The 144,179-nt window shown below is 45.0% G+C and overlaps 1 long non-coding RNA gene across 1 annotated transcript; it reads right to left on the minus strand.

Moving 5' to 3' along the window:
* Window positions 1-16,904: 16,904 nt before the first annotated feature.
* LOC142838362 (uncharacterized) lies at window positions 16,905-96,040 on the minus strand. The gene is made up of 3 exons (XR_012908539.1): window positions 95,957-96,040; window positions 19,529-19,656; window positions 16,905-17,009 (listed from the first exon to the last, which is right to left on the minus strand). It is a non-coding gene; the product is annotated as an uncharacterized LOC142838362 (long non-coding RNA).
* Between the last annotated feature and the right edge of the window lie 48,139 nt (window positions 96,041-144,179).

Raw genomic sequence — 144,179 nt, forward strand, 5'->3', positions numbered from 1 at the left:
GATGATAGCAGGGACCATTGTCCTAAGGATGTTTGCAGAGAGCCCCACACCCCAACTACCTTGAGAACTATTTGTTAACGGAACCTGCCCCACATTCCAACTATCTTGAGAACTGTTTGTTGATGGAATCACAAAAGAAAGATTTCTGCTTGCACAGAGAACACCAGGTGTGCTGACTGGTGACCTTTGCTACCGCCGGAAAAGTTCCTTCCTACCCCTACCCACCACCCCAAGCCAAATTCCTCATTCAAGGGCTATATAAGCCGCAACCATTACCCTAATAAACAGAGACCTTGACAACAGAACTTTGCTTGGTCTCCTTTTTCTCTCCCACCCATGATTCTTTCAGGTAGTGCCTCTTCAGACCCTGAATAACTGGACCTACTGGACGAGTCACCTATGACAAACGGCAGGCTCCCTTTCTCTTTTGGCTGAATAGCAGTTCACTATATACCTCATTTTCACTCAGCCACAGTGGACACAGGCTTACTCTGCACTGGACTGTGTTTAGAGGTGCCATGTGAGCATGACAAGCATACCTCTGACATACTGAGTTTGCTTTCTTGAGTGGGTAACCCAAGGGTGGCATTGCTGGATCATAGAGCACTCACTAATGATGTCTCGTGATTTACTTTTAACTTTAATGTTTTCTGTCTTGTTTTCAATTGCATTTAAGCATTCTTTTCTTTGCTAGTTGAGTTTTGTTGGCTTTGCTTCTCCCAACAGGGTTTGTAGTTGGGTCTTGTTCACAGTGAATCTGGGTGTCCATTTATCTTTCTCCCTCACATGGAGGGAAGGGATGGCATGGGTTAGTGAAGCCATCCAACCTATCCATCCTTCCCATAAGAAAAGTTCTCTTTCTTGTGTCTGTGTTCTCTGAAGGCCTTCTTTCATACGGCTTCATTAAAGCAAGTGAAGATGGTATTCTGAGGAGAGTTAGTGGTGACTCTTCATGGGGACAGATGCTGGGGACCCCTCTTCTGCTTGTGAACAGAGACCATGCTTCAGTCCCTGGATGCCCAGACCTGAATAATCACACAGAAACTATATTTATTACAATGTTGTTTGACCGATAGCTCAGGTGCGTTTCTAGCTAGCTCTTATGTCTTAAATTAACACATTTCTATTAATCTGTGTATCACCACAAGGCTGTGGCCTACTAGTAAGATTCTGCTGTCTTTCAACCTCAGCAGCTACATGGCTTCTCTCTGACTCCACCTTTTTTCTCCCTGCATTCAGATTACCTTTCCCACCTACTTATATTCTGCCCTACCATAGGCCAAAGCAGCTTCTTTATTAACCAATGGTAATAAAACACATTCACAGCATACAGATGGGAATCTCACATCACTGGCTGTTGACGCCCCGGTCTCCAGGATTTCCTGTCATCTTGCTTGGAATTCGTGGAACCTCCTAATCCACAGATTAATGCTTCACACAAAACTTGAAACAGTTTTTGTCATTATTCCCCTTTAGGGAATTGTTGTGAGCCAAGGACTGACCTGTGCTCCTCTGAGGCTCTTTTCACATTTTTCTTCCCTGTTCCTCAGACACACATCTATAAAAATCTATAGAATTTCTTACATTTTCCTGTTCAGAGTTGGGGCCTGAACCCGGGGCCTTGAACATGTGAAACCAAAGCTCTCACTGAGCTGCAACCTGGGTCTTGGGTCTTGACCTTTTCAGATCTCCCACATTGGAGGCAGGGAGAAAGGGGGACAGGGTGGGTCAGAAGGAAGACAGAAATCCTTTGGCATCTCTTTGTATGAGGTCACTAGTTCTACAATGGAAAGTCCTTCCCAGAGTTGTTACCTCATTTAAATCTAGTGGGGGCCAAGCTTTAGCATGTAGATTTAGGGGCTACAAATTCAGCCCATGACAGTGAGTCTTGGTGGCCTTCAGAAGTCTCTGAGGTATAAGAGAATGAATTACCCGGCATGCTTTTGAGGTCAGGCTGTGTTACTGGGGTGAGGAGGCATGTGTATGTGTGTGCTCCTGCACCTCTCTCACCTGTGTGCCTTCAGTCTGTTGATCACTGTGATTAGATTTCCTGTAGCCTCGTTTTATTTTCACTTGACCTGTGTCCTGTGTTGTGATAAAAATACTTACAGTCTTATTTGTCCTCATGTCCCCATGACTTTCTATGGTAAAGGCAGAAGCTGTTACCATGTCAGTGATGTATTATCACGGTCCTTGACATCATCAAGAATTCTGCTTCTCGCCAGGTGATGATGAAACACACCTTTAATCCCAGCACTTGGGAGGCAGAGGTAGGTGGATCTCTATGAGTTTACGGCCAACCTGGTCTACAGAGTGAGTTGCAGGACAGTCAGTCTACACAGAGAAACCCTGTCTCAAAAGACAAAACAAACAAACAAAAAAATTTGTTTCTCATTTAAAACATATTACTCTAAATTCAATATTTTTCAATCTCATCTCCCTGCCTGCTTTTTTAAAAAATTTATTTATTTATTAAAGATTTCTGTCTCTTCCCCGCCGCCGCCTCCCATTTCCCTCCCCCTCCCCCAATCAAGTCCCCCTCCCTCGTTTGCTATACTTCCTCATCTCCTCATTGTTAGCCGTTGGGAATCACTGGCTCAGTGTCTCCTGAACACACCTCCATGGATGCTCTCTCTAGTGAATCTGTGCTTTCTTTGAAAGGTGGGTGTCTCTTTACATGTATAGAAATGGCTGACATTTGCTTTAGTAAATATTTTATTGTTCTGTTTCCCATGCACTTTGCTTTAATACGTAATCTGTTGTCCTGGCTCTTTAAAGCTGTCCTTTGGTATTTATAACATTTTGAAAATGTATTCTCTGGTTGCCCTCCATCTTCATGTTGTTCTCCTCGTGTGTGCTTGCACCCACGTCCCCTCCCCCACCAGGCCACCACTGCTTTGGATGAGGGGCCACCAACTCCAGCGAGGCTTCCTCTGAACAAGTAAATCTGCATGACCTCATTCCCCAGTCAGGTCACGCTGGGAGATTCTGGGGCTACGTCAGCAGGTGGCACAGTCCCTAACAGCCTTCCCTTTGTATCTGTGGTGCTTGCCTCGGACTACAACACTCTACAAGCTGGCGAGGCTGTGGTTTTCTCCGAGAGTTAGTCAATTCTACACAAGGATTGTGGCTTGCCCTCGGGCCAGCCGTCACCTAAACGGGACTCACACAGTGCTGTTCTCACATTTGCGGCAGTTGCTCTCTTTCAAAGCGTTTTGAATGGGATCATGGCTGCCACTTGCAGGAAGTCTGGTCCGAATCAGCTCTTCCACCTCAATGACACACTCTTGTTTTCTCGTCTTGCCTGTCTAGTAGCGTCATCCTGAGCTTTTCAGTGTGTGATTCTAGGTGCTTTCTTTCATCCCTGCAAAGGATCCGGGCTACTAATGTGTATTGGTTTCTTCCTGCTTCATTTTGTGGAAAGGAATTTTTCTTTTATATTTCATTAGCAATCTTAGGTGTTTGCAGTTTGCCATTCCTTTGGAAAAGCTCTCTCCCTTCCCAGGCTCACTGGCTGGGAGGGTCAAGTGCAGACAGGTTGCCACATTGCTGGCTCAAGTGCACCCTCTTCTGTTGATTTGAAAGAATTCTGGCCTCTTTAATACATTTTATTTTTAGTAGCCATCTTTTGATTTTACTCTACCAGTTATCACTTTTAATTTTAAAAAAGCCTTAATTTGCTTCTAATAATATTTTATTGTGGTAATTGCAAGGGTTTGCTCATTCTGCGGAGAGTCAATGAGCTGCGCCCTTACTATCGGTGTAAATTATTTACGTATGAATGTTATACTTTAATAAAATGCTAAATATGCACACATCCATAATTCTCTAATGGTCAAAGGATGAAACACTATTATACTGAAGAAGATTACCATCTATATCCATCTTTATGGTCAATTCTGCTCCCTCGTTTAATTTTTTTTTTTTAAAGACAGGGTTTCACTATGTTGCTCCAGCTGACCTAGAACTCACTATGTAAACCAAGCTGGCCTCAAATTTACAGAAATCTGCCAGCCTCTGCCTGGCGTTGGCATTAAAGGTTTGTGTCACCACTCCTGGCTACATCTACTCATTTCATCCATTTGTTCCTCTAAAGGTTTTAATTTATACATATGTCTGATCATAAACATTTCCTTCATGGTTCTCATAGTCCCCAGCATTATCTGTGCCCACAGACTTTGAAGCCAGGGGTGGGAGCAGAGGGACTAGGGACCAAGAACAAAGTACAATGATGTGCGCTGTGAGAATACCATAAAACAAAGCCCATTGCTATCTTAGCTAGGAATACTAAATAAAAAGGATATGGAGGATGGAAAATATTACTGTATCTATCCTTAGAAAATACAAACGGAGGTGTGAAGGGGAGGAGATGACAATGATTCATGGATAACATACAAAAAAGCCATACTGGTTTTTTAAAAGTTCACTGTCTAATTTTTGTTGTGTATATGAAGATAAAATTTGTTATATATTTAAAGACTTATTTTCAGTATTTAAGACTATATTTAGGCCCGTGTGTCTGCATGTGGGTACGTGTACAAGAGTACAGGTGCCTGCAGAGGTCAGAAGTGTCAGTGTTTGGGTGGGGCTTCAACCCAGCCCCTGGCATCCATTTTGGAAAGTCTGGGTGCAAAGTTCCATTTCAAGCTCCCTCCTCTGGGAGTTATGTCAATCCAGACTCTACCTCCAAGAAAGCCTGCCAAACAGTGACTCCTCCTTAGAGTGGGTAGAGACCACTCCCACAGACTATTTAACTGACCCCCACAGAATGAACACGTGGTCTTCTGGTCTTCCTTTTCCCTCTTTGTGGTCTTCCTTTCCCCTCTGTGGTCTTCTGGTCTTCCTTTTCTTTCTTTGTGGTCTTCCTGGTTCTCCTTTCCCCTCTCCGTGGTCTTCTGGTCTTCCTTTCCCCTCTGTGGTCTTCCTGGTTCTCCTTTCCTCTCTCCATGTTTTCCCAGTCTTTCCTCTCTGGGGACTGCAAGGCCACCTAGAAGCACTGGCACCCATTAAACCTGGGCTTTTTCTAATTTGGTTTGATTTCGTCTGATTTGGATTTTTACATCAATGGAAAGGCTTATTGGGCTGTAAAAACTATATAGTTAGATTCCCCAGAATTGGAGTTACAAATAGTATGAGCAGCCTGATGTGGGTGCTGGGAATCAAACTCAGGTCCTCTTTTGGAAGAGCAGCAAATGCTCCTATCCACTGGGCCATTTCTCCAGCCCCAAAATAGAGCTTTTTTTTTTTAACTTTCTTGTTTATTTATTCTTTGTGTCTTTCACATCATGCATCTTCATCCCATTCATTTCCCTATCCCTTCTATCCATTCTCTGCCCTTGCAACCTCCTCCTCAAAATAATAAAATAAAATAATTTAGGAGGAAAAAAAATCAATTTTGTCATGAAAGCCTTAAAAAAAAAGAGATTTATGTTTTTATTTATTTGTATGCAGGAAGTGGAGGCCACAAGGTGGCATTGGAGCCCCTGGAACTGGATTACAGTTGGTCATGAGCACCTGATGTTGTGGGTGCTGGGAACTGAATCCTGGTCCTCTGCCAGAGCAATGAACATTCTTTACTGATGAACCGTTGTAGAGGCACAAAAATAGGAACCTATTTCCACCTTGTCTGAAGGTCAGAGAGTTTTAGCTTGTTCAACGTTGTTGACAAGTGTGGGTGGCTACATATCCTGACCTAGGGTGTGGTTTCTTGGTGTTCTTGACATTAAGCTGGCTCATAGAGGTAGATCCACTCCACCCTGACCAATGGTCAGGATATTCAAGCATACTTCTGCTCCTTCCTTTGAATTAGGGGGTTTGACCTAGGGAGTGGCTGCCTTCAGGGTACTTGGTCTAGGGTGGGTTCACTGCCTAAACAACAGAATGTCTCCAAGTATTGAAGCAAATAACTGTTCTAGTTGTCATTTGTATCTTGTTAATGCAATTTTTAAAACTTATTCCTACCTTTTGGAGTTTGGGGTATTTTAAGCAATTGGAAATTAAACGTGGGCGATTTCAGCACTCACTGGAATTCCCTCCCAGTACTGTCCTGTATCTGTGTCTTCATATTCTACTATATTTTCCAATCCCCATGCCCCTACCCTGGTAAGGGCTATCTTTGTCGAAACTTCTTTGACAAACCATCTCACCAGACTCACAACAGAACATTTCAAAAATTATTTTTACATATTTTTCTACAGAGCTGGAGATCAAACCTTGAACATTCAGACAAGTGCTCACCACTAAGCAAGATCCTCAATGAGACTTGTTTTTATTTTGTTTTTGTTTTTGTTTTTCAAGACAATATTTCTCTGTGTAACATCCCTGACTGTCCCGAAACTTGCTTTGTAAACCAGGCTGGCCTCAAACTCACAGAGATCCACCTGTCTCTCAGTCTCTTGAGTGCTGGGATTAAAGACATGACCACTGCTGCCTGGCTGAGACTGGCTCTTAACGTCGGTCTTCCCTCATTATTTCATCTTACATTTATTCGAACTAATAACTTATAGACTCACTCTATTGAATATTCCATTCCATTCCATTATCTAGAATTACAATTTACTGTTTCTATCTGTTGCTTCCTGTGGGGGCTGCCTTTCCATTTCGCCATAAACCCCATTCTGTCTCCTTTGCTTTGTTCCTGCCTTCCTTCCTCTCCTCTGAGTTGCATGCTCTCTTCGTGTTTTAAATATATATTATATGTCTATCTCTCACAGCTGTTTCATTAGGAAAATTAACTGGGCCTGGATGAATTAGATAGATACATCCAGCCGGATCAGAAGTATGGCCTGACTTTGTAAACTTTATTTTCCACTTGCATGCTCAGGGGATTTATTATCTTTATACTTAAATTTAACAAAGACTCACTACTTCCTATTAACTTGCTTCATAGCAACTCTTGTCACACGTGGTTTCCATCCCATCAAACACCGTTTCATTTCCTTTGCTCATAAGTCAGGGTCATTGCCACACCTGGGGAGAAAGCCCTGGTTGCAGTTCTGGCAACAACCTGTCTACTAACATGTGACACACTCAACTGCAGTCTGCCTCACCTTCCTGGGACCCATTCATTGCTGCGGGAGCTCCTTCAGCTCCTTCAACCAATAGCCTTTAAGACATTAGTCCACTTGGGCATGGTCTCTTATACTATAAATGCAGCTCTAAAGTGTGTGCTCACTCTCCTGCCTCCGTTCTTGCTTCCAGATGCCAGACTCTGTCCCTGTTCCCCATTCATGCCGAGGATTGTGATTTAGGAGAGTGCTTTGTGGTGTGCCCTAAATAAATAACCCTTTATGACACGCAATTCTGAACTCGTGTGGGATTATTTTGTATCTTTGCCATCATCTGGTGCCTGAACATGGGGACCAGTCCACAGTTTTTGGGATTGGTCTGCCAGCCGCGTGGTGCATTGGGCACCGAGTCTGCCATCCCCAGCTCTAGTCGGCCCTCAGACACAGCAGACTGCTGCTTAGCTCTCCTGCTCGCTGCCCACAGGCTGCCTCTCTATGCATTACATCCCAGCCCACACACTGCTCCCTGTGATCCCCGCGGTGCACACAGTCTGCAACCTGCACTGATGGAAAACTTTGGGTTTTCTCTTTTCCCTGGGCCCCAACTATTGGAATCATTGGATTGCCTTAATAACTGCTTTTAATCTGTTAAACAAAACATATTTTTCAGTACCTAAGTAAGCCACATGTGTTATTCACTGCTGCTAGCATCTCTCGGCCACATGGCTGCAACTGCGACACCTGCTGGCTGATAATGATTATTACACCTACTCCAATTCATTGTAATTGCCTTATGACAGGTAAGATCTGAAAAACTACAAAAAAATGACTGATAACATCCAGGAGTTCAATAATTATTTTGCTTATATTATGGAAGGTATTCTGCAAGGCTTATGCAATTTTCCTTCTACATCCTTTTATTTGATTCTAGGAATTAGGTTTGTTTTCAATATCATCTCATTAAAAAATGGTTCAATGCTATGGGGAGGAATAGTATCAATTTGACAAAATTATCTAAAAGAATTTGTGATGTTGAATTTAACTATTGGAATTTGTTGAAAACTTATGATAGATTAATTTATATCTCTCCAGGAAGGTAATATGCACATAGTCAAAATTATGTTCAAGGATGAAATATTATCTTTACTGGACAAGTTTCATACCTTGGAATCTTCAGTGTGGGCATTAAAACACTGGACAGAAGTTTCAGACTTTCAAAAAGGTAGTAGTAAAAATAATTGAAAAGATTGAGGAATTTATTGAAATTGATGAATAGGGACAGAAGGTACAAGGACAGGATTTAGCCTCATCAGTATGTGTCAGACCTCAGGATGACCTACACAGAGTTTCAACTGTATATCCAGTAATTTCCTCAGAAAGACCATCTTCACAAAGTACCTTAAGGTAGTCAAAGAATGTGCATGGGAACCAATATATATGAGCAATCTAAAAGAAATAAAACTAGTAATAGTTTCTTATGGGCTACATTCTCCATTTGCCAGGGAAATGGTGAAAGCGTGGGCTTCAAGCACTAAAGCCACCCCACAATTAGTCTCAGCAGTCCTAGAAAATGAACCTCAGCTGCTTTGGAAGTGTTATTGGAGAGAAGAGGCAAAAATTTTAGAGCAACAGGGGAAAGCAAAAGGATTTGAGACTTCCCAAGATCAAACTCTTGGTGAGGATCATCACTCTGATCCTCAGGAACAGGATCATTATGATGACACACCTTGTCCCTATGTAGGACAGAAGCTTTAAATGCTTGAGAGAAGATTCAGGAACTAGGAAAGAGGATTGAGTCATATATTAGGGTTAAACAGAGCCAAAGATAACCTTTTAGTGACTTCTTACAAAGATTAACTGAGGCTGTACAAGTAGGAGTGACAGACCCTGAAGATAGATGTGTACTAATTGAATCGTTGGCGCTTGAAAATACCAACTTAGAATGTAAGAATATCCTTGGGCCTTTAAAAGTCAGATCAGTACCCATAGATGAATGGATCTTGCATACAATGAATGTTGAAACATTTGACTATAATACTGAAGCTTGGGTAGGAGAAGCAATTTCCAGTGGTATGAAGAGACACTGAAATGCCAAATGTTTTAATTGTGGAAGAATAGGACATCTAAGAAGGGACTGTAGTCAAGGAATTCCTAGGAAAAATGTCTCCTCAAGGAATGGCAAGAATAGGAGGACTCAGACTTCTGGTATATGTAGGAGGTGTGGCAAAGGCCAACATTGGACTAATGAATGTAAGTCAACAAGAAACAGACAAGGCAACCTGATACCACCAGAAAACTCCTTGGGGGGCGGGGGCTCTCACAGGCCCTGATGTCAAACAAGGCCCAGTTATTCCCAGTCACTGTGGAGAACATGTTTCACCAGGAGAATTAAACAATCCAATGCCTACTGTAAAAAACCATACTGTTCTGGATGATGGAATAGACCTGGAGGATGAGTAAAAAACTACAGTAGGAAATAGGAAACATATATTTTGGCAGACTTCTATAAATAATCAAAGACCAAAGCTAAGAGTGGGTATAAATGACTTTGTAATTGAGGAATTACTAGACATGGGTGTGTATGTGAGTATCATTGCTCCAGAACCTTGGCATCCAGATTAGCCTCTTCAAGAGGCAGATGTTCAATTACTAGTAATTGGAACCCTATCTCAAGTGAAACAAAGCATGAGGTGGTTTGAATGCATATGGCTAGAAGGATAGAAAGGAAGGCTAAGGCCATATGTAGCAGTGAATCAATGGTTAACATTCCTGCAGTCCCCAAAACTCATGTTTCTGGGAAGGATATTATAAGATATTATATAAACAAAGGTCATCAGTCATTTAGGCTATACAAGAACACAAAGCAACTAGAAAACTTAAGAGGTACTAACAATCTTGCCTTTAAAATGGTTAACTGAGAAACCCATATGGGTTAAACAATGGCCTTTAACAGAAGAAAGATGGCAGGCTTTAGAACAGCTGGTACAGGAGCAACTAGATGCTCACCATATTGAAGAATCAACCAGCCCTTGGAATTCTCCTGTATTTGTTGTAAAAAGAAATCTGGAAAATGGTAACAGATCTAAGAGCTGTCAACAAGGTTATCCAACCTATGGGCCCTCTATCCTTCTCTATTACCAAAAGGATGGTCTCTTAAAGTTACTAATTTAAAGGATTGTTTCTTCACTATACCTTTACAAGAAAAGAGAAAAATTTGCATTCATAGTGCCTACTTATAATAATTTTCAGCCTACTAGGAGATACCAATGAACATCCTTACACAGGGAATGGTCAATACTTTTGACAATACTTTGCAAATCAGCCATTGGAAATAGTACACAAGCAATTTCCTAAGTCTATAATTTACCATTACCTTGTCAACATTTTGTTATATGACTCAAATGAAGATACTTAAAAATAATGAAGAAGTAAAAAGAGTTTTGCCTAAATGGGGATTACAAATTGCTCCTGAAAAAATGCAATCAGGAGAGTCTGTCAATTATCTAGGTTACAAAATAGGTTTACAGAAAATAAGAACACAAAAGGCACAAATTAGGAGAAACCAATCGTGGACTCTTTATGACTTTCAAAGATTACTAGGAGAGATTTCCAGTCTTTGACTGGCTGTTGAGTAATACCTGATTTAATGGTTCATTTAAAACAAGACCTTAGATGGTGACAAAGACTTAAATAGTTGCAGAGAATTAACAGCTGAATCAGAAAAAGAATTGGTGGTCATTAAAGAGAAATTACAGGAGGCACATGTAGATAGAGTGAATCCAAATCTTAATTGTTTTTCTAGTCATAGTAACTTCCAGAATTTCCCCTACAGGAACTTTAATGCAGAGGGAAGATATTATATTAGAATATATCTTTTTTACCACATAAACCAAGTAAAAAATTAAAAACTTATGTGGAAAAAGTCTCTGAGTTAATTATAAAAGGAAAATTGAGACTTCATCAACTAGCAGGTATAGACCCAGCAGAGATTATATTTCCCTTTACTGCTGGTGAAATTTAAAAAAAAATATGGGAAGACAATGAACCATGGCAAAGAGCTTGTGTTAATTTTTTGGGAGAAATTATTAACAATTATCCCAAAAGTGATAGAATTAATCTTATAAAGAGAAGTGCTTGGATTCTTCCCCAAGTTTTACATGATGCACCAATAACTGGAGCCCATACATTTTATATTGATGCAGCTAAATCAGGAAAGGCAGGTTACAAATCAGAAGAATTAAGTAAGGTGGAACAAGGCCCTTATAATTCAGTCCAAATGGCAAATGTATATGCTATTCTCATGGTATTAAGGGATTTTAAAGAATCTCTCAATATAGTTACTGATTCACAATATGCAGAAAGAGTTGTCTTGCATATTGAAACTGCTGAATTTATGCCAGATGATACAAAATTGACTTCATTATTCGTTCGAGTTCAAGACATAATCAGGAATAGGCTTTGTCCCATGTACATAACACATATCCAATTCCATATGGGTCTGCCAGATCCTCTAGCACAAGGTATTATAGAAATTGATCAATTATTGATTGGGAGTGTGCTGAAGGTCTCAGAATTTCAGAAGAACCATCATATTACTAGCAAAGGTTTAAAGAAAGAGTTTTCTATTACATGACAATCTAAGGAGATTAAAAAGATGCCCTACTTGCTCTTCCTATAACCAAATACCATTACCTGCAGGAAGTAACTCCAAAGGTACTCAAAGGAATGAGAACTGGAAGATGGATGTGTTCCACTTTACAGAATTTGGAAAATTAAAATATGTACACCCCATCATTGACACTTATTTAGGTTTTCAATTGGCCTGCCTTGAGATCAGAAAAGACTGATTTGGTAATCACACATTTATTAGAAGTTATGGTTATCATGGGTATACCTGCACAAATAAAAACAGACAATGGTCCAGCATATGTGTCTAAGAAAATAAAACAGTTTTTTGCTTATTATAATATAAAGCATGTTACAGGTATATCCAACAATCCTACAGGTCAGGTAGTTATAGAAAGACTAAATCAAACTATGAAGGATATGCTAAACAAACAGAAAGGGGTGGAAAATATCCCCAGAAATAGATTGCATAATACTTTATTAACTTTGAATTTTCTTAATGCTAATGAGAAAGGAAGAACAGTAGCAGAGAGACATTGGATAATAGAAAAAACTTCTGAATTAAATTAGCTGGTGTATTTCAAGGATGTGCTGACATCATAATGGAAACCAGGAAATGTGCAATGTCGGGGAAGGGGTTTCACTCTTGTTTCCACAGGAGAAGAAAAGCTTTGGATACCATCAAGATTAATAAAGATTTGGCTTGAAAAGAGAGACCTCTTGAAAAAGAGAAATGATGGAGAGGTGGCAATCATACAGGTGGTAAGAAAACTTCTTAAGGATTGGGGCAGGGTTCTGTTCTTGTCTTTGCAGGAAAATATTCATCTTTAAAGAGTTGAGAGACCTTGGACATCTAGATGCCTGAAGATGAAAAGATAGCTATCCAGAGAGAATCAACAAGCAAAGAGAAAACTGGCTTATAATGCTATATTATCTACTTGGTAAAATTTGATTTTATGAACATGTATACATCTCTACTTAAAAATAAGAGCTGGCTTTGGGGTTGGACAATGGCTATCCTTCTCTAAATCCAAGCATATTGTTAAAAGAAACATTCAGAATTTCTGCCTCATGTCAGGAGCCATCTGGTATGGGACATAAAGAAGATAGATTTTTAAGGAAATATTTTACTTTTCTCCATGCCCATTTTGTCTATAACATATCTTTTGTTGAATATGTGTCTATATGAATAATGTTTAAGTTTTCCACAATGAACAGTAGATTTTCCTGAGGTAATATTTGCAGCTTCCAGGAAGAAGATGGGGCCCCACAACAATGACACCACCTAGTCGATATGATGTCATGATTCTGATAGCACTACTATGAGATGGTTTTTTTTGGGTACCAGCTGCGTAAATGGTACATCTTCTTACAATGTTCTGGCCAGAACTCCAAATAAAAACTTTAGAAGAAGCCTACTGAATACTCAGAGACCATTTGCAGTTAAACAGACAGTAATCTTGAAACTTAACCATCATTTTACTTTTATAGGCTCCCATAGAAAAAAACATTGCCTCCATGACAGCTGGAAGCAACTCTAGAAGACAATGTCCTCTTTCCCAATAAAGTTTGCCCTCAGGGTTAGGGATACCATTTCAGGGCTGATTATTACTTATAGAGTTAGGGGTTGGGGTGGAAATTATGAGATCTCAAAAAATAAATAAAGAGGATAAACTGAATGAGATAATTGGTAAATTAGTGTGAACTTACAGTAATAATAATAATAGTGAGCAATAGAGTGAATACTTGTGAACTATTGTTTATGGACAATTTACATTGGTATAGATTTTTATATATTGATATAAGTTCAAATTATATTTGTTACATTGAATATGCTCTTATTTTTGTTTACAATATTTGTACACCTACACTAAGTTATTTTTGTCATATTGTATGCATGCATGTTTCTATGTCTGTTTAAGACATTTCCCATATTGATACAATTTTAGGACATATTTATCATATTGTATTATATATTTCTACTGCTGATAAAGTTATTTAAACATTGTTTACATTTTGAGGTCATTGTCCTCCTTTACTGCACAGTTGTTTAAAGATTGTTTAATATTCTGATATGAAGTCTTAATCTTTAAATTATATAGGTATTAAGTGTTAAAGGTCAAGAGTCATTTATGTTTGTTATACTTTTAGTCAGATTAATTAGGCTCTTTAGATACATAGAGATTATATTCTGCATAGATAGGTAATCTTCAACCACTTCAAAGATCTGTAGAACATGGCATTTAAATAACTTAGGATTCTGTTGAAATGAGACATGATTGCTCCAGGCAGACTGATCTATTCCCAAGAGAGTGCTGAGCACCAAAAACACTCCACTTGGAGTTTGTTTTCTTCTTGGCACAACTGCCCTTTAGGCAAGGAACTGCCCAAAGTGACACAATGTCTGGACTAGACAAGCAGGATACAAGACTAAACCTTGCCAAGACAGAGCAAGATGATTCTAAAAATATTCCTGCCTCTGAAAATGGTCTGTCAGTTACTCTAGGCCTTAGCCAAAGTTGTTTGCTTCAACATTGCAAATGAGACTTTGGGTGATTGCTCAGGCAGCCAGTTGTCTATGTCATCTACTGCACATTTTGGAAGCTGCTGGGTTGCACTTCCTGTCTACTCAAGTAATATTATCTCCCTTCTCAGGCCTTTGATGGGGTTGAAGATTAGATAGTTGTAGTTACCATCCTCTTGTGATCTAGCCAAGCCATTTCCAAATACAAGACTTAGACTCCTTAGGATAGAATGTTTATTAAAACATTTAGCATATGTTCCCTGCTTAATATTATTTATGCTGGTTATAATTCTAATCTTATACTTGATGTCTGTTCCTAGTGTATATAGGTTTGTATTGGGTTTAGAACTCCCTTATTTAAATAAAAAAGGGAGGTACTATGGGAGCTCCTTCAGCTCCTTCAGCTAATAGCCTTTAAGATACCAGCCCACTTGTGCATGATCTCTTATTTTATAAATGCAGCTGTAAAGCATGCATTTGCTCTTTTGCTTCTGTCTCTCACTTTTGGCTGCTAAACTCTATTCCTGTTTCCCATTCATGCAGAGGACTGTGATCTAGGGCAGAGATCTGTGAGTCTCCCCTAAATAAATAACCCTTTATTATATGTAATTCTGAACTAGTGAGGGATTATTTTGTATCATCTCTGCCCTGGAAAGGAACCTCCTCGTCTCTTGAGTCAACTTCCCCCTTGCAGCTGGGTCTCCATCAGCAAATCCCCCCTGCATCCCTAACCCTAAAGAAAACACAGTCTCCTTTTCAGTGTTTTGTCCATTCCATCACTGGTACCCTGGGAGTACAAGTTACCATGAGGTTTCCTTTATCCTCTTCCTTCATTTTCTCCCACTCTCTCCTCAGTTCCATTTGCCTGGCTTTCCATTTCAGAGTGTGAATGAGCCTTCTCAAGTCAAATCTTCCCCTCCCTCCATTTGTCAGACACCATTCCTTCCCTTTGTCTCGCCTTCTCAAAAGCATTCAAGACTTGCTTCTTGTGACTTCAGGGGTCATATGTTTACCTGCCCTTTTCTCAAATCTTTGTATCTTTTTGCTATTTATATTCTCTTTAGTTGATCAAATCTGGTTAATTGAATTAAATATCATTTGCATGCTGGTAATTTGCAAATAAATATATTTCCAGTGTTATGCCCAAGTTTCTGGTCCCCAAATGAATTCATGGACCTGGATTTCCAATGCAAATTACATGAGAGTTTTTTATAATATCCTAACTTAAGTTTGAAGCAACACCTTTCTAGCACCCCAGCATGGTGGGTGTGGAAAGTGTGGCCATGAGCCCTGGGAGGGAAGAACTTTTAGAGGGGAAACACCGTGATCAGGGGAGTCCATGTCCTGTTGTCTTGAGATTGGGTAAGGAGTACATAGGATAAGGTAGTTTCTGAAATCATTGGTCAGTTTTTGGGTGCAAAAGCCTAACAAAGAGCCATTAATAACTGGTAAGGTATATTCAAGGACAGGATGCCTCCCAAGAACAACTGGACCTCATTAAATTTTATGGCCCTATTCCCTATCTTCTTCATTTGCCATCTTTAGGGTAACTGTTCAAATTTCTGCTATGGCAGCACATTTCTGGAGCTGAGATCATGCACCCCCAAGCTCATTATATGGCTTAAGATGAAGCTCCTTCTTTAAAATGGAGTTTGAAAAGTCAGGTCCTCACACCACCTGTCTAGTTAGTGGTGTGTTTAACACACATGTATATGGAGGTTCAAATAATCTTCAGATCTCTTTCTTATTTGTCCCCTTTTTGGTATATAACCCCATCATAAATACAGTCAACCAGGAGCCTCAAATGCATCTGTGATCTTTTTCTTTGTTATCTGATTTTCATATTAATTTTTAAAATCAGTTTACTGATATGTGAGTGTGGACACATGTGTGCTGTGGTGTGTGTGTATAAGGGTCTGAGTTGGCTCTCCTTTCCCACATTGCTGAAGCAGGGCCTCTCTTGTTTCTGTGGTTCTCTGCACTGTAGTTGGTCCATGAAGTTCTAGGCAGACTATCCTGTCTCCATTTTCCATCTTGAAGTAGCAGTGCTGGGGTTACAGATTTAGGCCACGGCACTGGGCGTTTTTGGTGGGCCATCAGGTTTGCATGGCCAGTGCCTTTTCCCACTGAGCCAGATCTCTCACCGCTCTATTTTCCACTCTTTTGCCAGTTCCATCTGGTACCATACACATCTTCTTCGCTCCTACTGCTAGCTGAGTACGGTGGCACATGCCTGTACCCTAGCACCCAGCAATGTGAGGCAGGAGATGGAGACTCTGAAACTAACCTGAGGTACATATTGAGACCCTTCCTCAAAAACCAAACAAAAATCCACTTCTATTTTGTATTGCAGCACCAAAGTCCCTGACCATCTCTTGCTGATATGACTTTGTAAATGGGTTCTGTGGTTTCTTGCTTGCCCTCTCCATAACCCTTCACACAGCAGAGAGAATGAGTCCTTTCAGATGGGAGCAGTGTGTTGTCATCCCCCTGCCTGCCTGAAGTCATTGGTGGCTGCCTAGGAAGAGGCTCCAAGTGCCTGACCACAGTCTCAGTGGGTGCTCAGACCTCTGCCTTCCTCTCTGACCACAGCACTTGCTGTTCCTCCTATTGGTGTTCTTTCTGTCCTTGAGTTCCATGATGGGGTCTTTGTACTTCGTACAGTCAGAAATGCTCTTCACCCACACATCCCACTGTCTTGTCTTGGTCTCATGTGACATGATACTGAGGGAAGAACTCACCTCCTATGGTATCTTCACCGAGTGGCTCAAAACAAGAAAGGTTTCCAACTTGCTGGTTCCACACATTGCAGGTTGGTGGAAGTCCACAATTCTTGGTGTCCTCACCCTAGGCTGAGGGAACAAATAATTTTTGGAATAAGGTCTGTTGTCATGCTGGACTTAGAGACAGCTCTGAAGGTCATGGAATGGCAACAACCGCCATCTGGCCTAGAAATGACATACCTTATTTATGCTCCTGAGTCACAAAACCAGAATGTGATGCCACTCAGCCACAGAGAGCCAGAAAGGCCAATCTAGCAGGTGTCCTGAAGGCAAGTGACTCCACTGGTCACCACAGCCCTCATACTATTTTGTTTGTGCAAAGTTTCTCTAGTTTGAGGGATAAGGGACAAAACTGTGTACCCGTCACTCACTGAGAAATTTTTAAATACTTTTGAGACCTCAAAGGCCCCTCCTTATTATGTTCCTCCATTTCCAAGGCGCAACCACTGCCCTAACTTTTGAGCAGCTCTAGGTTGGATCTCCTGAAACTCAGTGTGGTGCTATTGGTAGGGGTGGGACTTAGTGGGAGGTCTCTGGATTATGGAAAGTTGTGACTCTAAAGGGGTCCTCAGGCTTAAAGTGAGTCATTCTGATCCACTCGAGCTACATGGTCCCACTGTGATGCACTGGTCTACCATAGCCTCGTAGCACCTTCAAGACTGTGTCCCAATATGCTGTGGAATATTTGAGTACACTGTAAAGATGTGTATCTTCTGATTGGCTTAATAAGGAACTGAATGGCCAATAGCTAAGCAGGAGAGAATAGGTGGGACTTCTGGGGAGAGAGAAGAGCTCTGGGAAGAAGAGAGGCAGGGATGCCAGCAAGCCGGACATACAGAATGAAGGATGCGTTAAAAAAAAAAAGTCACATGGTAGAATGAAGATTAATAAAATCAGGTTAATTTAAGTTATAAAAGCTGGTGGGACAAGTCTGAACTAAAGGCCAAGTTTTCATAATTAATAATAAGTCTCTGTGCCATTATTTGCGGGCTGGAAGTTCAAGGAAAGTTCAGCTACACCAATACATCCCTCTCAGTGGATTATCAAAACACTTATCAGAGTAATGGGAACCAATACAAATAACATGCTTTTATTAATTTTTTTGTTTGTCTTGACTGTGTGGTGTATGCACATGTACCTGTTCATGTGTGTGCAGGGGCATATTGCTGTGAACTTGCCCATGGGGGCGAGAGGTCAATGCCAGTGTCTTCTCCACCTACTTAAGGCGCAATATCTCCAGTGAACCCGGAGCTGGCTATTTTGTCTAGCGATTTAGGACCAGCAAGGTCTCTGGATCTTCCTGTCTCCGTCCCCTCAGCACTACAGCTACAGATGCTCTATACCCTGCTTTTTATATGGTTGCCGCGGGCTCAAACCCTGGTCCTCATGCTAGTTCAGCAAGCATTTTACCCATGAAGCTGTCTTCTCAGCGCACAATCCTATCTATACATTTTGTTTCACCTAGTCATGCACTTTTGCTTAGTTCCAGCTGTTTTAGACTCGTGAAAATTGCTGTGTTTTCAATTGCTTTCTTTTCAGTAATAAATGAAATGCGTATTTATTATGCAGACTAGACTGATAGAGGTCATCATTTAAATGTATTCATGCTAATATTGGGGTACATTAGCTTCCCATAAACAGTGTCTCTGTGAGTATTTAAACATCTATCTTGTGGGAAGGAAGCTGCTAAGTTTTAGGACATGAGCACATTGATCTTTAGCGGCTAAAGTGAAGCCATTTCATGGTGGTTATAGATAAATCCCACAGAGCTACATCCCAGCACCATCAGCACTGGCAGCTCAATGTACGCCCTTTCGGGTACTCAATGCCTTTACCAACACTTGGTCGTTTACAGTTTAACGTTTGTCCATCTGGTGGGATGGGATGGTCTCATCTGGGTTTGCGTTCATAGCTAAGGAGGCTGCCCTTTAGTTACAGCAGGAGGTTCACACTTGCTGTCCTGCACACTTTCTTAAACAATTCTCCTCTTCTCTAACACATCCAGATTTAGACAATAAACCTTGGGCTACCGTCTTCTCTCTGGCTTTCCTGCATAATGTGGAAATTTCCTTTTGGCCCTTTTAGATTAAGAAAGGTTGCTAATGTGCTTAAGCGGCTCTGAGGGAGGAAGAAAACTCGGGGTAGATCTAGAGGAGGGAGCAAAAACCAAATGAGAGGGAGACCAAACTTATTAAGTACAATTACTCAGTCTGACTCAGAGTGACCGCCTCCAAAGCTATGTGTGATGGGTCCTCCTCGTGGGCACAAGCAGATGGAGTGGAGCAACAGAATCCAGAGTCAAACTGAAGGAATTTGTTTACTTGTTCCTTAGAAATGACTCAAGTGACAGTCATTATTCAAAAGCTGGTCATAGGGTTGACCGCAGCCACTCACTCGCCTTGATCTTAGCATGTGTTCATCTTGTAAGCCTGACATTCCTCCTAAACCAATCTATATTGTACTCAAATACAGCAACTTCTTATATTTGAGTGTAATATATCCCCCAAAGGGGAAATCAAATATATAACTTGTTATAATTTATAACGACAGGGCTTTACAATTGTTTAAAATAGTGCTTTATAACATACCTTATCTCTTTCCTCAAAGAAAGCCTGGAAAGTCATTCTCTGCAGTTGTCTAGATGGGGAGGCTGAGGGGTGTGGAGTTCTTGCCCCAGGAGTTCTGAGCTGAAGACTTAGGCCAGCAAAGCCTATTCCTGTAGGCAGATATAAATGGGGTTAAACACACACACACAAGCCTACTAGGAACCAAACACCAAATTATTTCTGGCCCAATCTTCTGCCCTCATTTCCAACATGCAATATTTGCACATTCTAAGTCCAGCTATTGCTTATCATTGAATAAAAATTATCCCAAGATAATCATGGCAAATGATATATTTTTTTTCCTGTTTACAAAGCTTCCATACAGGACTCTGGCTAGATCATTCAGTGTGGCAAAGGACCTTAATCTGAATCTCCCAAAATATGAGAGATAAACACATTTTAAAAATCCCACCTTGGAAAGGATGCTGGGTGGGACGTTCTCATTGTCGCTAGAGTCTTAAGTAACCATTGCACACAAGATTCTTGGAACACAGGATTCTGGGAACACATTCAGCTGCCCCTGATGGGAGTGTCTGTAAGGGGCACTCAGATTCCCAGCTGAGCAGTCCAAGCCCCACATGGTTCCCAGTCCTTGCTTACTCTCTGTTGCTGCGAGAGAACAGTAACCAAAAGCTACTTGAGGGAGGGAATGCTACAGGCTACGGTCTGTCATCAAGAGAAGCCAAGCTGCTGGGAGGTGGTGGCGCACGCCTTTTATCTCAGCACGTGAAGGCAGAGGCAGGCAGATCTTTGTGAGTTTGAGGCCAGTCTGGTCTACAGAGTGAGTTCCAGGACAGATAGGATTGTTGCACGAAGAAACCCTGTCTCGAAAAACCAAGGGGCAGGAGAAGCCAAGACAGGAACCTGAAAGAAACAACTGAAGTGGAGACCATGGAGGAAGACTGTCTCCTGTCTTGCTCCTCGTGGCTTGCACAACTTGATTTCTTTTTTTTTCTATTTTATTTTAATTTATTTTTATTTTATATTAATTCTATAAAATAATGGGTTTCGTTTTGATACTTTCATGCATACATATGTGCTATGATCTTATTCAGCTCTGCTTCCCCCCTTTGTTTCCCTTACCTAATAATACCCTCCCCCTCTCTTCCTGCATATATCAGATGCATCTAAATTCCACACATGAGAAAATAAGTTCTTGTCTAGCGATTGTGAAGATTGCTCAAGAATTTAAACCTAATAAGCAAATTAAACAGACCTGTAACTGCTGAAGAAATAGAAACAGTCATCAAAAGTCTCCCAACCAAAAAAGTCCAGGACCATATGGTTTCAGCTCAGAATTCTACAAGATTTTCAAAGAAGAATTAATACCAATATTCCTCAACTTGATTTCTTACACAGCCCAGGACCACCTGCTCAGCAGTGGTGCTGCCTACAGTGGGCTGAGCTTTCTCACGTCAATCATTAACCAGACGAGATTGGGCGCATTCAGGGAGGTATGGCCATATAGATAAGTAGAAGAAGCCAGCCTCAAATGGATGCTTACTGTTACATTTCATTTGTGTGTTTTCTGGAAAGTGTGAATCAATAAGGCAGAAAAACCAGGAGATACCAAGTGTTGGCACAAAAGATTTTTTTTAGTAACGGGAACTTTATGTTGTTTATAGTTATAATGTGTACCTGTCTGTTAAACTCAGAGAATTATACACCAAAAGAATAAATTTTAATGTGTGGATTTAAAAAAAAATAAAAGTAATTTTAATGAAAAAAGTCATTAGTCAAGAAAGTGTCTAAAGGGGTTGTCACAGGCCAGTGTGTTGGAGGTGATTGCTCAGAAGGCCTCTCTTTCCAGGTGATCCTAGTTTGTGTCTAATTGGCAAAAGTAATCAGTGCAACCCCAGCTGTCCAAAGCACAATGACAGGGTGGGAACAGTGCCAGGTGCCTGGGATTCTAGCACAGGGGATGCAAGGTCTAACTCCGCCCCATGTGCTTAGTGAGTTTCAGGCCAGGTGAGGCTACATAGCAAAACTCTGCAAAAGCTCACAAAAAACAAAACAAAACAAAACTCTCCAAAGAAACACAAAACTATTGAAGGAACACTAGCCCAGTTGAGGATGTGGTTCTGGAAGGTCTTGCCCTTCTCCCCAATTCCCTCTGCCTTCCAAAAACCATTTGGATCACATTCCTGAAGCTAGTGCCTAAGGTCTAATCCTTTCTTTAGCCACTTCCTTCTCTTGAGGAACTACCAAGGTCCAGCTATTGAAGTATTGAAGGCCAGCAATCAGAAATCCCTTTGGCTCACCTAATTAGCATGCCCAATTAAAATTAAACACCTTATCCTGACATGGGTTTCCCCTTATACCTTTATAAACTGCCATTTTCCTGTGTGCCATGTTTATCTCCTATTGCAGAATACTACTTTAACTATGTAAAAGGAGTGTTACATTTGTTTAACTATGTAAAGAGTGTTACATTTGTTTAACTAGGCAGAGATGTGTTACATTTGTTTCTGCTGCATTTGTCTAATGATGTAACAAAGTGCTGCTGCTGTTTTACCTTGCCTCCCTAAGGCACATGATTGGCCTAATAAAAAGCTGAACAGCCAATAGCTAGGCAGTAGAGGGACAGGCAAGCAGAGAGAATAAATAGGAGGAGGACCCTAGGCTCAGAAGAAGAGAATGAGAGAGGAAAGAACAAGGGAGAAAGAGTGGAAGCCATCGGGGGCCAGCCAGGCAGCTGCCAGCCAGTCAGACACAGAACATCCAGGGAGTAGAACATACAGAAGGAAAGAAAAGTAAAGAGCCCCAAGGCAAAATGTAGATGAAGAGAAACAGGTTACTTTGTTATAAGAGCTGGTGGGACAAGCAAAAGATAAGGCCGAGCATTCATAACTAAAAATAAGTCTCTGTGTCAGGACTTGGCAGCTGGTTGGTGGCCCAAAGAAAGCCTGCTACAGTCTCCTCTCTGCCCAGAGACAGTCTTCTGTGTGTCCCATCCCCACTGACAAATACTCCTGCCCCCTTCTCCAGTTCCCTTCCGCTTCTCCCTTATCCTCTATCTCCTGTCTTTGTTTCTTTCTTCCTGCCCTCTCTCCGTCCCTCTGGGGGTCTCGCGGGTCTTGAGCTGACTTGGAGGTTCCCTACAGCTATGACAGTCCTTCAGATATGGACACACAGCAGCAAAGGAGTCACGAGCTGTCCTGTTTAGAGTGCTCCTTCTCAAGCTCTGCTGGTGGACATGCTTGTGAGGGCGTTAGGAAGCCCCCATGGCTGTGCTGTCCAATATAGAAACCCTTAGTCACAGGAAGCCGTGTTCCCATCACTGAGATGAAATGCCTGCCATCCCCAGCATAATGCGGGAGAGTCATTCGGGCTCATGGTTTCATGGCAGCGGGAACATGTTGGCAAAGGCTGTGTAGTTCAAGGTGGCCAGGAAGCGTACTTCCCCCACAAGGCTCCACCCCTCGAAGTTTGCAGAACTTCACAAAAGAGACTGATGGCTTGGGAGCAAGCATTAAACACAGGAGTCTCTGTGGAACATTTCATATTTAAACAATAGCAACTATCTCATTTTTCATTGAAATAAAATTTAGAAGTCATTTGCTTAAAAAGTGACTTGCTCAGTGGCACTAACAGCATTTAATGGGCTCAGTGGCACCATGGCTACAGCAACAATACTTAGCATATCTGAACACTTGCCTGCACTGATGCTTCCTGTGCTACGAGGAGCAAGGCTTCCCACAGGTTTGGTGTCTGCTATGTTAGTGTATTTCAAGATGGGCCTGGTGGGGCAGGCTTGTAATTCCCAGTTACTCAGGAATCTGAGGCAGGAGGAACTCAAGTTCAAGTCCTTGGCTGAACTACAGAGTGAGTTCAGCGCTGGCCTGGGGAATTCAGTGAGATCCTCTCTCAGAATAAAAGGCGAAAAGAGGACTGGAGAGGTAGCTCAACACCAGAATGACTGTCTAGCCTGTGTGGGGCCCTGGGTTCAATCCCTAGTACTGAGAACAAAAACAAATCAACAATTTGGTGTTTGACTCTTCCTTAGAGACAAGGTACTTGCTTATCTCCAATTCTTCCATCCCCACTGAAAACTTCAAGTTTAGGAACACCTATGGGGTGTCAGGAAAACACTTGCGCAGTGATATTTAAAGTCAGGTGACAAGAACTGCAGTCTCAAGGGGCAGTCTCTGAGGCCAGCTCTTGATCCCTCAGTCCACGTGGCCTCTTCCATCAGCAAGCCTCCCTCACAGAGGCATTCTTGTGTGTCCCTGGCTCGGGTGAAAGAGAGGCACAGCCCTCCCCTCTCAGGATGCCTGCCCTGCCCTGCCCTGCCCTCAGGGCTGCATCAACCTTTGTTTCTCTTCTGGACAAAGCCCCAAGCCTGGAGCTCACTGTTCTCCGGCTGAGAAATGTTTATGTGGACTTACCGGAGCAGAAAGAAAACCTGCTACTGAGGAAAGATTCCAGGGAGCAAAAGCACAGGACAGAACAAGATGAGGCAGGAGCAGGATGGGGCCGGAATTGGTATTGTTCATTCCCTTGGAATTCACTGGGTCTTCGATCACCACGGGAGTCAACAGCAGGGCTCCTGGGTGAGCTTCCGTGCTTCCCTGCACTCACCTGAGGCGTTCTTCATGTAAAACTCCACACCATCATTAAGAGCAAAGAACTTCACACAGCAGCATTAATTTGCTTGGATGGAAGTAAGTGACCAAGCTCTTCTGGCTGCAAGCCCAGAACTAAAGAGATGGGGCTGAGAAGGCTCAGAAGTTCACAGTACTGGCTGCTCTTCCAGAGGACTGGAGCTCAAGGGCACACGGTGGCTCATGAGTCTGTAAGTCCAGGTCCTGGCCTCCAAAAGCACTAGGCGCACATGTGGTGCACACACTTACATGTGGGCAAAACACCCATACAGAAAAAAATCAGTTTTTTTGTTTTGTTTTTCGAGACAGGGTTTCTTCTGTGTAACAGTCCTAGCTGTCCTGGAACTCTCTCTGTAGACCAGGCTGGTGTCAAACTCACCGAGATTCACCTGCCTCTGCCTCTGTGTTGGGATTAAAGGCATGTGCTACCACCACCCAGCCATAAAATATAATTTAAAGAAAGGAGCAAAGATACACATTTTACACAGAGGGTCTAGGGTACATAGAATGTCAGTGCTTTGAGTCAATAAAGCCCAACAGTTGGTTTTCCATGTACTTTACACACAGTTAACATACAAACATGCACGCAGACATACCTGTGTATGTGGACAGGTGAACAGGAGAACATATGCACCACTGAGGTTGCCATGTGACTGTGGGGTGGGCAAGCTGCAGGTGGATGCCAGGCCTGGCAAGAGTTAGAATTGTGGTCTTGTACCTGGAGATGCCTGGCGCCAAGTGTCTTTCTTTGAAGAGCCCTGATCTTTTTTCTTAGGGCCTTCACCTGATTGGATAAGAACATTCATTCTATGAGAGGGAAAATGTATTACTCAATTCTGACTTTAAAACAGTCACGCTGCTGGCCATGGGGATACATGCCTGCACTCTGAAGGAAGAGACAGGGGGATGGAGAGATGAAAGCCAGCCTGGGCTATACAACGAAAGTCGTATTTTTCAAGAAAGCCAAACTGAAGCCTAACTGGTAAGCAAGAATCAGCACATAGCCAGCATATAGTCAAAGCATGCAATTTGAGAGATGCGGACAAGTGACACCAGCTATAAAAATGTTCCAATCCAAACAAAAGACACCATCTCCTTCAGGCGTTTGCTGAGTACCCCCAGGCCCAGCCCGTCTTATGTGGGCAGGAACTCACTCTCTCCACACTGAGTGTACAGCACTGTGGGCCCTGTGCTGGGTGGCTCTCTAGAAGAATATACTCATCTTGCACAACTGAAACTCGACAGCAATGGACCAATTCTCCAGGCCCTCCTCCTCTGAAGCTTGGTTTTCAAAGTAAATCCAGCCACTTAAATAAAGACTGCATCATGCCAGCTTCTGGCGGTGTGTGTGGTGATCTGTTAGCTTCCTCCAGTTTCTACATTGTACCTCCTTCGGACATGGCTACCTCTGGCTACAGATGGCCTGTCTACCGGCTCATGGCAACCCTGTATCTGTAACACATAGCTCTCCAGAGCTGCCATAGAGTCCCAGTGTACCCATGAAGATGTGGGGTTTGCTTCTGTTTTTATGTTAATTGTTTTAGACCCCTCCCCATCCTGACACCCAGGCTGCCTCAGGGTCTTCCCCGTTAGAGAGCAATGTCCCAGAGAATCACGCCCCCAACTCGGGAACAAGAGTGGGTGACCACAGGCATTATACAGTGAAAGTACAGCTGTAGTCTCTAGGCTAACACCCGACTTGCAAGGCTTTGGGACGCTGCCTTCTCAACAGTCGCTGTCAATTCTGTAGAACTCTTGTGAAGCCATGGCTTTTCCTCTTTCCATAATGGGATTCATCCCCAAATATCCCTGCAGTGTATAAACCATTCTTTAAACATGACATTTCCTGTACTGTCAACTGTATACCTCCGCCCACACGGTGGGGCCCTGGTGTGAAAGCAGTCACTCAGCCAAACCTTTGCTCTCATAATCACATCTACATAAAGCTAGTCCCCCACAGTTAGCCTTACTGGCAGGAATCGTGCCAAGAGACCACATAAGGACCTCAAAAGACAGGCACTGAGTAGAAGAGACAGCAGGTCTGCCCTTAGTGATAAACAGATCTGGGCAGCCCTAAAAATCTCCAACAGCCAGCTCAGGAAAATGTAGCCTATTGACCTTTGCTCTACCCTAAAAAGCTCTTAATAATATTCTAGACTTACCTTTACCTTTCATTTGACACAAGGTCTTAGTCTAGGAAACTAACTATTTGTACCTTTACCCCAAAATGTACAGGGAAAAAGTTTGTTTCATTAAACCAGCCCCCAGAGAAATAAATTCCTTCTCACCCGGGTGCCAGCAGATACAGCACCCCCACAGCACCCTGTTGGCCCGGGGGCCAAGCGCCATCCACTTTTCTTCTGCAGCTCATGCTGGTTGCCATGGCTACCGCAAATGCAGCATTCCCAGCCTCTGTGGAAGTACTCAGAGTGCACAACACTGTACCATTTTTCCTCCCTACATCCTACAAACTCTAGCTTAACTAACCACATGAATGCAGTTAACATACAACCCCCCTTTTCTCTTCTTAGAATTCTGTACTAATTTAAAGTCCCATCCTTAACTAATCTTCCTGGTATCTACAGGGGAGCTTCATAGCCATGACCTCTCTGAGACGTAAGGTGGAATTGCTAACTATGACTGTGTGGGCATATACACTGAAAACTTTGTGGGATTGGAAGGAATATCAAGAAGAACACTGAAAGGGAATATCAAAAGGGAACAGCAAGAAACGGCAAGGAACACCGAGAGAGCACCGGAGAGAGCACTGGCGAGAGAACAATAAGAATAAATAGCGTAAATGAAGAGACATATGTGAGCTATTTTATTTACCCTCAAACCTTTCCAGTCAGTTCTCGTCTGCTATAGCGGTCCTTCTGAATCCTGAGAGGTTTAGGGGGCTGGCACCCCAACATAAACCCTGAAACACAAGTATACAAACATTCCTGCGGTACACATTTCTTTGTTTATTGCAGCTTCACGTTTTCCCAAAGTGGCGTCCAGGGTGACCCACTCACCAGAGCTGAGATCCCATCTGCCCACAGCCTTATCAGCACTTGTGATGGACAAACTCACTTTTACAAAGCTAACGGTGCACCGAAGCCCAGGAACTACTAATGTGCTTTTTTCTTTTACATTTAACTCTATCTTGTATCTATCTGTCTCTGGCTGGATACAGAAGAACTAAGTACAGACCCTAGGTAACAAGAATGTGTAGCTCTTCTACACAGCTAAGGAAATGCATGTGTCTTCTGAGGGTTTAGGAACATAAGCTGTGTCAATACTGGTTCCTATTTGTCTTTCAAGTATCAAAGGGTCACCTTAATGGTGACTTAACCAAGTGTGCTGAACGCTAAGTTAAAGCAATGCTAAAAAAAAAAAAGTCTGAAATTGTAGGAGAGGCTGTGGGTTCACCCCAGGTGCAGACCCCTGCCATTCTCCTCTGCCATCCTTACCTGGGAGTTCATCTCCTGTCGCTCCAGGCTTCTGGTTACCAGGAAGGAGCAATGTCAGCTCAGGGACACAAAAGTTATCATGTAAATGCAAGGCAACCATGCGTCAGACAAGAATTTCAGGGTGGTTTACTCATATACTCTTAATGAAACAAAGTATTCTGTCAATGATAAGAACTGGAAAGGAGGCAGCTGTCGCTCACAAGAGGTATCTGGGAATGTGTATCTTATAGACATTTCTTCACAGTAGCCTCAAATGTATGATTTGCAGACATCATGGAACACAAAGTTCCCACAAGTCATTGCTTTCAGGATGCCATTTTGCTCACTTGCTACTGCTCACTTTAGTATCTAAGGTTCACTTTTTTGTCCCTTTTTAATAATTCAAGAACAATTTAAAATGCTGCAACAGGACACATACTTCCCTGTAGGCCGAGTTTTCCATGTAGGCCTCTTGCCACAGAAATGCAGGAAAGTCAAGCAAAAGAAAATGCATGGGGCTACAGAAGAAATCTAATTTGTCATTTATTGTGTTTGTGAAACATGTATCCTTTAACATCTCCTATTACTAAGCTAAGCTGTGTGCACACCTATTCTGTAGATAAAGACACGGCAGGATGTTCCTACAGGACAGAGGTGTGGTGCGGCCCACAGCCGAAAGCTGGGTCACAGGGAGGAGGTTAGGAGAAGGAAGCCACAGGTATAAGATTGCCCAGCAATTAGGCTTCTCCATAAAAGCAACAGCTGGCTTTGAACTTGCAAGTAGAACAGGAGACATGGGAATTGAATGATGCCTTGGGTGAGGACCAGAGTGGTTAACTATTAGGTGACTAAGCGTCCTGGGAGAAAAGCCACAGATGCGGAGATGGTCGGTGATTAACATCCCAGGTACACCCTGACACGGACACTGCCCCTGTTCTCTGTCAATCCCAGGTACACCCTGACACCGACACTGCCCCTGTTCTCTGTCAATGTCAAATGTTCAGTGTGTCTGTGTCACTGTGTCTAGCAGAGAAGGTCTGAAGACTAACGGGCTATCTATGCCAGAGACAACCATTTTTAATTCCTAGCTGGAGGATTCCCCCTCTAACATTGCAAGATGGCAAACTTGAACTAAGACCTTGAATAATGCACCCCCTGGCTATCCCACGGGATCTCTGAAAAGGCAGCTACATTCTCTGCATGGTATGTAGGTGGGAGGTGGGGTGGAGGTGGAAACCAAGAAACCCCCACCCCCCACTGCGTCTCTGCCTTGCAGAACGACATGACTTTTATGTGATGTTTGACTTGACTTTAAAAACTGAGCGCTGTTATTTTTATTGGAAGGTATTTTTATCTGGGTGTGGTGCTACGTTCCTGTAATCCCAGTACTTGGGAAGTGGAGACAGAACCAGCAATCCATGAGTCTGGACTATACAACATGATAAAAAAAAAAACCTTGAATGAAAACATCCAGGAAATACTTTTCTTTCCAACAAGTAACGGATGAGATTTTTTCACTGTGATTTTCATTATGCCTGAGGACACACAAACCTGCTGACGTCAGACAAGACTCAGTTCAAATCCCGACCCTGCTACTCAGCAGTTGCACAACTGACTTGACTCGATCAAGCCTCACACTGTATGCACCCTGCAGAGCCGTGGTGAGAATTAGGTGGGATTACACAGGGTTTAGACCATGCCTGGCATTCCTACTTGCTTGAAAAGCAGACAGTGATGGCAACTGCCAGTTTTTGATCTCCCACAAGCCTTTTTTTTTTTCCACGTCCAAAACCAAAATACAAACTGGAAGGATCTGATCCTTGGTGTAACCTCTTCAGGAAGCCCCACATTATGCAGCAGGACAGGACTTGTCTTTCTCACCTCTGCTATGGGTGCACACATGTGGCTGGGAGGGGAGATAGAGAAAACCTCATCTTCGCTGGGCTGCTGTGAGGAGGAACTGATACTGTGCATGCTTCAAGTCTGGCATGTGGGACATGCTTTGCGTCTGGCACGAGGGGTATGCTTCACGTTTGGCGTGTGCGGGGACATGCTTCACATCTGGCATGTGGGGTATGCTTCATGTCTGGCATGTGGGGTATGCTTCATGTCTGGCATGTGGGGCATGCTTCACATCTGGCGTGTGCGGGGACATGCTTCACATCTGGCGTGTGGGGGGACATGCTTCACATCTGGCGTGTGGTGGGGACACGCTTCACATCTGGCGTGTGGGGGGACATGCTTCACATCTGGCGTGTGGGGGGACATGCTTCACATCTGGTGTGGGGGGCTGCTTCACATCTGGCGTGGGGGTGCTGCTTCACATCTGGCGTGTGGGGGAACATGCTTCACATCTGGTGTGGGGGGCTGCTTCACATCTGGCGTGGGGGTGCTGCTTCACATCTGGCGTGTGGGGAACATGCTTCACATCTGGTGTGGGGGGACATGCTTCACATCTGGTGTGGGGGGCTGCTTCACATCTGGCGTGTGGGGAACATGCTTCACATCTGGTGTGGGGGGCTGCTTCACATCTGGCGTGGGGGTGCTGCTTCACATCTGGCGTGTGGGGGAACATGCTTCACATCTGGCGTGTGGGGGGCCATGTTTCACGTCTGGCACGTGGGACATGCTTTGCATCTGGCACGAGGGGTATGCTTCACGTTTGGCGTGTGCGGGGACATGCTTCACATCTGGCGTGGGGGTGCTGCTTCACATCTGGCATGTGGGGGGACATGCTTCACATCTGGTGTGGGGGGCTGCTTCACATCTGGCGTGGGGGTGCTGCTTCACATCTGGCGTGTGGGGGAACATGCTTCACATCTGGCGTGTGGGGGGCCATGTTTCACGTCTGGCACGTGGAACATGCTTCACGTCTGACGTGGGATGTTCAACAGGCACTAGCCTCTTCTCTCTGTCCTCCAAACTGTGCAGTTACAAAGCTGAGCCACTGAAGGGTAGACCAAATGGTTCTGGGTACCTGTGCTCTCTCCAGGGCCTGAGGTCAGGCTCTCAGGCACTGATCTGGAAGCGACGGGGTTCCTTCTCACACCTTCTAAGTGACCAAGCATTGGTTTGGAGGGCAAAGATGAAGCCAACCGGGTCTTTGGCTCTGGCCGTGGTGCTGAATATTCTTATCTATGCAATATAACCACTACAGCTGCACCAGTGGGGAGTGTTGGCAGAGATCCAGGAGAGCAGAGCACATGCCCGTCCTCCCTGCTAGAATTCCATTGCCTATTTAGCTCTTGAGTCCTCTGTTAGTGGAATAAGACACAAGAATTTTTATTTATTTAAATTTTATTTTTTTTATTTTTTTTAAATTATTTATTTATTATGCATACAGTATTCTTTCTGCATGTATGCCTGCAATCCAGAAGAGGGTGCCAGATCTCATTACACCATGTGGTTGCTGGGAATTGAACTCAGAACCTTTGGAAGAGCAGGCAGTGCTCTTAACCGCTGAGCCATCTCTCTCCAGCCCTTTATTATTTTTATTTTGCTAAAATCCGCAGTGCCTAAGCATCCTCTAAACTAAGTAGTGTTTTGAACAGTCAGAACACACCCTGGATGCAGAGCAAACTGCAAGCAGGCTGGGCACAGTTTTATTTTTCCATGCGTGGAGAATGACAGTGGGCATATCATGGTTCCTCAGACAATGGCCACTAAACCCTCTGCTTTTCGATGTCAGCTGCTTCGCTGCTGACACTCGACAGATGTGGACTCTTGGGAGACTTATGATAGGACAATTTCTAGTCCTCTACCGACAAAGTACATGGGAAATACCACTTTGTGCCCTGTATGTTAAGGAGCAGACAGACAGCAGGGCAGGGTGGTACATGTTTTTAATCTCACTCCTCAGGAGGTTACAGGCAGTTGAATCTTAAGAGTTCAAGGCTAGTTTGGCCCAGAAAGTGACTTCCAGGCTAGCTAGAGCTACCCTGAGAACCTGTTTCAAAGAGAGAAACCAGTAGGGATGAGGTGTGTGGCCAGAGATAACACGTCGGAAGGACAGAGACGGACGGTGGCCTATTCTGCCCTGAAAAGTAGCCCGAGAAATACTGTGGTCTTGACCATCTATCTACTCCAGCTACAGGAAGGCATATTTGACTGACTTCACGTGTTTGTTACGTGTGCCCAGGCATGTTCATGGTACAGGGACGTGTGTGCACACCCACGCTGTGTGTGTGGTGGCCAGAAAACAACCTCAGGGGCCACTCCTCAGGAGCCACCACTTTGCTGAAACAGGCTCTCCCGCTGGCTCTAGTTCACCAGGTAGGCTGGCTGACTTGCCAGTGACTTCAGGGACCTGCCCGTCTCTCCGTGCCTGGGCGGGATTGTATACAGTCCCCGTGTTCAGTTCTAAAAACGTGGGCTCTAGGAAGCAAACGCATGTCCTTGTGCCCGTGTGGCAAGTGCTTTTCTTGCTGAGCCGTCCCCCCAGCACCAGAAACACACACATCTGAGTGGATGGGGTCTGGTTCTAGAAACGAACCCCATTTTGCTATGATGTCCCAGTCACGACTCTTGCTGAGTGCCTCTTGGATTGCATTTGTCCCTCCAAGGACTGCCAACGGGGGAGTGAAGGCCTAATCATGGGCAGGTTGGGGCAAAGAGTGGTTAATCTGCTCCATGGACACAAACTATACTACCATCTCCACCGCTGCGCTCAAACACAGTAGAGATTAGAATGCGGGGGAGGCGTGAACAAAAGGACACACAGGAATGTGTCTAGGAGGTGCCTGCCATGCCTGGAGCCCTTCCTCTAGATGACCTAGGTGAATGTCAGGATTAACTTCCCACTCCCATGCCTCCTGGGATCTCTTCACCAGCAAGCATGACCACCCCACTCAGTATAGGGAATGCTGGGGCTTGAACCAGGGCACTGTGTGGAGTGTATGCTAGAATAAGCTTCTACCTACTAATGTCCTGCAAGAAAATAAAGCACTTGCAATCAGCGTGACTGCTTCAGCCAGGGCCTGGGAATGGCCCAAGGAGCAGAGCTTTGGGCCTCTCTCAGTGCCCATGTCTGCACACTGTCGATGCTCAGAAGGTCTCCATTCAGCCACATGACGTCTGGGCTGCTGGTGTGAAGGGAGTCGGCCACAACTACAGGCCGATGTCATACAGCAGAAGGTAAAGAATTTTGGGTCCGGGGGGGACACATGGCAGAACCTACATGATATGGGATAAAGGTGTGAGCTTAGGAAAAGCCCCCACTCCCCCACCAGGGACCTAGAACCTGGGCTAGCCTCACTAAACCCGCCTGGGTTAAAAGACTAGCAGCTGCATCCATGAGACTTCTTGTTACAGTTTCATTACACAGCCCTGATCTAACACACATCTTGCTAATACACTTGTGTTATCACAGTAAGAGGTGCTACTCTTGACTCTGCCTTCTATGGGGGAAATCGGGGTAGTGGTTGTTGATGCCCAGTCAATGTGGCATCAGGATCCCTTCCCCCTTCCAAAGACATTTCAAAACTGTCTGGAGACTCTTATCACGTGCCTGCTGTCCGGTTACTGAATCTCTGGGTTGCTGGCATTTTCTCTCAGCCTCTCTCCTCCTCAGCTCTACTGTGTTTGTCTCCTGACCTACGCAGAAAATACATGAAGCAGAGTTAGACCAACGGTCAGTGTATCGTCCATTTTAAGGCTTCCTGCCTCCCGTTCTACCCGTCCTTAGCCTTGTCCTCTGGCCTCTTCAGCCACAGGAAGGAAGCCTGCAGAGAGGGGCAGCTGTTGGCACACAGGGAAAACGCCTGCTTTAGAAGCATATCCAAGGGCTGTCCTTTCTCCCGAGACCAGTTCTAACAGCGAAGGCGGCTGGTACCCAACTGGCACACTCTAGTGCCTTTGTCGTGCTACCTCCTGCCACATCAAGCCTTTGGCACAGTTCTGGTGACTCAACTTCTGCCAGGCCCACGCCATCTTCTGCCCATCCCATAGCGGGTGGTGTCCAACATGTTCGGGTTGGTACAGGTTGGTAGTAGGCCATAGTTTCCTGGACTTCGTTTCCGAGGTAGCGTCTGCCGGAGTGGTAGATGGGACACCATTCTTCGGTTTTCTCTTTGACGTCCCCCTGTGACTTCAACCCACAAACTCCTGGTCTACCTTCAAGCCCCTTCACCTCCGGGAGGAGGCATTCTGTGCCCACTGCCCCGGTGTCTCCTCTGGCCTTAGAAGGGGTCGGCCCTGACACAACAAGCCAGCACAGTTTAGCCCAAAGCTCTTTGACCGCACCCACATACCAAGGCAGTGTGGATGCCAGTGTGTTTCCTGCAATGGCACCCATCCAATGTTTCTTTAGACCAAGGGGGCTGGGAGAGGTTCTTTCTAACTCTCTCAGTCCCCATGGAGGTCCCAGACATGCCGATATGTAACTCTCAGCCTCTCGGCAAAGGGCCGATCACAGGTGGAGCTGCCGTCAGAACTAAGTATTTATGGGGTGCCTTCTACTCTGCAGACTCCAGTCCGCCCATATGGAGCATCCCGAATCTGAAATCCAAAATGCTTCCAGTCAGCCATGGGTGAGAACCTGCAGGATGCCTCAAGTGGAAAATTCTACACCCCACCTTGTGTGATGAGTTGCATTAAAACACGGATGCTTTCAAAACAATGTCTGAAGTTACCTTCAGGCTGCGAACACACATATGAAACACAAAATCAGTGTTGGGCATTGACTGGAATCTCATCCACAGATTTTCATTACATACACACAAATATTCCTCCCTAAGCTCTTCTGGTCCTGTGTGTAAGATGGGCTCAACCTTTAGTGTGGACGAAAGAGAAGGGGGACATTAGGTTACTAAGGCAGGAATATTGACACCGCAGTTGAAGCTGGCACCAGACACTCTGCAGCATGCCCACTGCAGTGTTATTTCCTGAGTTCCCAGCAGCCTCAGCCAAATGAAGACAATTTAACACCCTAGGACTTGATCTGAGATCGTGTCAAGTCCAGTATTATTATACAGCTGCCTCAGGCCCTTAGAAGATGGCTAATAGAGAGATTTCAGTGTAACCTTCCTTCCCTGGCTTTACCTGTAATGGAGAAAACAGTTCCGTTATCAACTGCTTGTCTGCAGCCCCAAGGACATCACCTTGCTCCTTAAAGATCAGAAGCCCAGGAGGGCGTCTGGGGCGCACAGTAATGTCACGGTGCAATCTGCGGGTTGGCTCTTGTCTCTACAACAGTCAAAATCATCATCAAGACGTGCAGGACAGGAGGCTGCTGCTTAGACCCAGCTGAGTGCCTGCTGGCTGGGCATGTGCTGGGGTTTCGGCCCTCTGGCCACAGTGAGGCAACAGAAGGGTCTCTCCCATCCCCTTCCACTAGCCAGGCTATCAGCACTCTAAAACAGCCCACGAGCCACATGGAATCCTAAGGGGAACTCTAACTTGACTTCGATGGGCTGAATCCACACCAACACTCGGGTTCTCTGACTTTTTCTGCTTTCTTCAAAACAGGACATTGAAAAGCACTTTTAATATTTTATGAATTCTGGCTTGTAAGGTCATCCTTCAGGTCTATTAAACTTTGCATGTACCGAGAATCATACCGTTAGAGCTAAAGATGGCCTCAGAGATGCCATGGGCCAGGGGCTCTGAGCTATGGCATGAACTTGTGAAGGGCTGTGGACAGGAAGGCATTGCATGCCTGACCCTTCTGAACTATTTAGCTTTAGATGTGCATTTGTAAGGGGCTGAATTAGTTACTTTCCTTGGTGCTATGGCAAAATCTTTGATGTGAGTAACCTAAGGGACTCAGGTTGTTGGCTCGTGGCTTCAGAAGCTTCCTCTGTCATAGCAGGGAAGGAAGTGTTGGCTGCAGTTCCAACTGTGGCAGTTAAGTACAAGCTAGCAGCTGTTCACATGGTCCAGACCAGGAGGTAAAGAGTGTGGTCCGGAACCCGGGGTGGGTACAGCCTCCAAAGGTGCTAGGTATCAGTCAATAGGTACAATTATCTCAGCTGCTCCATAACCTCCAATACATGCAACTGGAGCATGAATTCTAATTGTTATTAATAATAAATTCCCAAAGTCAGATACAGGGGTTAGCGCTGAATATCAGAGAAGCAAAGCAGCCAGCCACCAGAGAGTTCTTTACCTCACCAATGCTTAGAAATAAGGAGCAATCCTGTCGTCAGATTATCTCCTCAAACCGCAACTGTCTCCATCAAACCTCAATGTGTTCCGTCTCCTCCTGCCTTATAGTCCCCTCTCCAGCCAGCCATATCACTCCTGTCTCCACCTCCCTAGTGCTGGGATTAAAGGTGTGCACCACCACTGTCCGGTTCCCAAATGCTGGGATTACAGGTGTGTGCCACCATTCCCTGACCTCTAAGTGACTTAGCTCTGCACTCTGATCTGCAGGCAAGCTTTATTTGTTAAAACACAAACAAAATATCACTACATGCAATATGCTGGGGATCAAGCATTCAAAACATGACCCTAAACACTAAAACCTTAACGGGGTCATAATTTTCATTAGTCTTAAAAAGGACTCTCCAACGGGACCAGTTCATTTTAGAGATGAAAGAAATGGGCTCCATGAATGGAAAATGACAGACGGCTGCACCCGGACCCACAGCAGGGACTCTGGGTTTGTGTACAGATACTTTTATTCATCTCAGACATCCATAGGTGTAAAGCAAGTTGTGTTCTCATGAAATGTCAAAACATCATAAAGGAGGAAGAAAAGCAGACCAAGCAGGTACGAGACAGAGTTGGGGATGGGGTGGGCGCGGGGAAAGGGAAGGGAGGGAGGGGAGAAAAGAATTAAAACAATTTTGTTTCTTACTAATCATCCAGGACTTGGGAATACAACTGAACCGAGATATGAAAATCTCAGGGAAGCTGATTTCAGCCACGAAGTCAGCTAAGACACCCTAAGTTCCAAGCAGAGCAGGAAAACAATGGGACACCAGAGCAATGTCTCTAGAACAATGAACAAGACAAAACTCTTGTGGACAAACATGACGGAACTGGCAGGGCCTTCTGACTTTACTTTGAGGATGGGAAGATGCTCAGAAGTCAAGAGCACACACTATTCCTACAGAGGACCCAAACTCAGTTCCCAGCACCCACATAGGGCAGCTCACAGCTGTCACTACTACAGTTCCAGGATATCAGATACCTTTGGTCTCTAAGGGCAACTGCATTCACAGACACAAATACAAAATGATGGTGATGATGATGATAACAACAACAACAGAATCAGCCAGGTGGGGTGGCCCACGCCTTTAATCCTAGCACTCAGGAGACAGAGGCAGGAGCATCTCTGTGAGTCGGACGCCAGTCTGGGCTGTCCAGTGAGACCTCAAAAACTCAGAAATCTCAAAAAAAGAAAAAAAATCTTTAAAATTTGACTGCCATGATTGTAAAAGATTATTACCATGAATAAGAGGTAGGACAGAGAACGAGAGTGAAGATATCTGTGGACTGCGCTTTAACAAACAGGCAGAGGGGCTGTATTTCCACAGATTACACGCCACACAGCATACTACGGAAAGCCCTGAGGAAGATCCCCATACCTGTGTAGGAGGGCTCAGGAGCTGGGGCGAGTGGCAGTGCCTTGAAGTCAGAAGTCTCTGGAACAGAGGCACAGAGACTCAGTGAAATTCTAGTTTCTCCCTAAGGACTCCCAACACATCTAACTCTTGGGAGAGCTTAAGGCAGAGGGGAGTGCACCTGGAGATGGTGGGCACAGCAAAGGGAGTAATGAGTGACAGGTTACAAAAGAGATGAATTAGAAATCCACATTCGAACAGTAGGACTTGCTGCCCTCTCTTCAATTCAGCTTCCAGAATCTGATATGCAGGTTTACCCCTGTAGGATTGGGTCTCGTTTGCTGCCTCTATCTTGTCATGCTAAGGTTGGAACTACATTTCCCAGGATCCTCTTCTCTATGATTCCAGGTTACAATTTGGCAGAGGGAGAAACCTGAGTCAGATGTACAATGCTTCCAATGAAGTTATTATTCCAAGGGTCAGACATGGTGGTTCACAGTCCCATCTACCTGCCTCTCCTGTGCAGCCAGCCACTGGTGAGCAGACTTGGCAGCTTCTTGGAACTTCTGGAGGCTCTGACCCTTGTGATACAGGCTCAAGACTTGGGTGGGTATTTCTCCAAGGCTCTGGCTGAAGTTTTCAGGACTCTCTGACATCAAGCACTAGCTTTATTCTTGTGCTATCTTTAGAGTCAGGTAGGTGGGGGCCGAAGAACCCACCAGCAGGCAATGGCACCGGTATACCCCAGGGGATCCAGCAGACTGAACCACAGGTCTTCTGTCTTGCCCTCCCCCACTCAGAACACAACATTCCTGCCCAGGGCCCTCTTACTCCATCCCCAGAGCAGCCGCGTTGGGTCTCTCTACTTTCCTCCATCTTTCCTCCATCCTCACATCTCTGATCACAGCCAGGAAGGGGCTCTGCTTTTAAGGCCAGGTATGACTGGGGAGCTCCTGGACCAGCCAGATATTGCGGTGCTGACCCACTGCATCTAAGCCCATGTATGGCATACTTTCACAGGTTAGGATTAGGACTTTGTTTCTTAAGATTTTTTTTAACAACAACAAAAAAAACTTGTGCTTACATGTATGTGTTTGAACACATGCATATGCACATGGGTGCCCATGGAGGCCATGGGGGGTGTTGGCTCCCCTGGAATTGTGGTTGCATGTGGTTGTGAGCCACCACACATGGGTGTTGGTAATAGGAACCAAATTTGGGTCCTCTGCAAGAGCAGTATGTGTTCTCAATTGCTGAGTCATCTCTCCAGCCCCAAGACAGGGGCCTCTTTCTGTGTGGATGAGAGGACCATTGTTCCAGCATACAGGCTGCAATCAGGCCAGCTGGAAAGTCCGGTCAGTGACTGGAGACCTTGACATTCTACTCCCGTCCCAAATATGAATGAAGAGCCAAATGAATCCGTAACACCAAAGTCAAAAAGCCCAAAGCACCTAGAAGAATTAGACTCAGAAGAGGGGGCAGAAAACTATCAAATGACAACAAAATCAACACCGCAGAAATAGCCGTGAAACCTCACGCGGGCAGAAATGACATTAAAACTCATCTTTCAGGTACTGAAGAACATTAGCAGAAATAAACACTCACTGTGAAGTTTTAGAAGACATGGTGTGGGGCTTTTTTCCAGAAAGTAGAACACAGGAACTGAAAGGAGATGAGGAGAAAGGTAAGTCACAAGAGCGGATCAGTGCAGCACACAGGAAAGGTGGCCTGGGAGGAAAGAAAAGCTAAAACAAGGCAGGGGATTAGAAAGGCCTGGGACCAATCACTAAACAAATACGTGTGTATGTACATGTGTGTGTGTATATATGAATGGTGTGTGTGTGTGTAACTGAGTCTCCTACGTCCGGAGAGTAAGGTCCAGAGATCAGCTCTGCATTGCACTAGAGAATGAAATACTGGGGGATTTTTCTTTTCCCAACCAGAATTCACACCAAGAGTATAAAACTTAAAGAAAAACGAAGTCCCAGCAGTCAGTCTTTCCCAGACGACCGCTGAAGGATGTATACACACCCCTAAACATATACACACATGCACACGTACACACACAGACTACTGGACGGGAGCTGGGGTCCAGAGGGTTAAAGAGCTGAGGATCTGGGGTACGTGCGTTAGCCCAGAAGAGGAAGCGAGGGAACCAAACAGCAGAGAAAGGCACGCATCCAGATCAAGGTGGGAGGAAGCCGGGCTCCGAGAAAACAAAGCACAACACGGTGACCGCACACTCGTCCCGACACGCTGGAGGGGAAGCTACAGTCCCAGAGCCAGGATTAGGCGTGAATGGGGAAGCACGTGGAAACTTTAAAATGATAGTTACTCTTTTCAGAATCTAAATAAGGTTTCTTCAGAATGTGAATCTGTTGGGTGGGCTACAAACATCCCTACGTATTACGGACACTAGCTCTTCTATGTGCACGCGTGCTCGTGTGTGTGCGCGTGCACCTTCGGTCCCCCTGGGCTTTTGAAATGGGGTTGGTCACTAGTCCTTGATTTAACTTGGGCTGTAATTGCACCGTGAAGGTAAATGGGGTGCAATGTTACGGTGTGAGGCAGGGCCAGTGTTGAAGCTAAACCCTCACACCCATGGGGAAGGGAGAGGGAAGGAAGTCAGAATCAGCACACCACTGTAAAATGTATGACGTCAGAAGGCACAGATGAAAGAGCTGAAGATGCCAGGGGAAACATAGGGGGCAGCGGGCAGCTGCTTGTTGCCATGGGGCTCAGTGCTCTTCATTTAGTCTACGGACATGAACCACATTAAAAGATTCAACTTAAACAGGGTAACTCAAATGCCAAACTGATAAATAAACATGGTGTGGTTATGCCCATAATGAAATATCATCACATACACTATAATGTGGGTGAACCTTGGAAACATCGCACACAGTGAGCAAAACTAGACAGAGACTTTCATAGAGTGTAGGATTCTGGGGATTGTACTAGGAGTCAGAAAGAAGGGAAAGAGGGACGCTTTCTTTTGTGATGAAGGGAATTAGACCTCACTGACTCGACAGCTGTACAGCACCATGGATGGCTTAAAAGCCACTGCATTATCTACTCTAAAATGGTTAAAATGGCAAGATTTGTTTCCTCTAGCGGTTACTTTGTTTTACCTTAATAAAAACATGTAAAAGCACTAACGTATTCTATGTCTGTGGTGTACTCCATTTTAACTTCAGCTAAGTAAAAAGCTGCTTGCAGTCTGTCTCGGCAGCGAACCCTTTCTTCTGCTTCACACAGAATGCTGACGGGTGATACGCAGCGCCAGGGTAACAGGCTGCGCTGTTATTCTCAACAGTCCCACGACAGAAATGAACCATGAGCTGACCTCAGAATGTAGCGCTGCTAGGAGCCCCACAGGCTGTTCTAGCAACGCGGCAGCTTGTTCACTGTGACACACAGAAGCATGGGAAATTTGGATGTGGGGTTCTGGGCACTAAGGCCCAGGGAAGGAGCTGCCTGTTTTGTTCCTATTTTTTGACTAAATTTCATTTCCCTCTCTCCCTCTCCTTGGGACATCCCCCACCCCACTTCCATAGTATCTTCTCTTGATGCTCAGTGAGGTCAGGGAAGAACCCGACCTCAGAGTTAGCAGCAAAGCCCAGATTTGTCATTCATTTCAGACTTCAAATTTGATTGGTAGATTTTTAAAAATGGTTTATTTCAGGTTTCTGTCAGTTGACTAAGAAAAAAAATAAAAACCCCATCTCAGTTAATGACTTTTCAGATCTGCCCAAAGCTTAGTCACTTGTATGATTCATCTGACTTCCCATTTTTTAAGTCTAGTTAAAGTTCAACCAGGAGGGAATGTAGATGAAGTACCACTTAAAAATGCTACAAATACCAGTCTAGGAACGTCTAACCTGTGGTTCATGGGCCACACACCAGGACAACTACGAATGCTGTCCACCACATTGTAAGTATACTTAAAACTTACGCAATTATTTTTTTGCAACGCCATTGCATTCTTCACTGTGAATTCTGTAGTTGACAACACTGAATTGCAATGTCAAAAGGCCGGACACACCCATCAGGGGAAGTTTGTCACAGAGATTGCCTAAAATCCTGGTTCACAGGAGGTCCTTCCTTCCTTCTAGAGTCACAGCGCTCACACCTAACGGAGAAGCTTAAACAGTTAAGTCAGGGTCGCAGAACCTGAAGCCCATGGCTGCTCTCAGAAGTCCAGGGAAGAAAGCCACGCTCTGTTGGGACAGCCATGCCAGCCAGTGTGAAGGCCCCACAGCAACACGGACCAGGACACATGTGATCTAGGGGTTAGGAGAGTCCCAGAGGATCTAGGCTGAGGAGGAGGAGGGAAGAACATCTGGAGAGAAGGGTACTGTACGTGCGTATTCACGGAGGAACCCGGCAGCTAGCTGAGAAAGCTCACAAGCTAGGTCCTGAGGGAAAGCAGGCAGACAGGGGTGGTAGTGCAGGCTGGGGAGGGAGTCTCAAACAGCCTGCCCTGGCTGAGCTACTTCCCTGAAAGGCTAGGGAGAAGGAATGAGGCTGAATACATGGTTTTACAAACTGGTGGTTACTCAAAAAGGTGCGGCCAGGAAGTCATGCAGGGGGTTAAGGGGGAAGGGAGGGATGTGAAGGACAGTTCTGAGGGAGCGGGCAGGGATAAAGCTTGCTGAGGGTGGATGTGGGGAAGGAAGGGGTGCTCAGATTTAGCTGGGCAGTATGGGAGAAGTCAGCTTTGCAGAGACCAAGGAGACATGGCTCTGGCATACTGTGCGAGGTGGGTTTAGAAAAGCATGCTGATCTGCCTAGGAGACACTAAACACAGGGACAGCAGACGTTCTAGGCAGCCCCAGGGGCTGGCCTCCAGTCTGCCGGAAGAAAGAACTGGCAATGTGTCTGGATCCTCAGAGTGGAGATCTCTCAGGAAACAGAGCAGCCAGAGTCCCAGGGAATCAGGCGGCTGGTGAACTGGCTCATCCACCTTGCTCCAGGGGACAGAATGCCTCAGCTCCACATTGTCTTAACTTGGAGGCAACAACATTCCCAGGGAGATTTTCAGGAGGGCCGAAAGGCAATAAATGGGCAGGAGAAAGCAGCTAGGGGGTTCTGGATTGCTAGGGTGGTCTTTGGTCTTCCAGTGGGTGGACCTGTTGGTCACCTCAGCACCTGGGGCAGGAAAACATTTATACCTGGGAGGTATAGCGGCTGCCTCACTCCAGTTCCTGGACTTAGGAAAGTCAGTGTGGTTTCTACCAAGCATCCTGTACTGAAGACATTTCAGGACAACAGCTCATGCAGAGCCTTCCCCTTTATCCACATCTACTTATTTCTATGCCTGCTAATTTAGTGGAGTCCCAGACACGGGCCCAGTTAGTTAGCCAAACCATCGGCTACTCGTAGCCTTTAGCCTTCCTTAGTGTGGATTGCTAACCATACAATCAATAGCCAGTGTATGACTGCCCCCAGGTGAGCTAATAGAAGCTTCTAGAAGTAAACTGAACTTCCTCCCTGCCTGTTCCTCTCAAACTGACTTGGTCAGTTATTGGTTTTGCCCCAAATGTAGTAAACAAATTCTCTACAATGTGACCGCCAGCACTGTGTGAACGGTTAATCACCTGTCACTGTAACAGGTCAACAGGAAGAAAATGCACCTCAGGATTTCTCGGTATTTGTTTTCCTAGTTCTTACCTGTTGCCCTGAAGTCAGCAATCAATTACTCTGTCAGCCGGCGCATGATGCTTTTCCCCAATCTTTATAACCGATTTCAGATGGTGCTAGAAAATTCTATTGACTCTGAACACCAAAAGAAATCAGTCATCCTCTAAGGGGTCACAAGAGGTCGTGTGGATTGGAAATGCCCAAGCCTTCAATCTGTCGTCCAGACACGATGGAGTCTACTTCCAGAGAAGACTTATTACATAAACAAGTATAAAATTCTACCAACGATGACTAACTAGCTACACACAACACTGATGTCAGCAGGGCAAGGGCAGGCCCGCTGCGACTTGAGCAGGTCCTGGTAGCCTGTTTTCCACTTTGGATACTTCAGGGCTGCAGCCTCTCTCTGCTGTCGGCTGCAGAGTTGTTCTCCACCAAGAACACTGATTTCAAATGGTGCTAGACAATCACTATTTAAATCTAAACCACCATATGAAACCAGCTTCCTGAAGAAGCTTTATCGTCTGTCTTCATGTTCTTCCAACAATCTCCAGACATCCTACAAAGGGAAAAGCTGAAGTCTGTGCGTTACTTGCCAATTTCAGGCATTTGTTCATGCGCTTACTTCATCCGGCTGGAGGTGGGGGTGGGGTGTGCCAGCTACTCACTACATTCTTCCCCCCAAACGGTAAACCGCAGCCTTGGCCTGAGCCCTGAACTCTCCTGAGGTCTTGGTCACTGGCAGGAAGCTTCAGCATACACAGTGCTGAGTGAGCCAGCTCAGATGAACCGAGGAGACTTCGGGTACTTTCTACTTCCAGATCATTCCTTTAGATCCGACCAATGAGAGCAATCTGGGATCCTGAGGCGCTCAAACACTGGGCCAGCCACAGTGACTGGGAGATGCTAATGAGGCCCCGCCCCTTCCCTCCAGAACAGGATTTCTGTGCAGCAGTGAGCTCAGGCCTTTCCCTAACCTTCAATTCTCCTCCAAAAGTAAGGCTTTGAGCCGCAGATCTCTGACAAATTATCACTAATTATTTCAAACAGGGTTTTACTATGCAGCCCTGGCTGTCCTGGAACTCGCTCTGTAGTCAGACTGGCCTGTTAACGCAGAGATCTGCCTGCCTCTGCCTCCCGAGTGCCGGGACTAGCTGTGGCCACCACACTGTTATTTCTGTGTAGCTCGTGTCTCCCTCCCACTAGCTCTTGACCCTGTCTCGCTAGGCAGTTTGCTGTCAATCCTTTCAGAGTGCCAGGAATCCTGCTAACTATGGCGTCCACCTTCTTCTAAAAGCTATTGGGGAACATTTCAGATGGAAAACTGTTAACTTTATCTTTAAAAAAACTTAATAAAGTTATATAACTTTTAAAAATAACTTTTTTTGAGATGTACTGAATTAAAATATGATTAGTATCATTTTTCTCCTTCCCAGTCATTCTAAAACTCATGGCCTGTTTTAAAAATGCCCCCTCTCTCCTCCCAAATACGTAAGTATAACCTGCTCAGTCCACATAATGTTACTTCTATGTTTTGATTTCAGGGCCGATCACTTGGTATTAACTTTCCACATGACAGTAAAACAAATTCCTATTTTTTTTTGTTTTTTTGAGACAGGGTTTCTCTGTAGCTTTGGTGCCTGTCCCGGAACTAGCTCTTGTAGACCAGGCTGGCCTCGAACTCCCAGAGATCCGCCTGACTCTGCCTCCTAAGTGCTGGGATTAAGGCATGCGCTACCACTGCCTGGCCAAATTCCTAAATTTGTAGCTTCTGAATTCAACAACTGAGCATTTTTGCTTCAAATATGCTAACTACATACAATCTATATCATTACCTAAACGTGATATACATGGTTCTTGCTGCATTGTTTGAAAGCAAGGGGTGGGCTAGGTTCTCTGCTCCTAGCTGCTGGGGCACAACACTGCTTCAGGAAAATCGAGATCACTCTGAATTATTTTAAAAAGGAGGAATACAATACACTGTCCTACCTGAGAAAATGAACAGTTTCTCAGGACTGTGAGATAGTCAGTATAAATTCAAGTCTCATCAAGGCTACCGGACTCTCTAGTCTGTACCCTCAACACTGCTACCTTTAACAGCAAATCACCATCCGTGTGCACACCAACTTCCCACCCTGGCTGTTCATCGCTGCTCCACCAGCGCCTGCTCCATCAGTTTTGCTAATTCACTGAGCCTTGACGTCTCCTTAGCGCTCCCCTCCACACTCTTACACCTCAGTCTTGCTGCAGTACAGAATCTTAATCTAACAATGTCCAGAGGATGGGCTACAGAGTCAGAAACTTTTTCAAAAAGAAAAGAAAACCTAAATATTAAAAACAAAAAAAAGAGGAATAAATCTTTGAATAGCTTAAGAAAACCTTTTTTGTGCTCTAAAAAACACCAAACTGAAAGAAAATATTCACTGCAGATAACTCTGAAAGATCCTAGAATCTATAAAACTTTTTGGGGCTGGAGAATGGGCTCAGCTCCCAGTGCCCTCTTCTGGTTTCCGTAGGCACCCATACACATGCGCACACACTCATAACCGGACAAGCATACAATAAAAACATGCATGCACACATGCAGGGTTCTTGAGTCTGAACCCATTCTCATATAACCTCAGCAAGTCCAGCTCCGTAAGAGAAGGTTCACCATGAGCAGCAGGGAGACGGACAAGCAGGGGCACTCTGTCAGTCTCTTTTCAGGAGCCGCACAGAAGACGGAGTGACAGCCAGTGGTGTGGACTCTGACGCCTCAAGTGGCCCTCAGCTGCAAGCACAGCCCTCCAAGAAGAAAGGCTTCCTTCACTCAGCAAATACTGTCAGGCTTCCATTCTCCCTACAGACAACTGATCATGCTTTGGGGCTAGGACGCAGGAGAGCTATGTTTCTGTAAGTTGAGATTATTGTTATTTTGAACTAGCTATAATTTTAAAGTACTACAACACTTGAAAAAAAATCACCTTTAAACACACACTTGGGATACAAGAATAGACTCCTAGGCACCTATCTCTCAGTCACGAAAATGTGAGCCTGATTCACAGCCCACTCTGCGTGCTTCACACAGCTTTCAACACACTGCCCTTCCGTGCACTTCCTCCAAGTCTGACAGCAAAGTTAGCCTGGAGTGAGTCAGTAACCCACAGCAGGACGCATGTGTGGTGAAGTCGGGCAGTAGAGGCGCACTGCTCCCGCTGACGTGAGAGGCCAGTCTGCTCTTGCGTGAGCAAACTGGATTAAGGTGAGTTCCCTCAGGGCCTGGGGATTGCACAAGAAGGATCCCATCCAGAACTGACACCTTCTGAAGACAGCCTGAACATGCTAGGGACACTGGGACTCGGCAGGTCAGACCACAGACACTGTGCTGCTTTGGCAGCTGTGCTCACGCATCTGGAAGGCACACTCAGGAGATGCCTTCATCACTGACTGCGATGCCTTCAGTCAGCGTTAGCGCAGGACATGAGAAGGGATCTGGCTCTGCTGCTTACCTGCGGCGTCATCTTGGGCAAATCATTCAATCTCCCCGATGTAGGAAGAGATGCCTACTCCTATGTGCTGGCAGTTAGGCTGACAGGTCGGAACCCTGGATTGTCTCTTCAGGGAGAAGGCCAGAGTGAGCAGCAGAGGGAGGAAGGGTACTCTTGAGAAATACTTGCAGCAGACACCTTCAGAACGCTGACTCTGGCTGTGTGCAGAGCGCCACCCTGGACATGCACAGTCATCTGAACATAAGGATGCGGATTTCTTGGTGAGGGACAGCACAGTGAGGGTGTAGGCTGCACAGCTTGTCAACAGCAAGCCTGGGGCTCTCTTTAGCTAGCCTGGTCCCAAGCCACGAGGGCTTTGCTGCCAGAGCTTTTACAGTTCCTGTAACTATCTTTGCTTGACACAGGGAGCATCCATTGACTCCAAATCCAGGGGTTTGCCAGCTAACCATTAACACCAGCTCTGTGGCCCCGATTCAGACCCCCCCCCCAAAAAAAAACGCAGCCACCAGTGGAAAGAAGACTTGAAGTCAGTAATATTTGGCCACACCAAATGATCAGAGACTCTCAATCATGCACCTGACTGGCAGTGTGTTCCTGAGCGTACCCCATCTTCTCTGTAGCCTTGTCCCAACTGATGTTAAGCAGCTCAAGTGAAGGGTGTTATCATGTCTGGTTCCCAAGTCACATTCCACATGTAACAGTAAATACTGTGTCTCTCCAAAGCTTCTCGTTTCTACCAGGCAGTCGGGTGGCGTGTGGAGCCATGTCCAGCTCTGCCCGTCCCTGCAGAGCCCTAGGTTAGCCAATTCCTGTGTCTCAGTCTTCCCGCTGCCATAAGAGGGTACATCAGGGAGTCGAGAGGTGACTGTAAAGCAGTATAAACCTTTCCTTGGGTACAAAACAGTGGGATGAGACTAAGATGTCTGCCTCAGCTGGCAAATGAGACCTCTCTCCCGGTGTACTGGAAGAGCACCTGCAATACACTCCGATTACCTCTCCACTCGAAGGCCTACACGAGAGGCCTGCGCTGCTGCTGAGCACAAGTTTATGCAGATCTTTCCTGACTGTGAACTGACAGCTGGGCGTGTAAGAATAGACATCAAATGCTACGGTCACTTTACTGAGGATTCACTTGTGAACAAAGGACAGCAAAAGCTCTTTAAAGGTCATTTGCAAGCATGAGTTTTTGCTCCCAAGGGCCACAGGCATACCCCAGGCATGTTGGGAAGCCCTTCTTTAGAGGAGCAGTGTGTGGTATTTCAGTGACGCAGTCCAGGGAAGCACAGGAGGTAAAGTGTCTCTTTTTTTCAGTCCGTCACTCCTCTGGTCCCTCAGAACATGAACTCTAGAGTCCTTTCTCTTTCTGGCCTGAGAGAGTTCCTGTCCAGTGAGTCACACCTGCCTCCTCATGCAGGCGCTGCTCTGCACTGGACATCGGTCTGTATCTGGAGACACGGCGGGGGGAGAGGGCAGTGGTGGTGGCTGTAACTAAGGAAGCTGCCACCCCTTGACCTTCCTTCCATTCTGCAGATCTACAAGATGTGCTGTGCAGGATCAGGATTGCTTAGGAGCTGCAACTTTGTAAACTGATGGATCCAATCACGCAGGAATGGAGGAAAAGCACCCTACACAGGATGGGTAGCTTCTATTTTCAAGGCTGATTTGCAGCCCCCAAATTTTAGCACTGCAGGATGCAGAAGGCCCAGAGGGAGCACCTCATTACACGTGTCTCCAAGTGCAGTCTCTGATTACTCCACAGCCAAGCAGAGGGCAATCTGGAACTCAAACTACATTATACTCTACTCTTTCCTATGTGGCCTTACTTTAAAACTCAAAATACCTTTCACTAGACAGCAAGCCAAGGGCGGAGACACACTGTAATTCCAATATTGATCACTCAAGTTAATAAACTGAGAATGCCGTCCCTGCAGGCCCACACAGGATACTTTACAAGGGACTTAACATCTCAACAAAAGAGAGGCCGAGTGACTCAGCAGTCAAGTTTCCAACAACAGCAATTCCTAAGTTAATGATTGCAACGCCCCCAATGGAACCTGGGACAGCAGAGGCTTAGAGCTTATCATCAAACCAGGATGGTGTGGTCCAGTCTGCAAGCGGGTCAGGCTGGCAGAGAGCTGCCTGTGCACCGCAGGCCAGGCCCTGCACCCGCTCTCTGTTAGCATTCTCTCACTGTCCAAAGGGCGGGTTTCATCATGCCATCTCCACACACCTCACCCGCCTCTCCTTCCAAACACTCCCCTCACGCTGTTCACGTCTTTTATGTAAACGTATGGATTAGGTCAGTGAGACAGGATTTCCCTGTGTACTTCAGGCTGTTCTGGAACTAGTTCTGTAGAGGACACTGGCCTGGCCCTCAGATGATTCCTCTGCCACCCAATGCTGTTTTTGTTTTTAAACTTAGATTCCATATGTAAGAGGACACATGCAGTATGACTCGTCTTTCTGAGTCTGGCTTGTTTCACTTAACACAATGACCCTCAGTTCCATCCATCACCCTGAAAATGCCTGCGGGAGAATTGTCTGTATTCTGTCAATCATGTTATAAATAAACGCTGATTGGCCAGGCAGGAAATATAGGAGGGAAAACCAGACAGGAAATAGAAATGATGTAATGAGAACAGGAGAATTCTGGGAAGGCGGAAGTGGATTCCTCCCACTCCTGCCCAGACCACTGAAGCAGCAGGATGTGATCTGCCCCACAGAAAAAAGGTACTGAGCCACATGGCTAACATAGATTAGAAAAACGGGTTAATCAAGGTATGAGAGTTAGCCAGTGAGAGGCTAGAGCTAATGGGCCAATCAGCTTATAATTTATGGAGACCTATGTCTTTGGGGCTAAACAGTTGTGGGGCACAGGGCGGGACAAAAACCCAACAAACAAGCAGGCCTGTCCATGTTACAAATGCCCATAGTTTCTTCTTGTTGTAGCTCATACCCTTCAAGATAATTTCCAAACAACAGAAGTGTCTACTGGGAGGGTTCTTAGAAGAAGCACTGGAATTAAAGTCTGAAGATGTTGGCTGGTGAAAGAAATATCGAGAAGTAGCCATGATTATGTTCAGCACCATGTTAACTATATAACAGCCTTTGGGGAAAAGAAACCCCTCAGGTTCAGAATTAAGGAAGGAAGGAAGATGTGTCAAGACAACACAAAGTGAAAACCAAAGTGCAGGTAGTAAATCAAACGCTGCCCACAACTATCTATTCACAGGAGAAAGGAGAGGGACCAGTGTCCCAGAGGGTGTCCTGCTGCAGCTGGTCAGTGAAGAGTCTCCCAGGTCAGGTCTGAGCATGCCTAATTACAGAGCCATGTGTAATGCATCCTCTCCCCCAGGACCTGGGAGCCCAGTGGCCACTGCTGTGCCCTGCAGCTTCACAGGCTGTGGGTCACATGTGCAGTTTCTGCAAGAAGAAAGCTGCAGGGGCAGTGAGTTTTCTCATATCTAAGGGTCTGACTTGACACATCACCTGCAGTCTCTCCCACCTCCCTGCTGTCCCCATGAGAATTGACTGTCAAAGCAGCTCCTGACAAAAGCTTTTAGCAAGGCTCACGCTGTACCCACCACCAGCCAGAACAGAGCATCACGTTAGCTCGATGGAGACACACCCACTGAGGGCAGGCACCCTGGCTGCCTCTGGCACGGTGGCAGCAGTCGCAGTCTGGACTCCAGACGGAGGGGCTGACCCTGGAACCAGACCTACTGACAAGCATCTTATCACTCCTGTTCCTCGCGAGCATCAGTGCTTCCGAGTGCCTGGACATACATGTTCCCCTTTGTCAAGTGTCATAAAGGGATCTCGTGACTGATGGCACCTCTAACCTGGGATTAGAAGGACAAACAGCTTAAGCCCTGGATTAGAAAGATCTAGATGTCAATTTCTCTTCTGCTGTTTGTTATACAGCCTTGGGCAAGCTTCTTCACCTTTTCTTTAGGATTCTGAGAGCTGTGAAAACTTAGAAAAGAAAATCTGTGAATGGCAGCAGACATCTGCAATCGCAGCACTCGAGGAACTGAGGCAGGAGGATCATCTGGGCTACACAGAATGATCGTCTCAAAACAAATTCTCACTCCCTCTCTGGCACACCTCCCTTCCCACCCTCACCTCAGAGGGTTTTCAATAAATGTGTCTCTTTCCTAACATTTCAGATAAAATATCTAGATTGTCTCTGCTTACAATCAGGATGTTAAGATTGCAGAAAGAATACAATAGGACTGGGCATTCGTAACTAAATGCTGTGGGTAGGTCTGGAGGTCTCTTTGGAGGTCAAGGCCAGCCAAGAGATGTCAAAACAAAACATCAAGAACTGAGTAAAAGAGATTAAGATCAGAAACAGATTGAGGTATTCTGGCCATATCAGCCCGCCCACTCAGGTCCCACAACTTCACTGCCTTCATGGTACTCCAGGGGCTGGAGGAGTAAAGCCATAGTACAGGAAGAGGTGCCAGACTCCATAAACCATGCACGTGGAAGGGACATGCCACGTCTTCTGTAGACAGATTAGCCATATGGTGCTAGTCACCCTGGGGTTGTAAGACACACAGATGACACCAGGAGAGGGGAGAAAACACTGTGATAGACACTGGTCAAGACTAGCCGGCGGGGCCTGGGTCAGCGTCCCAGGGTGGCTGGGATAGCCCTTCATGCACAGGGTATGCACATGTCTGTCTCTAACATGGTTTGGGTGAAGAGGGAGAAAGGCTGTAGCATATCCTCTAAAGGCCCTTCAGCCCAACACCGGTCCTCTTCTGTTTCCTGACTCCTTTTACAAGTTATGTCACCAGCCCAATCACACTCAGACTGCTATGGCTTTTGGAGCACAACCAAGATGCACAGAAGTGTTCCCTGCCACTTTAAGTGAGGACATTTGGCCTCACAAAGAACGGCAAAGGAAGGGGAGGCCAAGACCCAGGAGCAGGCAACGCCTCCAGCCTGAATCTAGCCACTCTGCAGGACATGGCCATGATAAGGCCCTGCTCTAGAGAAAGAAATGAAAACCCTAGGTAGGGGCTGGGTATGGCCCAAGCAGTTAAGAGCACTGGCTACTCTCTCAGAGGCCTGTAGTCTGGCTTCCGGCACCCACATCATAACTCATAGGCTCATAACTGCCTAGGGCTCTAGCTTCAAGGGATCCAATACCCTCTTCTGGCTTAGACACACACACACACACACACACACACACACACACACACACACACACACACACTTGGGCTGAGTGAGTACTACTGTGATTGTTTTATCTCTTTGTGTCATATGACAAGACCTACTTCCTGCAAAGGCCACCATGGACAGACACACTGGTGGCTCACTTTGCCAAGCTCTTTCCTTTAGAGGGTCTTTCTGTAAAAATAAAATCATCTTAAAATAAATTTCCTATCCTAGATATTTAGACAATATAGGTCCTAAGAACTACACAAGATGGTATCCCTCCACATCCCTTCCATGGGCTCTGAGAAGGGAAAGCCAGCACTGAGTGTCACTAGAGCTACGAACAGCTGTGTGGAAGAACCTCCCCTTCTCGCTGACAAACTAGGTTTACACACTCCAGGGAATGCAAGCTTTGCAATAAGGGGGCCACTGTGAGAACTAAGGAGTGAATGACAGCTGCTTGAAATCCTACCTAGAAGGACATGCAGATTTGCTCACAGGGCTTCCTGGCAGAGATCTGGGTACAAATCCCATGCCTTTGACTTTATTTTCTCCTTAGACAAATTATTTAATCTCTTGGCTGAGGTTCCTGCCCTTACACAAATAGAGGCAGCATTACACTGTCTTACGTGCTTATGAAGGAAAAGCTGGTGGCTGAGCGCCAGCGTGCTATGGGTGCTGAATGTCATCCTGTGTCCTCTCTGGCTGGGGTGGCTCAGCATGTGGTCTGCTGTCTCCTGGGGCAGGGGCAGCTGGCCCCTCAGGTTTATGAGGAAATTAATCCCTCCTCCTGCAGTCTCAGCTGGGCAGCATGGGCGAGTGAACTGCTTTCCCTAAGCAGCCCTCACCTGCCCTGCCCGATTTCCTCCTCCGCTCTATCTTCTACATGGGACGTCTACTCAGGCCCTGGAGTGCACCATGTTCTAAGGACATTGTTCAATTCTTTCTCCTGTGGGAAGGCTTGTTTTTATTAAGAACTACTGTGATTTAAGTTCTCATCTAAAGGGAAAACCCCACAAAGGTCCAATTCTGGCAGACAGACTTTCAACACTCATTCTCCATTTCTTTCTGCAAGAGCTAATAAATGTGCAACACACGGCCAGGCCTTTCCCGGGTTGTTGAAAAGCCTGCCTATAGCACACACACATCTGCAAGAGCTAATAAATGTGCAACACACGGCCAGGCCTTTCCCAGGTTGTTGAAAAGCCTGCCTATAGCACACACATCTGTTCTACTCTGTATTAAACAGTGGCTTTCCTTTCCCATCCAGAATTTTCCTCAAAGGGTGAGCTGCTTCTTCCAGCAAAAACCAATGACATGCAGGAACCTCTTCTGTGGTTTGGACTGGGAGTCCCGGGCTCCAGACCCGGCGGCCAGCCTGTCTGGGATTGGCTCCTCTCCCAGACCCATGACCCCAGCGGGCCCAGGCCTCCTGATGCTGTCCTTTGTCTGAAGTAAGTAAGCCATTTTTCATTTGCTCCAAAATGAGACTTTTTTTTTTTAACCAAATGACATTAAGTGTGAGGCTGGTTTCTGCTTTCAACCTCACCTAAAGAGACTTTAGCCCATGCCCGAAAAGCTGTTCTGCTGAAAAACAAAAACAAAAAAAACCCAAAAACTGAGTTTTCTGAAACATTCAAAGCCATTAAGGACATTGGCTTCAACTTCAGAAAAGCAAGATAAACAAACCCATGCCTGCTGGAGCCTTTGCCAAGCACACTGGAAGCCCCGTGGAGGCCTCTATGGTCTGCCAGAACCACCCTCAAACATTTCACAGGTACAGGAGACTCACTTTGGGCCACTGCTCAGTGATGACATGTGGTCACCAAGACTGGTTCTTCTGTAACCTCTATGCAAACAAGTCAGTTCTCTCATAGGTCTCAAAATAGAGCAGGACGCTTCCTCCCTCCCCAGACCACACTCTTCCAGTTCAGGGAGCCTGGAGAGGGAGGTCTACAGAACCAACTGGCCTCAAACTTCAACTGTGATTAGCTCTGGATGACCTGAAATCAAAGGTCTAGGAATTGGGTCCGATTCTGGATTCTAGAATTTCCCCCAATTCTGATTTAATAAAACTAGGAGGAACGGGTTTCATGCACAGTGCTGCAAGGAGGAAGGAGGGAGGGGTTAGGAAACCTCTTGGCCATTCTTACATTTGTGTACACGACACTACAAGACAGAAAAACAAGGTGCAAGTCCCAACTTCTGGACCACAGGCTACATTGTAAGCGTGCACCCAGGCATCTGAACTCAGTGGAGCTGCAAAGTTCCGGCAGGCCCCAGGCTGATTCCAGTGCTGAGAAACGACTAGTCCATCAAGGCTGGCTTTTCCCTGTAGGACACTTGTGCTTGGCAACACAATTATCTGTCACATGGTGTATGTGGTCAAAAACTGACAAAAACGTAACTTTCAAAAGTTTTAAGAGGGTCAATACTTGGAAAGCAAAAGCCCCACTGTTTCCCCTTCCCTTTCCGGAAGCTCCAGAGGGGACATCACAGTTTGCCATGGTGGAACACTTGCATCATGCCCGCTTTGCTTGTTTGTAAGTTTTATTGGTTTCCCTACAGTCACCAGTCAGGAGAGCTTTTGTGCTGTTTTGGGGAAGTTTGGCTGACATGACTGGTTGGTCAGTCAGACCAACATGTTTTCTTTTGCTGTTTGTGTCTCAGGCAAAGAGAGAAGTAAGTTTACGGCTACAGATTCGGTAAACTGAGGCCATCTCTCTCTGCTGCGTGCTGGGTGTCTAAACCAGATGGCTTTCAAAAGGAACTTTTTTCTTCTCTTGCTTTGGACATGATAAGCATCTGAACTTTTTAAAGCAACCAACAGAATGTCTATAAATAAATAAATGAAAATAATCCAGGGTGGGGAGATGGCTCAGCGGATAAGAGCACTTAAAGGCTCACGTTCAGACCTTCAGCACCCACATAAAAAGCTAGGCGTGACTGTGCATTCCTGGAACCCTTACTATGGACAGGTGATCCAAAGAACCCGCTGGCCAGCTAGCTTAGGCAAGGGGAGCTTCCATCTTACTGACAGATCCTGTCTCAAACCTGTAGGGTGGCGATAGGTGGCTTCCACATGTGTGTGCATGCTTGCCTGCATAACACCTCCCCTCACAAAAATAACCTGAACCTCACAGCCATGTTTTATTTTAATACAACACCAATGGTCTCTATCTCTCCCCATGCCACACTATTCTTCACTCTCTTAAACCACAAGTTCAAACAAAACCCCATTTAAGAATTCCCTCCCTTCTATTTCTAAAAGACATCTGTAAGTGGATAATTTGGGTGTACTGAAATAAGATGGCCAACCACGGACCTTAACTGCAATTATGGGAAAACCTTCTGTGTGTTCTGCCAGAAAATTCCCATGTTCTCTGCCATCCCTGTCACACTGAAAGAGCCCTCACAGGCTTGCAGGCCAAATGGAGAGGACCCAGTCAGCCTGGGACAGCCTGCCCAGGGCACTGTTCCCAGGGCGGTGACTCAGCTCTGGAGGACCACCTGCCGCCGGCATGTTGTTACTTTCCAGGTCATTACAGTCACGAGGGCAGAGGAACCCAAAAGACAGCACAGAGAGCCAGGCCAAAGGCCGCACCTGAAGGAAAGTCTTTGTTTCAGAAGAGCCAGTCCTGTGGTTGAGGGGCTTCACACCTGCACCCTGAGAAGCGTGGGTCACAAGACCAAAGCCACAAGGTCACAAGGAGGAAACTGAGGTGAATGCCATGACAGGAAATGAAGGCAGGCTTGCAGGGCACTCTTGCTTATAAAGAAGACTCTGAAGCAGCATACAGTAGCACAGCCATAAACTCTAGCACTTTGGGGTGTGTGGGTAGGAGGATTAGGAATTCCAGGCCAGACTCAGCCACATGGTAAGTTCGAGGCCATTATAGCCTACTTGAGACCCTATTTCAAAAAGGAAAAAAAAATGACTCTGATAATCCTTGCAAAACACCACTGGGAAGGCTTTGGTGAGTTCTAAAGATGTGACTGACACTAGCTACAAGATGTCTGAGTGTGCCCATGGCCTCTCTACGGTGAAATCCAGCTATCCCAGGGCAGTCTCCCACCTGTAAATGAACCCTCTGCTAGGGAGATAACCTGCTGCTTTCACGGTGGGCTTCTCCCCTCCCGGTCTGTTCAAGAGAATGGATGAGTTGCCAGAAATCTCAGAAACTGAGTTTTTCCTCTGGGAAGTCTTTTTTTGTTGTTTGTTTTAACTCTTTCATCCTTTAAATGTAAAGAACTTTAGCTGTCCAGTTCTAACAATTCCTACTTTTTGGGCAATAATTACCCAGATCCATTCTGACATGCTGCCTCTTCTGGACTCCCAGCAATCACGCTGATGGTGTCAAACCAACTCATGTTCCCTGGCTCCGAACGTGTCAAGTACTTTCAAGTCCACAGTGCACACAGGCATCGTGTCAAGTGCTAGGGCTTGGTCATCAAGGGGAATGGGGCTCTGAGAGGAAGTGGCTGGCTCTGTCCAAAGCATCAGATGCTTCTCTGTGAACTCAGAGCTGTTTGTACAGAATTTTAAAGAAGAGGTCCACGAGGAAGGGAGCGAGGTGCTGACTGGTACCCGTGTGCTCAACTTCACATGGCATTTGCTGCTTTCTATCTGCAACCTGAGTGAGGCCTGGGGGCCACAATCTTTTCATGAAGGCTGAGCGCTCCAAGGTGTGAGGGGAGGAGACTACAGGACGGGTCTGGAATGGGGCATTTCATAGGAGAAAGGCATCTTCTATAGGTGTTTTCTTAAATCAGTACCATATTCCCCAGCCATGGACTTGGCCACTAGTCGCAAGCTGCCTGCGACAGTCTCTTCTCTGCTGTCACTCTTCTGAATGGCTCTTGTATCATGCCCCAACCTCTTTTGATGGTTCCCATGGTGACCTGCACAAAGTCTTATCCTCAGAGAAGTTCAACCAAACGCTCCAGAAGTGCCTTTGCCACACCGTCTATCAAATGGGCAATTCATCATCCAGTTGCTAAGCCCTTAAGTTCGGGTACAGACCACAGGGAGCAGGGTGGGTCATTTGACGGGGGCCAGGACTAAAGAGGGCGGTGGGAACAAACTTTTAAGCAATGTGCCTGCTGGCACTGGGGGTGGCCAAGGATACTTTCTATGCAAAAAGGCGGGGTTTGTGAGCAGTGCTCACCAGTTAGCTTCAGCACCCCCACTCCGTTCCGGGCCAGTCCTCTAAACCCCGTGAGCACCCCCAAGTTTTTTCTGAGCTCCACCACTTCAAAGACAGCCTTTGCCTTCTTTGATTCTCTTCCCTTTATTCCTTCTCGTAGCCAGTGAGCAATGGTCAGATGCCAGGCACGATCCTATTACATAGAGACCCAGAGACAAAAGGGAGTCTCTACTTTCAACTAGCTTGTGGAAGAAGGAAAACATCTGATTATAACACAGTTGTTAAATCCTCTCAGATTTCCTCTCTCCCTCCCTCTTCTCCTTCCAGCCATTTGGCTTTCCATTTCTTTCTTTTTCTTCCAAAAAAGGAGCTGAGGCATGCTGAGGGAAGTGAGCCAGGCGCGGTAAGAAAGAAGTTGATACTGGGGGGGGGGGGCTGAGGTGACTGTCAGATCAATGTTCATCAGCCAGGTAAGTTGGAGGGGAAGGCACTGTGGGGCAGAAAGGCTGGCAGAGCTCCTGACAGCTGGGTTAGAGCCTGGGACCCGAGAGAACTGATTCACCTTTCAGACAGACTGGCCTGGAGCAGAGCAGAAAAGCGTATGGAAGGAGACTCTACAGCCACAGAAACTGAAACACAGACTATAAAATGCCAAAGCAGAAATGCTAAATCCTTAAGCTGGACTGATATGTGCAGTGAGTGTCGGGATCACTGTTAAATGTCCTTCCTGGAGCATGAAGCAAGTCACACATTGCCTAGCTCTGGCCACAAGGTGGCAGCCTTGCACAGCCATTGCAACGGAAAACAGAGCCCTTTAGGGGAGGGAATGGGGCTCCCACCCACCGCAGGGCAGAGCCCCTACCACAGGGCAGGGCCACATCAAGTTCACAGGAATGCCCTGGAGGGTAATACTCGAGCAAAGCTCTCCCACTGAAAACGCTGCAGAAGCACTGGGAAGTCAGCGGGTCTGGGTGTTACAGGCCGGGCCTGTAAGCAACATTCAAAAGTGGGAAACAATACAGGGAGACCACAGAGAGCTCCAATGAAAGCAAGGCAAGCAAGTGAGAGTAGGCTCAGTCTGAAAGCAGCAGAGTTAGGATTTTCCCAGTATATATTATGCTAGATCTTCTGAGCATACTCGACACAGGGAAGTGGTTATCTGCTCCCAATTCCACAGGTAGGGAGAGGTGGAGAGTCAGAGGAAGAGGCAGGACCAGGGGCTCCAGTCCTGTTCCAGCACTTCTCCACTGTCCCACAGGCTGGGCCGCCCAGCAAGGCCAACCACCATGCAAATAAAAAAGGCATGTTAAAAGCCCTCCAGTAGGGATGTATGCTTTTCTTGTTACATACACTAAGCAGCTCACCACTGCAAGGGGCCCAGGGACGGTCCCTGCACTCATCACCACTGAAGCTGCACTTGTATTCCCAGAGGGTTATAATCAACACCCCCAGTTGCTTACGTCACTGCACCCAAAAGTACCGTAACAGCCACACCATTTCTACGTCAGGGCCTCAGAGCAGACAGAGGAATGGAAACAAGAGTTCTCCAGTCCCCAGGTTTTTGGGGGCAACCACAGCTCTGAGAAAGAACTTCTGGTCACACCACACACTTGGCAGAAAGAAGGGACACTGGACGCACAGAGGAAAAAGAGATGCCATGTCCACAGATGTCAGTTTGGAAGCTACTTCTTCATGTTGACCATGCACACCTTTCTCCTGCATGTCCGAAATGATAACACATCCAATCAGAGTGAAAGGCACTCACTGCGGACTCTTCCATTGGGACTACAGGGTGGGGGAGGGACCTATTTCACAGCAGCCCTGATCAGCTAAAAATACCCTGAACTTCTCAAACTTCCTCTTGTCCGGTTACAGCCCCAGACGCAAGCTCAGCACAGCCTTCCCATCACCGTCCGCCGGCTGCTTATGGCCATGTCTGGCTGGAGGATGAAAAACTTTTCCCACCTTTCTCCTCAAACAGCAGAACAGACGGTCTTAAAAAACAGCTGTCCAAGTGAACGCTTTAGCACCTCAGGAAAATTTTAAAAGGGGGGCCTCTACCACCACCACCACCACCACCAAATGTCCTTCCTGTCACTACAGATGAAAGCCCAGCTATATGCTTTATGCTGGCATGGAAATCACTTCAGATAGGTAAATGAGCTCCTGTAAAGGGAAGAGCTCAGCAGAGCGAGCTCTGTGAAGGAGCTGCCCTGACCTCCTCCTGCAGCTTCAAAGATGTTCGCTATTGCACAATCATAACCTTGAAAGAATTTGGCCTTCCCTGCCAGAAGCAACTCCACATCCACCTGTCCCTACAGGTAGTAAAAGATTAGACGCTCAGAACCACAGTGTTGACACAACACTTTTGGGCTCCACGGCGCTTCCTTTTAGCTCCCACCCCAAGCAGCCTCGGAGGTCGAAGTTCACCACTTCTAAAGTGGAGCAGTGTACTTCCAAAAGGCAGAATGGGAGGGGGGGACTGGATGGAGAAAAGAAAATGGATGCTCATGGGGTCTGCACATGAGAGTGCGCAGGACTGTACAGGGGTGTCTCAACCGTGCTGAGGTTGCAACGCAGAGAAAGAAGGTCCTTTTAATTCTGTGGACACTGCTAGGCTTCTCTTTCCAGAACAACTGCCATCTGTGTTTGGCATCCTATCACCTTTCTCTGGTTTCATCACCCTGGCCATGGGAACCGCAGTAGAACAATCTGGGTCCTCTGTCCCCCAACTCTAACAGTCTGGTAGCCACTGTTGCACTTAGGGGCACCTCACATGGGGCTGGCTTCAGATTCCTTGTCACAGCTTTCACTGCCTTTGTTTATTCCCCTCAACAAGGGACAGTCACAGGAACAGGAAGTGGCAAGCAGTGGCTTAGGGTGGGGCTCTCCTAAGAGCCTGGAAACTTCCCAGGGGCGTATCCAGAGATTCCATGAGCCTTCTGAAATGGAGGCACCCAGTGTACTGCCTTCATTTTGATCCTCTAACATTGAATTCGCCCCTCCGTAGGGCAACGCTTCTCAACCTATGGCTCTAACGACCCTTTCATAGGTCGCCCAAGACCATCAAGACCACACAGACATTTACATACAGTAGCAAAACAATGAAGTAGCAACAAAAATAATCTTATGGTTGGAGGTCACCGCATTAGAAGGTTGAGAACCACTGCTCTAGAGCCTTTTCTACAGCTCCCCATGGCCCCTTTGTGCCAAAATCTCCTCCTAGAGCCTCCCTTTCAAGGGTCACCTAGGTCCACACAGTGGTAAAGGCCACACTGCTGCCCTGAACCATCCATCATTCTCAGCTCAGTGCTGACCGGGGACTGGCACACAGCACAGGACAAACACGGTTAGTTAGCCTTGGCCTTCCTGAGCTGAAGGCCTCCAACCTTCCAACACCAGAGGAGGAAGGTCTCTCTAGAGAGCGAGACATAAAACATACAATTTCAGGCCAGTATCGCAATCACTGAAAAAAACCAATTAACTTTGGTCCTGTGTTCTACTGTGGTGGCAATATTAATTTCTCTGTGAAATTAAAAATCCCCACTTTGACCAATATTCCCTAAAAGAAAGCCAAGTTGAATATTGGGCTGACTTCTCTTTCTTTCTTTCTAATTTATGAACTGCTGCCTGGACTCTCCATCCTTCAGCTTACCTGCTTGTGAAACCTCGTGTCTAGCTCCATGTGTCCAAAGACGTTTCCAGCTTTCTCGCTTTCCCGGTTCCCCTGCAGGCCTGTGGAGAACACCGCCCTGCTGTTGGTAGGACCTGTTCAACTGTTTAATTACACAGCTTGTCCTAGCCAGCAACCTCTCAGGCCTCCTTTGTGCCAAGCACATGGGCCGCCCACGCACATTCTCTTGCTCACTTCCTCATTGCCCAGGTATACACACCTCCTATCTTCACTACTTCTCACTAACACAACCATGGTTTGCACATTCAATTTGCTCTTGTGCTTTACCTAAATGTCATGGCTTTCTACTTTGTCAAATCTCTACAATAACAAGATGTAGCCAGCCTGATCTAAACAAAAGATTCAATGTCACTATCTTGCAACTTGGAGAGATTCTACCACTTGGGAGTGTACAACTTTAAGTGAAAACGTGTGGGGGAGGGGCAAGAGGCTGCTAATTGGGGGAGAAGAGAGCAAAAAGGGAAAAAACCAAGTCCAGTTGATTGGGACAAGAGCAACACATGACCTTTGTAAAAGGCTGTGAGAACAGTCTCGTATTTGCTAAGGAAGAGCCACACAGGGAACCAGAAAACAAGATCTAGGCCTGCAGAGTTGAGGCCTTGGCTATCACTCACCAACCAAGGGTCAGCACGGGGCAAGCTGCTACCTCCTCATCAGTGAGATGGGGACAGAGAAAACTATCCAAGCAGCTGTGAGGATCTACATACGTGTGAACATGTTACACAAATCTGTAAGTTCTGACTCTCATTCAAAGGCTGGGTATTTACCCCAGCTCCTAAGTCAGGAAGGCAAACACTGGTGAGTCATAAGACATCTTGGGAGTACCCAGAAGAGGTGTGTTCCACTGAGGTGGCAGAGGGAGGGACAACTTCAGCCCTTTCCTACTCTATCTGTTGGATAACATCATTGCAAAGGGGAAGCAGGCCCAGAGTGCACTGGAGGCCAAGCTCCCCCCACAGAAGAATTACATAGGAACAGGCAGCAAACATATCAAAAGACAACTGATTTCTGGGCTGCAGTGCTACATTTAAATTATGGGACCTGAACCTGCTGGAAGGCGCATGAGTAGTGAGCTATCATTTGCTTCTAATCATGAAAAGGGAGTTGGCCCGCCGTGAGCCACACAACTTTTCTTACCCTTGGCAGTTGAGTCAGCTACTCTGTGACCTGCCTTTGTTGAAAAGCGTCTCTTATGGTCACGGCACATTCTGTAGAGCCCACAGGCAGAGAGCATTCATCATTAATAAGCGGTCACAAGGTGACCTAGAACAAGGAATGCCATGAGGGCATCCAGTTGGATGAGAGTGTTCTTCCGCAATATACTGAAGATACGTGACTACATCAGACTGAATAATGGTCCAACAGATAAAATCTAAAATGAGTCAGGAAACCAAATAGGATACAAATTCAAAGCTTGGGTGTATCTGGCAGACCACTGCGATTTGAATCCTGGTTCCTGCATTTGTTGGCTGTGTGACTGCCAGGAAAACGACTTTAGTTCCCCAACCCTTAGTTTTCTGTGTGTGGAGGGTACCGCAGTGGTCTCCTGCCACAAAAGAACACGGTACGGTGCATGCCTCTGACATGTGTTGCTGTCACGGGCCTCTTCTGTGTTGAATCGGACTCCGTGCTGAGGACAGTTTACAGGAATGAGGAACACGAACACAAAATGACTTTTCCCTATTTACTCTGATCCCGGAACACTGACCATAGGAAATGTACCCACAGTAACTTGTGGTTCTAGGCTCGACACCATTACCACGTGGTACATTATGGGTGAGTTGGCAGTTTGGCACATGGTAGTTACATTTCAACTTCAAGTGAGGAAATCTCACAGTTAAATAAAACATAAAAATGCCACCCTGGAAAATACTCATGACTTGTCCAAAATGCTAAAAGCCCCCTTTTTCTTTTCTGGTAAGTATTCCAGAGGTAATAGCACAAAATACCCCATTGCAGTTCCCAATACTAAGTTTTTAAAATAAAGTCACACCTCATAATTTATATTCTTTCTGCATAGCTGGTCTTGTTTCATTTTGAGACAGGGTCTAGCTGTGTGGCCCACCTGGCCTTCAACTCATTCTGCAGCCCAGGTGGGCCTTGAGCTCTACACTCCTGCCTCAGCTACCAACAAGTTAGAAGTACATGCGTGCTGATCACACATGGTGGCAAATGAAGAGTCTTATTTGCCTTGTTAACCTGCTATGCAGCCTCAGGGTCTATGAATACACATCCCAACTTTAGTTTCATCTAAAGTTAAAAGCTGGTGGCAGGTTTTAGTATTTTAGCCAGGTAACACTTGGGAGCTAAAGTTCCATCCACATGGGCATGACTCAGCCTAAGAGCAGCATTCCTAAGACGCCCTCCTCAGGATTCCACAGGGCTTATGGCCTCATCAGTCTTATTTCCTGCACATCTAACCTTGGAGCTAACTCAACCCTAGTCATGGATTTAGAAGGTGATTCATCTAAACTGTGCATACCATGGTGATGAGAGATGTGTGTGGGGGAAGTCTTTGCATCTGTCTTTATATTTTAACACTAAGAAAAATAATATGTAAGAGAAAAGTTGTGTATGTCCCCCTTTGCTCCTGGATAATTTTGTAAAAGCCAAATAGTGTCCATTAGCATCTGGGCCTCTGTAAAGCTGCTGGCTGCCCTGTCCGGAGTCCTGACGCAGAGGGAGGTAAAGGAGCAAGGTGAGGAAGCAGCAAGTGGACTCCTGGAACACAGAAGTGGGGCGAGGGGACATCAGCAGGAAAAACAATGTATCAGCCCCCCTGAAAACCATTTGCTCCAACAGAATGCTGGTCTGGACACTGAACCTGCTAGAACCTTAATTTAGGTGATATGATTTCTCTGGGTATTCTTGGAGTTACAAGACTTTGTGGGCTAAAACACAATTGTCCCCTCTGTTGGGAAGCAGGGGATTTAGAACCCAGGTAACGGTGGATCACAGTGTGTCTATATGGAGGAGGTCATGGCATAATGCTGGTTAGCAATCACCAAAACTCCTGCCAGAAAAGGAACCTTCCCCGCATGAGTGCAAGAATGTCACCCATTCTACTTACTGGACCTCACCCCACCCCCATCTCATGGGCAGAGAGAGCCTCACCTAACAGCCTCAAAATCCTAACTCCAGAGCAAAGTCTGGTGAACTTCACCATGACGAAGTAATGTTTAGGAAAGTGGTGGTGGGGGAAATCGTCCCCCCAGATTTCTAAGAATGGATACTAATCTATATTCAGTGGTTTATTATAAAAGTCACGCATTGTTGATAAGGAAACCATCGGTGTAACCATAAATCCAAGGCATTTTTATGGATGAGAAACTGAGGGAGACTGGGAAAACAGTATGGTACACTGCTTTGGTGAGCATCTGTGACTCCTTCCAGGCAGGCTGTGTATTTTCTGTTTGGCTGGCTGTGTGCTAAGACAGAAGCAGAGGCCAGCTAGCTGTTACAGCAAGGCTACAAACTTGTCTCCAGGCTGTGAGCCCTTCAAGGGTCATGACCTCCTGGGAATCTATGGTGGTGGCTCTCAGCCTGGACAGAGGGCTGGAGCTCCTTGACCTGAGGTCTTTGAAGACCTGCTGCTCCCTGTAAACAGCTCTCAGGAGAAACAGTTTCCAGGACAGTCCACTTTCCTGAGAAGGGCTTCCCTGCACAGCAACATCGGGCCAGCAGGAAAGGAACCTGTGACATGGTCTCCTTTTAAGGCAGCTGTTTCTGCCCAGCCCAACCTCCCATTCCCCAGCTACTGTAGCATCCTGGGAAGGACAACTACTGTTAGCAGGGGGCACTTGTAACAGGGAATCAGGCTTAAGAAATACATGTATCACTCCTAAGCCTTGGAAGTCAAGTCAGCAAGTTAGAACACAAAAATATGCTGGGAAACAGTTTTCCTCCATATATACTGAGCTGTACACTGTCTACAGTACTGTAATATCAATTCCAAGAGTCCTCAAAAGCAAATCTGCAAATTAAAAACAAGACAAATATAGATTAGGGAAAACTTCTTTAAGACTTTTTGGAGTTAAAAATCGTGGTTTAGAAAGTGTTACAGCAATAAATACATGTTTTGTTTGTTTTTCTTTTTGTTTTTTTTTTTTTAGACAGGGTTTCTCTGTCGCTTTGGAGCCTGCACTGGAACTAGCCCTGTAGACTAGCTTGGCCTCGAACTCGCAGAGATCTGCCTGCCTCTGTCTTCTGAAGGCTGGATTAAAGGTGTATGCCATCACTGCCTGGCAAAATACATGGTTTTAATAAAAGAGTGCTACAATACGAACTGTGGAATCATCGACCAGCTGGCGAGTGGAAGGGTTTACTATCAAACTCTTTCGACTTTGCTGTACACTTGACTTTTTTACAATAAAACATTTGTAAAAACTATGCTCATGCCCTCTACTCAAGGGCTGACATCCAAGTGCTTCATGACATCCTGCTGCAAAACCATGTGTGGAAACAGAAAATAACGGGAACACCACAAACGGCTGGGGAAGACCGATGACTCAGTGCCCCATGCTGGGGATTTACTCTAAAAACCCATCTGAATCTGAATCTTTGCTTCATGCTTTCCTTTTAATGTGTCAACTTTAAGGAAAAGGATGAAAATTACTTCTTAAAAAATAAAACAAATACTGTCTAATTTCTGAGTAGGAGGAAAGTCCTCAGTATAGAGGAGCAAGCTTTAGCCAGGGGAAAAACAAAACACCACTAATACACCCAAGGGGGAAAAAAGCTTATGTATCTTGAGGAAAACACCAACCAAAAAAAAAAAAAAAAAAGGAAAGAAATTAGAAGACAGAAGGGAGGGAGAATAGATTGCCCAAGTACTTCATATTCAGAATTTAAAAACTGTATTTCAGGAAGTCATAGTTCAACAGAAATACAGGTAATGAACACTGGCAGTCATCTGCAAAAGTAAAAACAGAGTGGGGAACTCGTGAACAAAGCTGGGCCTACTGGGTAAAACACACAGGGTGGGCGTGCATCTCACACCTGACCTGTTGAATAAGTGAAACAAAGGTAATGTACTGTTTTGGGCTAAAGACCACCAGAAAAGGTGGCAACAGCACCTATAGAAATGGTGAGAAATTCCACAGTCTGCTAACAACGAGTCTACTATGCTGCAAGGAAGCCCTTATCAACATCTTGACATCGGGTCCTTCAAGACTCACTATTAAGCATACTCTAAGGTAGTCACAAAACTAATAAAACGAGGCAAAGTCTCACTATATAGCCTTGGCTGGCCTGGAACTTGCTAAGTGGGCCAGCCTAGCCTTGGTCTCGAGTGCAGGGGTTAAAGGTGTGCAACTACCCATACCCATACCCACAGGAAGCAAACTTCCAGGACTCGTGTAGTTTAAAGGATAATTATTGAAATATGAAAAAAATTGAACCTCCAAAGGAGAAAACAAGACACTATTAAAATGCTTTAATGGAGAAAATGCTCATTTACAAAGTGGTATAGATCAAGGGTCAATAAAACTCGTGCACACAGTGTGAGGAGGAGAAGAGAGGCACACAAGCATTAATGTGTGACATTAATACCAACAGATCTTCAGGAACTTAAGATAACTTCACTTCCTTTTCATATGTGGACTATAAAGAAAATCAAGTATATAGAAACAAAACAGAATACTGGCAAGGGGGTTGAGGGATATATGTTAAAAGGGATATAGTTTCTGTTATTTGAGATTAACCAATGGGAAGTATGGCAGAACAGCAGTCAACATTGTATGACAGGGGAATTTAGGTGCTTTTATATACATAAACTTAACCATCTGAAATGCACATATAAATTTATTAGATTGTAAGTAATTATAATTCTATCAAAATGTCATACCGTATACCTTACACATATACAACGGGAATTTTTATACTACCAATAACTTTGTACCAAATTTAAAATTACAAAGGCCAGGTGAGGTGCATGCCTGTAATTCCAGCATTCAGGAGGATGAGGCAGAAAGATTGAGTTTCATGCATGCCTGGGCCACATGGTGAGTTCAAGGCCAGTGAAGGCTATTAAAGGTAGACCTTGTCACAAACCAATAAAAAAAAAAAAAAATCGAGAGAATGACCACTGCTTTGGAAATGGTGTTTACACTGGTCAAGACCACCTGCTCATTTGAACTGTTTGCTCATCAAATCTGAAGTCCACGTCCATTAAGCGGACTTCCCGCTCACTCTTTCTCTCACATCTCCAGTTACCTGGCCAGTGTGTGCTTTGCATGCCCCACTGCCACCTGTTCATTCCAGGCCTGGACTTCCCCTGGCATGTGTTTCACTGTCCTACACAGCAACTAAGCCGCTGTGCTGACTTTACCTTATCCGTCTGCTCACTCTTCTCTTGGGAATCCACTACGTTCAAGCGCAGGAACCTCTTTATCTTGCCTGACCTGTCCCTCTACCCACCTGCACAACACTCCAACAAAGTCGCCTTCAGTGTTGCCAGGTCATCTTTCTAAGTTGTGCATCTATCTGGTCACCATGTGTGGCACACCAGTCCTGTGTAAACAGCTCCCTAGCGTCTGCTCTCATCATTCCTTTCTGGACCCAGTGCCCCTGTGTACCAGGTCCTCACAGGGACGGCTCACCACTAACTCCTTTATCTTGCTAACCTCAATGGCTGCCCTTTAAGAAGGCAGGGTGGACTTCAACTCCATCAGGAAGCCACATGAGGTGGTGGTTGAATGCCACAAGACCCTACCGCATGCTGCTTTATGTCCCCACAGTAGTGTTAGCAAGCACTGTGATCTTCCTTTTGTACCCGCCTACCACAGTCGGCCCAGGGTGACTGCTGAAATAAATGTTCTACCACTCAAAATAGTTCCTTTCTTTCATCTTTAGAAAATCATCACCAAAGATTTTACTACATCCCTCAGCTCAACTATTTTATCACCGTATCTATTCATCACTGCCAGAAAATGTACTATTATTCCTGGGTCACACCAATAGTTCCTTGGATTTATCTGGATGTATTTACTCGCAGTGAGTTTATTATAGAAGGGTTACAAGCATTCCTACTCGGTAGCTACGCACTGTGCTGCAAGTTGAGGAAAGCGGGCAGCCTGGAGGCCAAGAAGACAGGAGAAAGCAAGCAGTTAGTGCAGAGGACACCAGAGACAAAGCCTCCCTTCCCTTCAGACTAAACCCTCTGTTTCGTTATCTTTTCCTAGGAGGGTGGTGTGATTGTATATCGGCACTTCACAGTCGCCCGACATCTTTTTCAAGCATGACCCAAACCAAGTATGATGTATATAGCGCCAGTCAAATAATCCCTCCCTTCCAGCCTCTGGGCCACACTCCCTTCAACACTCAAGATTCCCGTCTTCTTGTCCACAATGGCCCCAATGGTATTTGTTTCAATGTAGCTACTGAGAAATAAAGACTATTTTTTTTCAAACACTGTTCATTTTGCATTCAACAACATCCTTATACACTTACCCTGCCATGTTTCTCTCAGGAGTATAACCACCTCTCCAATTTGTTATGAGTGTTAGGAGTTACATCCAGAAGCTCAGGTGACTTGTGCTCCTACCTGACTTGGTGGCATACTAACTATGGAAAAACTAACAAAGGGGGGGGAGGGGGAGAAGGCAGGAAAGAGAGAAGGAGGGAGGGAGGGGGGAAGAAAGGGGGGTATTTCCTAATTTTATGGTGTAAAAAGAGATGATTTAAGGAAAACTAGCCAAAGTGGTTTAATACAAGTCTTCAGCTCTCTACCTGAACTTTATGGGTCTTTCTGGCTGAATAGAAACTCTGGGCTCCACACTTGATACTCCTGATAGTATCAACCGCTCTCTGATATTTATTGTTAGTCATGTATCCTCCACACCCCTTTGTCCTTTTTTCTCTAGCTCTGATCTCCACCCAGCATCCACATGGAGTGACTTCTGGTCTGGTTATTTCCTGTTTTTAACAGCAGTAATTTGGGTAGCTAACAGCACAGCCCAGATAAGGCCCAAGAGTCTAGTTCAGCCTTCTATACCTGAGGCATCTACAGAGGCTTCTCTGTGTCAATGGATATCTCCAAGTGCAAGCAAATGTTGTGTATCAATGATGTTAAAGGAGTTCATGGCTCACAGGAATTTAAGTGGGGTCTAGCATACAGAACAGACTGATTACTCTAAGGACATAATTCAGTGCGCAATAGGAAAACACACTATGACAGGCTCTCCTCCTACTCAGACCCCCGGAGGGAGAGTAAGAACACTCACAGCAATTACCCATCAAGCACCCTGAGGATGTAATCTGAGGATGTGATTGGAGGTGACAAACAGCACACCCAAGACAGAGGCAATTCTGTATCTGCAACATCACAGCTATCTTCCCTTAGTCTCGGTGTACTTTCTATGTTCTCTTCTGAAGCCCATGCTAACACGGTGGACATCAGAGCATCAGAACTTACAAACCTCTCTCACATAAATATTACATCACTTGCCACGAATGCACATCTTTCTTTTTTTTTTTGCTACAATACACTGATCTATTTCCAATTATGCTTTAAATAAAGAAGCACTTACTATACCAAAATTGCAACTGCATTTTTAGATATATGCTGTAAAAATAGAAGTAAATCTTAATTCTCAACTTCCATGGCTGCTGACAGGTTATGTTTGGTTCTGTAGTTATGACCACACCCATAGTACTTTGCATGGTTAAGTGAAATATATTACAAATACACCAGGAAAGATGGCTCTTGGAAGCTCCTCCTCAGACACAATACCATTTAGAGGTTTCTAAGCAAGATTCAGTGAGCACCAGAAACTGCTGTCACACATACTCACGGTTGATGGGTCGGTTACCCAAGGATCCCCAAGCAGGGGATGGAATTCCACGAGGAGAGCAGAGGGCCGGCCTGCAGACACTGTGAGTGCCAGCACTCCCTTCCTCCAGCCCATCTTAATTGCAGACAGGCCAGGGATTCTGCAGTCTTCGAGCATTAACAATAAACCACACTAGGTTGTTTTTCTAATTCCTATGAAATGAGTCAGTAGGTCAAGCAACTGATCCACTTGAGAGAACAATCCTTACAGCTACACTCCCCATTTCCAGTAACCCAGCTCTTTCTCTCTGTCCTGACCCAAGAGCCCAAGGGGCCTGGCAGACCTGTATCCACTGACAGCCAGTCTCCCCTGGGTTTAGCATCTTCCTTTGACAGAGGGTACCGCTGGTATAGGACCATATGGTTAGCATAACTTCTCTGCTGAGACTATGTTATTTATCCCTGTCACCCCAAAGAAGGGTCTGGTGCTTAAAATAAACATAGAAACCCAATTAATTACACCTCTAAAAGTCTCCCCCCCCCCATAAACCACTTCCTTCTGCAAAAATACCTTCTCCTCCTCAAAAGATCTTCATATTCAGAAGACTGTTAAAACACTCCTCTGGGTCCTCCTGAAGTCCGGCAGAGTCGGCCGCTGTACCTCAGAGAGCACAAGTGTGTGGAAGCTACCAGCTTTTAAATCCATGACTCAAGCTGTTCAACACCTTCAGAAACTACCACCTACTCACCAGAAGAGAGAGAGAGCTGTCGTGTAGCTAGTGACCTTCTGCATCGGAAATCACCAGCTACTACTGGTGAGCGGTTGGTAATTCCAAGAACTCATCCATGCAGGCAGATCTAAGGACACACAGCTCGACACGGAGGTGGCTAGATCGGCTGTGACAGTTCTTCAGGGGGAGACTTTTGCTTTCTGAATCCACAAGGGCTTACTTTCTGTTTTGTTCTTTTTTTTCCCTTTTCTTTTAAAAGACAAGGTCTCGTTCTGATCTTGAGAAACTGCCTGTGTGATCAAGCCACCAACTGAAAACCTGCCATTATAAGCGAGGGATTTCACAATGCTCATTCCAAAATCTGCGGCTATTCATTTCTGGAAGTGACTCATTGAGGAAGAGCGGCTGTAGGGGGTGGGAGGGAGTGATCACTTTTAGGGGGACAGCCTGCACTCTGAGAACTGAGCAGAAACCCCAGAGTAGCTATCACGTGTGCACACCGACCCCAGCTCAGCTCCCTGAGTCACCCTCCCTCCAGATGACAGGCAATGACCAGTCTCCTCCTGAAAGCCAATTGGTGGATAAGAAACTCTTTGGGCCGTGCACCCACCCAGCCTGGCGCCTGCCCCTCTGGGGGCTATTTTCACATAAATCAGGAGAGGAGAGGAGGCAGCAGACTTGCCACCTGTCAGGACTTCGTGGCTGGTGAGTAACCAGCACACAGAGACCACTTCCTGTGAGTATTTCCAAAAGAGCGCATGCTATTTCCTTTAGAAAAATAAGAAGTGAAAAGGAAAGCTACAGACGGAAGAGAAACAACTCCAGCAGTGAAGCTAAAAGCTTGCAATGTGATCGCTGCGCTGTTTACCCAGACACGCCTAGTTTTAATTTGGTTTCCCAACCTCTGTGTAATTAAGACAGCCAGAGAATAGCATGGGGTGGGGGTGAATCACAAATGTGTAGACCTTCTGAGCGCGTGACTAGAAAAGTAATTTTAAGGTTCAAGAGAACCAAATCTGAAGCTGGCTAGGGCATTAACCCTTGCAGGAAAGAAAAAGTTGCTTTTGTCCCCAAATTTCAAACATGAAAATCCCCTTTCCTCTCAGATGACATTAGCCAGACATTAGCCATCCCCCTACATCTGTGAAATAAAGCATGTTTCCAGGCCTGTCTGAAGGAACAGTCACATTAACAGCAGCCCACATGTCACCCAACACTAACGTGTCCTCTGAAGCTGCCAACAAAATATGATGTTTTGTATTTTCCAAACCTATTACTTTATGTCACAGAATGGAGTGGGAAGTAGAATTCTTTTGATTCCTAGTAAGGGTGGAGTATCAATGGCGACAGAGGGCAGTGCTGGAGCAAGGGCAGCTTTAAAGCTGCTTTTATCTGCCTGTTAATTCATGTGCCTTCACCGCGGGTGAGGAGGTCAGAGACAGGTGTGGGGAGCACTGGAGTCAGGGCCAGAGGAGGGAGCACAAGTGTCTGCTGTGGGCAGCTGTGGATGGAGACACCATGTCCACCCGCATGTGCGGCGGTGCCTTTGGATGTTTGTCCTCTTTTCTTCCTCATTTTTGCATACTTAAGATGGAACATACTGTTTATGTAATTTTTAGTTTTGTTGTTGTTGCTTGCTTTTGACAGTACTGAGGACTGAGCTCAGGGCTTCACACACTCTCCTGTGGGGCTATATTCTCAGGCTATCAAACTGATATTGTTGAGGAGCATGGGATCTATTTCCACAATGCAAATATAATTTACAAGTTGAGGGCAAGTCAAATGGATCTACAATTGAAAGTGAGAATATACACTCACTATACAAAACCATACTCATCCTGTGAGACCCAAGGAGACCTCAGTGAGAGATGGAGATTTCTCTAAAGGGAAAAACAGTCAGTGTTTTAGAGATCCTCCTGCTACTACACTGGGGAAGGAAAGCATTGATGGCATTCTGAGGATGGCTCAAATGCTCACATAGCTCATTTCCCCTTTACCAACAGGAAACTTCCCTTCCCAGAGGTCTCAATGGCTGTGTGGCTGACCTGGCATGTCTCTGCTTGCTGACCAGGAGAGTCTTGGGAGGTCAGTGAAGAGATTTTAGGAGGAGAAGGAGAAAGCAAAGTCAAACTAAGAGATCATGAGGCAGAAGCTGGCGGGGGGGGGGGGGGTGGTGGTGGCAGAGAACACGCCTGAGCACGAGGCGGCGTCGAAGGTCACTGCTGTCCTTGGGTATTCTAAGCTGGACACTCAGAATGTGACTGAATCCCAAGGCTGTTCCAGGTCTCGCTGTTACTTGCATTGTTGTGAACACCACTCAAGTGTACAGAGTCCACCCTCTTCAAACAAAATAAAACCCCGACACAAAAGCGCTTCATCTCCTTAACATTTACTGAGAGTCCCCGTTAGACAGTGCAAACAGGCGGATTCTTTTCACTGCACTTTATGGACAGGAGACACAGAGGCCTCATGCAGGTGGGATGCCAGCTCTGGCTCCCAGCACCTTTTGCTGATCTGCTCTTAAAATGTCATCCAACCTATTCAGGTCATTTTAATCGCCCACGACACACAGGCCTGGCTCGGGCATTACCCACACAATTCTCAGAGCAGCCCTATAGGCTAAGGTCTATTATTACCCCATCCTACTACAGATAGGGGAACAGAGAGCTTGAGGACTGGCCTAAGGTTAGCCAATCAGGGGACAGTGGAGACAGCACTCAGGTCAGAGCCTGAGGTGCACCTCTAGTCAAAGAGCCCCAGGAGAACCACCTAAGGCCACAGAGGGCCCTAAGGAGGCGGCATTTTCAGCATGCCACTTGCAAACATAGTTTTCTACAAACTTCAATCAAAATTTCTAACAATTAAGTGCTAACACAAGTCTAGAATGAACAGGTCCGTCTGTCTACAGCAAACAGCTTCATGTGGCTGGATCAGTGACACTAAATTTGAGAAGCAGAAGGATTCAGAGGACCTATTTTCAATCAGGATGGATAAAGAGGACTTAAAATCAAACCTTCGAACCTACACCCCTGCTCACTGAGATGCAACAGATGCCTGGCTGAGGCTGCGAATGCATAAGGAGCTGGGCACCTTAACCTCTCCGATGTACGCTCACCCTGTTAATGTGAGCCATACATTTCCCCTTGCCACACCCAGGCCTAAAAAGGAAGATCTTTCTTCCCTTGTGCGTGGTTTTATTTCAAGGAAAAGCAGGTAGAAGTCCTGCTGACTAGGAATACACTTGAGTTTTATGCAATTCTTTCCCCTTTGAACGTACTCAGTTATGTCCTTCCTAGGGACCCATCAAACTGCCGTTCCCAAGGACCCGTAAGGCAGGTTGTGTAAGGTGGCACCTGGGAGTCTCCGTGGTCTCAGTGCCATTTCAGTCCTTGAGCAAAGGCCATCCCTCATTCCAATGCCATGTACATCTGTACTTGGTCTAGAATGTTCCCCATACAATCATTCCTAGTACTTGGTAGCACAGTGCTTGGTCTGTTTGACACCTTTATTTTATCTCCCTCTCCTTACCTGCTCTGTATCATGTTGGGTCACGGGAAAAAAATTTTTAAAAAAATATGAAACAGACCACTGTGATATTAGCTTCATTTAAGACTGAGTAACAACTGTCTGCAAGACTCTGGGAAACTGATGTGTGTTACATTTACAGGTCAGAACGTTCCCCGACCCACGGATTCATTTGGTATTAAAAGTTCCTCTCTGTACTACAGTCACAAGATCAAGAATATTTACTGCTATCTTAGCCAGTCACATGTACTTCCTGTCATAAAAAGTTGAACCTGGATGGGATAGTAAATCAAACATGTAAAAACTACATGTAGGAAGTGACTACTGGTAGGAAGTGACGACAGGTAGATGTTTCAAGTTCATACTCTAGTTTACCAAGGGTGATTCACTCCCTCTTGGGGAGCCTATATCATACTCTGTCACTGTGGTGACTAATCCCATCATGGCGCAGAAGGAGCTCTCCTTTTCTCCCCACCATTGTCCCTGGGGGGCTCGAGAGTGGCTGCAATTCACTTTCAGAGTCCATGGGCCAGATGGAAATCTGTGACAACTCAAAGACTTCTACGGGGTATATGTGCCTATTTTAAAGGCACGGGCAGAATTTCCTGTCTATTTCTAAGAGAAAACGAGCTTCGCAACTTCTAGGCTTCTCTGTGCTGGTGGGGAAAGCAGAACCAGTGCACACAGGACTGAAAATCCCTGCGCTGACAGGTTTGTTTACAAAGCAGGCTGGTGAAGTCTGTCCCTCAGTGCCACAGCAGCATACAGCCAATAACACGTGCACACGCATGCACGCACGAAGTTGGGGACAAGCTTGGCTTTCAGAGGAAGGTATGAGCTTGTGATTCCATTGGGCAGTATGTAATCCTGGGCCCAGAATTGAAACATACACATTCACACTTTCACCAACAGGCAGGTACACACTCACACAATTAAGACACTCACCCACAAGCACACACACAGACACGTATATTCACACAATCACAGACAGACGCACAGGAAGACAAAATTTCTACTCTCCTTCTTTGACAACAGATTCCAAGTTATTTTGGTCCTGGATTTATCCTATTTCAGTGTGGAAATAATGCACATTTACCTTAACTAGAACAGTCTGAAATGGGCGCTCACCTTCATCCTCACTGAGTCGGGCCTATCTGTCATCAAGTCTAGCCAGCAGCTGTCCACCTCTGCTGTCTCTGTCTTCCCTCACACACCTTGTCACCTGTTCCTGGATGAGCAGGCTGGTCCTTTTCATTGGTCACTAGCCAACCAGGGACTGTGACGGAAGGCAGAGTAGGCAATGGAAGACGAAGTCCTTGTGATTCCCATGGAAGTCACTGAGTAGTCACACCTGTTGTATGAAGAAAATGGCTGTCAAATGACCCACTCCATGACACAGACTCACATCCATAACCTCCTGAAACTTAGTTTCTGTGTGTCACCACACAGAAGACTCTTTATTTTGCTGAGTCTATAGAAAAAAATTATGTCCGTCATCTTCCAAATTTTTATTAAAATTTTAAGTATGAAAGTGTTTTATATAAAATTAAGTCACTTACTAAGAAGTCAAAGTATTTGGTGAAACTTTCTCAAAAACAAACAAACAAACAAACAAACAAACAAAAAACCACACACACACACAAACTGATCTCAGAAGGACAATGCTTAGAGCTCTGCTTGATCTATGAACACTGTGCGTTTCTCGGGGGTTTTACAGACATGGGCTCTAGCACGTTCAACCAGAGTATACAGCTGTGTTACCCTCTACTGCACACTGCAGATCAAGAACCTGAAGTTTGAGGCAGGTGAGCTGCATGGTGGGTAAAGGTGCTTGCCATCAACCCTTATTATTTAAGCTCGATCCCGGGAACTAGCACAGGAGGAGGGAAACTGTTGACTTCCACAGTGTGCTGGACCATGTGCATACCCCTCCATACATGACAATAAAGAACACAACGAAACCCTGAAGTTCCGCCACATGCCCAAGACCGCATTAGCTATAGCACGTCAGGAATGACATGCAAACTGACTTGAGGATGATCATACAGGTCAATGAAGCATATCAAGTCCTTTAAAGAGCACAGTTTTCAGAAGCTCAGCATGGTGACACCAGCACTAGAGGGTGGGGAGGGAAAGGGGAGACAGGCATACTAGGGTTTGCTGGCCAACGAGCATAGAAACACAGAAAAAAATAACTAGGCTAAAACTGATGGAGGAAGGTCATTGGCTAATATATCTTGGCCCATTTGATAGGCCAGCCTTTAGGTGGGTGGAGTGAACAGAACAGAATGCTGGGAGGAAGAGGAAGTGAGCTCAGATGCGAGGCGCTGCTCTCCAGGGCAGATGTGATGAAGCTCTGACCCACAATGGACATAGGCTAGAATCTTCCCGGTAAGCGCACCTCGGTGCTACACACATTAATAGAAATGGGCCAGGCAGTGTTTAAATGAATACAATTTGTGTGTTGTTATTTCAGGGCATAAGCTAGCCAGGCAGCTGGGAACAGGGCAGCAGGAATGCAACCCGCAGCTCCTTCGATAGAAAAAACTGGAAAGCTCCAGATTCAGTATGAATCCGTGTCTCAGAGGGTATAAAGCAGAGAGTGATAGACAGAAAACATGTGAAGCTCTCCTCTGGCCTCGGTGGCCAGCACACGTATCTACACACACATATGTGCACACACATACAAAAAGAAAAGGGTAAGACAAGACTATATACTTGGGGTGGGGGTTCTTGATTCCTGCAGCTACCACTATGCAGCAGGAAGTGAAGCTCATCCTAATTATAACATTGACAAACACAGTCACGGAGTGTTCAGGCCTTGTGCTACCAGTGTCTCTTCTCCTTCACCTTCTTGATTGGCTAACACCACAGAATAGAGTGCAAATACAATATAGTCAGCTTGTCATCCCTACAAAACAGGGAACTTTCATCAAATTGACAAAAATGACACTAAATTACACTGCAGGTATGTAAGACCTCTGCAGTTACACAGTCCAGAGTTTGAAGAATCAGGCTTAAGGAAGACAAAGTTCAACAGAGATGATTACACGAAGGCTAGATTTTCTTTTTCTTAAATTAAGAGTAGCTTGTATATTTAAAAATTTCAAGCGCTTCTACAAAAATCGTCCTCTCTAAAGGCTAGAAGCCGACATTCAATCTCTGACCAAAAAATAACATGACTATCATATCTCAAATCTTTTTCACATAATAAAAAACAAATTATTTTCTACTATGACATACAGTCTTAATAAAGCAGTTGATTCAATTTGAAGTCAGTTTGTATTGGGATACCTTCAGATAATGTGGGCCTCTTCAAACAGTGTAAGAGAAACCCCAAGCATCTGTCAATCACGCTCACCTCCAGCACAGCTGCAAGGTGGTGTACCCTGGTTGTCTCCTTTATTCCAACAGCCCCAGGTAGGCCTACTCCACAAGTCTGAAGAAACCAAGCTCACAGGCTCCAGATACCACACTACTTCTATACCAACAGGGCGTCTGCAAGCTGTTAGGCTGGCCTTGAGCAGGCCCTGCCTGCAAGCACAAAGCAGACTTCACGTGGCGCTCAATCATCACACTTGACTCGGTTCACGGATTTACCCAACCATCTAGAGATCTCCACTTCCTTCCAGAAGAGCTGGGGACCAAGGGAAATTTTGTATTATAATAATCTGAGAAAAGGCCTCACCAGCCAGGGGTGATGGCCTAGCTCTATAATCTCAAAACCTATGAGGCTGAAGCAGAAGGACTACTGTCAATGTGAGCCCAATCTAGGCTACACAGTAATCTCTAGACCAGGCTGGGCTACTGAGCAAGACCACTTCAGAAAACAATCTGGGGTGGTGGCACAGAACTGTATTCACGGTATCCTGGAGGCTGAGGCAGGATGATCACAAGTTCCAATCAAGCTATGCAAAGCATAGGGAGAGCCTGTCTCAAAAAAAAAAATAGGACCACAAAAACTAACCCCTATGTAATTGGCGCCAGTGAGCCAGGTGTGTACAATCCCAGCATGAAGAAGGATTAAACTCAATTTGAGGACAGTCTAGGTTATACAGCAAGACCCTGTCTCCAAATCAACGCCTCACTTTATCAAGATCCTGACATTAAATATACATATGTATTTGTGTATGTATTAGATTAAGTGGTTTTGCTTTCTGCCAACATCCTTCAGTCCAAGGTTTACAGAAAGGGTATTCGGAGAAAGGCTGAATGGGATTTCTAATGCAAAACCTCAAACACAGTGACTTGTCTCAAACAACCCTGAAACAGTGTGGTTTGCCATACCCATGCTTTTCCTAGTGACTGAAACACTCACTTCTGAGCTCACCAGAAAGAAACTCAAGGAAGCATGGCTGAGGATGACTCAGTATTAAGTTGGTAGACCTGAGGCATCCATTACTGTAAGGGATCAAAACATGATCAGGGAGTGTTTGGTCACCCGAGATTACTGTGTTTGCAGTAGAGGAGCAAGCTTTTTCCTAAACACACGGTTCTGGTTTACAGTCTGCTCCTTCTCCCCTAAGCAAAGCACTGCTCTTCATAAAAACACAAATAAACAAGAGCACATAAATGCTGAGAAGATTAAAATATGCGCACACATCTTCCTGGAATTCAAAACTCTGAGACTGGGGGTGGGAGAAGCTGGGGGAGGGAAAAGGTGGCCTGTCATTCACCAGATGACATTTCTGAGTGTGATTCCGAAAGGACAGCACTTGTTTTCCAGAAGGGATCCTGCAGTACTGACCTGAGGCACGGTGATGACGCTGTGGAGGAGGCTGCCAATCAAGGCTGATGCTAATGGTATTCCTGCCTCAGAAGCCACACAGGAGCTGAAAGAACAGAAGCTTGGGCCCAGCCATTCAGTCCTTGGAAGCTGTGGGGCCTAAACTTGAGACGCCTGGGGGTGCGAGGTTTGTCTTGGAGACCATTCAGGGAACAGCATTTGGTTTCCTCCATTTAACCAGGTCACCCAGGCATGGAATGCACAGCTTTGCCAGACAGAGCATTCTGGATGCCTAGGAACAGCGGCTTGTACAGGCCACTGATGCAGAGAGAGGCCAACTGTTTCCTTTTGCTCTCTGCTGAATGGCAGCCTTGACGTCACAACTCGGAATCACTGGAGGGACAAATAAGGCACAAGCCAAATGGGCTTCACTCTGTCCCAGTGAAGGCTATTTTAGTCTCATTCTGATACCTTCTGGGGCTGCAGACACAAATGCATGCAGCTTACACAGAGAGGAAGTCTCTGGACAAATGAAATAGACCTCTGGCCAGGGATAGCTCTGATCAAAACCCTGGACCAATCACAGTTTCTGAGTTAAACTTGTTTCTGACAGAGTAGCCTTTCCTGAGAAAGGCCTGCAGCTATTCAGATCTCTGCAGGGTTAGACTTCCCCAGTGTGTACAGGCCAGCCTCGGTCAGAGGGATGGTATATACACATTCTGGGGATACTTAAGCACTCATGAAAGCGGGTAGTCTCAGTACAACACAGACATTGTTTCAGAGATTTTAAGTTTGAGCAAGTAAATATGCAGGGTAGCACCCCGCTGCGGGGTCTAAGTCAACAGGTGAAAACGCTAGATGCTGGCAGCACAAACTCGCCAGCACTTGCAAGTTGTTTGTGTGAGTCAGAGTTGTTTGAAAAGCCGTCTTCTGTGTTTCACCTTTCCACAAAAACTATGAATTGTGTTTAGCTACGTGAATGTCAGGTCATCTCTTTTCAATATAATGCACTGCTAACTATGGACACCCCGTGCAATCTGCAGCTGGGATATGAAAGCCACCTTCCACTCCCTTCACAGAACAAGATGGAACTTTCTGTGGCTGCTCAGTATCTGCCCCACACTAAATTCCCTGTGTCCGTGGCAATTTGCAGCTTTTCCCAGCCTTAGGTTGAACCAACAGTGCTCGGGCAGCTAGAGGACAACTCAAGCTGTAAACCCAGGTCTGGAGGGGGGACGGATGGTACCTGTAGGAGGGTCTGAGCGCAGCATACTCAAAGGCAATGGAGAACTTTTGGGGGAGAAACACTTCTGAGAAGCTCTGTCATTTTTAGTAGCTTTTAAAAAACCCAGCGTTCCCAGAGCACTCTCCTCTGAGGTTTCCATGTCAAGCTTATTTCAAGAGAAGGCTCTGCTATGGAGAGCAAAGGTTTACATAGCCAGAGGTGAGATTATAATCCACGTTCCCCTCAGGTGGTCCTGTCAACCACTATCATCCCCTAGATGCTAATGACCTAATCTAGGCAGGTAACAACTGCTGGGTTCTTGGTCCTGTTGCCTAAAGGAACACCCAAGTGTGTTTCGTGTTCACTGATAAAGTAAGCAAGTAAGGAAAATAATCATTTAAAATGAGAAGGAAAACATGATTTTATAACTGCAGATTTTCTAGATGGTAGTCACTCTTGAGAGGTCAAATTTTATTCTAGCTGCATGTGGCTCTTCTATTTCAAGAGGTGGAAGTTACAATGGCCCTACCCATTTCCAGAGGCTTACAGTTTAAGAACTATAATTATATTTCTTCTGAACTCATTTATTATACTCCAAGTTTTCAAAAAGAGAACGATGGGATTTCTCAAACCATTACATGCCCAGAGGGGGTACGTCAATTTATTTTTATGGTTCTGATGTAAGGGTAAGAAAATGTACAGGAATTTTCTTCCAAAACTGCATTCTGATTAGAACTGTTTAATGTTCAAATCCCTGGTATAAACTTCAGTAAACAGTCAGTCACTCATTAAGAAGCAACTACTGTAAGGCGATATTTAAAGTGGGAGGGGCCACAAAAACCTGTGATTAAAATCTTCCACACGTCTTTATCCCAGAATACCCCAGCTGTCTGGGTACTCAGCAGTGGCAAACAACCACTGGGCTCTAGATGTGATTCCTGTCATAAAGTGTCCCGCTTTGTTTGTTCACAAAAGACCTAGAACTTCATGTAAAGAACGCTAGTAATATTAAAGCTTATTTTTAAATGGATTAAACACATGATCAGACACAAACCTGAACGAGTACAATGTCCACCATTCTTCATAATAAAGAAAGGGGCACACAGATAATTCTGGGCTTTACTGAGTTTCTGCTCCAATTGCTGGTTTTGTTTTTTTTTTTTGGTTTTTTTTTTTGTTTTGTTTTTTCGAGACAGGGTTTCTCTGTGGCTTTGGAGCCTGTCCTGGAACTAGCTCTGTAGACCAGGCTGGTCTCGAACTCACAGAGATCCGCCTGCTTCTGCCTCCCGAGTGCTGGGATTAAAGGCGTGCGCCACCATCGCCCAGCCAATTGCTGGTTTTGGAAAGCTTTCTAAATGGGTTAGTTCTAAAGCCCTGGTTGTTTCTACTCAGAAGGACCAGGAAGATGAGCCACTTTGTTCTGAGAGATCCTGAGAGTCCAGACTGACTATGGGAACCAGAAATCTCTTCCTTAGCCTGCTTCCTTGGGGAGTGGGGTCTGCAAAGAACTCAAGCTCCTCAATCCGCCCAGGAACAGGAAACACACCAAGCTGCGCTGAAAAGCTTCTGGCTTCTGGCTTCAGAACCTGCCAAGTGTCCACATTTACAAACTAAGGTTGAGCTAGCCCACCTGTCTGCTCTTCAGCAGGGCAGGACAGTGGCTGTTGTGTCCAGTGTCCCTGTCGTGCCCCCGCCCCACTCTCCTGACTGTTTCCAGTCTGATGGCACTGCTGGTATTTCCCCTTAGTCACTGTACACACCACAGAACTGGCTCCCCCACTCCACCCCCCGTTCCAGATCCTCTTCTGAAGGAACACTGGATGAAGACTACATTCTTGCTCTAATTTATTTGTGAAATAAGTAACTTTTGAAAAGTTTTTCAATTTCTCACCCAAACAAATCTTGTAGTGCTCACTCGAGTGTTGGAGAGAAACACTCCACTTGCCTTCCTATCCATAACCTATCTGAAAAGGGAAACCTCTAGCTGCAGTCTCCACAGCTACTCGGTCCCACATCCCCACAAAACCTAGTGTTCGTGTTGACGGAGCAGGCACAGAAGAGCTGTCCTGAGTGCAGGCGCCCAGGTTATGATCAGATGCATGCTCCATCATAGCCTCCGACTGCATGCATGCTGTGCCTGTGCAGTGAGCTTCCCCCACAAGCCTGGAAGCTTCCTCGAGTTAAAGGAAGAAAGAGAAAGAAAGTGGAAAATGAGGTAAAGGACGAAGGGTGAAAGGAAAGGAGACAGAACGGAGAACTAAAGTAAGGAAGGAGGGACAGAAGGAAGAGAACCGCTCTGCTCACTTTTGTAATCGGCACCTTGATGGTTTCCTCTCATTTCTCATACACACAGTTTATTACTTCCTGGCAAGTATGAGAGCATGAAAACATGAAGACCCCAGGACCCTTAAACAACACCCTTTGTGGCAGTGGTGCAGAGACGCAGACCTGGGGGAATCTCCCACCTGCCACCGGCTACCAGTGTGTCTATGAGTACGAGACCCACACTGCATATGCATTTTTACGAAGGAGGATTTCTTAAGCAATGTCTTTGTATTCGTACCACCCGCATGCACAAGACTTCACTACAAGATTTAGATTTAGATTTAGATATCCACTTAAAAGCAATCAGTAGCGTCAGTGGGAATGGAGAGTAACCTCAGGCAGGACAGCCAGGAAGGCCGGTCATGTCACCAGGACAGGATGCTCTTGGACACTCAGGACTAGACGAAATGTAATGTTTGGTTCCTCATCGTAAGACTTATTCCACAACATCATAAATAGGTCACTTTGTGCCAGCATAGACCTCAGAGATGATCAAGTCTCAGTTCCCCATTCAGATGACAGATCCAGAGGAGAGGTTCGGGGGTGCCTGTGCAGGTCTCCCGGCTTCTTGCTCTTTTCCGTTCATTCACTAGTCCTCAGCACAGACACTCAAGAACAGAGGTGGAAGGGAAGGGGTGGCTGGGCGGATGCGAGCTCACGCCACTCGCTAAGGTCTGAAAGGTGTGCAGTCTCCACAATGGCAGCTGCTAGGTCAGGCTGGAGCATTGAGGGCAAATGACAAGGGCTGCAGAGAACGGCAATGAACTCGCCAAGAACCAGTTAAAGGCGTGAACCTGAGTGCTGGGCTGTATACTGCGGTAGGCTGACACGCACCTCACACCAATGGCAGTGCCAGGCGGGTGTCACCCATCCGTGCTGCCCTGGGAACTGTCCGAGGCAACACACACTCCCTTCCCATAACTGCACTAAAACCCATGTCAGCCGGCTCTCACATGGAGGAAACCCTCCCAGCAACGATGTTTCTCCACGAACACATCAACATGTGTGATCAGCTCAGGGAACTCTGGTCTCTCTGGTAACCTTCCACTGACAAAGGTAAAATCTCACTGCGTATTGTCCTCAGATGGTTCACAATTCCTATCCCGTGGAAACTACCATCTTTTCCTACCTGCCTGGTACCTGTACACACAGCAGTAAGGCAGGAAGCACCAGTACAGTTGTCCCTCCCTTGAGCCACCACAGCGCACCTGACCACCTCCATCTCACCTTACTTCTTTACTTACTTACAGTGGTGGAACCATGCATTACAGAAGGAACGACCCCTTCAGCATCTCCCAACAGATGTAAAACACCAGGGCCAGCTCTCTGATCTAATCCTAGCACCCGTCAGGGTCAAAGGTCTTCAGAAAAAAAGCATGTTCCCTTCTGTTTACTGCTTGGCTTCATACACACACACACACACATATATACATACACACACATACATGTATATATACGTATATATGCATATATATGTCTGTGTGTGTTTATGTATGTACGTATGTGTATATATAGGATCCTAAGTATTTTATGAAATAAACTCAAGTGCTTTCAGATTTCTGCCAGATATCCCGGAAATACATGGCTTTACAAAACAAATGTGCACATGAGAGGGGTCAGGCCCTGCTTATCACTGGGTGGGCAGGCAGTTTAAATCCAGCTTTTAAGTTAATATTTTAATGAAAACAAACTACTCGCCATCAGCTCAGCAGGGTCAATCTTGCAGAACTGGAGTGTCACTCGGGAGCTGGGCTATGTGTGAAGTACTGAGGCTGTGTTCACAGGAGAAAGTACAGTATATAATAGGCACTAGGACCATGTAAACAAGTCTATGAGGACCTCAGCACTCAGGATGTTTCTTAGCTGCACTCAAGGCAGACACTCTGAAATGTGAACTTGAAATTTCTCCATTCCTGAAGCTGCAGGGCCTGGTAAATACCTGTCACTCAAAGAACAGCACTAGACAGGGACAGAACACTGTTCTCAGGAGCTGCTCCCAGGCATTCAAATGCCAGTCCACCCTTTGTGCACTGTTTCTACTTCTAGCTTGAGTAAATACTTGCTGGAGAGGTTACCATGGGGAAATCAGTACACAGTGGACAAGAGGAACCAGACACTAAATGAAGGAAGGTGATTTTCCATACAGTATGTTTCACCTGACAATGCAAATTTATCTGCCGGCTCCATCTCACAAGACTCTAGGAGACACAGTAACAGCAACCCCCAAGCATCACGTCACCCTTTAGAGCTTACCTACACTTCCCTCCTCCTTCCTTGAAGCTCCTTGCTCTTCTTCCCTAACACTGCAGCAAGATGTCAGCACATCCAAAGACACCTCATAAGGAAGAAACAAACACCAACACACAAGTCTCAACAGGTGCCGTCTACCACATTCCGGACACTCAATGCTTCCTTCAGATGCCATTTTTACTCCTATCCTCATCCGACATGGGCCACCTGTGCTGTCAAACCTGCGACCAAGTCCTACAATTGTTTTTATAAACACAGCACAGGAGAAAAACTCAAGCTGCAAAGAAGACCACATACAATGTAGTGCCAAATTTTTGTGTCTTAAGAGTGTTTTTACCAATGTGTATTTATATGATAAAAATGGGTATCTGTTGAGCACCAGAAGAATGCTGTAAATAAAATCTTCAGCTGTGTGTGCGAGTGTGGTAGTATAGTAGGAAGCAGAGACGAAGATCCCCAAATTTTTTAGTGTGCTGATTTTCTTACGCTAGACCATGATTCACTGACACTCATCTTTAAACTGTACTCCAGCCACCCACAAGATGTGTTGAAAGTAGCTCCTATTTCAAAACAATAAGGAAAGTAATCCTTTTAAAAGATGAGGAAATTAATTTATGTTGGTGATATTGCTTGCAGGGTACCACCATTTAGTAAGTAAACAGACAATGCACTAATCAACTACCAAGGAGGAAACTGCCAGGTAAGATCAGAGCCTACATACTGACTGAGAATCTTGTCTGGTCTTCAAGGCTGCTCTTAAAAGGCAAAATTAACTGGTGCTATTTTCTCTTCAGTTAATGCTTTAGCAGGTAAATGATTCCACTTTTTCTTATCCTCAGAGGCTGACACCATTCCAAAAGGTTGCGGAGAGCCCAGGCTCTGTTGAGTGGCAGTGATTTTTAGGCCATTCTTCCTTCCCCTTCAGCATGCGCAGTAGACGATTTGTTACAGCAGTTCTTACAGTGAAACAGGTGTGAATGAGCTCAAAGCAATGCTAGGCATGACGTGCCTTGTTTATCTGTTTGAATAGGTGTTAAAAAAGGGGGGGGGGCATAGGATTCTTGAACTTCTTATATAAGAGCTGGATCTCTCTGAGCGGCCAAGAGGGAGAAGGCAGTTTGATTTTGGCATGAGGTTTAGGGAAAGAAATGCCTTTGTAACTGGTCCTAAATATTATGGTAACTTGGATGAGTTAGCCTCCAAGGGAGAAGTTGCCACATGTTATAACAGAAGCCACTGGGCTTGGCAAGACAGAGAGCGGAAGAATTACAATGGAATGGCAGTTTCTCCATCATGGCAGAGGTGTGTCAGGACAACAACCCAGGACCAGCTTCCTTCTCCACAGCTTCAGGCTCCAAAGAACACAAAATGCTGGCATTAATTTCTAGTGAATTCCTAAAGAAAAAGGTTTTACTTTCTCCTGACTTGAGAGAAAGCAGATTAACCCTTGAAAATGGGGGTTGCCAGCAAAATTGTGACTCTGAGATCTTTGAGAAGGCAGACTTTTCAACTTTTAATTCTGCAGCTCCTAAGGATGCCTTTGCTTTCCTGCACGTACCAGTATTTCCAATTTAAATGCTGAATGTGACAGTCTTGCCTGTGACCTCGCTCACCACTTTGAATGGCGTTCTCAAGCACAGATGCCATGCTCTGAAGCTTCTCCAAATCACACAGGTGCTACTGTCTGGCACAGAGCAGTCAGCTGCTAAGGGGTTTGTCTTGGTCTTACCAAGGCTTTGGTTTGAATATAAGTCCTAAGGTTTCTCACATGAACAAGAATGGAGTTTCTAGATAGTCAGACTATTTTTTTAAAGGTGAAGAAATATGGAAGAAAGCAGAAACCTTAGCTCCCTCTTAGGTGTGAACATGGATTCATGCAGTTACTTACACATCTAAACTCTGGGCCTGGGCTGGGGGACGGATGTCTTATTCCATGAAGTCCTTGCCACCTCTGTGAAGAAAGGCAAGCCAGGTATGGTGGCACTTTGTAGGTTCACTGATGGGCCATGTCTGACTTCTCAGTGAGCTCCAGACCAAGGAAAAGTCCTGTTTTAAAATACGGTGGTTGATGGTTTTGAGCAACGACATCTGAGGCTGCCGTCTGGCCTCCTATGCAGGCACATCTGCTCACAACAAAAAGGAAATGAACCTAGGGGTTATATAGGAAAACCTAGTTTTTTTATTCTGCCAGAAATCAACTTGCACAACTAATGGTGAATGGATTGGGCAGGTGGAGCACTAAATCCTATCTAGTTCTGACTTACATTTTTAAAAAACAAACTTAGTCATAATTACCATTTCCAAAAGGAAAAATAAATATGTAACTGGTAGTGAAAACAGCACTATGGATCCCCAGTTTTAAGAAACAAAAACAAAGTTAACTTTGAGGAGAAAAAAAAATGGTAGGAAATACATACAACTGGTTTCAGTTTGCCTAGTTTTCCATGTGCCTCATTTAAAAAGCAAGGGGAGATAAGAAATAGGTAACAAATAGAGTCTGTGTCAAGAAGAGAGGCGGGGGGAAAGTCTAGACACCAGGAATTGTTTAAAAAATGTAGAATTTGCTGAATTCTTAAGAGCACTGGTGTTCCTTACATGTCAGGGCAGACCAGTGTGGAGTACAAGTCAAAAAAAGTGGTCCTGGCTGTGGGCAGCAGAGAGGCAGGCAAGAGTGTTCATCTCAATGTGTGGATGGAGAGGATACCCTAGAGGCAGGGCTGGATGGATTGACACATGAGTCTGCCATACCCTCACATGCTTGTGCTCTTTCCCTGGCCCCAGCAGGAATTAGAAGCAACATGTATTCCACTGCACAGCCATTTGATATGATCACAGACATGGCTGTCAGTCCATTCAGGCTCAGCGTGTGAGCAGGGAAGATCAACCATGTGTCAGGACCAGCACTTTGTAATGTGGTGAACACAATGAAAAAGTTCCTGCCTGCAGGCAGCCACAGTCTAGCAGGGCAGAGCGACAGGCATAAGGACAGTGCCTAGCACAATCAGAGAGTGGCCAAGAGCACTGGAGCAGTCACCCTAAAGAGGCTTAAAATCCTGTTCTGCCAATTAAGCTTGGAAATGTTAGCTAATTCCTCAGTCAGTGACTTCCTTACATGTAAAATGAAACAAGGCCAGCCTCTTGCACTGTTGAAGACTCCATGAGATGAGTCCTAATGCGCTTTTACCACTGTAGCCTGTTAATACAACAGGTCAAATAACAATGACTATGGTGGTCATTCTCCCAGAGCATCAAAGAAAACACATGAAGGCCATGTTCACTTCTTCCCCAAAGACCAGACAAGGAGGTGACCCTTGTTCACCATTCTGTCACTTTGTTGGCCCACTCTGGGTAAACCAGATGGCTACCAGAGCTGCTGGGCCTGATGCTGCTGCTGAGGTAAACTTTTCTGGTGAAAAGAACCAAGCATGCTCTCCCACCAACAGCACCATGATGGTCATGTCTGTCCCAGACGAGGCTGAGAAGCAGCAAGGCAGAGGGTTCAGGAGTCCAGCCTCTGGAGCCAGGCTTCCTGGGTCTCCGGCGCTGGTCTACCACTCATTAACTATGTAGCAAGGTCCATAATGCCTAGTGGACCTTAGAGCTTAAAACCAACACAGTAGTGGTTAGAATAATCCCTATCCCATTGCGTGATTGTAAGAACCAAATCACTAACACAGTAGCTGGAATACAGCAAAAATCTCATTAGTAATAACTACACAATGCAAACCCAGCAAGTGTATTATCTTGCTAATACAATCCAGAGAAACAAAGAGCAAATAGGCAGTCGGATGGCCCCAGAAGAAACCTGTGGCTCTCCCATCAACTCTCTGAACTAGTGTGAGTACGTCATGTCCTTCCAACAATTCATCTTTCTTGTCTACACAACAAGTCATTCACATGTGGGTCAAAGATACTGAGAGGCCCAAAGCAGTTACTTTAGTGAGCCAGGCATCTCTCATTTAGTAACTCAAGACCAGAATGTTTTGGTATCACACTGGAGTTTCAGATGGAAGATGTTCATGTGTGAGAACATCAATTTGTGTCTTAAGGAATTAGGGGTTTTGGAGATTTGTGTCTGCATGGTGTAGTGCAGGCTAGTGACCCTGGGAGAAGAGCTTCTATTTCAGTCTCAAATACATTAAATACAAAGTGCTTTCTCCATAGACTTTTTTCCTTAAGTTTTTTGTTTTGTTTTGCTTAAAGACAGGGATTCTTTGTGTAGTCTTGGCTGTCCTAGTACTCTGTTGACCAGGCTGGCCTCAAACTCGCAGATATGGGCCTGCTTCTGTCTCCTGAGTGCTGGGATTAAAGGCGTGCACCACCACCTGCTGTCTCTTAAAGTCCTCAATAGACTGGGCCAAGTACACTGGGGACAGTGATACGCTTTAGTCAGAATTCCCATTGACTTGAAAGCTAAAGGGACATCTACCCTAGTGTTTGATCAAACATCTGGGTTATATGCCAAATTAGCAATCACACCATCCTTTCAATAGAGGGTAGTAATTCAGACGGTTCTCTGCTAAGGCAAAGCCTCTGGGCTGTACAGTGACTTCACTTTTTGTTACACAACACAGGTAAGTCAATGAAACCATGTTCCCCTGGAAGTGCATGCCAAGTCTACAGAAAAGCTTCAAAGCACATCTAGAAGACCTGATGCATGCTGGGATGAGTCAGAAAAATGCATTCACAACCCCCCAAGTGGGTGTCTGAAGCACCAATGTCCAAACACAGTGCTCTGAGTACCAAGTCGAGTCTAGGAAGAAGGGGGGGTATTAAAACAGTGCTCTCCCAGACTGGCAGAGCCATTCCAGGCTTCCTGCTGTGATGGGCTTCTAGTCCACACTTCTTCCTGTCACGTCCAAAGACGCAGAGAGGTTCTGTGGGAAAATCCCTGACTTCAGGGGCCAAGGGAGATGGTCTCTCAGAGCAGATTAGATGGACAGCCACTGGAGCTAGGTCAGTCAGCCGCAGCAACACCTGTTTATAAGAAGAAGCTGACAAGACTGCACTGCAGACCTGCCTGCACACGAAGGGAAATGCACCTAAAATGTGCCATGATAGTTAATTTTATGCACATACACATGTGCATACCCAAACTGATTATGCAATGCTTACTATGTTAGAAACTGCACTGTAACTCATTGAATTCTTAGGACAGCCCCAAGAGAAAGGTGTTCATTTCACAAATGAAGACACAAAGAGTAAACAATTAGTTCAAGGACACAGAGCAAAGAATTCTATTAAAGGGGACTGTCAGAGAAACAGAACACACCAAGACTGGTAGACACTACCATGGACTCATAATCTGCAAGCCCCCATAGTCCTCTTTGTTATTTCTTTCAGCACAGAATGTACTATGTGGGGGCTGTGCTTCACTTGTTGATGTCTCCGCACCTCTTCACTTGGCAAGCCCCTTCTACCTCCGCCACCCCCTCATCTGCTCTTGGTGTCAAAGTCTGCTAATACCTCCTCCATTTGCACCAACTCTTTGTGGTTGCCCAGGACCCAAACTGCACTGTTGTTTTCATGGTCTCTGAAAGCTCTTCCTCCGACCCCTTACCCTGAAGCCTACTCAGAGGTTGGGTCCTACATGCTACTGACCCTTTCCCTGGCTCTATCATTACAATTCCCTCTCCAGTTGTTTGTGCCATCCTTAGGAAGCATACTTGAAAGGCATGCCTCTGTCCCAAGTCACCATATCCCTCACTAGTGACTGATCCTTCTCTACCACCTTGATTTTGGCTTGCACATGAAGAAACCCTTCCACATCAGCCTTTGGGCTTCTTGACTCCTATCCATAGCCAGCCTCTCCCGTGTCCCTCATCCTCCAATGACGAAGCTCACTAGGTCACTGACCTGCTTTTACTTCTGCACTTAGAAATGAGGGTCTTCCCTGGCTTCTCCTGGTACCTTAGCCGCCTTTACCACCTACTCAGGGTAACACTCCTCTGCCTAGCTAACATCACATGACCCAAGCAGTACTCAGCTCTTGCCTGCGGACTCTGTTTCTCCCTATTATGACACTTCTTATTTTGGCCTTTCTCACCCGCGTCCTGGACAATCTCAACTGAGTTCTCATTGCTGGTCCTTTCACTGTCCAGGCCACACCCTTTCACACACCAGCACAGGGCTTTGCCTAAATTCTTCTGATCCCTTGTGACTCAGTATTAAAACTAATTTGTTTATCACACAGCGAATGGGGCCCTCCTAGAGCTGGCATTCATGGGACCTCTGCTCTCTTGATGGTCTCCTAGTCACTTTGAAGTTCACTGTTGCCAGCCACCATGAGACCTAGGGAATGACCACTCAGGCACTGCTATTTCCCATTACCACCAGCTGCTCCCGTAGATAAGGCTCTTTCTTTCCAAGTCTCATGCCCAACACCACCTTTCTCTCTACACTGAGCTCAAAGTTCCTTTACCCGGAAACATTCCTTGATCCCTCTGCATTGATTAGCCTTTTATGCTTCCAAGTTGCCACGTGGCTAGTTTATTTGTCTCCACTTTTCTACAGCTTTTTCTCTATTTCTCTCTAACTTGACCTGTGCACAGGTCTTTAGGACAGAGCTTTAGGCTCTGCAATGACAACATCAGGCCCTGGTGCTCAGACATGCACTGGCAAAACCCTACACCTGCAGGGTCTCTGCAAGGACCAGCAGCCTTCCATGTCCAGAGTCTCCGACTTAGCCCTGGTCACTCCTCGGACACTGTCTGGAACCGAGGGAACAGGGCTATGTGGAAAGATTCTGTTCCAACACATAAATAAGTGAGTAAGTAAATACATAAATAACTAAATATAGAACAGAGAAAACACAGTCAGACTTGGTAGCCCTTAGATCTCATTATGTAGACCAGGCTGGACCTCTAAAGTCTTCTCAGAGAATACAAAGTTATCCTAAGATATCAGAAACCTTTTGGACATCAACAATTTAATTAAGGTGAAAGAAAACTTCTTATTGATTAGCAACTGTAGATCAGAAATAAAGCCTCAATATTAAGAAGGGGTAGTGCAAGGCTTTCACGGTTAAGATTTGATTACATAAGCAACTCTAAAACAAACACACAATTTTCATTTTCCCCCAAGTTTCTATTCATTTTCCCCCAAGTTTCTATCATAAAATTTTATTTGAACCTGATCTGGGTTCTAACATGTCCCTCAGCCATAGTACCCATCCACCACTCAGCAGTGTGGCCACATGGTGTCATTTATCCCACTATGAGTGTCCTCCTGGAGTGTTGGATCCATGAGCTCGCTACTTCTGAACGTGACACTAACTCTAGGAATGAAATACAGGGCCCACCGGGTGCTGATAACAAGAAATACAGACATAGCTCTGGAGTCCAATAGCCACATTATTCATCAGTGCTAGCAAAAATGACTCCTACTACTCCAAAGACAGACAGACAGACAAACCAAACGTTCTCAAAGCAAAGGCAGACAGATGTGGCATGCTCCAGGGATTCGGCATTGCACTGGTACAGTCTAAACTCTTCCTGGCTCACGTTAACGTTCTGTGTGTCTCTTGCCACATGAGTTGAACTAGTAGTCACATGGTGCTGAGGGGGTGGCTCAGTGGGTCAACATCATGCACCTAAAGATGCCCAGCACACCTATAAATGGGGGGAAGAACAGGCATGCTGGCCTGCCTGTAATTCTATAGCACTCAGATGAAGACAGGACCCCCAGAACAAGTAACTACCTAGACAGGCAGAATTGGCAAATTCTACATTCTGGAGAGAAACCCTACGTTCGATGTTTTGAGGGGGGTGCGCGATCAAGGAAGACAACCAATATCACCCTCTGGCCTACACATAGACACCTATCGACATAGGTGCAAGCATGTACTCATATGCCCACATATACATATAAAAACTAACCGTATCACCTCATAACCACACTTTACAGACACATGTAATTTATTTTAGTCCTCTTGAAATGCATATTAAAAGAATTTCAATCACACTGTACATGGCTAATGCAAAAGTAACTAAACATCCAAAGTTCTTACCTATGAAACACGGAAACAAAAACAGAGAGCTGAAAGCTGCAGAAAGGACAAGGACGAGCTGCTCGCACTCGCTCCATCCCTTCACTGACGGGCCTATGCTTCCAGCTACATCCAGATGTGTACACTGGATGCTTGTCTGCAGATGCCTACACCTCATCACCAGACGTCACAGAGCAAAGCGCACCCAGGCTCCTAAGAAAGCTCAGTACAGGTTGGTGGGAAATCTGAAAGGAACCGTGAGAGAGACTACAGGGCTAATCCCACGTCTGAGCTTCCCACCTACATTACCACAGGGCTAAGAAATACCACATCTCCATGCCACACAGACAGCATGAAACCTGGCACTGGTTGTGGAGTTCAGGCCAGTCCTGGTTAATATGGCTGCTACAGCGTTTTGCCAAAGTATATTAAAAACTGAAAATAAAACCAACTAAACAATTTACAATTGCCCAGTTCCAATAAAGTTCGTATGAAAAACAAGTATTATTTCATAGTCTCTCAAACACTTAAAGCAAAACATCTTTCTCTGACAGAGCGGGAAATTAAGGCAACAAAGTGAAATCATCTTGATGCACATCAAAAACAATCAAGTCCTAACTCTAGCTGAATTCTCAAGTCCATTTTCACCGCTTAACCAGAGGGTAAACAACGTGAGGTACTCCAGCGATCAGGGAGCCACACCACTAAGCAATCTAACATCTGCTAACATCCTTACCCATGTTCTCTCCCCCAAGGTAACATACATGCGCTGTAATTAATGGGTAGACACATCCCCTGACCCCTGTACACAGCCACAGGTTGCCATCTTTTGATTAAGCCCAGTGGAATGTAAACTATTTTCATGAAAAAGTACAATCAATAAAAATAAAACTCCCCATTTTTCCTACCAGGAGTAACCTCAGGACCAGATGGGCAGACAGCCACATGGAAATCGCAATATTCTGAGACATAGTTCAAGTGGAGCTCTAAAGGGATGAATGCACTGCTATGACTTATAGTACTCTTCATACTGAGACAGACGGACATCAGTGATCTTCCGGGTCACTGACTAGGGAGAAAGCTAACTATAAAAAAAAAAAAGAGTAGGAGAAAAATAAAAGGGGAGTTTGCTTCCTTCCACTCCAGCCCCCCACTGCCTTGAATGAAAAGAGGACAGATGGCAGCCACCTTCCCCTTTAATTAGGAAGGGCGTCTCACAAGGGACCGGCAGGCTGGCTTGGCACCATCCTTAACAAGAAAAGTTTCGATGGGAATGTTCTGCTTGTTCACCCTTCAACCTGGTCCCCATTTTTAGTTTACAAATTGAAGCCCTGTAAACTGAACCACATCATCATGTCCATCACGTCACTATCACAAGGAAAATATTTAAAAATGTTTGCTGACTCAGGAATCCTCAGATGTTCACACGGGGTGGGGGTGGGGCCTGTACTGTTTGAGATGATGTCGTCCACGCTCAGTCTCATCTCTGCAACTTAGAGGTAAAGGGGATTCTGTACCACTGCTGCTAACTTAATCCCTGCCACAGGCCACAAGAGATTCAGACGCGAGACACCTCTTCAGCTTCCACTCTGTAACACAGCCATGCTGTCTTCTACCCTCAAGAGCATTCTACAGCAACGGCAGTTCCCTCTATAAAAATTTAATTACAAACCACAAGCCATACTGTTGCTGTGTTCTGCTTGCAAAGTCACAGTCACAGAACTTTGTATTAAAATTGAATCAAGCCACCTCTAGAGACAGACTCATTCAGAAATCAAATGGGATCACAGATACAGGCCCGCTGTAGATTTAAGCTGCCGTCACAGGCTCCTACACAGGTGACGACACTTCTTTGTATTCAAAAGGCTAAAAATCACATTCTCTCCAGATCTACAAGGTACGAAGCCTCCTAACAGAGAAAAAGTTGGTTCTCTCGACAGACTAGATCTCTATCCACTTTATCCTAACTTTAATTTTTTTAAACATATTAAATATTGTGTGTCCCTTGGCACCTTTCGATTTCCTTACAGATTTTAAAATTTTTCCCTCCTGATTGCGAACCCCCTCCTCACTGGTTTTGGCACAGTTCCTCTTAGGGGGTCAGAGAGACTGCTGTACACCTGCCCTGAGGGCACACACTGTTCCTGCTTCCAAAGGAATCAGGCGGTGAACTGGGCTGTTTAGCTGAAGGAGCTCCGGGACAGCATGTGAAAAGCTTGCCTGTCATTGTCACTTAATTGAGACAGAAGAGCCAGTGGGGTGGGGAGCGAGCAACTGAGCCTGTTTTCTTGATAATACTCAGTCTCTAAAGCAAGCCAGCATCTTAGATATAGGAAGACAGAAATGATTAAAGAAGCAATTACATCTCCCATCTCCAAACAAAATGGGGAAACGTGGCCCTCGTCAGGCACCGAACATCTAACATTGTTAAAAACAGAAAACATGAAGACGAGACTGAACAAACAACAAAATCCCAACATACTTGGCTTTCCAGCTGCAAGCGGGTTGTGTGCCAGGCGGCCAGTGGTTGCTTCCTCCGGACCCTGGTCTCACTTTAGAGGCTGTGCGTGTGCTAACACACCTGGGGTTGCTGTGGATCACCAAAGCACCTGTGCTTCTCTCAGTGCCTCAAGCTCACGGTTCTGAGAACAAGGAACCCCAGGGCAGACTGAGATGACCTCTGGATGCCACGTGGCTCCACTGTTGTTGTTACTACACAGACACACACTTGTTACCTCCAGTACCCTGAGACCAACATATCTGCCCCTGTGACTCCACTCGCTGGCAGTCTCAGGCTCAAGGACGGAAAGTGCCTTAAGACAAGAGCCATGCAATCAGCAGTATTCTGCACCATTGGCTTTCTTTAGCTTGGACACTGTCCCGGGAAAACCATACACGACTAGAGGAACCACATTGCTACTCAACGTGACTGCAACCTACCGTGATTTGAAATCTACCATATATTTAAAATCCTCAGGTCAGAAAACAAAGTTGGGGTGTGTAGAGGGGTGGGAGATGGAATTGGAAAGAGTTATTGGGAGAAGAAGGGAGTAGATACAATAAAAACACATTATATGCCTGTATGAAATACTCAAAGAATTAACAGAAATATATTTTAACAAGCAAACGAAATAGAATTCTAGATTATTTCGCTCATTAAAAACAGAAAACGTAATCTTTATAATATAACCAGTAACGAAGCCCATCTGGATAATTTGTTTCTTTTTAATCCAGAAAGAAAAAACCCATACATATAAATGTGACGTTTGTTTGGAAAATTACTTCATCCATGTGCTGTCCAGCTCGTAAAAACAAGCCTCCTTTCCAGCAAAAGGGGACACTTTGACCTTGTTTACTGCAGTGTTTTGAAACCGCGGTCTCGTAACTCCTGACATCACTGGCCATGCATTAGCACCTTTGCTGCTGCTGGCTGCACAAGCTGCTCCAGCTGCCTCGCAGAGCCCACGGGCGAATGAACACCACAGCACGGCCAGGACGGTGGCAGTAGCATTTGTACCCACAATGCACACACGGGACCATCGTGAAATGCCCCAGTTTTCTGATCATTCTTACCGGAAAGCAAAGGCAAGCATGGGACATTAGATTGTAAGTCCATGCCCAGTCCTGCCTGTTCTCTTTCCACCCAAAAGACTGGCTTCCTCCTTCACCTCCGCCATATTGGCAAGAATTCCTGTCCAGAGCTTTACCAAAGGTCTGGCCTCACTTCCATCCGCATGTAGCTCCCCACAAACTTTCCTGATAAAGATTAAATTTTTACAGTATTCAAGTAATTCACAGAGTGCTGTGCTGAGGTCTGGTAACTGACAGAATACACGTCTGGTGCTGTATTTAAAGCTACTTGTTTAAGTAAGGAACTGCCTCTTCTAAGGCTGACACACTGTTCTCTTGCCTTCCTCAATTGTTAATGTGAATATGTTAAAGCAAAGAAATGCTTTAACTGGACTCGCACTGTAAGTGCATCTGTGAAAACCCTGTCCATCACCCTCCTGAAATAAAATTAAATCCTGACCCTTAATGTTCATGCCGTTTTACACAGTAACAAGAAGCCCATGTTAACTTACGTGATGCCAACTGAGAACTATCTTGGTTCCTTTGCTAAAGGCACCTATAAGCCTTAAGCCCTTAAACTACAGCCACAGAGGCTGAGAGAATACAAAATACATACCAGAGCCCAGAGCCGTGAGTGGCACTGTTCCTCAGAGGGGTAAACAGAAAACGCCAATTAACAACATAAAGCCAGGCTGAAGAACCGAAAGCTCCAAACACCAAGCTGCTGTGCCACGCAAACTTCAAGTCTCCTGTGAGGAAAGGTGATAGATTTAAGATCCTGCAAGCCAGAAATGAAGATCGCAGAGGCTCCATGGTCAAGCACACTTGGGAAACAGAAATCGTTACCTTCCGAGAGCAGCAGGCCCTTCGTTTGGATCACGAAGAAGTGGGTGGCTCTCTCAGTAATCAGAACCGTTTTGATTTCCTCCAGCGGAACCACCCCCACAGCCTATCTGGTTGGCATGTTACTTTTTATAATGAAAGCAAAGTCTGATTCAATCTCAAAGGGAAGGGATAAAAAAAAAAAAAAACACAACAACCTAACAGCCTTTTGGCTAGGGAACCACACATTCAGGATTTAGTATCAAAACAGAATGAGAAAACAACGTTTTCCTCAGAAAGTTTCTGCTCCTAGTATTTAGGCCGATTTACACTTTATGTAATCTTGATGGCTCAATCAGGAAGTGAGAATTTTAAGTGCGTGTGTTATGGGCGGGAGGAGTCACATGACCCACAGCAAAGACAATTAGGCAGTAGATTAGCACAGCGAGAAAAAGAAACTTAAAAGGCATGTATAAATAGTATCCTTGGGATATACGGAGCCACGAATGGACCGTGGCCTCTGTGAAATAAGGATTTGTTTGGAAGCTTTGAAAACAAGAACCCCAGACTGTTTAAAAAAACAAAAACAAAAAACAAAACAAAACAAAAAAACCCAAGTGAGATTAAAGCAGCGCACAGAGAAATGAAAGCTTAATTATCAAAGGGGTTGTTTCCTTGAAGATAATGTCCACGGAGGTACGTACAAGGCAATTTTTCAGTATTAGTTGCAGACCATAGAATACAGAATATCACCAAATGAAACCAAGTTGTAGTTCCTTATAAACATGTATTATTTTCTCTCTTGCAGAGTGCTGTGTAGTCCTGGCAAACTGTTCAGATTTATCTGGGTTCTACAGATTCGAGGAGGCACTGTACAGTACTATGGCAAATACATTTTCAAGGGGAAAATGTTATAAAGTCCTAACATTTTCACTAGAATATCTGAGTCTATAAAAAGGCTTCATTAAACAGAGTGTGAACCACCCTTGTGAGTTATCCAAGTTATACCCGATATCAGACCACATCAATCACTCCAAGACAAAAAGCACTGAGTATAAAGAACAGTTGGCTTTGCATTATAAAAATTATCTGAGGTAGAGTCTCTGTGCCACTTTTCTAAACGAGAGTGTTATCACTAAAAACATTGGAAATGAAAAAGATTTGGCTGGCTGCTGTTTCGTTTCTCAACACGGTTCCCACTACTAATACATTCCTCAGCAGTCACCGATTAATAGCAGGCATTTGCTCCTGGCCATTCCTTCTATCACTTTAATACGTCCTGTTATAGTTTTATCTTAGCCTTTGAGAAACATTTATGATACAGCTCTAGGCAAGAGGCAGAGCAGGTGAGGAAAGAGACGATGATCAGTCCTGGATTTCCTCTGCCGTTAGTCCACCTCTCCTTACTGCTTCTACACACAAGGAAAGAAATAATTAGGGGGAAATCCTTCAGAGGGGATGTTTACGACAGATTAAGAGCAGCCAGGGAAATTAAGCAGAAATTTGCCCAAGGTGAGTGCTAGGCGACACTCAGCCTCATCTTACAAAGCTTGGTCTCATACCCACTGATTGGACCACAGCAGATCATGTGGGCCTGGCTCTCAACCCTGCCTAGACTACAACTTTAGAATCAAGCTGAGCGTGCATAGCTCTCCCCCTCTTCTGTATGTTGAGAGAAATTAGAGAAGTTAAACTTTCCTGTTACACAGAGCTGGCAGACAGCTGAAATCAGAGCCAAGATGTCTGACTTCCCTAGGCTGGGGCTCTGTCACCTTATTCTACTTCTTCCCATCTGCCACAGTTACCACAAATAACCAAGTCAGCTAAGGTGTAGGTCTGACTCTACACACCTGAGGTCTTGTACCCAACCCTTTCCCTGTTCCTACCCTCTGGCTCCACCAGCCTGTTCTGGCTGGGAGGGGCAGGGCCAGGGTGGAGCCTCATGGTTGGGAGGGGACAGGGTAGTATGAGCCAAGGGAAGCCCCTGAAAGGGTTACGGGGCCCTTTCCCCAGCTCCTCCTCCCCTTTGGGATGCAGTCTCATCTTCCCAGTGAGACAAACAAGACACTTCAACAAGAAAAAAGAAATTTTGCTTTGCTTTGTAACACACCTAGGCTGGGAGTTGGAAGGAAGTCAGGAACATAATATTTTGGTAACTTCCACTCAGTAACACTCAGCAAAAATATCTCTATAGAAATCGATGCTAATGGTTATCTTATAAATATTCCTCAGCTCTAATAAAATTATATTGTTTATGCCTCTTTAAGACCTTAGGATATAATAATACATGAAGATTCACAGTAAAAAGACTAAGAGAATAGAAATCAAAATGCCACAGTGGCTGCCTCTGTGCAGTGCTATTGCGTATTATACTTTTCCTGTAGCTTACAAGTTAGTTATAACTGTCATACCTTTCATAACAATATTACAATTTTAGGGCTGACAAATGAAGAACCTGTTACTATACCAGTTCAATTGCAAAATGCAAGATGTAGTCAGCCGCCGATGGCTACTCTACTGCTAAGGTGTTTCCTTTGACTTGTGGAGTTTCAGTATGCCTTCAGAGAGCAGCAGCCAGCACTGCGGGGATGGGAAGTAAGCCTCTCTCTCCGCTAGCCTATGCTCTCCACACAACTCTGTGAGAATCTTGAGAACAGAACATTACTCTTGGCCCCCAACTGCCAGTGTGGTTTTCTGACTCGGTGGTATAAAGACAATGTGCACATGGTGGAAGACACACTTGGAACTTTGACCTAGTCTCTAGTCAGAACTCTCCTCTCAGGCAATGCTGAGCCCTGCAGCTCCCTGCCAGCCATGTGATTCGAAGAGCAAAAGACGACACTGCATTGCTCAATGATGATGTTCATTAGCATAGCAACGGATGGCAATTTTTTTGGTGTGTAATGAAGGCATGTATATGCAGCCACATGTGTGCCTATGTGCACATATGCTGATCACAGTAACTTCCAGCTATGTTCCTCTGTTGCTCTCCACCTTGATTTCTGATACAAGTTTCTCACTGAACCTGGAGTTCGTTGTTTCAGTGACTCTCCTGCCTGTCCCCACTGTCAGCTGAAGTTACAGGGACATACCACCATGAAAAGCAGTTATGTGGGTAATGAAGACTCAAATTCAGGTCTTCATGCTGGCACAGCAAGTCTATATACTCCTCAGTCACCCCCACAGTCACCTGCTCACTTCTTATGGTGAGACGGGAGTTCACTAAGTTGTCTAAGCTAACCCTGAATGCACCATAGCTGAGGCAAACCGTGACCTTGCATTCCACTGTCTCAGCCTACAGAGTAGGTGGGATTCCAGGCCTTTGCTGCCTTTTCAACTTTCGTTGAGTTTATGCACATATAAGTTTTCTGTTTTAAGTTTTTTTTTTTTTTTTTTTTGCGCTCAGGTAATGTTCTGAGCATCATGTGGAAGAGACAACAGACAAAAGAGGAAGACAGGAATCCATGAAAAAAGCAGGTATGTTAGGATCCCAGATCAGGAAATCTTAGCTCTAATTTCCTGAAGACAAGGAATCCAACACTCACCTTCACAATCACCACCACAACCGGAGACTGCCTGGCTGTGCATCAGTGAAATGTGTCGTGCACAATGGAGTATTACCAAGCCTTAGGAAGGAAGGAATCCTTTCATCATTACAGGGATGGGCCCTGAGGATGTTTGAGTGCCATGAAGACAAACGTGTTGTGATCTGATGCATATGAGGTCCCTATAATAAAGTCACTGAGTTGGCAGTGGACCAGAGATTCCTCATGCACCGAGTTTGGTGTTTAAGAAATACATACATCATGTTCTGATGAAGAAAACTCTGAGAAAGAAAAAAGTGTAATATGTAATTCAAAACTTTTTAGAAGTGTTATTTTTCAAATGAGTAATTTGGAGTTAGAGTGGGCAGTGGCTATGGTTCAAAGCTGCCAAGGTTTGGGAGAGAAGCTGATGACTTATCTCAAGGGGCTGAGAAATGGTAAAACTGGAAGGATGCTCAAATGGGAATTTTGACTCAAGAGCAGGACTGGTGTGATGCTCCAGATGTGAGGAAGCTCATGCCTGTCTATGAGCAGCACGGTGGCTCTGTGGGGGAGAAGTCCAGACAACAGAAATACAGAGGCATGGGAAAACAGGGCTCTTCTACATCCGTGTTCAAGACTTGCTCCAAGCAGGAGAGTTAAGGGGCTGAGGTCAGATGTAAGGAATCTTGTATGCAAACCTGGGAGGTGAAGTTCAGTCTCTTGACCACTGAAGGTTTAGAGGGGAATGGAGATGAACAGACCCCATTTAGGTGGCTCTGGGGACAGGAGAGGCAGAACCTCTGCAGAGAGGGCTGGCAGTTTAAAGCACGCAAATGGGGGCACCCATGTGGTAGGTGACAGCTGTGCACAGAGGTAAAAAGACAATGCATAGTGGGAGGTAAGAGCTACTAGTTAGCAGCTCTGGAACCAGGGCGCAGGAGCACCAGACAACTCTAACTATACTACTCCCCACCTCAATTCTCCATCAAATATGGAAAATTGCCTGTGTTTCACGGTATGCACTCTGCACACGCGTGCACTGGGGCAGAGGTGGTGATCCATACTTCCAGTTATCTTTTACATCTTCAAAATCATTGCCAGTCACAAAATCCCTGAGCAAGCACAGGTCATCTATTGAATCAGCTTCATGTGTCTAAATAAATGGCACTTTCACTTCTACTATTTGTTAATCAGAGCAATGAAAATCAAACCTAAGCAGGTCAGCAGCAAAGCTTTATTTGCATCTCAAAAAATAGGTACTCTATCTCAGCAGAATACGTAACAGAAATGGTCACCAATGAAAACATTTGACCTAGAATATAAAGTTCAATTATCAAACTGCTATGCATTTGCTGTGTGCTTACACTAAATTAAAAGACAAATGGATCCTAAATATTTTTTCATTTAATGAAACCCATTTGCATTCCACAATTAGAAACAATACAAGCAGTGTGTGTGTGTGTGTTTGCCCTTGTATGTGCACAAGCAAGTCAGAGGTCATCATTAAGTAACTTCCTCTATTAATCCATCTAAAACACACACACACACACACACTTTAAATTTTATGAGCATTGGCGTTTTTGCCATGGGTGTCAGGTCCCCTAGAACAGGTTACAGACAGTTGTGAGCTGCCATGTGGGTGCTGGGAACTGAACCTGGGTCCTCTAGAAGAGCAGTCAGCGTTCTTATAGATGAACTGGTCAGTGAGTCCCAGGGATCCTTGTCTCTGCAGCCACGCACCCCACCCCATAGTGAGTGTTGCAGATACAGGCATGTACCTCCTGCTACTGGCTTTTATGTGGGAGCTGGGATCTGAACTTGGGTACAGTGCTTGACAAGCACTGTACTTGCCGAGTCACTTCTCCAGCCCCGGAGACACGTTCACTGTAAGAGCACAGTCACACTAATACAGATGTCCTCTTTAAAAACGGTGTCTGAATGTCTAAGGGTGGTTTCTAATTGGTACAAGAAAAAGTCAATGGTGCAAACATCCAAACAGTATTTTTGATACTAAATTCTTTAAACGTAATTACACAAGTAAGCTCAGAAACACTGATGGAAAATGAAATAAGGGGCACTGTTTAACTTGAGAACACTCAAGACTTCCCTGTGGCTTTTTGCGACCCTTTCATTAAAGTCAGCTTGAAAAATTCCCCACAACTAGGAAAGAACCTACAAATCCAAGCAACAACAACAGCAAGCATGAAAAACATAAGCACAGGGAAAGTCTGTCTTACAAGCCTACTCCATTTCCCCTTTCATTCTCAGCTGTCAAGCACTGCAGAGCGGAACAAAGGGACCCACCCCCAGCAGCTCCAGGGATGCGAACCCACTATGGACCAAGCAGGGTCACTGATGTCCGAATCAATGTATTATAACCTTCTTTGTACAAGGTGCCTGATACCATTTAATAAAGACTAACAAGCTCACAGGATATAACTGCATCCCAGGCATTAGCCTAGGTCCTGGGTGGCACTGTGATGTCACCAATCTTTCTCCAATGAACTTGCCAATACTGTCTACAGGAGACACGGGCTGGAGGCACGGATGCAAAGGAGCTCTGATCTGGTCTGACAGACGGAAGCCCGAAAGTGACACGGTCATTGGTATCACACTGACCCATTCCCTGCGGCACGTAGGGCTACCCATCAGACATCTTTCAGGCCCACAAAGCTGCACTCTAAATTCAAGAGACTCAAGTGCAGAGCAGTCCCATGACCTTAAAGCAGTGGAGTTGGGACAGAAAGCATCCTTGTTTAGTGTCTGCTTCTCCAGAAAGTAAACAGGCAGAGATGAAGCTTGCGACTTTTCTGGGAATATTATGAATGAGAAAAAGGGGAGGAACAAGGAAGGGTTTCTCCAGGAGTGGGGGATGTCCTGAGAGGGTCTCATGAGGTTATGCCGTGTGGCGTGGAAAAGAGCACTTTCCTCCATCACCCTGGGAATACTTCAAGCACTGGGCAGGTGACCTGCGTGAAGACATCACAGAAACATGATGCTATAGGAGGGTTTAACAAGCTTTAATTTATGCTGGAGAGGTTGTGGGGAAAAGGAAACACTTCTGCATTGCTGGTGGAAATGCAAGCTGGTACAACCCCTTTGGATGTCAGTGTGGTGATTTCTCAGAAAATTTGAAAACAACCTTCCTCAAGACCCAGTAATACCACTTTTGGGTATATATCCAAAGGATGCTCAATCGTGCCACAAGGACATGTGTTCCACTATGTTTATAGTAGCATTGTTTGTCATAGCCAGAACCTGGAAACAACCTAAATGCCACTTGACTGATGGATAAGGAAAATGTGGTACATTTATACAATGGAGTACTACACAGCAGAAAAAAATAACGACATCTTGAATTTTGCAGGAAAATGGATGGAGCTAGAAAACATTATTTTGAGTGAGGTAACCCAGAAACAGAAAGACAATTATCACACGTACTTACTCATAGGTGGTTTTTAAACATAAAGCAAAGAAAGCCAGCCTACAAACCACAATCCCAGAGAACTTAGACAACAATGAGGACACTAAGAGAGACTTACGTAGATCTAATCTACATGAGAAGTAGAAAAAGAAAAGATCTCCTTAGTAAATTGGGAGCATGGGGACCTTGGGGGAGGGTTGAAGGGAAGAGGGAAGAGGCAAGAAGGGAATGAGAGAAAAATATAGAGCTCAATAAAAATATGTAAATAAATCCTTTAAAAAAAAACAAGCATCATGCTGCACACACAGAAGAATGGTCCAAGAGAGACTATCCAGAGAATGGACAGGGTCACTCCCATGGAAATTTTGGTCAAAGACAATGGAAAGGAGGTGGATACACTGGAGACCATAGCACTTAGATGTGGGAACCGTTGCTACATAGAGTTTTGACCAGATTTGACTTCAAAGATGAAGAGAGAAGGATCTAAAGGGGCCTAATGGATATAGTAAGTCACAGACCATAGGCTTGGGTAATTCTGTCAGTCGGGAGCCAGTTAGGTGAGAGGTACCATGTAAAGCACCTAGGGAGATGCCCATCTGGATTTAAGCAGGTGGATCAGCAGCATGTAGAAAGACCCACAGTAGCCACTTCTCCCAGACACCACACTCATTTTGCTTTTGCCAGACACTGCTCAAGAGAGAAGAAGCAGGCCAGGAGCTAAACACGGACATGCAAGTCCAAACACAGGCTCGGAAGGTGGTGTTTCAAGTTGAGTGGATGTTATTTTTCTTAAGCACAAGAAAAGATGTGAACTTAGACTCCCTGTTTCCTCGTAAAGTCCTTGTGTAGAGAGAGAAGAAATTCCAGTGATTAATATAATGCTCTCCTGCTGTTTTAAGGACATGCATCTCCTAGGAGCGCTGAAAGAAAGCCTCCAATTCCACATCCTCTGGGTGAGAAAGGAGTAATACCAAGGTCTGGCTTGCTCAGCTAGGAACAGATCGATCGATGCAGAGGCCAATGTACAGAGCAGTCCACACATTCTTGCTTTCGATCCTCTTAAAGCACACCTTCTGTTCTTTCGGCATGAAAATAACATTCATTTTAAGAAAGACAGGCTGTGAACCAGGCATGACTCTGTGCCCTCTGACTGCTTTAACCCACCCTGGAAGAAGGCAATCCAACTGTTCCTGCACTGGGTGAAGTCCCGAGGGGACACCTCTATTCCAGCCAGCACAAGTGTGCTATCTCAGTCTGCACTGGCCACTCCATGAAGATGTCAAGTTGAAGTCAAAAGCCCAGAGGACATCAAAAGAGATGGTTCCCTGCCCACTCGCTCTTCTAACACTCAGGGTGCTAACATCCTCCACAGGCCATGGGTAAAGGCTGGCCATGAATAGAGCCTCCAAAACACAAGTCAAAACAAATGTGTCCTATTCTTAAGTTACTCATCATATTTGAGGTATTTTGTTTCAGGCTTACTTACTCTAGCAGAATAGTTTTGGTGTCTTTCTTACACTATTATTAATACTCTATGTTTCAAGTCAAAGAATTAATTAATTAATTAATATATTCAAATCTTAATTTAATAATTTAATAATTAATTAATTTAATAATTTAATAATTAATTAATATATTCAAATCTTAAAAATCCTGAATTATATTTTAAGAATACTAAAACTTATATGAAAGTTTCCCAGTCAGTATACAGGGTTTGTGTAACTCAGTTCTGCTTTTGTACTTGCTATTAAAATACTCTGTTTCACAATCTGTTTTATAAGAAAAACACTTTAGGAATAAGTAGATTTTTTGGACTTGATCATTTACTAGATTAAGTATCAAATCAGTTACTTTGCAGTCTACATGCATCTAAGTTTTAAAAGATGGAACCAGAAGTTGATATCTTTGTTCTTCCTGAAGACACCTGCAGGCTTGGGATGGACCTAAGCTTATGGTACATTTGTCTGCATAGATAAAAACATAAAATTTGGGACTGGAGAGATGGCTCAGTGGTTAAGAGCATTGGCTGCTCACAACCACCTATAATGTGATGCCCTCCTCTGGCATGCAAGCATACAGATAGAGCATTTATACATATAAAAATAAAGAAAAGAAAAGAAAACACTGCACTTACCATGGAATCATGGGTCTTATGGGATCCTTGGCAGGACCATCCGATGGAACACAGGTACAATAATCCTCAAACACAGCTTCTGTCACTCATCTCCAGCACTGTCCATTACACACAAGTCACAAAACCACAATCACACCTGAAGTCTAGGGATGATGGGGCGACCAATGGCAGCTGTTCCCAGACCGAGGTCATACATACATATAAAACTTTTGTTTTGAGACCAAGTCCCTCTTTGTACTCTGGCTGTCCTGAAATTCCCTATGAAGACCAAGCTACTCTTCAAGTCAGAGGTGTGCCACCCTCCCTGTATATTTAACTTTTATAAGCATATAATCCATTGTACACCTTCAGTTCCATCATGACACTCTCATACGTGTACATAATGTACTTTGACCATATTCACTCCTTCCTCTTACTCCGCTTCTCCCCAGTGCTCCCTTCTTCTTCCACAGGCTTTGGCTTTCATTTTAAATCTTCATTCTGCATGAGGGCAAATGGTGTTTGCTTGAGTCTGGCTTATTTTGTTTAGTGTGAGGGTCTCCATTTGCATCCAGTTTCTTGCACAGACATGGTTTTGTTCTTTGTAACTGAACAACGCTCCATTGCGCATGTGCACCACATTTTCTTTACCCATTTATCTGTTGGACACTAGGCTGAGCCCATAACTTATTTAGAGTGCTCTGACTAACATGGGTGCAAAGGTGTCTCTGCTGTGCGCTGACTTTGATTCCTTTGGGTGTATCCCAGGAGCAGTGGGACTGGGTCATATGCTAGTTCTATTTTTAGGTTTTCGAGAACCTCTATTTAAATTTCCACAGTGGCTGCAATAATTTACATCCCACCAATTGTGAGTAAGGGTTTTCCCTACAGCCTCCTCGCCAGCACTTGCTGATTTCTGATTTCCTGATGACATCTGGGGTGAGATGAAATCTCAATGTGGTTTTGATTTGCATTTTCCTAATAGTTGAAAATGCTGAGCTTTTTTTTTTAAATGTACTTACTGGCCATTTTATACAATAGTTTGGGTTTCTTTGATATAGAGCCACACAGGTATGTACAACTATCAATAACAGTGCCTAGGTAAGTCAATGAGGAAAGCAAAGACCTTTTATAAGTTACACAGGAAAGTTGATACAAAGGAAGTAAGGCTTCCTACATGCACAGGACAACTAACTGGAGACTCATGACTGGCCTAAGCATAAATCTAAAGGAACACACTGGAGGAAACTTCACAGAGTTGGGGACAAAGATTATTTAGAAAAAAAAATGTACCAATAGTTGAAATAGTTCAAAAGTTTTGGTTAAATTTTTAAATTTTAAACTTCTCAGCAGATGACACTTTCTAATTTACAAACTAGCAAATAAAGTTCAGGCATAATGATATATACCAATTACTGTACAATTTGGGAGGCAGAAGGCTCAACAGCTCAAAGCCAGTCAGGGAAATAAAGCAAAGTAACAAAAAAGGAAAAAAGTCAAATGACTTGAACAGACACTCCAAAAATATGATATGTAGATTGCCAACAATTACATACTATTCATGAAGAAAATGCAAACTTTAGAACCCTAGTGATATACCACTTGATATCCAAGAGAATGAGATACATAGAAAATCAGTAACATCCATAGCTAGGAAGGAACCGAGTACCTGGAACTCACCCTGCTTATTGGTATAATATATAAAATGATACGATTACTTCAGGGAACAGCTAAGAAGCTTCTATAAAGGTATGCAGGGCCCATAAATCCAAAAAGAATAGAAAAACCACCCCCAATGACTTGATATTCATAATAGCTAAGAAGGGAGAAATCATGCAGACAGAGATCAGGAAGAGCCACACACTGAGTCTTCACAGCAGTATGCAGAATACTGCAGAAGAATAAAGGAAAAATGAAGAACGGACATACAGCAGTAAAAGATCCTGGGTGAAGACACTACCTAGTTAGGAGTTCCCGCTCTGACTCAATCTGTGCGGGAGTAGGGTAACAGAAATGTTTAAACTAGCAAGGGGGAAGAATTAGGGAGAGGCACAAGAGGCACAACATAAAGGAACTACTGGGGTATGGGAGTCCCGTTAAAAATATGTGTACTTTCCCATGGTAATTCATCAACTGTGTCAGGGAAGTTTAAGACCTGATTAATCGGGATCTACTTTTCCTACTTCATTGCATACATGGGCTTAGAGGCTCTTGGCAAACAAATGGGGACGTCTAGAAACATCTCACAGAATAGGAGGAAGTGGGAGGGTTTATGCTTCTCAGGGGATGACCACCATGGATGTAAGGAAACCAAGCAGCAATGGAGCCACAGGTCAGAATAACAACCACTACTTTTATAGTTAATGACTAGGTTGGAACCAGCCAGCTGAGAATCACTCTGAAATCACATCACTTCACACTTTCATCCAATCAGGGGATTCCTAAGTTAGCTTTCAGGAACCCCATTTCTGTCATGATGTCCCATTAACTAACGCTTTTCCATGACTCAATACCAAATGCTACTGAATCCTGAAGCTCTCAAGATTCAATGCATTGAAGGCTTGGTCCTAGGTTCTTGATGGTATCAAGCGGCAGACAGAACCTTTAAGGGGTGGAGGCTAGTAGACAGAAATTAAGTCACTAGGGAAGAGCTCATGAAGCCTTATGTTGGGACTCACACTGTTCTCTTTTCACTTCTCAACAACCATGACGTCAGCAACTCCACAGTCATGTGCTGCGTCAACAGAGACCCAGCACAGCAGGCGGACTACCTGTAACCAGAACCACGAGCCAAAAGCGTTCCTTCCTTCTAAGTGGATTATCTTGGGTATCTGTCACTGTAAGAGAAAGCTAACACTTATTTACTTAATTGTTTGGGTTTAGTTCTGATAAATCATCTAATGAAGGTCTTGCCATTTTAAGACGGTGGTGTGCTGCAGGGGTGGGTGCTGCAGGGTGGTGTGCCACAGGAAAATGCCATTACAGTTATGGAAAGGCATTTCTACTGTTTATCTTGGTTCCCTCTCTATAACTGAGAATAACACTGGGTGCAGGGCACCCATACATATACTTCCACACCTTATACACACAGGTCAGAGTCTGAAAGCTTTGCTCAAATGTGTGGAGGGTAAAATGGAACCCAATATGCTAAGCAGCTCACATTCTGAACTCAGTGCCTGACAGACACTGAGAAGGGCCAAGTGACTTCATTCAGAAGAACCCCTATAAGGATCAAAAAAAAAAAAAAAGCAAGTGATATGGGACAGACGTGATAAGAAGACCGGAAAGGAGGCAATAGCAATGTTTGGTATTCATCCCATGCCTACTTCCTGTGCTCATGAGGAAGAACAGATCTTATTCACCAGGCAGACGAAATGAAAATAATAGTAAGGCCATTCTCTAAGATCAGGCAAGAGCTTCACAGGGACTAAACTACTAATGTAGCTATGAGAACCCCCAAATGGAATCCTCACTCCAACTCTCAGCAGCTCTCCAATACCACAGTATTGGGAGCTCCCCATGTCTACTCAGAAGGAACTTTGATACAAATGAAACCACAAAGAGAGAGAGGCCGGTATCAAGAAGAAACCAAGGTAAACAACAAACAGACCCTGGGAGCAACAGAAACTGTAGATAGCAAGGAGTTTCTTTTCTAAAAAGAAAACTCTTTCATTAGTGAATTTGACAAACTATAATCACATCCATACAATATCAAGACATCATCCAAATAAAAGGCCCACAAAATTTTAAAAAACAAAACAAAACAAAACAAAAAACACACAAGCCCAAGAGCAAGGACTACGGAACACTATTCTGGTCTGCCCAGCCCTAAGCTGCAACGCTGAGGTTCAAAGGGCTGTCTAGTCGGTCTCTTCCCCATGGCGAGCTAGGCTGACAGGACTGTCCCAAGTACAGAACAGAATGCACAGAACAGGTTTACCGTGAGAGGACAGGGACACAATGTCCCACAGCAAGAAAAACTGTGTCTATTTCTAACTCCTGGCTCGTTTACACCATGACAGGTAAACCTCCTTTCATACCTGCTTTTCCTTTCTACAGAGAGGGAGCACCCTACAGACCAAGCGAGCACTGGAAAGAATAAAGTGCACAGGGCCAGACACCCACGGGGAAGACAGCGCTGCGGGGAGCACCCTTGCCACACTACCCTTCCTTCTAAGGCAGCAAGAGCAGTGGGATCAGTGTTTCGAAACCCTACTCACCACAGAGACCTCTTTAAAAGAAACCAGCAATGTGTATTTGTACTTGTGCGCAGGTTTGTACGCATGCACAAATGCTCGTGAGTCAGCACAGGCATAAGGGCCCTGTCAACAGCCCCAGCGGAGGTCCTCAACCTTGTCAGACAGGGTCTGCTGTGATTTGTCTGTGTGCGTGCCAGGCTAGCTGGGACCCAAGTTTCCATGGGAGCACTGGCACTACTAGTGTGTACCACTCTCCACTTTACCCGCTGAGACATGACCCTAGCTCCCAAAGCCCTCCTTTTCTAAGAAAAAAAAATCTGTCATATGGCACTACTCCAAAATAAAATCCCATGTAATATTAATTAGTGTATAGACAGCTTTTAAAAAGCTTAAGGCAATTCCCTAGATTCAACATAAAAGGAAAAGAAGCAATATATAATCAAACTATTCCTATTTCAATATATAAAGAGTTCCAGGTTTGATTAAACCTTGGATGCAGGGAGTCAGGTGGGACCCACATGATGGCAGCAGCGAGAACACCTGTTGCCAAGTCTGCTGTCTTGAGCTCCACGTGAGAACTCAGCGTTAGGTAGAAAGCAGACCTGACTCCTGACACTGCCCCTTGACCTCCGCAAACGCGCAGCACGTGGGCAGACAAATGTTAATTTTAAAGTTTTTAAGCAGTCAGATAAAAGAGTGAGCTACTGTTAGACGACAAAAGGAGAGTGGGCATACTCTATATAAAAATGCTAAAGGTTTTGTTTTATGAAAAAAGTGGCGCTAAGTCTAGTGTAAGGAAATTATAAACTAACATTTCACTACATGAACACCTAACGTAAAGTCACGTGGGGCACTGGGCAAGTTTTCTGTATGGGGCTCATCCCTTAAAATACCCTTATCCTATAATCAAAATACCCTCACACATTTCCACTACGGGGAAGTCCCACTTCCTGAGAACCCAGGCAAAGACCACACTGAGAATTAGTGCTCCAAAGTCAAAGCATCAACAGATCTAAGAAACAGATTAACAATACAAAATGGCCAGGAAGAAGTTACTTTGGATTTATGTCATTTATTATATATATTATCAATGCCATTTCCTCTTTCTGAACAATCATTAGTTGCTCCAAACAGGACTTGGAGTGGAAAGTTCTCTCTCCCTGTAACATTCACTTAGGGAGCACAAAGTGATTCCAATTTGAAAAACAAAATTGAAGATTCAAATCTGGCTAATAATGAGACTAGGGAGTTTTCAGAGAGCTCTAGGGCTCTCGCTTCCTCAAAACAAGAATTAATGCATTCTTTCACATGTGGCCAGCACAGGAAGGGGGAGCCATTTACTGTAAATGCCTCTCTGATGCAATCCAACCACCTCTTTCAAAGACAGAATTCATCCAAGAAGCCTTAGTTGCTTCTAGAAAAATGCCATCGCTCTGAATGTACACACACCAAACCACACGCCTAGAGACAAGAGATGAGCAGGCTCGGCCCACAGAAAACATACCAACAAATGGGGAAGAGAGATCTTGGCTTCCTGAAATCCAGCAGTGTTATTTCTGAGGTTGGCCTTTGAGACAGGAATGCCTGACATGTTACCATCATTGTTTCATAAATCAAGAGCAGGGAGATTTCTCCTCTGCCTACTTGTGAAAGCACTTCCTGAAAATGTGGGCCTCTGGTTTAGAACCAGGAACCCTAGGCCTAATTAGTAACTTAGCAACTGTGACTATTAAAGAAATTTCAGCTACAGAACAAAAAGAAGAATACTGTAATTTAAAGTCTGAAACTGAAAGGACAGCTCCAAGAGGCTGGGTTCCACACGAGGAGAGCGAGACTGAGAAATGCTCAACAGCAGCTGTGTAGAAAAACCCAAGGAAAGCAGCGTGGAGTTCTTCCTAAAAGACTCAGTTCCCTAAAACCCCAAATCTACCCAGAGGAAACTAGGAGAGGATTCCTCCGTTTCTGCTTACCCGGGACACCTTGAATTCTTCTGGGGGCCAGAAGTGTGCAGTTCCTTTTCTGGAGAAGCCAGAGCCGACTCGAGGCTGTGTTCTGCTGAAGATGGGGATTCCCTCGATGAATGAAACCACACAGGGTAATATATGTGGTCTGAGCAAGCCATTGGCTACAGGAGGCCAATGCGTGTTTAAGTCTGATTTGCCAACTTTTGGGTAAGTCTCTCACAGCCCATCTCAGAAGACGCAGGCTGCACTGCACCCCAGGAGAGTCAAAACTAGACAGGGTTCGTTGTTCCCGCGGCACTCTCCCTAGCCCAGAGGAAACCACAGCCAACCACAGGAGATCTGGCTCCTCCACCAGGCGAAAAAGAATTATGATGTCGACACCAGCAATTTACCAACGAATCCCACACCAACGCCAGGCTTGCTCTCTTTAGATGACTGCCTGGGAGCCAGACGCAGGTACAGGCAAGGTATGCATACTCTTAGGCCACTATTTGTAGGCTCTGTAGAGGTGGCAAATTCTGCCAAAAAGTGGTAAAATTATAAAAAGAAATGTTAACTTTTGGTTTCCCTGGTGACCAATAAGACATGAAAAACTAACACTAACAGAAGAGTAACTGATCCTTTTAAACAAACATTTCAACGTGTTTTTGAACCACCTGTGTGCAGACTGCCTCTGTGGGGCCCAGGAGTGTGCTCTTCAGTCAAGCACTGTGGGTGATTCTCCTACACTCTGAGCTGTGACGACCATCTTTCCCATCTACAGAACTAAACAGCTGACTGCACACACTTCCGGCCCCCTTGATTCCTCAGTCACTTCACATCAGGACACCTCCAGGAAGAGTGACTGGGTTACCTGTGCCCACCCCACCCCCATGCTGGAGGGGTAAAATGTTTGATGCATTGTGTGCGTGCCTGCGTGAGTTCATGTGTAGCTCATAGGGACAGGTGTCTTCAGAGGTCAAGAGGACCACAACCCCTAGAGCAGTCAACACTCAACCACTGAGCTGTGGCTCCAGCCCCACCTCTGCATTTCTGATTCATCTCAATTTCAACAAGTCTGTGACCATCGAGATACCTTGGACTTTCCCAACATCTCTCCTCCATCTTCACCAGTTATTTTAGAACAATATGCTGGGGAAATCTCATCTTCACAACAGGGACTCAGAATGTTACGCAATGTTAAGTATGAAAACTCCTCCATCACAAAAGGGTTTTATCTTATTCTCTATGTTTCCATCGGTACTTCTGAATGGGGAGCCCAACTGAGAAAACATGGACAGGTCTTCAAATGCCCCTTTGTGTTTCAGGATCACTATCTACCAGGGCACCCTAACACACAGGGAGGAAGCTAACACTTTACTTTGTACTCCCAGCTGATCTAGCTTTTCCTTTTATTTTTGGGGGGCGGGGGCTGTCAGTATTTTGCCTAATAGTTAAAACTGGCTGTATCAGAAAAAAAGATTCTCATATTTTATGTTGGCACCAAAATTCTTTTCACTTCCAAAATAACATCTCAGGTGAAGGTGCACCACACATTACAAATGGCACCTGAGCACCCTAGGTTGACGCAGCAACCAGAAGACACAAGCCCTTCCGATTTATTCCTATTTGAACATATCATACCTCAGGTAGTACAGCCAAACCCTTCGACACTACTTTACACTTTATCAATGCAGAGTGAGGTATGTCTACGCTATTTAAATAAATAAAATCAGTAGGGAACTTTATATTCCTGTATCCGAAATACACACGGGTATTGAATGATCCGGCATTTTCAAATCCATGCTTAAATCGTTATTTTTAGCAACTATCTATTTCCCTATGATTCTGATGTTTAGTTTTGTCCTTAAAATGAGGAGGAAACATTCTAGCACAGTTAAGAGCATTTAAAACGCCTGCCCGGGCAGTGGTGGCGCACACCTTTAATCCCAGCACTTGGGAGGCAGAGGCAGGCGGATCTCTGGGAGTTCGAGGCCAGCCTGGTCTACAAGAGCTAGTTCCGGGACAGGCACCAAACCTACAGAGAAACCCTGCCTCGAAAAAAAAAATCTTATTTTAAAACGCCTGCCCTTAATCACGGGGTACTTTCTGAGACCCTCAGTGGCTACCTGGAACCTCAGCTAGCACAGAACTCCACTACACACTGGACTTCTCCTCTGAGTATGTGCCCAAGGTAAACTTTAAACATAAATGAGGCGCAGTAAGGGACTGATAACTAATGATTTAAAAAAAAAAAAAGATTATTATTACCTGTTGTCTTAGGACTGGAGTTACTGCCAGGGACCCAGGCTAGTCCCCAGAGCTGGCTTCACTCAGATGTGCGCATATGCTGTGTGGACAGTTGTGGAGAGCAGCTGTGCATCTGTGGAGCAATGCTAGCCATCGCTGGGGAACCGTGCTAAGGATGAACTTCATTTGCTTACATGCAAACGTAAGGAGGTTTAAGCTGGGAAACTTCCTGAGTTAACCACACAGTACGTTTTTGTGACTGCTGACTGTTCTTAGGAGAAGAGAGAATTGATATGCAGATGCATGCCTACTTCCTACACATGGACTTGACAAGACTATGGCTGGAAAAGTCATCAGGAAGAGAGGGGAACAATGACCAAATGCCTCCCAGTTCAGCAGAAAGGTGTTGTGCTGGATACACACGCGGTACCAGGAGAACCAGACGGCTGCAAGACTGACCAAAGGCAGGTTAGGTCTGCTGAGTGGCCACGTGTGTGACCAGGATGTGTGTGACCAAGATGTGTGCAAAGCAATCTGGGAATGCTTCTGTGTGGTAAGCTTGGTAAGAAGCTGGTGTCAATACTGCAGAGAAGTAGCTCTCTGGTCTGGTGGTGACTCAGATGGCGAGAACAAGGGCAGGGTTCAGAATGGTGTCATGCAGTGTGGTCAGCCTTGTGGTGTCCGAGCAGGAACGGCAGTGACATTCCCACAGGCATGGGGCTGGCTCAACAGGCACAGGCCAGAGCCTCGGGCAGCCCAGGAAAGCAGCTTGTCTTCAGGTCTTGTCCTCCAAAAAAGACTCTTTAGAAGAGGGAGTTAGGGATTTTAATCTGAAAAACCTGTAGTATTAGCATTGCTAATTTTAAATTACTTATGAAAATGATCAATGGACCTAATCTTATCCATTTCAACACTACACATTTGCCAAAAGCAAACTGAACTAGAGTAATATTAATAAGGTCTTTTAAACATTCAGCACATGAACTTTGGCATAACAAAATTACCTGGTGACATTTAAAGTATGCGATTAGTTGACCAGCATATGATGACTTCCGTGACTTTTCTGTGTATTTTCATTTGTTTGTAATTTGTTGGGGTTTTTTTCTTTTCCTCTCTTCTTTCTGGGTGGTGGTCTATTTTGTTTCATGGGTTTTTTTGGGGGTGGGGTTTGTATCAGATTTTTGTTTTTTGAGGAAGAATTTAAAGCTGGGTGAGTAGGGAGGAGAGATCTCGGTGGGAAGGAAGAATATGAACAAAACAAATTTAAAAATTGTTTTATATAATAAAAGTAAAATAAAATTAAAATAAAATTAAAATAAAATTAAAAGTGTGTGAGTGCTGAGCGGCAGATTTCCAGTTCTGCCAGCAGGGGAGCTTAAACAGCTGCAGTTTATCACAAGCCTGCTCCTCTGGGTCCCTGCGACACTATTCTGTGATCTAACGCAGGGTTTTTCAAACCATGCAGCAACCCATTTGTGCTGTAAGCAGCGTTTTAGAAAAATTCAAGAGTTAATCACAATTATGTAACTACATGCATGTGGCATGTACTTTCCCAAGCGGTGTTGACATATACCTTTAATTCTAGCACTCAGGAGGCAGGCGCAGGGGGATCTCTGTGAGTTTGTCATGGCCAGCCTGGTCTACAGAGTGGATTCCAGGACAGCCAGGGCTACACAGAAAAACACTGTCTCGAAAAAGCAAAAAAATACCGAAAAACGATCCTTTCTGAGAAAGAAATTGGTCCATTAGGAAATCATGCTTGAAATGAAGTGGGTGGATCACATGTAGATTTAATTTGAATTGGAACTATGCCATCCTTCTTATCATGGGAACTAATCCATAAACCAAGCCATGTTTGCACTATGCTAAACACTGGTCCTGAAGGTATCTTGTAAGTCATTATTCAGTCAATCACCCTGTATCTATTCTCCCTGGGGGGTTAAGAAAGAATGAAGCTTAAAAAAAACAAAAAACCCCAACAATAAAAACCTACTTCTAATCCATTACATGGGGTTAATTGTTAATTGTTAAGCAGGATTAATTACAGTAATCGCAGCTATCAAACACTGTTCATCATGTGCCACAGCATGTTTTATACATTGTATACACCATTAACTCCCTTGATCCTCTCAGCAGACCCATAAATTAGACACTGAAAGTATTTGTTTTACAGATAAACACCACAAACATTAAGTCAGTTGCCTGCAATGTAGTATGAGACATGAAGTTTGGCATATCAAGCCATGATCTTTGTTGCAGGGCATCAGGAACACAACCGTGAGGACACTGGGAGACAGGAAACATGAACTACCCCCAACTCTAGCCTCACTTCCTCATGTTTAATGCCCCAGGGCACACTACCAAGCTCCCTAAAAGAGCAACAGAAAATCCATCTTCCTCAGTGCTGCAGAAAAACAAAACAAAACAACAACAACAAAAACCCCAATGAAATGCAACAAGCAGACTTACATTTCTCCAATAAATTGATTCTTATTTAAATCACAACAGAAGCCTGGCAGTGCACACCTTTAATCCCAACACTCTGTGAGTTCAAGGTTGGCCTGGTCTACGAAAGCTTATTTCCAGGGCAGGCTCCAAACTACAGAGAAACCTTGTCTTGAAAACAAACAAACTACAAAACAGAAAAACCCACAAGAGAAGGGGTTGGTTGTGGTGTGGAGCCCCAGCAGTGCCTCACTAGGGGCCTCATCAGCTTCTAACAGGCTCTGAGAGAACTGGAGGTCTACCACAGTGTGATGTATATACAGCCAGAATTCTGGAAAACATTAAACATGAGGCACAGCCTTTGCCCATGGAACCTCGGGATTTCCTTTCAGATTACTTAGTGTGCTTTTATAACAGAGTCTATACAGACAGTTAAGAATCAACACTGTTGTTGGCAGCGTGAGTCCTAGGACTCAGACTCGAGTAGGAACCTTACTTTTTAAACACCACGCAAATTGCTATTTAAAGGTTGTAATTTGGATGTGAAATGTCACCCTACAGGCTCCTATGTTAAATGCTTAATGAATACTTGACAGAGCTGTTCTGACAAACTGTGGGACCTTTAAAAGGTGGGGCCTAGCAGGAGGAAGGGGGTTGCTGTGAAGGGTAGGTGGGCCCACCCTGCATGTACACTAGTTCTTGAAGATTTGAGGACTGTGTCCCTTTCAACTGTGAGACAACATAATTCCTTTTTCCTTTAAGCTGCTTCTCCCAGTGAAAGAACCTAGCACAAATGCTGAGTAAACAGCTATGATACAGCCCTTCTTCCAATGTGTGAGCTGAAGCAGTCAGTGCAGCTAACATACGAAGGCAACACTCACCTGACATGTAACTATAACTGCAGGTTTCTACCTTCTGGGAAAAATGAGCAAAGTTATCAAAATTAATATATGTGGATGGTCTGTCTACACATTGCAACATGGAGGATTAATTTCAGAATAGCTTAGGGTTTTTGGATTTTTTGTTTTGTTTTGTTTTGTTTTTTTGAGACAGGGTTTCTCTGTGGCTTTGGAGCCCGTCCTGGAACTAGCTCTTGTAGACCAGGCTGGTCTCGAACTCACAGAGATCCGCTACCTCTGCCTCCCGAGTGCTGGGATTAAAGGCGTGCGCCACCACCACCCAGCAACTTAGAGCATTTTTAAATGTAATGAAACACTTGAATAAAATCTGGGGCTTCACTGCAGTGACTGTGTTGTATGACGCTTCCTTTTTATTTTTCCATATAGTCTCTAGGTGACTTAAAAATTAAAAGTTATTCTCATTTTAGAACATACAGTTCAGACAGCACCATTAAAGTAAAATCTTCCTTGAATAGTACTGTTTACACATGACTTAATTCACAGAAGAGGCAGGAAAGATGACTTTACAGTCCATCATTAAAATGATGTTTGGGTATCTTAAGGCTGTTTCTCTTAATGAACAGACCGAGCTGTTCATTTCTATAAAGTACTCAGTGTGTCTGACACCAGTACATTTGACATGGTCTGGAACACACACTGTGGTTTCAAACAATAAGAAGATGATTCAGTTGTGTACTAATATAGTCAATCTGCTTCTGAGAAAGATACCCTTGGGAGAGCAGTGATGTCTGCACGAAGCAGTCGGTACTTGCTGCAAGGGCAATAGCACTCAAGGACTTTTCTGGCGCTGCTACTCATCCTTCCCGTCCCCTTACCCTGCCTGCTTCCTGAGCCGAGCGGGAGCTTTCTTTTAAGACAACCTGCAGTAGAGGGGAGAACCTCGAATGTGGAGAGGGCACTTTTTTTTTTTAAACTGGACACGAGATTGTTTATAAGAACAAGACAATCAAATACAAAAAATGGTTTCTTCTGCAAACATAATTTATTAACACATTTAAAACTGCACCAGGGGCTGGGGACATAGTTCAGCTGTTAGAACACTTGCCAAGATTCAATCCCCAGTAAATCAAACTAGGCGTGGTGCCACAAGCCTATAATCCACTTATTGGGATGTGGGGGCAGGAGGATCAAAGGTTTACAGTCATCCTTGGCTACATAGTGAATTCGAGGCTAGCCTGAGGTCCCCATAAGACTCTGTCCCAACACAAAACAAAAACAAAAACCTCCATCGCAAAACCCCTGCATTTATGCCAGGAAAAACAGCATGACTACCAACTTTGTAGCCGCAGGTTTTGCTTGTTTTAAGGATCTCGCTGAGGCCTCCCTAGAATACAGAAATGAGGGCAGTTGTTTTGGAGTTAAGGAAGAGTACAGAGCTGGGAGGACAGGGAACATTTAAGGGAGGAGCTTTTGTTAAAGGAGGAAGTTGTTCCAGGTTTGAAAGTAGCTCACAAAGCCTTCATTGTTGGAGGATAAGGGTGGGCCTCTGTCCTTCCTGCCCTCAAGCTGGCAAAGTGGAAAAACCAGTGAACTGGGATATGAGTGGACACTCACAAAATAAATAATATTTTAACACTGCAAAATAAATCCTGGTCACAATGCTTAGCAAAATGTATCCTCAAATTCTTAAGAACAATAAGGAATTGCAACAGTCCAAGGAGACTCAAGAAAGAAGAATAAGGAAGGAACAATATGACTTGACTTCTAAATACACCATGAAGCTACAGTTATTAAAGCAGTATGGTAATGTCAATAGAACAGACGAATCCAGTGGGAAAATAAACCTATGCGTAGAGCCAATTGATCTTGACAAGGACACCTAGAAATACAAATGAACAGGTTCCTCAATATACAGGATCAAGAAAATGGAAAATAATAAAACTGGATCTGTCTTAACACCCTACAAAATAATGTGTTCCAAGAGTTGGTGAGGTGGCTTAATGGGAAAGGCACCTGCTGTCAAGCCTGATAATCTGAGCTCCATTTCCAGGACCAGAGAGCACCTACCCCTGTGAGCCATCTTCTGACCTCCACACATGAACTGTACTGCCCATGTGTACTTAAAAGTGCACACTCATACACATAAATACATACAAGTAATTTTTAAAATTAAAAATGTACACGAATGGACTAAAAACTTAAATTTAAACCCTGGATGCATGAAGTTATTTGGAGAAAATACAAGGGAAGCTAGATCTTTGTCATTGCATCTAGGCAGGAAATTTCTTGAATGTGACAGAAGCACAAGGAATAAAAGCGAAATTAGACATGTGGGATCAGAGCAAGTGAAGAAGCTCAGCAGGGCACAGGAGGTGGGGCTGGAGAGGAGTCCTCTGGGCCTGGGTAAGCCACCTATCTGACAGTCACACAGAGCACACATGGGGGCCAGAGGCAGAACAGTCTCATCTCTAACGTTGGCATTTCTCCCAACGATGACATACAGAGATTCTCAACATTGCTGGTTTGCAAGAAAATGCAAATGGAAACCACAGTGCGAGCTGTGTGAAGCAGAGCACCGCTCGGGTCCCAGCACTAGGAGGCAGAGCAAACAAAACAAACCACAGTAGGCTACTGCTTCCCTCCTTTCAGGATGGTTACTGTAACAAAACAAAAAAGATACACAAAAAACAAAACAAAATCACAAAAGTGAAAAGATAAGAAACTGTAGCCCTTCCACAGTATCTGTTGGTGTAAAAGGCAGCTACAACTAAACATGGTGCATGTATGTACACACATGCACACACACAATGACCCAGTGCTTGTATGTCCATCTCCTGTCTTCCTAATCTCTGACACAGCAACACCTCAAGTGCTGATATAGTGACACCTTACTGCATACAAGCACTTCAGCTGGGGAAGGTGTTCCTAATTATATTACTCTATCTGATGATTAAATGTGGAGTACAATTTTCAAGTATCCACTTTAGAACTTGTAACACCAAGATTATTAAAGTGCTCCCAACTGCAGAGAGCTTAGGTCATTGTGTTATTCTATTATATCCCTAATGTAAAAGGAGAAACTCCTTAAAACTGCAAACATTGCTTCAGTATTTGAAATTGAAAAATGAAATTTATGCCCTGGCAAAGCCAAAGCAAGCAGGGGCAGCCCATATCGTATATGGCAGTTCTTTTGACCTTGTCCATATACTGGGTTTCATGGTCTAACTTGATGAGTGTGACTGAGCAGGTCTCTTCCTCTGCTTCAGTATTACTTGGACACAATTAGTCTGAGATTCCAATGAGGTTCTGGTTGTCACATCATTCTCAGCAAGGGTAGGAAAGTATATTTCGTCCTATGCTCACCTGGGCTTCCTGATCTTGAGAGAATTAAACTGAACGACAGTAGAGCCTAGCCTTATGTTTTCAACTGATGCTTAGTACGTGGGACTCCCAAATGTAACACCATTACTACCTTTGAAAATTAGTTACTGTTTTGTGCGTATGTGTGTGCACACACATGGGGGAATCTAGAGGCTGACATCAGATGCCTTTCTAGTTACTTGGCTGCAGGGCTCTCATTTAAGCAGGAGTTCATGAACTGGACATACTGGCTGGCCCAAGAGCCTCAGGAATCCTCCTGTCTCTGTTCCTCAACACTCAGTGCTACAGTTACAGACGTGTACTTAAAGCTGGTTTCACATGGGTGCCAAGATATGAACTGGGGTCCTCATGCCTGTATAGCAGGACCAGTGACTGAGCTATCTCCCTAGCCTAACATTATTTTCTTTGCCATATAAATCCATAAAAGGCAAAGCAGATCAAAACTCCCAACTACAGGAGACACAAATGCAACAACTTCCTGCTGCAGCTTTGGTAGCATCGCACCTGGGGCCTGGCAGGAACACTGGCTATTGCTGAACACAATTAATAAGCACACTATCTGAACAGAGATGCTTAGGACTTTAGCCCCTGGTTCAAAACCAGCCTTCTGAACACACTGCTTCAAACACACTCTTTCACCTCCTCTTGTTTAGCCCCCTTCTAGTCTCACATAAGCTTGGCTGCCTGACACAGGCTTTCTTCAATCTTCAGATCAATCCAGGTGCCTTGACAAAAGGAACAGTTCCACAGGACAATAGCCAGAAAGATGGAAAACCTATTTTAAAATAAACGTTCTTCATATTTGAGGTTACAAAACCCAAACACATTACTTTATGTTCCCAGATGCCGCTAGATTTATTCCCTTAAGTCGACAGCTCTGTTTGCCCAGTTCTGTCACTCTCTGAAGCCACTGCAAGTCTGTCCTGTGACGCTGAGCTTTCCTACTAAAAAAAGATGAACAGGGACAGCATGCAGATGCTCGCAGGTAGACCCACACTGAGCTCCTGAGCTCCGTGTCCTGCTTGCTCCGAGTTGCTGGCTACAGGGACTAACACACACATTCTAGTGGTTTCCTACCAACTGCCCTTCACCTAGGAGTAGAAACCTAAACAAGGACAAGTTAGCAAACAGATGAAAAATCTTCTGATAAGCAACAAGAGAAACATTCCAGTCAAAGGTTCTTAACAGTTACCTATCAGTTTTCAAATATCTACCAAAGGGAGATGGGCTACTACTGATTTATTTAAATTAAAGACCGTTTTGTACATAATAGTCCTTAAAATCTGTTCTGGACATAGTATAGCCCTTGAAGTACACAATTATGCATTTTGTTATGTCTTTTGAAGCCAGCCTGCCTCCGCACTCAGTGACACCTTCCCCAGATAAGCGCTGCACAGAACCACCGTGATGCCCTGATTGGAGCTCTGAAGCCAAGTATCAGTACCCTCGATTTTTTCCTTTTCTTTTTTTTAAAGCCTGGCTACATGCCCCTGCTGTGAAGACCCCCCTCCTTCTTTTTTTTCAATTATTTATTTATTATATATACAATGTTCTGTCTGCATGTATGCCTGCCTGCCAGAAGAGGGCACCAGGTCTCATAGATGGTTGTGAGCCACCATGTGGTTGCTGGGAATTGAACTCAGGACATCTGGAAGAGCAGTCAGTGCTTTTAACCTCTGAGCCATCTCTCCAGCCCCCTGGATTTTTCTCTAAAAATTTGTTTTGACTTTTGATTTTTTCCTATGTATGAGTACTTTGCCCGCATGTATATATTTGACTTTTGATTTTTTCCTATGTATGAGTACTTTGCCCGCATGTATATATTTTGACTTTTGATTTTTTCCTATGTATGAGTACTTTGCCCGCATGTACATATGTGCATCACATGCACATCTCATGCCTAAGGTGAGAAGAGGGCATCAGATCTCCTGAACTGAAGTTAGGGGTGGTTGTGAGCAACCTTATGGGTGCTGGGAAGCAAATGTGTGTCCACTTAAGCAACATGTGCTCTTAATCACTGAGCCAGCTCCCCTTGTCTCTGGCTTTACTTTTCCATTGCAAAGTTTGTAAACAGGACCAAATGCACCTCTCATGTAATAAACTAAGCCATCTAGAAAGGGAAGCTCTAACTTGTCTGGGAGAAGCAAGTTACCCCTTTCACAATTCTTTAAAAGACCCAAGTCTGAGAAATAATGAGTGCATGGTATTTTGCATGCAGAAAGCTCAGGAATAGGATTTTATCATCTACTCCTTGAACCAAATTCTAAGATGTGAATACTTCTCAGATCATCAGATGTGAGCTACAAACAACAAGTATGTATGAGGGGCTTAGCAAGGAAAACTTCTATACATTCCAGTATAAAATATATCCACATAAGAAAGGTTAAGGTCCTTATGACAAACTCCAGAAGAGAACACCAGGCAACACTACATTTTGACCAGCAGGTGTCTCTCTGGAGTGCTTGACACCAACCCAGAAGAAAGCCAATTAAGGAAGACCTACACCATGTGAACCCCAGACCTGACCACTTATGGGGGCTGGGGAGTGAAGACAGGGGGATTTTGAGATCAGTTGTGTTTCTGAGAGACTGTACGTTTCAATATAAAATGAGAATTAGTGCAAAAGTAGTTGTTTTCTTAAAATTTAATGGCAAGATCTTTGTGTGGAAACAAATTAGTTTGTACGTATGTGCACGTGCAGGCAGAGGCTAAAGGTCACTCTCAGGTGTCCTTGCATCACTTGTGGCCATTTTATTTGTCTGTGGAACAGAGTCTCTTAGTGCTCAACTGATTTGGTCAGATTAGCTGGCCAGTGTCTCCACCCCACAGTGCTAGCGATTAAGTGATTACAGATCCACGCTGCCACACCTGGCTTTCTCCAGGAAGGCTGGATCCAAATTCAGGTCCCCAGCTTTATAGGATAAGCACCTTCCTGACTGGCTTGCCTCTTCTGTTCTGTTTAACGGTGAGATCTAGCAGCATGGAAGGATGGCAAATATGACTGTTACTGTCAGGAACGCAGTGTCAAAGCTCAAACAGAAAGACAGCGGAGTAGAGAATGGCAAGTAGAAAAAAGAGAGGTCAGTTACAGAAAGGTGAAAGTTCGTAGCAAAGAAATAAGCAATGAAGACCTGGGTTGGGTTCCCAGCATCCTTAGCCTGGTTTGTAACTCTAGGTTCAGAGCATCTGATGCCCTTTGACCTCTGAAGACATGGCACACACAGTATATACATACATACATACACACACACATGTTCAAGAAAACACTCATACATATTAAATAATTTTTAAAATTAAATTATGCCAAGTTTGCAGGGGATTTAAGGACAAAGAAGCAGTGCGTGGAACAAAAACTCAAGGGCAAGGACCCATGGGCCGCTGACACAGCACAAAGTCTCACAAGTCTGCCAGACAATACCCTGGGAGTCAGAATCCATATTAAAAAGAAACAGTAAGTGATAGCAAAAAACGGACTAGAGAGCCAGGTGTGATATTCAACACCTTTAATCCCAACACTGAGGAAGGCAGAGGCAGGCAGATCTCTGTGCGTTTGAAGTCAGATTGGTCTACATAATGAGTTTCAGAATAGGTAGGGCTATGTAAAAGACAAACAGAGATTAGAAAATTGTGATAGGTATAAATAAACGCAGTGCTAAGTAGTACTTCATCCTATGGGTCTGAGTGTTGCTGACTGGCATATTCAGTGCACCTGTGGTACCTGTAATGCCCATGCTAGCACCTCCCAGGAGAAGAGCAACCCCCAAACCCAAGCAGGGAGCCACAGCAAACACCAAGTGACACTGCATTTAAGATAAGGCAGGCAGGTAACTTACCAAGCCACCTTGGGGGATGGGGGGAGAAGCTGCATCATGAAGGCCACCCAGAGAAGTCTACCACATCGGTCCCTCAGGTGCACTGAAGGAGAGAAACCAAGATGACAGAGAAGTTGAAAACGAGGAGAATGAAGTCAAGAGCATCGCCACGTGAGGAGACAGGAGTTCAAATACAAGTGCAGAACCAAAGAGTCAAAGGGCAAGTGAGGAGGAAGGGGAGGTGCCTGTAAATCCACAAACATGTCTCTTTATCATCACTAGCAGTGCCAAAGTCTCCCTGGTACCACAAAGTTGGGGATTTCTCATCCAAGTTATCTGCTGCTCTCAGAACATGGCCATCTTTATGTATCATTAATGCTAGTCCCTAGCCACCTTGGAAGCCACCACCTGTAAACAAAGCTATTCTCCATTTTCCCAAATGATAAACTCTCAGGCAATATAAACTGCTTCCCATCAAGTCTGATGATTTGAGGTCAATACCCGGGACTCACATGGCAGAGAAAAAGAGTACTTAACTTTTGACGTCCGCATCCCTGCCCCCAACACACACACTTTTTTATTTATTAAGAAATTTCAAGGCTGGGCATGGTGGTGTATACCTGTCATCCCAGCACTTAGGAGGCAGAGGCAAAAGGATCAGGACATTTTTTTCTTGGTTTTTCAAGAGAGGGTTTTTCTGTGTAGCTTTGGAGTCTGACCTGGAACTCTTTCTGCACATCAGGCTGGCCTTGAACTCACAGAAATCCACCTGCCTCTGCCTCCTAAGTGCTGGGATTAAAGTTGTGTGTCACCACCCAGTTTAAATATCAGGACTTTAAGGCCAGCCTCAGCTACATAAAGAGTTTGGGAGTGGCTGGCACTATATGAGGTTCTGTCTTCAAAAGTTTAATAACCATAGTAATCACTATTACTTAAAATTATTAAAGTATCAACAAATTTCAAAACAGTGCTTTAGTTTCAAAAGTGAACCCAATTTGACATTCAAAGTAATTATCAATTATATTATTATAAAGTGCTTAAAGGCAAAAATGAATTGATATGCCAAGATAAAAGGTTCTTAGATCCACTCAGGCTATATCTAAACTTACCAAGGCTGTTCATTCACCCTTGGAACAGAAGGCGTGACTTCGTGTGGCATTTTCCACGTTAACAACTAGTTCGTTTGGGGCCTGGGTACACTTACAATAACTGAAAGGGCAAACACATACTGGTTCCTTTGTCAGATTACTATTCTAGCACTTATAAATATTAATGCAATTAATATACACACAACTAATTTCACTTGCCTGTTTGGTGGTGTACTGTGTTGTTACAAGGGCCCAGACTGCTGACATTTTCCCCCTGCAAAATATGAGGACAGAATTGTTAGCAAGTGTTCACAACGGTGCATCCACACATTTTCGATTGTTAGTTGGTATTTTCTAAACTCGGGAGAAACTTTAATCCATCATTTCAGGATAACTTTATTGTGTTTATTTTTTTAAAAGGCCCATTTAAGAAACCATCTCTATGTTCACTAAGAATAAGAACTTGAGAAACAAGTATCTCATGGCTTCAAAGAAAAATAATTCAGTTTAGCTGAGGTTCGCCTCACACTGGGTTTTTCTGTTTGATACAATCACATTTAATAATATCGAGGTGGGGGCCGTGTGTGAGGTCAGAGGACACCCTGCAGTAGTTGGTCCTCTCCTTCCACCAACCAAGTGTGTCTTGGGATTGAACTCAGGTCGTCATGCTTGGAGGTGAGCACCTTCCCTGCCAGAACCGTTCTGCCAGTCCTTGATGTTTTCCACGCCACCCTCCCTGTGACCATCATTTGTAGGTGACCATCTAACTTCTCACCTCACCCTCTACGTTATGAAGCAAATATAGCTCTAAAGAGATAAGACCAATCCACAGATGCAATTTTAAGATTTACCTAGAGATTCAACACAATATAATGAGGAAAGTGTTTGTCAAAAATGGGTGTTACTGTTTAGGCAAGGCTCAAGTGACATTTACCCTGGAGAGTCTGTGACTAGCCAGGAAGCAGAGAGGCTGTCTTCAGGATTTCTCACAAGTCTCAGACCCTCATTTTGGAGGGATACTAAAGCAAACCTCATGTTAGGGAAGCTCCGAACAGACTAATATGGTCATAATACCCAGCACTCATTCGTAATGAAAAACAGAACTGCCAAAAAAGCAGCTGCACTTAGTTTGATCCACAGTTCCTGTCCTGCCAGCACTCACCATCTCTTGCGGGCCCACAAATCCTAGACACCAGCATCCGCTGGCAGTTTGGAGATGAGGACCCATCCACGGAATGGACTGTCTGGTGAACTTGCTGGAGCCACCATCAATGAGAGTCCTTCTAAGCCAGTCCAGCCCAGGCCATCCTGACACTGCCCTTCCCCTGAACAAACAAGAACGCACCTCTAACTCTATGCCCTTCCAGTCTCTTACCCAAGATGTGTCTTGAGGAAAAGCCGTAAACCATGAATCAGACGGGGTTCAACCCCACCCACTCTTTCCCTGATGTTCTCATGAGGAGCACAGCTGACACAGTCCTCTGGTCCTGCTCCCCTCGACATTCTGATCTTTGACCTTCTCTCTCACTAACCCACCAGGTCCCTGAGGTGGAGCCGCTCATTTGATTGGCACAGCTTACTATAGGGGCTCAGTGGATCTGTTCTTGAAGAAACGATGACGTATGATGTGGGACTCCCCTCTGTAAGCTGTGAATACGTTTTATGAAGTTGCATTTGGCCAATGGCTTAACAGAATAGAGCTGGGCAGGAAACTAAACTGAATGCCGGGAGAAAGTAGGCGGCGTCAGGGAGAAGCCATGTATCTGCTGCCAGAGACAGACATGCCAGAACCTTGCCGGTAAGCCAAACCAGGTGGTGATCCACAGATTAATAGAAATGGGCCAATTTAAGATGTAAAAGTTAGCCAGAAATATGCTTAAGCTACTGGCCAAACAGTATTGCAATTAAGATAGATTTCTGAGTCTGAATGGCCAGATACAAGCAAGCAGATTCCTCCAACAGGCATAAAACTATTAGAACCCAATGAACCATCAACAAACAGGGAAGGCTCTGCCAGGCAGACCTCATGGCTTCACTGACCACGTGCCGACCTCCCTGTGGTGTCCCTTCCTCCAAGAGAACCAGGAACCAGGCAGGCTCTGTCTATATTCATGGCTCAACTTTTGTTGTTATTGTTGCTGTTTCCTATGCTTCTGTGGCCAAAATAAACCTGAACTTATTAAAAAGAAAGAGCACAAAGTTCAAGACAACTGAGGAGCAATTCTGCAGCAAGGCCTCTGGCAGAGGTTACTAAGAAACACCATCAACAAAAAGGAAAACATACATTTGGCCGAGGAAGTCCTCAGCTGGTACAATGCTGGGAAACACACACAAAAGGCTGCGTTTGCTGCGGTGTCACCACAGCTGAGGTGGAGAGCAGTGTGGAGAAGGCCTTGCTGCTGCCTTCCTCCCATCCCTGAGGTACACAAGACCAGGGCATTGGACCACTGTGTTCTCCTCCCACTGGCCTCACAAGTCAACAACTGTCATCTCCTAACTGGATGCCTGGGGTTTTGAATGCTTCACAGCTGTGTGAATTTGAAAAGTTGTTCCCCTCACATTCACATTTCAGGTCCCTTTTGTGAGGGGATTAAGAAAAAATCTCCCCAATACCTGGTTCTAAATCTTCATCTAGACGTGGTTAGAGAGTCACTGGCACTCATTCTTTGAATAGTGTGCATGCAAATAGGCCAGGCACAGGTCTAGAGACTTTTATTCCAGAGGTCTCCTGGGAAGGCTCTGACAGCTCAGGCTGCTGTGTGGCCTCCAACATGAGGGCAGGGGCAGAGCGGAGAGAGCAGTCCAGGGCTCCTGGGACAGTGGAAGAAAAGCAAGGCTGGTCTTTAGAGTAGCCAGGGCTACGGACAGACGTGAACGGGCATCTAAAAGATGGCTTCTTCCTGGAATACAGATGAGATGCCCTGGATTGGTCACAGTGATCTGGATGTCTCCACGGCTATGGTTTACACCTGTGCCCAAAGATCCAGGCATTCAAGGCTCGGTCTCCAGCCTAGCATTCCTGGGGGTGGTGGGATCTTACATCACGGGTCTCTCTGCGCCCATTTTGCTCCACCCACAGCCCCCTCCACAGGCCTAATGCAACGGGACAACTGTCATAACTTAAACATCCAAAACTGTAGAACAACATAAACCTATTCTGTTTATAAATTTATCATCTTGGGCATTTTATTTTAGTGATAGACACATAGATATGTAGTTAACTAACAAAATTTACTAGGTAGGTTTCTGTTTAGATTGCTATCTTTATGACAGAAAACTGAGTTTTAATCTAGAACAGAAGTAATCCATGATTATCAGACAGTGGAAAAGATCAAACAATAAAGTTATTTAAAAACAAAAAAACGGAGCTGGAGAGATGGCTCAGTGGTTAAGAGCACTGCCTGCTCTTCCAAAGGTCCTGAGTTCAATTCCCAGCAACCACATGGTGGCTCACAACCATCTGTAATGACGTCTGGTGCCCTCTTCTGGCCTGCAGACATACACACAGACAGAATATTGTATACATAATAAATAAATAAATAAATAAATATTTTGCCGGGCGGTGGTGGCGCACGCCTTTAATCCCAACACTCGGGAGGCAGAGGCAGGCGGATCTCTGGGAGTTCGAGGCCAGCTTGGTCTACAAGAGCTAGTTCTGGGATGGGCACCAAAGTTACAGAGAAACCCTGTATACATGTATTCCTACACTGGCCAACACCGTGTACAAGTATTTTTCATTTACCCTAGCTAAGGAGAAAGGCCCTTATATTTATGTGGTCACGCCAGGCAATGAGTGTTTAAAACATGGTTCTTCACATGAAGATCTACTGATCCACAGCCAAACAAACACCAAACAGAAGCACCCTCACAAGCCAGCTTCAAGTGTGTGGCTGCGCCAGTGGGAGGTCAGCCCCACAGCAACACCTAGCACAACACAAAGGAGGCGTCATGCTTCTATGTACAGACTTTGGCTCTGATAACTATGATAAGGTGATGGACAGTACAACGGACATGATGAAATTCTTTAAAAATTAAATATCCTTTTTATTCTCTGATCTGTGGATAAATGGGGGTTGGGAAGAGGTCACAGTGTAGTGTCCTAAAACCTATCAGGCTGCTTTGAGTTCCACAGCCATGGAGGCTGCCGTCTGTCAGGAGTAGAATCCCTGCCCTCCATTTCCACAACACTTCACTCCAATGCCGTCAGCTGGCCTAGTCTTAGCTACAGACAAAAGTAACACGTTCAGTACTTAGCTCCCAGAATGGACATGCTATGCTGTGTTCACTCACTTCTCTCAAACTGTGTCAAGACAGGCAAATCCCTACGGGTGATCTTCGACAGTTCACAGCATCTACTTCCTTTTCGGTTTGCTTCGAAGGATGGCAGTGCACTGGCAAGATCATCAGGTAAAGGTGCTTGCTGCCAAGACTGAACTTGACTTCAAGTCCTGGGAGCTGCATGGTGGAAGAAGAGAACCAACTCCTGAAAGTTGTCCTCTGGCTTATACACACACGCCCAAAAAATTTTCTTTAAAAAGCGTAAGTAACATCAAAAAAATCACTTCTATAATTTCTGAGACTATAGCAGCATGCATAGGAAAAATTTTCTCTAATAGAGTCTCATTGGGTTTATTAATTACACTTCAAGGTAGACCATATGCCCAGCACTATGCCCAGCAGAAGACAGTTCACACAAAATGAACTACTCAATGGTATTTTTGTTTCAAACTGCTTTCTTGGAACTTTTATTTTTTTCTTTCCTTTCCTTTCCTTCCTTCCTTCCTTCCTTCCTTCCTTCCTTCCTTCCTTCCTTCCTTCCTTCCGTCTTCATGCTCTTCTGCTTGTATATTTTATTTGGTTTTGAGATAGGGTCCCTCTGTGCAGTCCTGGCCATTCTGGAACTCACTGTGTAGACCAGGTTGGTTTCAAACTCAAGAGATCCTTCTTCCACTATCTCCTGAGTGCTGGGGTTAAAAGTCATTCGCCACCACTCCTAGCCTTTTGCTTCTGCTTTTTTCTCCGCTGCCCCATGTGTTTCTTAATTTTGTTTGTTTTTTGTTTAGAGAGAGAAAAAGTGAGGATGAGGAGTCGAGTAGTGGGAGGTTCTGTGAAAAGTTGGGAGAGGGGAAAAGTGAGCAGAAAATATTGTCTGAAAATAATGATTTCCAAAATATTAAAAAAAAAATCCTCAGCCACTACAAAATCCTTGGGTGACGCCGGGTGGTGGTGGCGCACGCCTTTAATCCCAGCACTCGGGAGGCAGAGGCAGACGGATCTCTGGGAGTTCGAGGCCAGCCTGGTCTATAAGAGCTAGTTCCGGGACGGGCACCAAAGCTACAGAGAAACCCTGTCTCGAAAAACCAATAAAAAAAAAAAAATCCTTGGGTGACTTAACAGGTAACTAAAAAAAAACAAAACAAAACAAAAAAAAAACAACAGGTAAAGTGTTGAGGGCACATAGCAGACTCAATCTGTGAGGCTCCTGTAGCTTAAAGCCAAGTCAAGAGATGACATGAGGAACCTGGGCACAATATAAATCATTTTCAAAGTAAGGTGTTTCCCTTACTGAAGACAGACTTGTTCACTCCATCTCCTGCATCAGGCATGACAAAAAGACCAGACTATAGATCCGTCCCCAAAGGCAACTTCACAACAGTGTGTGTCACAGGCACTATGACTAGAATGCTTCTCCAGTTCCAGAGCAGCCCTTCAGACTGGAACACTGGGCTTCGCTCCAACCTCTCAAGTGGGTGCACCTGCCTCCCTCCACTCTGCTCAGCACACGCAGAACATGCAGCACGTCCAGCCTGCATCCACTCCTGCCTGACACTGTCTCTGAGACACAAGCAGGCAGACCAGCATCATGAGCTAGCTCTCTGTGCAGCCTCGGTGAGGAGCACAGTGATGTGTGCATGGTAGTCCATGTGGGTCCTGGGAGGAAATTACTCTGGATGTACTTAATTCTGCATAGAAAAGAAAGTGCTTTGGTGAGACCACTTCTCATTGTCAGTGTGTTTATAACCCACTGGTAGAGCTGACTCCTTAGAAACAATCCTGATAATTTCCTTTTAATTAAGAATACATTATTTCATACTACAAATAAGGAAACAATCACTTGTGGTTACTGCGAGGCCTGAAGACAATGTGCTGCACATTAGAACAAGTCTTCATTAAAGCACACACAGGCTGTCCACCCCACCTGCAACACTGCCACCTTCAAAAATTCCAATTTAGAGAAGCTTCCACCCCAACATTACTAATTAGTACAAAAAGAGAAATTTTATTTTTCCTTTTCTATTTTTTTTGAGAATCTAACACTATAGTTCATTCATTTATATGCTACTAGTCAATAAAAATTCTTAAAACAGGAATATATCCTGTGGTCACTTCTATGATGGTCACTTCTCACCTAGGACTTTTCAGTTTGATATAGGACTTTTGAACATCCCATTAAATAAGAAATCTGGGAACTGCAGTACCACTGCCCCAAACAGTAACTGCAATTCACAAGAATGTCCGCAGCGCACATCAGCTCCCTCCCTGCAAGCTCTCCAAGCCACATACCTGACACCACAGCGTAGTTCTACCGGGTCCACTCCAGCAGCCCTACCACCTATCCTCCCCGTCAGTGCTCACCTTCCAGGTGGCCTGGATCCTCTAAGTACCCCTTTCTCCTTCAGACTGCTGCCCTGGGCGGCAGAGTGGCCAACCCAGAATGGTGTCTGGGTAGTGCCTAACAAGAAAGTCCCAGCCTCCTCACGGTGGGTGGAGCTATTTTCATATGACCCTGGTACTTTCTCCCTGAGAAGAAGGCGCAGGCTAGGAGGCCTTATCTTGGCGTCAAGACTTCTTCAAACAGCTTCTTCAGGCTGTAGGCTGTACAAGCGTCAGCACACACTTCCTCGCCGATGAATCTGCAATCAGATCTGAAACTTGGCACATTGTTTTTTCTTTTTAAGAGAGAAAAAGATGCTAACTCTTGTGTAATGGAGAAGAGTAAGAAGCACAACAAATGTGAACGCATGTCTGGAGCTGCTCTCCGTCAGAGACAGTTTGTCCAGAGGATCTAGTTTTAAGTGCACGTGCCTATTCTACCCATTTTTCCTTATGGTTGAGCAAACCAGTCCAGAAACAAAAACAATAAAACTTAAAGTGAACGCCTGCTTTAACAATTCCTTACTCTGCCACAGGGGAAAAGCTGCCTCTTCAGGGAGACCTGACCGACCATGATTCAAAGGACAAGGCAAACTCCCTGCCCCATCTGTGGTCGGTCACACCACACACACCCACACACCCACACCCCCCCACACACACACCCACACCCCCCCCCCCCCACACACACACCCTGTCTCACTTACCATTCCGATAACCTCTGGGGGAGACAAAAACCTGACAGGGAGGTTGGTCAACCAAGCCTGGGGGGTTAATACTCCTGGAAGCTCAGTTCTGTACTGGGGCTTCAAGGCGGGCAGAGCCCTCTTCTCATCCCGGTCCCCAGAACTGCCACATGGGTGGGCCTGGTCACACCTGCGCATCACAGAGAACTGAATGCAAGGATTCAACAGGACACAAGCAAGGCAGCCAGGAACCCAACACCCAAGCAGGACCCAAAAGAGAGTGCACGAAAGGCTCTGGCCATGGCCAGGGCCTGGGACGCCTCTGGGCAAGGGCAAGAATTATCTGCGGCTGGCTGAAGGACCGGCATTCCCCAGCCATTTCAAGGCAGCCTTGCCGTGGAAGCCTGAGGAGCACAAAACCGACCATGGTGGTTCACTGTATGTAGTTCACCTGGGCGTGACGGAAGTTTGTAGCAGATCAACACCCAGTCAGAGACAGAGGCCAAACTTGGTAAAACAAACAGGGAAAGTGCTGGAAAATATTACAAAGTGCTTTGTAAAATAAAAACGTTTGTCTGGAATTAAGAGTGGAAAGAAATAACCAACGGCATAGGAAGTATCGTAGAGATGAATGCACTCATGCATCAGCGCTGGGTTCGAGTCCCAGTATAATCCCAAAGGGGGAAAAAAACAAAACAAGGAGAAAGCGGCGAGCCAGGAGCCTAGGAAGGGTGACAGCAGGGCAGTCTCCAGCTGGAACAGAGTTCACATGGGCCCGGGCCTGTGCTTGCTTCCATTCGGCCCACCCACAGTTTCTGGGGCAAACAAATTCTTGGCTGAGCAGGTGTGTGTGGGAGGCCTGACTGTTTTCCAGCATTAGAGCTTTGCCCAGAACTACTTAATCAGGACTTTTTCAAGGTCACATATTAAAAGCCGATGTTACAGCCTTACAAAACAAACAACTCTGGAGTCCAGGGGGCAGGAGAGCTGAAGTGACCATTCACACGTGATCTAGCCTAGCGTTCTATCCACCCGGATTACAGAGAAGCAGGCAAACACAGACATAGAAAACAATATATCTTTCTTTCTCTCTCTCTCTGACAGAATTCAAACCCTCCTCAATAGGCTGACATAACTCGACCCTCACTCATCCTTCGAAACGGGTCCCTACCACCATCAACACAGCTCTTGTACAGAGGCAGAGAGAAGGTGGTGATTCTCCAGGGACACACTGGGCTCCACAGCCCTGTGGGCCCTGCTATCCTGCCCCTCAATAAGACAAATTCTAAAAGCCCTTTTCCAGTTACATACATCTAATTAATTTCCCCAGGGCCATGGTTTTTCTCAGTGTAGTATCATCACAGTTGGTCTCTCCCTTGAAGTGCAGATAGGACAATACCATCCTTGATGCTTTAAAAAGCCACGTTTTGGAGGGCTGGAAAGATCCCAGGGCTTCGCCCACCATTCACCCCCGCACTGCCCGGTTAGAAGGCACTCTAGCCAAAGCTTTGATCCTATTAACTGTACAGCACACAAGCTTCTGAGAGGGCCTTGCGGTTACTGACTGCAGCCAGAGTTTTGCTGTTACCTTTTAATACACCTTGACGATAAGAACGTCAGGTGGTTTCCAGGATTCACCTGTCCAGTTCTAGCTTGTTCCCTGGCGGGTGCCTGGAACTCTCCAGGATCTAACACAGAAGCAGGCACTCTAGATTGCTCACGTGGGCAAACAGATGAATGAACAAATAGAAGGCTATTAATTCTTAAGAGGCTGAGTTTAGGGCACACTGATGACGCACGTAAGAATCAACAGGCAGCCAACTTGGGCATAGTTATCACTCTAAAGGCCTAAATCTGAATAAGAAAAAAAATCAGTAGGGGATTAACTCTAAAGACACCGTAGGCAAGTCTAACAGGTAAGGGGGTGCTTATTAACAATAGATTTTTTTTTTCCAAGACAGGGTTTCTTTGTAGCTTTGGAGCCTGTCCTGGAGCTAGCTCTTGTAGGCCAGGCTAGCTTCGAATTTACAGAGATCCGCCTGCCTCTGCCTCCCCAGTGCTGGGATTAAAGGCGAGCACCACCACCACCTGGCTAACAACAGATTTTTAAAATAGACAGCTGATGTTTTTAACAAAGACAGCAACTGGAGCCGGGCGGCGGTGGTGCACGCCTTTAATTCCAGCACTCAGGAGGCAGAGGCAGGCAGATCTCTGTGGGTTCAAGGCCAGCCTGGTCCACAAGAGCTAGTTCTAGGACAGGCTCCAAAGCTACAGGGAAACCCTGTCTGGAAAAACCAAAAAAAAAAAAAAAAAAAAGACAGCAACTGGGTTAGTATGTGTGAGACACACACTCTTTTCCTATGAAATCATATTCTCTCCAAAGGTATCAAGCCTTAGGGTGCCATCTTTTCTAATATCCATCCCCAATCTGAATCTTTGAGTCCTCAAAGACCTCTTTACCTCCTCTTTCAAGAGACTGTCCCTGATTTTCCAAATACAAAGAATCACTCACTCTTCTTGCTTGTAATAGTAGTCAAAAGAACTTGGCTCAGAGCTGAAGAGATGGCTCAGCAGTTAAAAGCACTGGCTGCTCTTCCAGAGGACCTGTGTTAAATTCTCAACCAGCACATGGTGGTGGCTCACAACCATCTCTAGTGGCATCTGCTGCCCTCTTCTGGCACAAAGGCATCCAGGCAGACAAAATATTCACACATAAAATAAATCAAAAATAAAGGAGTGGGGGGTGCCCATGAAGTATTTCCAAGATATTAAGACCTCGGTTTCTAAATGTCCAAATGTATTTGATATTTGGAAGCTGTAGTTTAAACTCTGCAATCATTGATGAACAAGCTACCCAAGCCTGCAGGCTGTTATCCACCCCACGGCACCCAGGAGGCTGCTCTCAAGGCCTGGCACATACAGGGGAACTCTTACTGGACGCAACAGGCCACCGAGACTTCTTTGTGGACTTTCTGTTTGGAGGACAGGCTCTCACTCTATTCCTCAGTCTGGTCTGGAACTCAGTATGGAGCCCAAGCTGGTCTTGCCCAGTGGTGAGCCTTCTCGCTCAGCCTTTCAACTGCTGCGATTACAGGCTTAAATGGCCAGATCTGAGAACAGCTGTGTGACGGTCCACTCACTGTGTTTGCTGTATGCGACCCACTCTCCTGAACTTAAGGGAGCCTGCATGTGCCAAGTCATTCCTGAATGTGGTCTTGCAGGTGACACCAGGCGGGGTCCAGGGGCATCCATGAGGAATCATTGCACTTAAAAGACCTTTGGGATAGTAGCCTATCTGAGAAGGGCCAAATATTTACTCTAAGAATGGGACATTTCCTGTGTGCCTAGGTGTGATACGGGATGTCAGCAACTCCTCCCTCAGTTTAGTTACAAGGTTACAGCTTGAAAAAAGAACTCCTTACCCCTTGGACTGAACCGGTTGGGAACCAAAATGCAAAAAACCTGCACATATTATTTAAAATCAACAAAACCCTTTTACTATTTTCAGATAATTACCTGTGAGGAAAGCTTTTAAAATATTACACATTAAAAACAGAGTATGCAGCTTTGCTCAACACAGGGGCTGGTGTGAATACCAGCTGGTGTGAATACAGCTATCACACAGTTAACAGCATCTAATTCACGGTTCTATATTCGGGGAGCAGGCTGGGTTCAGCCCCTGCTTCACAAACCACTCTTTACTTCTTTAACTGTTACAGCCCTGTAGGTAAACACTGCAAAGGTTAAAAAACAAACAAACAAAAAAAAAAAACATTGCTTTGTTTCAGAAGTAGACTTCCCTGGAAGATTTAGTATATCAGGGTTCACCACCAACTGTAATATCTGAAAAATTCCCTCAGCGTTTCCCAAACGTTTGGCCTTTATGTTAGCTGCTGGGGACCAGGGCAGGTAACTGTTCAGATGGAAGAAAGGCTGATTTGGAGTGTAGCTACACGGGGATCCCCTTTGGAAGGAGGCAGGTACTGCAAAGTGAGAATGTAGCATCCGGTTTCTGTAGTTTGAGAACATATTCAGCTCAAACACAGAAGACCCTCTGACCAAGACACAGCTGTCTGCTGTGTCAGGGGCAAGGTGATGTCCACAGCTCACCTCCATCAAATTGAAGATGCCTAGCGGTCACCTAGAGTATCTGAATGCCTAATAAACACAACAACTGCTTTGAAAATATCATTACAAAAGCAAGATGAATTCCTTTTCGCCTTTAGTAACCCTTCTTCTCACCAAGTATGGAACCTTAAACATCTTAGTAAAGATGAAGATGAGCAAAATCAATAAAACAGAAACATGCTTGTTATGAAACTCAAGTTCTTCCACTCCACCACCTCAAACTTCGTTTAACTCGTCCGTTCAGTTTTCACATCTAAACCTAAACATCCGGAGGACATAGGATAAACCATCTAGCCTCTCTCGTTTTAGTGCCTGAAGACGTTGCAGTAAAGGGAAGTTTACACAGCATTTGCCAGTTAAGTAAGACATGCATGCTCTGCAAACAACCACCAAGGTCCCTTGTGCAGCACTGCAGGATTAATTCTGTACTCTGAAAGTTAAGTTATTTTAAGTCACACTTGGTGTGCATGGATTGTTGAGAGGGATCAGAAAACAACAACTGGGTTTATCAATCAAGCCCAGCAGGCACTTTAAAAATACCTCTGAGGGCGGGGCAGTGGTGGCGCGGGCCCTTAACCCCAGCACTCCGGAGGCGGAGGCAGGTGGGTCTGTGAGTTCTAGACCAGTCTAGTCTACAAGAGCTAGTTCTATACCGTGACATAGAAATATCTTGTCTCTATAAACCAAAAAAGCTGAGGGAATACGAATCTTTACAAGTAGCTACCCTGAGGCTGGAGAAACTACACTGTTGGTCCCAAGCAAAGACACAGCTCTAGGGTCTGATACCTTTAGCCTCAGGGACACATGTATTCATAGTGACAGACCCACCTCCCACACTGTGAAAAATAATAAACCTTTTACAAACAGCTGTGTGAGTGAGGAGTTATGAACCATTTCACACTGAAAATTTTAATTTATAAGAATATTCAACGACTGGCTAGGCAGTGGTGGTGCACAACTTTCATCCCAGAACTCAGGAATCAGAGGCAGGAAGAGCTCTGTGCCAGCCTGGTCTATGAGAGCCAGTTCCAGGACAGGCCTCAAAGCTACAGGGAAACCCTGTCTTGCACTGACACTAGTGGAAAGTCTCTCAAAGGGCACAGCAGACCAACAGATGTCAACTCCCAACATAATCAGGCTTGTGGCTTCTGAAAACATATTTTTCAAAATGGCTCTTATTTCTTCTTGAAGCAGCACAAACTCAGGACTCAGTTTCAATTTTCTTCTAGTGACTATAACCTCACAATATGCTGTGTACATGTGAATATGTGTGAAGATGTGTGTACATGTCTGTGAATGCGTGCACATGCATTTCACAGTTTACTGAAAATACACTATGCACTGGGAAAAATTTTATTTAAAATCTTCAAAAAGTTTCTCTCAAATAGTCATTATCATTTCCATTTTCCAGATTATACAAACAGAAGTTCAGAGAGGTCTATGTGTGGCCAAAACCACACACTTAGCCAATAGCAGGGCTGAGATTCAAACCCAGATCTGACTGACTTACGAGCCAATGTTGGAAAGCATTTTAATATAGGGCTCGGTGCCGACTCTCACGGGGACCGAGAGGCACCTACCTTGTCAACTCTAACATACGCGTGTACAGGGCAGAGCAGTAGAGCATGCAAGGAAAGTCCAGAAATGCTCAAGATGTTCAGAGAATGAAACCAATGTGTTCCTTTTGTTGTTTTGTTTTGAGAGAGGGTCTGGGGTAGCCCACGCTGGATCGCCAACCCACTATGAGGCTGAGAATGGCTTTTAGCCCTGATCCTCCAGCCTCTACTCTCTGGATGCAGGTATTGCAGGTGCATGTGAGGAGAGGGATAATTACCATGGAGAGGGCACTGCGCCGCAGCCTGACTTTGGACAGGACGAGAGGCTGCACTTGAGAGAGGCAGGCTGACCTTGTATGGGAGCAGGCTAGCGAGTGACTTTTGGTAAGACCTAGATTCCTAATGAGGGTCTCAAATATTTCTTTCTAGCCGACACTCAACCTGGAAGCAGTCAATAAATATTTACTGATTGAGAAAGAATAGAAAGGGGGGAAGAATGAAATTCAGCACAGTCTGTAAAATATTCAAATACAAACAAATGGAATCTAGTCACCTGGACGTTACAGAGTTTGGTTTGGTTTTTCGAGACAGGGCTTTGGAGCTGGCCTCAAACTCAGAGATCTGCCTGCCTCTGCTTCCAAGTGCTAGGAGTGAAGGTGTGGTCCACCACCGCCTGACCACTACAGAGATTTTAAATATGCCTTCATCATCATCATCATCATCATCATCATCATCATCATCATCATCATCATCATGGCAACACGAACAAAGGGTAGCAAAGAGGAGCCTCCACATGCTGCACAGCAGGGGTGGAGACGGGAACGGAGGCCTGGATCCTAAGCATTGTAAGGAAATGTTGAATCTGCTTCCAACAGAAAATGTTTCCCTAGCAGATGTGTTAGTAGAGAAATACAAGACAGCTGCGATCAAGCCCGAAACAACAAAAATTTGTTTCCTCCCTTCCTTCTTGTCCCTTTGACAAGACAGCCTGTCATGGTGAGACTTTTAACAGCATCATCCTGGAGACAAACATTTGATAAGTGTGTATGGAGGGGGCAGAGAAGGAATAGAATTAAAGGCAAAACTGGTAGGCAGGGGCTGGAGAGATGGCTCAGAGGTTAAGAACACTGACTGCTTTTCCAGAGGTCCTGAGTTCAATTCCTGGCAACCACATGGTGGCTCACAACCATCTGTAACGAGATCTGATGCCCTCTTCTGGTGTGCAGGAAAACATGTTGTATATAACAAATAAATAAATCTTTAGAAAAAAAAAGTTAAAGTCATGTTTTTAAAAAAAAAACAAAAACTGGTAGGCAGAAGTGGAGACAGTGAGGAGCCATCTGCTGGCCAAAAGGAGAAGGGACTAGGAGATTTGAGATCAGAACAAGGCATCAAATGCAATACAAGAAACCAGCTTTTCAGTCACCAAGAAAAAGATTGCGCACTCTGAAACCTTCTTCTCCTGCACACCATAGCTCACAATGTCTACACATCCCATGATGATGACCTCCCACCTCACTACCAACTACAGAGAACACCAGCCAGCACTATGCTAGGAATTTCTGCTGTAGTACACCTACTAAAACTATGTCCCAACTATGTCTCCGCAAATTCAGGCAGAACCAGGAGATGTCCTTGTCTAAAAGCAGCATCTAAGTTCTAAGTAAACTTGAGACAGGAAAAGACTGCAGTATACAAAGAATGGCCTTTATAATCCAAATTTTGCAACTTCATTGAGCTACCCAAAAAAAAGTCCATTATTTTATTATCTACAAATAAAACAGTACACACGACCAATTTCTGGTTTCAGGGTCCACAGGCCAAGTATTGAGGCTGACCGGAGTCAAAGCTCTATAGCGGAGAATGAATCTCAACCGTGTGCTGAGAAGATGCTGGCTAAGGAGAGGTGCTACCCACACCCTCTGAGGAGCCGCTGATACAGGGGGTCTGTTTTCTCCTCTTTATTCTCCCTCCCTCCCTCCCCCCCCCCCCACGCACACCAAGCACACCCTTGCTCTGTTCCCACTTAAGATATTTTCAACTTCACAGGTGGTGTCTTCCAGCATCTCTATTTTTGGCCCGTGCCATTTCAAGACCAGGAGGCCAAGTCCCTAGTGGGCATCACTTTGTTTTCAAGCTACAGCCCACTGAAGGAAGCTCACAACTCATTCTTAGGGACCAGCTAGTTCACAACACTAATCTTTGCAAGCATTCAACACCTGCTGCAACTCAGTGCTCTTGTCTTCGCTGCTCTATCTGGCTGAACACTGGCACTAAAACAGTTTGATTTTTTTTGATTATTTATGATTTTCAACACATGATGTTCTCTAGTTACAAAATGAAACCACTTTTTCATAGAGAAAATGGTACCTTTTAGAGGTTATGTGATGGTAACTATGCTAATTCTTTTGCTTTTTTTTTTTTGAGACACGTTCTCTCTCTATAGTCCTAGCTGTCTTGGAAATCACTATGTAGACCGAGCTGGCCACAAATTCAGAGATTTTGCTGCCTCTGCCTCCCCAATGCTAGAATTAAAGGCATGTGCAACTACACCTGGCCCATGTTGATATCTTAATACACACACACACACGTCAAAATTTACGGGAACTTAGTACTGTAGTGGTATAAGTGGGGCAGTCAGGACCACACAGAATTTTGCCTTCTAATCTGTGAGCTGGATGGAGGCAGAGGCAGGCAGATTTCTGAGAGTCTGCGGTAAGCCTGGTCTACATCGTGAGTTCCAGGTCAGCCAGAGCTACCTCAATGTAACCTTGTTTCAAAAAACAGAATTTGTTAGCTTATGGTGGTTTGTGCCTATAATCTCAGTACTTGAGAGGCTGGGACAGAAAAGCTGCCCTAAATCTGAGACCAGTCTGGGCTCAAAGTCCACTGGGCCTGTCTTAAACACAAGTAAGGAATCTGACTCAGGCGTGCTGTGTCCACCTGTAGTTCCAGCACTCGGGCAGCAGGAGCAGGAGGACTGCAAAGCTGGGGCTGGCCTGGGCTGTAGAACCAGAACCTGTCTAAGAAAACTGTTTCTTCAAGAGCAAATAGTCCACAGCATAGTGTATCCATTCACAGAAGACCTAGCAAGGAGGAAGGGAAGACCGACTCCAGCTCACTTTAGAGAAAATACACATCTCACAGGGTGATGTGAACAGACCTCAGAATTCTCTCGAATGACTTAATGGACATTTCCATCGACACAAATTTAGGACAGAGATCACTCAGCATGAGACGACCATGATGGAGTAGAGTGGTAGCTGGCCAGAAAGACCTGATGTTTGTGCACAGTCTCCCAATGCAGCACAGGCTGGTCTTGAGTTCAAACTCCTCTTGCCTCTTTATCCACTGGGAGTACAGATGGAGGCCATGACTGGGAAGACCTGAACGTCAACACACTCACCACTGGCAATTTGGAAGGTCCTTTCTCTGTAGGTTTCCTCAGTCTGGTGTTCCTATCAGCCTTCCCTGGTTGGTAACACAGAGGAGATTCTAGACAGTATCTCTTAGACAGCTTTCAAATCACTACTCCTAGTCAATCATGCAACCACAAGTGAAGACTGGGTCCCGCCTCTGGGCTTCACCAAACCCATCTGTGTTTTTAGGTTTTTGCATTTATCATGAGAGTTAAATGGCAGCACCTTCCTGCACTTGACTCCTCTAAGTCTGTTGAGGGCAATCCTTGGAAAAACAGCATCCAGTATACCATACAGCCTCAGTGCTAAGTCGCTTGCCCCAAACTGCTTCTTGTATTAGGAACCTTGTCCTAATTCCAATCCCTGTTTGTTTCTGGCCACACTTGCCAGGATCACACTTGTTAGTAAGCTCTGCATACTACACCCTTAACAGCGTTCACCATGTACTCCATCTGCCCACTTTCAATTAGGGTTCCTTGAGGGATGCCCTCCCAATTCAAGTTTGAAGGCCCTTTAATTGAGATGCAGGTTCTGCAAAGTGGCATGGACGGCTCTCAGATAAACAACAACCACCTCCCAGCTGCAATGGCCACCCCTGGATACTCTGTGGTCAGTAAATACTTCCTGAGTTACCTAAGATGTGTTTTTATGGAGCATGAACATCTGAGTTCCCTCTGCAAATGCAGCAGGCACTGTAGACCAAGAGGCCACACACAACCACAATCAACACGGAAGAACTCTGATTGAATCTGGCACTACTTCCAGATGCAAAGGGAAAGGGGGGCGAGAATCACAGTCCAGCAGCCGGTCCCTCCATCTCCTTTCTGCACCTATGCTCTCTTCCAATTAAGTGCTATGAATTTAAGATGGTCAGGTTTTCAAGTAGCAGGAAGGGTTCTGGAGTTTGTCCTTTGGTCACCTGCTCTCTTTTTCAGGGAAAAAAAAAAAACACTGCAGACATGGGGTCAGCCATGGATAGTTACACCATGATTTTGGCAAATTAAAAAACCACTTAAAACTTCAGTCTTGTTCTCTGCTTCCTGACTGTGGATGTCGTGTGGATATGGTGTGGCCGGTCCCCTCAAATTCCTGCTGTCCTACCTTCCCCATCATGATGGGCTATGCCCTTGAACTGGGAAGCAAAATAAAACCTCTATTAAAAAAAGAAAAACAAAAACAAAAATATCTCAGTCACCCGTACAAAGCATGGTGACTGGTACTGCTTGCCGCACTTGCTGGAATGATACACAAAGACACAGAGACGAGCATACAGCATGGCCTGTCTAAAGGGGAAGTCACTTCACCACGTGGACATCACATGGGTTTTCCAGAACAAAGCAGAGAGTTGCTCATGCTCCTAGCACCAGAAGCTCGGGCAGGGGAGGAACTCCATGTAACCAAGTAGTTGTCTGTGGCCCTCTCTCTCAACTCCAGTTGTAGATAATACAACACTTTTTGTAATATCCTCACACAACATCAAAAATTCCTTGACAAAAAACAAACAAGTTGCCTGTCCCTGAAGGGGCCTTAAAAATGTAGGACCATCCTGGGGGCGCTGAAGAAAAGAGTAGATGACAGTAAATTCCTTATTACGAGATGACCCTCAGGTCACCAGGGCCAAAGGGAAGACCGCATTTTTTTTTTTAAGAAATAAGACAGTTTCATCTTCTATATGCTTGACTTCATTTAAACTCACTATAGCAGAGTCTCACCAGACATGGATTACTGCTGTCTGCCTGTCAAATCTATGGTTTCTGAGAGTCTCAGCAGCTAGCCCCCTCTGCCTTGGACTCTGAGTACTGAACCTGCAAGGCATATACTACCATGTCTGCCTTCAAGTCTCCTCTTCTTAACTCTGAAGGGAAATGTGGCTGCAACAGACACGAGACTTGGGAACTGTGCCCCAGAGTTTCTCAAAACAGGATTTTTTCTCATGTAAGACATATAAACACAGGGCATTTTCGTTCTTCAGAGATGGTGGGGAGATCGGGTACAGGGTCAGTTTCTGAGTCACCTGAAGGATACGGCAACGTGAAAGGTAGACAATGCCAGAAAGTATTGTTTATGACACAGCATTATACACTGTTTCCCAGGACATTCAGTTTCATAAAAATGAGGAAAAAAATGCCTGAGATGAACACACAAAAATCAAGTCATAACCATAAATATAATAGAAAAGGTACCTATCACAAGAAGAGAATGATTCAATTTCACATACTAATTTATAAGCAAGGGTTTACTATCATCCCCATGAAGGAAGAAAACAGCTAAATTAAAGCATAATATGGAGCCTCCAGATGTCAACACTCGAGTTCAGACTTGTAACTATGATACTGACACTTCCTGCAACAATGAGAAGGCACAGGCTCCGGCAGCCGTAGCTATCTAGCCGGCCGTCAGTCTCCCACTGCTCCCGCAGCCATTGCTATCTAGCCGGCCGTCATCTTCCCCTGCTTCAGAGCCGCTCATGCTCCCTGTGGCATCTCTCTCCACGGAAGCTTCTCATTTTTAACTGTGAGAAGGAATTTCTCCAAA

This window comes from Microtus pennsylvanicus, chromosome 19 (assembly GCF_037038515.1).
Source record: "Microtus pennsylvanicus isolate mMicPen1 chromosome 19, mMicPen1.hap1, whole genome shotgun sequence".
In the NCBI taxonomy this organism is placed as follows: Eukaryota; Metazoa; Chordata; class Mammalia; order Rodentia; family Cricetidae; genus Microtus; species Microtus pennsylvanicus.